The 144,179-nt window shown below is 43.9% G+C and overlaps 3 protein-coding genes across 6 annotated transcripts; 2 read left to right on the top strand and 1 right to left on the bottom strand.

Moving 5' to 3' along the window:
- The first annotated feature begins 9,294 nt into the window (after positions 1 to 9,294).
- On the top strand, positions 9,295 to 33,081 carry mxd4 (MAX dimerization protein 4). The gene is made up of 6 exons (XM_059644915.1): positions 9,295 to 9,648; positions 9,766 to 9,853; positions 17,277 to 17,306; positions 21,118 to 21,232; positions 22,985 to 23,153; positions 28,257 to 33,081. Exons 1-6 carry the CDS (start codon positions 9,585 to 9,587, stop codon positions 28,409 to 28,411), a joined length of 621 nt encoding a protein of 206 aa, XP_059500898.1. The 5' UTR covers positions 9,295 to 9,584; the 3' UTR covers positions 28,412 to 33,081.
- Positions 33,082 to 40,439: 7,358 nt separating this feature from the next.
- On the bottom strand, positions 40,440 to 73,396 carry LOC125450991 (PRELI domain-containing protein 1, mitochondrial-like). 3 transcript variants are annotated; one of them, XM_048527561.2, is made up of 7 exons: positions 73,191 to 73,395; positions 63,586 to 63,732; positions 61,973 to 62,198; positions 60,277 to 60,390; positions 58,243 to 58,321; positions 49,477 to 49,559; positions 41,935 to 42,049 (listed from the first exon to the last, which is right to left on the bottom strand). In XM_048527561.2, exons 2-6 carry the CDS (start codon positions 63,675 to 63,677, stop codon positions 49,501 to 49,503), a joined length of 570 nt encoding a protein of 189 aa, XP_048383518.1. In that variant the 5' UTR covers positions 63,678 to 63,732; positions 73,191 to 73,395; the 3' UTR covers positions 41,935 to 42,049; positions 49,477 to 49,500. The 3 variants fall into 3 exon arrangements, with proteins under 3 accessions (XP_048383517.1, XP_059500899.1, XP_048383518.1); XM_048527560.2 differs by lacking the exon at positions 49,477 to 49,559 and having other exon boundaries at positions 40,440 to 42,049; positions 73,191 to 73,392; XM_059644916.1 differs by lacking the exons at positions 49,477 to 49,559; positions 60,277 to 60,390 and having other exon boundaries at positions 40,440 to 42,049; positions 73,191 to 73,396.
- Positions 73,397 to 73,562: 166 nt separating this feature from the next.
- On the top strand, positions 73,563 to 104,137 carry haus3 (HAUS augmin-like complex, subunit 3). 2 transcript variants are annotated; one of them, XM_048527559.2, is made up of 5 exons: positions 73,563 to 73,722; positions 76,117 to 77,165; positions 85,429 to 85,868; positions 101,543 to 101,771; positions 103,171 to 104,137. In XM_048527559.2, exons 2-5 carry the CDS (start codon positions 76,251 to 76,253, stop codon positions 103,402 to 103,404), a joined length of 1,818 nt encoding a protein of 605 aa, XP_048383516.1. In that variant the 5' UTR covers positions 73,563 to 73,722; positions 76,117 to 76,250; the 3' UTR covers positions 103,405 to 104,137. The 2 variants fall into 2 exon arrangements, with proteins under 2 accessions (XP_048383516.1, XP_048383515.1); XM_048527558.2 differs by having other exon boundaries at positions 76,167 to 77,165.
- Positions 104,138 to 144,179: the final 40,042 nt, after the last annotated feature.

The following is a 144,179-nucleotide window of genomic DNA, read 5'->3' on the forward strand; positions in this document are numbered from 1 at the left end:
CCGTAGGCCATAGGCTGGAGTAGGGGGGGGGGGGGGGGGGGTAAGTGGTGGGGGGGGGGATGATAAACGTGAAGAGTGGGGTCAGGGGCGGGGGCAACTTTGTAAGTTGGACTTGGGATATGGCCTTGCAGCTGGGGTAGAGGGAGCCTGCTCAGTGCTGATCTCCTTGCCCTTGCAGGTTTGATTGGATGATGCCAGGATCTGGACGCACCAGAAGGGCTTGTTGTCAGAGACTAGTCAGAGTGGGACAGACAAGGAGATGGAGAGTCCTGCCACCTGTGTGGTGTACTGAGAGGAGAGTTCTCAGGAAGCTTTGTGTGGTTTTCCTCCAACTGAATGCCTCCTGGCACTGCCTTGTCTTCTTGTGATGAAGGGTTGCATTCAGTACACTCCAGGTTCCCTCTCCACCTGTTGCCATTCCTTCAGTCCAGAGGAAGGAGTATAGGAGTATATTTTTCTCCAGCAGACCCAGTAGGACACAAATCTGTATGTTGCTGCTGTTCTTCCCTGTCCATGTGGCTGAAGTTCCTCAGAGCTGACAGTGCTGGGTCCTCTCAGCCTGGGGCTAAGCAGTGTTGGTCACCAGCAGTTCTCCAAGTTGCAACAGCTTAGAGTGTTTCTTCCTCAGCCAGCAGTGCAGCTTTCACAATGTGGTGCTCACCAGATATTGGTCCCACACATTCTAGCCTAACACTTTCACCAATGTGTCAGTACCTGGACCAGTGAAAAGTGCAAGGGACAGCCTGGCTGATGCTTCCTCTGAAGCCTTGGCCCACTTGTATACGGAAGTACCAGCATGTAGCTAGGCATTTTCCATCAACATTATGGACAATTTGCAGGTACCTGGAAGATATAAGGTAGAGGAGGCATTGCAGCCAGAGATGAGAAGTGATGTCCAAACAATGGCGTTCACGTGAGAGTGGTGGAGGAATGAAGTGGTCGGGGGGGTGGGGGGGCAATGATGGCCCTGTGATATTATCGCTGGGCTGCTAATCCAGATACCCTGGTTATTTCCTGGAGATCTGAGATCGGACCCTGCCATGGCAGATGATGGAATTTAAATTAAGACTTTAATGATGACCATGCTGATTGTGTGAAAAACCCGTCTGGTTCATTAATATCCTTTGGGGAAGGAAACTGCCTTCCTTACCTGGTCTGGCCTACATGTGACTCCAGGCCCACAGCGATGTGGTTGAATCTTAACTGTTCTCTGGGCAATTAGGGATGGGCCATAAATGCTGGCCGAGTTTGGACAAATAAAAAACCAAATTTCCAAATTGGATTGCTTTGCTATTGGGTACCAATGCTCTGGAATTCCTTTCATAAAGTTTGGTTCCTCTTGACTTTGACCTCATTTCTTTTTTTTAAAAGATATTGCTTTAATCAATGCTTTGGTCACCTGATCAAAACATATCCTTATATGGCTTGGCATCAAACTTGTTACGGTCCATTGCAGGGCCTTGTGATATTTCATACCTGAAAGTCACTACATAAATGCAAGTTGTTGTTGATGAAAGGCAAACAGACAGATAGCCTTGGATTTATATAATGCCCTTCAAATAACCACAGGAAGTCTCAAAGTGCTTTATCGTCAATTATGTATTTTTTGTGTTTAGTCACCATTGCTGTGCTGTAGGAACCACAACTGACAGGTTATGTGCAGCAAGATCCCACAAAATGAACACTTGATAATAACCAGCTCAGCTGTTGATGTCGCGGTCAAAGAGCACACATTGTGCAGGAAACTTTCCAACTGAGTGAGTGAGCGTTGGCTTGGGAAGTTGCAGTGGTCTTCAACCTTGCCAGGAATGAAACACCCCACCAATGCAATTCATTGTGGCTGATTCTGTGAACATTGTTACGCAGATATTGATGTGCTACATTGCAAAATTTTGAGATGGCTTTTTTAACCCATCTTTCTAAAGACATAAAACTTTTTTAATGCTCACTTTAATTAAGCAATGACCTCCTGGGAGAATTGCCAATGATGCAGTTTCATTACCAGCTGCATTAGTGTATCTTTCTCGACATATAATCGTAACTTGCTGAACACTGCATGGTGGTCTATGAGTATGTTGTCAATATTTTACAAACCTGGTAGAGAAATAGCTAGGGTAAATTAAAAGTAATTAATTTTTACTAGGTCCCAATCACTAATAAACTGATCAAAATATAATTCAGCAATTCAGACTCGGCTTGTATGCACCAACAGAATTTTAAAATAGGCAAGGCACCAGTACAAGCTGTCATTAATAAATTGCAGCGAAACTCACCTCCTGACTCCCCAAAGCCTGTCCCACCATCAACAAGGCACAAGTCAGGAGTGTGCTGGAATACTCCCCACCTACCTGGACGGGTACAGCCCTGAAAACACTCAAGAAGCTTGTCACCATCCAGGATACAGCAGCCCACTTGTCTGGCACGACACTCACAAGCATTCACTCCCTCCATCACCAATGCTCGGTAGCAGCAGTGTGTACTATCTGCTAGATGAACTGCAGAAATTCACCGAAGATCCTCAGACAGTGCCTTCCAAAGGGCAGCAAGTACATGGGAGCACCACCCCCTCCAATTTCCCCACCAAACTGCTCACTATCCTGACTTGGAAATATATCACTGTCCCTTCATGTCACTGGGTCAAAATCCTGAAATTCCCTCCCTGAGGACATTGGGGGTCAGCCCACAGCAGGCAGACTGCATCAATTCAAGAAGGCAGCTCACCACCACCTTCTCAAAGGCAACAAGGAATGGGCAATAAATGCTTGGATGCCCAGTGCTACCTACATCCCATGAGTGAATAAGTAAAAATCAGAATTTTTTAAATTCCAATAACCTGTCCAGAGACTGTTAAAGGTAGACATCTTTGAGTTAATTACAGAGTTAGCTGTACTATGAGTGGTCTTGTGACCAATGGGTCATACCCCTGCTCCTGAGCTGGAAGTACTGGGCAAAAAGACCCATTCTCGGACCTGATGACCAAATCTTCACAATAGCAGATGGAGAGTGTGGCAGATACACAGGACGGTACAAATTAAGAAAAGGAGTAAGCCACTCAACCGCAGAGTCTGTTCTGCCATTCGGAAAGATCATTAATCCAATTAAATCACCTATCACACAGGGAAGGAAATAAAATTGTAGCTTCTACTGTCATTGTTTAGAATTCTTGTTGGGAATCTGTAAAAGTGTATTTTCCAATGAAAGATGGCAGTCACTTGGCCAAATATAGGGTGTGGATAAGTCTGGCACTAACAGCATGAAGTGTAATCTCTGTTCTGGAAGGGCATGGATTTGGCACCAGCCTCATTGCCCTATCCATGGTGAAAGTTCTGGTGCTGTGTTTCGGCCTTGCATTTGGCCCGAGAATGCGAGTAGATGTGTTGCAGTGGCTTGTACTGGATCTTTCCTCAACCTAGCCTTGTTGAGCAGCTCAATGCTGCTTGGTTGGCAACTCTAACACTGATCGCGTGCTCTCTGATGGCGAGCTCAGTCACCAAAATAGACAGTCTGGGAGACATTACCAACCAGGGTTTGGTGGAAAAATGCCCAAGTATGTCCTGTGCACAGAGAGAAGGACAAATTCATCCTGGCCAATCACCAGCCCATCAGTCTACTCTTGATCATCAGTAAACTGATGGAAGATGTCATTAACAGTGCTATCATGCAGCATCTGCTCAGCAATAAACTGCTCAGTGATGCCTGGCTTGGGTTCTGCTAGAGTCATTGATTACAGCATTTGTTCAAACCTGCCCTTGGCATCAAGGCCACATTAGACTAGGTATGGCATCAAGTAGTTCCTGCAAAACTGGGATCAATAGGAATCAGTGGGCAAACTTTCCACAGGTTACAGTCATATCTGGCCCACAGGAAGATGGTCGTGGTTGGGGGGAGGTCAGTCCACCTTAGCTCCAGACAACTTTGTAGGAGTTCCTCAGTGTCGCGTCCTAGACTCAACCATCTTCAGCTGCTACATCAATGATCTTCCCTCCAGCATAAGGTCAGAAGTGGGGATGTTCACCGATGATTTCATAACATTCAGCACCATCTGCGACTCCTCAAATACTGAGGCAGTCCATGTTCACATGCAACAAGATCTGGACAACATCCAGGCTTGGGCTGAAAAGTGGCAAGTAACATTTGCACCACACAAATGCCAGGCTATCACCATCTCCAATAAGATGCAATCTAATCATCTAGACATTTAATAATGTTACCATTACTGAATCCACTGCTATCAACATCTTTGGGGTTACCACTTTAGCAGAAACTGAACTGGAGGACTTATATAAACACAGTGGGTACAAGACCAGGTCAGAGGCTAGGAATACTGCTGCATGTAATTCACCTCCTGACTCACCAAAGTACCGTCGACAAGGCACAAGGCAGGAGTGTGATGGAATACTCCCCATTTGCCTGGATGGGTGCAGCCCCAACACTCAAGAAGCTTGGCACCACCCAGGTTAAAGCCCCCACTTAATTGGCACCACATCCACAAGCATCCACTCCCTTGGGGCGGCACAGTGGCTCAGTGGTTAGCACTGCAGCCTCACAGCGCCAGGGGCCCAGGTTTGATTCCACCCTCAGGCGGCTGTCTGTGTGGAGTTTGCACATTCTCCCAGTGTCTGCATGGGTTTCCTCCCACAGTCCAAAGATGCGCAGGTTAGGTGGATCGGCCGTGCTAAATTGTCCTGTAGTGGGATGTGTGGGTTATGGGGGATGGGTCTGGGTGGGATGCTCCGAGGGATGGTGTGGACTTGTTGGGCCAAAGGGTCTGTTTCCACACTGTAGGGAATCTAATCCACCACCGACACTCAGTGGCAGCAGAATGTACTATCCACAAGCATCTGCTCCCTCCACCACCGACACTCAGTGGCAGCAGAATGTGCTATCCACAAGCATCTGCTCCCTCCACCACCGACACTCAGTGGCAGCAGAATGTGCTATCCACAAGCATCTGCTCCCTCCACCATCGACACTCAGTGGCAGCAGAATGTACTGTCCACAAGCATCTGCTCCCTCCACCACCGACACTCAGTGGCAGCAGTATGTACTATCCATCTACAAGATATTCTGCAGAAATTCACCAGTGATATATACACGTGGCATCATTTTCCAAGTCAGGCTGGTGAGTGGCTCGGAGGAGAATCTTGCAAGTGGTTGTGCTCTCATGTATCTGCCGCTCTTGTGCTTCCAGAATGATTGTAACCTTTTTTGGGACATGTTGGTGTGATATTTAAATGCCAGCTCATGTTTGAAACCACAGAAAAATGGGTAATATTGCATTGGGCAACCTTTCATGAAACGTGAAGCATGATGTTTGCAAAGCTGAGGTTTACAAAGCTGGGTGGGAGGGCGAGCTGTGAGGAGGATGCAGAGACGCTTCGGGGTGATTTGGATACATTGAGTTAGTGGGTAAAGACATGGAAGATGACATATAATGTGAATAAATGTGATGGGATTCACTTTGGTGGCTAAAAACAGGCAGATTATTATCTGAAATGCGATGGATTGGGAAAGGTGGAAGTGCACAGCAGTTACTTAAAGAAAAGTACAGCAGGTGGTGAAGAAGGCAAATGGCATGTTGGCCTTCATCGTGAGAGGATTCAAGTACAGGAGCAGGAATGTTTTGCTGCAGTTGTACAGGGCATTGGGGAGACTATACTGTGGACAGTTTTGGTATCCTTCTATGAGGAAGGATGCTCTGGCCATGGACTGAGTACAACAGCAATTTACCAGACTGACTCCTGGAACTGCCAGACTGACTTATGAATGGAGACTGGATCGGTTAAGACCGTATTCACCAGAGGTTTGAAGTACTAGAAACCTGTAACACCCTAACAGGGTCAGACAAGGTAAATACAGCAATGATATTTCTGATGACCACAGAGTCCAGAACCAGAAGTCACAGAATAGGGATTCAGGGTAGGCTATACCACACTGAGATAAGAAGCTTCTTCACCCAGAGACTGGCAAGCCTGTGGAAGTCTGTTGCAGAAAGCAGTTGATGCTAAAGTATTAAATGTTCAAGAAGCTAATAGATATAGGTCTTAAGGTAAAAGAGATCAAAGTGTGAGGGGAGAAGGTGGACCAGGGGACTGAGTTGGATATGTCAACAACCATATTGAATGGTGCATGAGGCTGGAAGGGCCAAATGGCCTACTACTGCATTCAATGCTCAGATATTTTGAGGTTTTGCACTTTGGAAAAAAGAATACAGGCATGGACTATTTTCTAAACGGTGAAAAAATTCACAAATCAGAAGTGCAAAGCGATCTGGGAGTGTTGGTCCAGGATTCTCTAAAGGTTAACTTGCAGGTAGAGTCCGTAATTAAGAAAGCGAATGTAATGTTGTCGTTTATCTCAAGAGGGTTGGAATATAAAAGCAGCGACGTGCTTCTGAGGCTTTATAAAGCTCTAGTTAGGCCCCAGTTAGAATACTGTGTCCAATTTTGGGCCCTACAACTCAGGAAGGACATACTAGCCCTGGAGCGTGTCCAGCAGAGATTCACACAGATGATCCCTGGAATAAGATAATAAAGTGTGAAGTTGGATGAACACAACAGGCCAAGCAGCATCTCAGGAGCACAAAAGCTGACGTTTCGGGCCTAGACCCTTCATCAGAGAGGGGGATGGGGTGAGGGTTCTGGAATAAATAGGGAGAGAGGGGGAGGTGGACCGAAGATGGAGAGAAAAGAAGATAGGTGGAGAGGAGAGTATAGGTGGGGAGGTAGGGAGGGGATAGGTCAGTCCAGGGAAGACGGACAGGTCAAGGAGGCAGGATGAGGTGGTAGGTAGGAAATGGAGGTGCGGCTTGAGGTGAGAGGAAGAACAGGTTAGGGAAGCGGAGTGGGGGGAGGGGATGAGCTGGGCTGGTTGTGTGGTGCAGTGGGGGGAGGGGACGAGCTGGGCTGGTTGTGGGATGGGGTGGGGTAGGGGAGATTTTGAAGCTGGTGAAGTCCACATTGATACCATTAAGCTGCAGGGTTCCCAAGCAGATTATGAGTTGCTGTTCCTGCAACCTTCGGGTGGCATCATTGTGGCACTGCAGGAGGCCCATGATGGACATGTCATCTAAAGAATGGGAGGGGGAGTTGAAATGGTTCACGACTGGGAGGTGCAGTTGTTTATTGCGAACCGAGCAGAGGTGTTCTGCAAAGCGGTCCCCAAGCCTCCGCTTCGTTTCCCCAATGTAGAGGGAGCCTCCCCCCCCCCCACCGCATCCCAAAACCAGCCCAGTTCGTCCCCTCCCCCCACTGCACCACACAACCAGCCCAGCTCTTCCCCTCCACCCACTGCATCCCAAAACCAGTCCAACCTGTCTCTGCCTCCCTAACCTGTGCTTCCTCTCACCCATCCCTTCCTCCCACCCCAAGCCACACCTCCATTTCCTACCTACTAACCTCATCCCACCTCCTTGACCTGTCCGTCTTCCCTGGACTGACCTATCTCCTCCCTACCTCCCCACCTATACTCTCCTCTCCACCTATCTTCTTTTCTCTCCATCTTCGGTCCGCCTCCCCATCTCTCCCTATTTATTCCAGAACCCTCACCCCAACCCCCTCTCTGATGCAGAGTCTAGGCCCGAAACGTCTGCTTTTGTGCTCCTGAGATGCTGCTTGGCCTGCTGTGTTCATCCAGCTTCACACTTTGTTATCTTGGATTCTCCAGCATCTGCAGTCCCCATTATCTCTGATCCCTGGAATGGTAGGTTTAATGTATGATAAACGGCTAAGGATCCTGGGATTGTACTCATTCGAGTTTAGAAGGTTGAGGGGAGATCCAATAGAAACTTACAAGATAATGTATGGTTTAGAAGGAATGGACGCTAGGAAGTTGTTTCCGTTAGACGGGGAAACTAGGACCCGTGGGCACAGCCTTAAAATTAGAGGGGGTAAATTTAAAACTGAAATAAGATGACATTTCTTCAGCCAGAGAGTGGTGGGCTTGTGTAATTCATTGCCGCAGAGTGCAGTGGAGGCCCGGACGTTGGATGCCTTCAAGGTAGAGATCGACAAATTCTTGATCTCATAAGGAATCAAGGGCTACGGGGAGAGTGCAGGGAAGTGGAGTTGAAATGCCCATCAGCCATGATTTAAATGGCAGAGTGGACTCGATGGGCTGATCGGCCTTACTTCCATTCCAGCTGTTTACATACTTAACTAGATAATAAAATGTGAGGCTGGATGAACACAGCAGGCCAAGCAGCATCTCGGGAGCACAAAAGCTGACGTTTCGGGCCTAGACCCTTCATCAGAGAGGGGGATGGGGAGAGGGAACTGGAATAAATAGGGAGAGAGGGGGAGGCGGACCGAAGATGGAGAGTAAAGAAGATAGGTGGAGAGAGTGTAGGTGGGGAGGTAGGGAGGGAATAGGTCAGTCCAGGGAAGACGGACAGGTCAAGGAGGTGGGATGAGGTTAGTAGGTAGCTGGGGGTGCGGCTTGGGGTGGGAGGAAGGGATGGGTGAGAGGAAGAACCGGTTAGGGAGGCAGAGACAGGTTGGACTGGTTTTGGGATGCAGTGGGTGGGGGGGGGGGAAGAGCTGGGCTGGTTGTGTGGTGCAGTGGGGGGAAGGGACAAACTGGGCTGGTTTAGGGATGCAGTAGGGGAAGGGGAGATTTTGAAACTGGTGAAGTCCACATTGATACCATTGGGCTGCAGGGTTCCCAGGCGGAATATGAGTTGCTGTTCCTGCAACCTTCGGGTGGCATCATTGTGGCACTGCAGGAGGCCCAATACAAAATGGCAATATTCACTTTGTCACGTTTCTGTGCATTTCAGCAGGCACAAAAAAAATCAAAAACCAGTCAATTTGTTAAATTAGTCCCACAGCAAAATAAAGACCATTTCCTACAAGCAGAGCTTACCCACAACGTGCCACATTGCCAACAACATCTCCCGAAGGGCGGAGCGCTCCTGGCCCCGCCCAACTGATCAAGACGCGCAGACTGGCCCCGCCCGTCTCATTAGAATGCCCGACCTGGTCGCCCAATGGTAAGGGGAAGGTAGCTCTTTGCATACGGTGGCGTCCGCCAATGGACGCGCAGCCCACAGGGTCACGCGGCCTCTGTTGCTAGGGCCCACGGGTGGATACAGTGATCGGATACACGCTCACGGGAGCCAATGAGCTGAGCTGCGGGCGGACGGCGACTTGTTGATACATCTGTGTCTGTGTCTGGGCGTATGCGCGTGCGCTCGGTGGGGGGGGGGGTGGTGGCTTGGGGAGGGAGAGGCGAAACCTACCCTGACTGTTGTTTCTCGTCCTAGGAGCTCCCCATTGGAGAGAATGGGACTTAGAGCCCGATCTGTCAATCAAATCGCGTCACAATACATCTGGGCTGCTTAGCAGGCTAGGTTGAGGTGACAGAGGGTTTGCAAAAACTTGTCTCTTAGAGTCAGTTGTCTTTGCCTCTCGTTTTAACTTTTTTTAAAAAAGTGTCTAGATATTTTTTGGAAATTTTATTTTCCACCTGTAATTCTCGGACAGGCCATTTTGTTGTAGTTGTTGTTACTAGGTAGGAAAATTACCGCACAAACTATATTTTTTAAATATAAAAAACTCACACACCATCACTTTATCTGGGGAGAAATGGCATTTTTTAATATTCAAACTTTGCTGGAAGCAGCCGAGTACATCGAGAGAAGAGAGAGAGGTACGATTGCAGGGTTTTGTTTGCCTCGCAGTGTCGAATCTTCTCCGGGTGCAGCTCTGTAGTTGTGGTTATGTTGTTTCTGTTTTTTTAAAAAAAAAATTTTTATTTGGCTTTCAGAGGCAGAACACGGCTACGCGTCAATTTTGCCCTGCAACGTCGAATTCAACAGGAAGAAAGGCAAGACGAGGAAAACACCAAATAACAGGTACAAGGAGAGGCCCGGGGAGGGCTGGTGGAGGGGGGTGGCATCGCTGTTTTTTAAATTATATATTTGGCTCTTTAATCTTTCCCAGTCGCCATTTTCCCTCATTTGGGCTTGCCTGTGTTTAGGTCGGATATAAACACTGCCACGCGTACAGTATTCTCTCTTCATATTTTACAGGGCAGCTGCTTCTAGCAACCTCCTGCACATTTCTACTCTGCAAACCCTCCTCTTTTTTTAAAAAAAGTGAAGTTCCTTCCCCCCCCCCCCACCCCATCCTTTTCTTCTTCCACCCAGAATTTAATATCAATTTTAATCGCATTTTTCAAAGATTTTTTTTTTGGTTTTTGACTGTCGCTGCTTCCTTCCCCGTACATGGAGTGTTGATATTTTTATTTAACGTTTCTTCAAAAATAGACATCTAGATGGAAATAAAACCCATTTCTTTCTCCTTTTCCCCCCCGCTCCGCAAAAAGATAAACGGTTTTGCACGTTATTTATTCCCTTAGGTTTGTGAACGTGATGTTGGTTAAATATTCCGATAAGGTTAAGTAAGGTGTAGAAGAAAAGAAAGGTGACTCGTTCCGTCGATTTTTAATTTGTCCTTTTTTAAAAATTTTGAGCGATGTTTTTTTCTCATCCAGATTTTTTTTGGTTTTTTTGTCTGTGGCTGATCTCGGTGCTGCGCCTGCGCCCTGTTTGCTGCTCTAAGTGGGTTGGAGGATAGGCTCCAGCAGTCTCCACTTTGGACCTGTTTCGATCCGCTTCTCCCTGGCCTGTCTGCAGCCTTCACTTGCAAACTCTCATGGCTCTGAGCTCTCGGCGTGCCCTCATTTAGCTGTCTGCGTTTTCAGAAAATCCACCAGTGTGGGTAGAGGCCATTCAGCCCTCACTATCAAGCCTTCTGCAGCAGCTGCTGGGTTTACTGCCCTCTGTCCACCTTGCAAGATTTTTCTTTTAAACTGTTAATCTCTGATGATGGTCATTTGCCCTGCAGAAGCTGTGATTGGAACTTAATTCACTCCCTTCGCTATGTAAAGGCTGCCCTCGTGTTGCATCCAGTTCCTCTTTATTCATAAAATCCTTAGTGTGGAAGCAGGCCATTCAGCCCATCGAGTCCGCACTGACCCTCTGAAGAATATCGCCATCTCCACAACCCTGTATTCCTGATGGCTAATCTACCTGGCACGCACATCCCTGGATTCTATGGGTAATTTAACATGGCCAACCGACATAGCTGGCACATCTTTAGACTGTGGGAGGAAACCCTTGCGGATGCAGGGAGAACGTGCAAACTCCACACACACTTTCACCCAAGGCTGGAATCAGTCCCAGGTCCCTGGTGCTGTGAGACCCTGGTGCTAACCACTGAGTCACTGTGCTGCTGCATTCCTTTGCAGATCACCTTAAATTGCCCTCCTTTTTGTTACATGTTTAGTGGAATCACGTTCTTCCTATCTACAGCATTTAAGACAACTTTTTTAGAAACCATTCTGTTGCGGTTGGTAGTGTCAAATCGTAAATAGCTCACTGTTGCCCTGTATTTCTGATTCTGCGATCATTTCTCCGCATTTGTCGATTGGGATTGATTGTGTTAATGCTACAAGTGCTTTCTTGCACGTTTGCTACACCTCACAGGACCAAACTGCTCAAGTCCCTGCCAGTTCTGTCTAGCTCACCCCACTCTGTCCTAGTGCCCTCCTCTGTCCCTGCCTGTTTGATTCCCTCGCGTGTCTCAGTCAATTTTTCTGAAATGGGTAGCACCATTTTATCTCTGAGATCGGCAGTTCATGGGTATGGGGTGGGAGGGGGAAGGTTCCCAAGTCCTCATGTCATTCTTTAGCGAGACACCCAGTGCTGGGTTACTGCCTGTCCAATCCCGAGCCTTTTTCCAGACGTGACTACAGCCATTGCCTGACAGGCACCTGGTATGATTCAGCCTGTGTTAGAGTAACTTCCTTCACCGTTTTAGGTGGTGTCACTCTGTCTGTCTGATGCAACTTGGCTCGGTTTCACCCGACAGGTGAGAAGGTTAGATTTTTGTCATTACTAGACTCTAAGCACGTACTCACTTAAGACGTAAATTGCTTAAGAGATTTTTCAGTTTTCCTGGGAATGGAGGCCTGGAGAACCTTTTTGGCCACTTCTCTAGTGATTCCTCTACCTTCACCTGATGTATCTATCGCAGCTCAGCAGGGGTCACTGGTTAACAATGTGAACCTTTTTTTCTTGAAAACCCCACCACTCTGCTCTCACTTCTGACTGAATAGCTTACAATTATGTTCCCTTGTGATTGAATGAAGGGCCCTTACTGGACTACAGCTGCTGCCTGTCCAGGGATCCATTGGTGACTGGGATTTAAAGCCCTTGTACCTTACTGCAGCTAGCAGTTAGTGCCTATTGTGTGAGGCCACGTCTGGCATTCAGGTGTGTTTTGGCCTCTGTATTTGACAGTGTGTAATCTAGTTGCATTAGGCAGCAATTCAGCAGAAGTTTGCTTGGTTGATCCCTGTGGTGAAGAGAGAGTTGAGCGGGATGGACTGGTACCTGTTAACACCTCTCCTTGTGGAGGCCACGAACACATAGAGGCCACAGCTTAAGGTGGAGGAGGAAGGAGATTTTCCTCTGGTGTATATGGATCCTCAGGAAGCAGTGGAGAATGGGCCTTCAAATTTATTCAAGGCAGAGTTGAATTTTTGACGAGGAAGCTGAGGCAACTCTTGTACTCGCATGACCATCTTCAACAATATCACAGCTTCACAGACAGAGTCATAGAGATTTACGGCACAGGAAAAGGCTGTTTGGCCCATCTTATCCATGCCAGTCATTAACGACCACCAAATTATTCTAATCCCGCTTTCCAGCACCAGTCCTTGTATGTCTTGGCATTGCTGCTGCTTCTATGTTATGCCTGTACCATGTTTTTAGAGTTCCAGATTCCCACCACCTTCTGGATGCAAAATACTTTTCCTGGCATCTTCTCTACAACTTCTCCTTTTCTTTAAAGCTATCCTCATTCATCCCTCCAGGGTGAAATGTTTCTTTGTATCTATCGTATCTATGCCCGTCAATTTTATGTATCTCAGCCTTGCCTCCCCTCAGTCTCCTATGCTTTAAGGAAAACAATCACAGTTTGCCCAGCCCTCTTCATAACTGAAACTGTCCAGCCCAGGCAATATCCTGGTGAATCTCCCCTTGACCCTCCCCCTCCTGTATTGTGTATTTTATAACTGCACACAGTGGTCTAGCTGTGGTCAACCAACATTTTATACAGTTCCAGCATAAACTCCCTGCTCTTAAACTCTCAGCCTTGTTTCAATACACCGCCTTAACCACTTTACCCACCTGCCCTGGTACCTAAGGGACTGGTGTACGTCTGCACCAAGGACCTTCTGACACAGTGCTTCCCAAAGTCTACCAATCATTGTATAAATCCGTTTGAGGAAGGGTCACCAGACATGAAACACTAACTCTGATATTTCTTCACAAATTTTGCCAGGCCTGCTGAGCTTTTCCAGCAACTTCTGTTTTTGTTCCAGTGCTCTTGGTTTTTAATTCCCTTGTCTTGTTTGTCCTGCCCAAGTACATCACCTTTCACTTTTGCAGATTGAATTCCGTTTTCCACTGCCCAGTTTGTCTGAGGGTATATTAGTAAGTTTAACCATAACATTGTACCTCCTTCTCACCCTGAGGGCACAAATTTTGTTCTGACATTGTGCCAGTTTTGTGGGATACCAGTCTGCCCACCTACAAGGGGCACACTGGCAAAGTGTGGTTCGTTTTGTAATAATCCAGAGGCCAGGACTTGACCAAGAGATCACAAGCTGAAGCCTCACCGTAGCAGCTGGGCAAATTATACATTCAGTTCCTTAAATCTGGAATAAAGATGTGCTCCGATCAAGAGCGACTACGAAACTAGAATTTGCTGTCCTGGGGAATGAAATTTGTCATCCTTACCTGGTCTGATATCTGTGTCATTTCCATGCTTGCAGTGTTGTGGATGACTCTTAACTTGCATCTGAAATTGCTGAGCAATTCTTTTCAAGGCAGCATTTTACTATCCTCCTCCTCGAAGGTAATTGTCCTCAGTGTTGGCCCAGACAGCCTTGACTACATCACTTTTAAACACTCTCTATAATGTTCCTCTGTAATCATAAACAGTAACTGATGCCGAGCTATCGAGCAGAGAGGAGGAAATTAGATTAACTTAATCAGTGAGAACAGTTTCCTCTCCTCTCAGCTTATTGCTTCCCAGGAAAAAAAAAAGAGCTAACTCAGCAGAGGTGAGGTGATGCCGATTCAATCCTTGGCTTTTTTTTAAAGTTTATGGGATGTGGAAGCTGCTGGCTGCTCTGGTATCTCTTGTCTTTCCTAGTTGCAATTGAGAAGGTGGTGGTGAGCTGTCAGCTCGAACCGCTGCGGTCCATGTGCTGTAGACGATCCCAAATGCCCTTTAGAGAGGGAATTTCAGGATTGTGACCCAGCGATACTGAAGGAACGGTGATATGTTTCTAACTGGGGATGGTGAGTGGCTCGGAGGGGAGCGTGCATGCGGTGGTATTCCCATGTATCTGCTGCCCTTGATCTTCCAGGTTTGAGTGTTTGTGGATTTGGAAGCTGCTATGTACGGAGCCTTGGTCCATCTTGTGGATGGTAGAGACTGACCAAAATATCAGGCAGCGTGGTGGATGGGGTGAATGGCAACACATGCAGATACAGTCAGTTAGGTGACTTTGTCCTGCATGGCGTTGAGCTTCTTCAGTGCTGTTGGAGTTGCGCTCATCCAGGCAAGTGGGGAGTACTCCGTCAGTAGTCGTCATCACGAAGACTAGTTTTTAATTCCAGATTTATTAACTGAATTCAAACCAGTGTTCCCGTGGCATTAGCCTGGGCACAAGGACAGTAGTTATCAGAGAGCCTTTGTAGAAGGCCAGTCTGCCAGCTGTGTTCAGCAGAGTGTGGATACCAGTGTGAGGTAGAGATATAGATACATTAACCTGTTTGGGTGTGGGCTTTTGAGTGTGTAGATTAGTCCAGTTCAGAACTAATGGAATTTTGCCCCCAGGGAGCAGGTGTCCCTGGCTTTACCGTTGCCTCACCTGAGCTCCATTGCACTCGTTCATGATGCAGGGGCTGTAGAACCAGGGCCGTACCCTCTATATAGGGTCTCCCGTTTAAATGACAGATAAGGAGGAATTTCTTCAGAGGATGGTGAGTTTGTGGAATTCTTCACCACAGAGGGCTGTCCCACCTGAGGGACAGGTTTTTAAAAATCAGGAAGGGAATTCAGAATTATGTGGTGGAGTTTCGGGGGAAGGCCTGAAAGTGGAGTTGAGGATTATCAGGTCAACCACAATCTCATTGAATGGCAGAGCAGACTGGATGGGTCTGCGTCTTATGCTGTGAGTGGAAAATTATATGAACCTGATGTTGTATTTCCCTCAGTTCTGATCGAGCTGTTGAAGAATTGATTCGGGTAGGTACAGGCTGACCTGTCTCCTCTGGAGGTAATCCAGAACAAGCAAGAGTAACGATGATTTTTGAGTTAGACAGTGCAGAATGCAATTTGTCACAAGAGTAATGGAAATGTAGAATGCGTACTTTCTAGCCCTGAGAAGCTGTGGGTTGTGTTAGGTGGTTTCTGTGGAAATGCTCGATAGAGATGGATTGGATGTTTTGGGAAGTATCTAAGGCGCAGTAATGACATTGAGACACATCATCCGTGATCAAACTAGTTAGAGGGGCTGAATGGTCACTTCTACCCCTTTTTTGTGTTCTTTGGCCTCAGTGAAGTCTGCTGGCTTCCTGTCTCTGAGCTGCTGCTTCCTCTGGTGACACTTTGAGCTGATGGAGGGAAAGTTGTTGGAAGCATCTGTGCCCAGACTGTGCTGAGGGAGACTATCCGGGAAGGAATGCTGACTGCTGTCAGTTGCGGAATCCTTTCGGGTTGGCCTCAATAGGCTGAATGGCCTCCTCCTGTGCTGTGTGTTCCGAATGAGCTGGAATCGTCATCGAGGTCCATTGCACAGTAACAGGCCCCTAACCCAAGGCGTCATGAGGCTGAGGCCAGTCTGCGATTTGAATGGCTAGTTGGTTGTTTTATTTTAACAGCATGGATATGATGGGCTGAAAGGCCTTTTCTCTGTGGCTGACTGTGCCTCGGATTCTTTCAAAGAGCTGTGAATAAATCCTGCTCTTTCCTTGAGTTGTGGGCCCGAAGCAGCTTTGTTTCAGTAGTGTTTGATTTTAAGCACGTCGTACTCTGAGGGAGTGAAGGACCTGCTTTGACACAGGCTGGTGGTGGGTGGGATTCGCTAAACTGTGCGTGTGACGACAGACCAGTCTAGCTGTGTGCTCTCTTTCCAGCGTAAACAGCCTGTGCGTGTGGACAGCTTTGAATCCTGTTTGTCACTGAGTTTCCTCCCTCATGTCACCAGTTGAAGTTTTCACTGTATTTTGTTGTTCACTGTAAAATGCAAGTGGTGATAAATCATTCAATTCAATATTTTGTGTAGCATCTCCCTCTTTAGTAAAGAAATGCAAAGTATTGATTGAGCTCCTCAATGCTGGCCTCTGTCTCCATGTGTAAGTCTCTTTTCCAGTTGTAATTAGCCCCACTTCTTTTACCACTTCGACAAATTATATACCTGCAGAAGACTTTGAAATCCCCTCCATTCTATGTGACGGTCTTTTAAGTTCTGTCTGCTGCTGTTTACGTGGCTTTTACCTTTCGACTGAACCTTCTGTATTCCTCTTCACTTATTGTATTTCTCCTTCGCGCTCGTGAAGAGCTCGCTGTTTCTTAAGTGTCAACGGTCACTTCCTAATTCTTTACAATTACTTCTGATCCCTTACACTTGCAAGTCTTGAGAACCGTTGCCACTTCCTCCAGGTATTTGTAGCTCTCGCAATTGCCTACTTGAGAATGGGATTTGATTTTGTTTTTATTGTTATTTCGACCAGGTCAAGCAGGTGGGTCGAGTGTAGGGGAGGGCCCTAAGAAGGGCTGAGTAAAACCCAACCAAATGCCTGTGAACTGAACATTGGCGGCAGTGTGGCTTTCGGGACAGAGTGCTTTATGATCATCTTAGTCGGTTTCCCCCCCACCAAAAACCGACTTCTCACTGGATTGGCAAGTTCCGAAACCCAGTGTGGGGCTTTGGTCCCTGAGGCGGCTAGAGTCAAAACTGTACCTGCATGGAGCAAAGCATCCCTGGAGTTAAAGCCCAGGAATCCATTACTGTCAGTTAGTCGCATCCTACCTCCTGGCTTTGTAAAGATTTCCCCCACATCTGGTGTTTTATTAAATTTCCTTTTCTTCTAAGGAAGTTACCCTTTTGAAGCACAGTAAACTGCAGCATTTAAAAAGAGACATTTTTACAGTGAGGATGTCCAATTGTTAATCCATGTTTATTGCTTATTACAGGTCCTCGCACAATGAACTGGAAAAGCACAGGTGAGTGTGGAGAGACAGGATTGAGGACCTGTTGGGGAGGAGTTGTTTGTAACAGATTTAAACTGTAGCATTCCCCCCCACCCCCCTTTTTTTTTTGGGAGGACAAAAAACAAAAATCGTGTTGGCCGTGGAGCTTTTTGTCATGACAAAATGTTCAGGAGGCTAGTCATGATTTTTCAAACAACAGTTTTTCTTTTCTCCCATTAACTTTTGTGAGTTATATTTGGGATTTGTCTAAGTCCCACCGCCCCTGCTTATTAACCTCCAGCCTCTCGATGCTGTGGAGATCTGAACCGATTCCAGTGTGTGGAGGTGACGTGGTATTTGTTTCAGGTGAGGGGGAGGGGGGCCTGGGTGTGTGGTGGTAATGGCCGGTGATGCTTTTCTCGCACCTTCTCCAGACCTGTTGATGTGGGACTTCTGTGAGTGAGAAGCCAGAGTATGGAACAGGCTGGCCAGGGGCAGGAAGGGAGTGAGGAGTTGATGTGTCCTTAATTGTATGAATCAATGATGTGATGAGTGAGTGTGCTGTGTTTAGGAGGAGCAGCTAACTTTGGATTGGGACCTTCTTCATGTGTGGGTCTGTTGTTGAGTGAAATTAATTAATTGATTGATTTAAACTGTAACTAAATTGACCATGCTGTGATCAATCTATTATCAGAGTGAGAGAAGGTGACTTCATTAAAACCGGAGCTATCCTGAGGGTGTGTCTCTTGTGCTCGCTCTTCTCGCCTCCACCTCTTCTCTCCCCTCTTTCTCCCCCCCCCCTCACTCACTTGCCTTGTGTAACTCCAATTACATCTTTTTACCTAAATCTATCATCCCGTCTGTGAAATGAGGATATTACAGATCCGGGGCCAGTATTTGAAGAGGAGCAGGGGAGAGCTATCAGTTTTCTGACCGATGTTCCTCCTTCCTCTCGTATCACATAAGCAGCCTGTTAACTGCTTTTTTTTTGGGGATCTTGCTGCACACTGTATGTGCTAATAATGTAACAGTGACAGTTTTGAGATAGTATGTCGTAGGTGGAGCAAAAGGATATTGCTGCGAGTGGGGGAGGTGCCACGTAAAATTGCTCCATTTATTATCTTCTACAACTACATTATTTTGTTTCAAAAAGGAAACTCCTCTGTTTGACTGAAAAGAGGATTCTGCGCAGTCTTTGGTTGTGAAAGTTCACAGTGCAAGTTGTGGGTTTTCAGAGATAAACATGATCTTTGCCTTCCTCCTCACGGTTCTCCTTTGTAACTCGAATCTGTTTTAGGCCCCACGTAGGAGGTGAGCTTCTGCCTGACTCCTCCTGTTTACCTGTTTTTGACTGAGTTGAAATGTCATGTCTGAGTCACTCGTGGATGGTTATCCTGCCTTTCCACTGCTGTTTGTGTGTGTGTGTGTGTGTGTGTGCCTGAGGATAGTGCGGTTATACACTGTCCCACTCTTTGTGGTGTTGCCTCGTTGGAGCAGGAACAAGGAAGCAAAACACACAGAAAATACTCAGTAGGTCTACTGGGAGACAGAGACAGAGAGTCAAAGTTTCCAGTCTGTGCTCTTTCATCAGCAGAAGAGCCACTTGTGAATAACAGCAAACCCTTCTTGCAGTCTATCCATAGTCTCAGCCTTGTGCCGGGGCAACTCTGGGAGACTTTCATTTTGAGTACCTCATTCATCCTCTGCTGCTGCGCCTTTCACATTGCCTCCGAAATAGTGTGCAACCCTCTGAACAGCAGCGATCCCATTTGTGTTTGGAAACAGGAGGCGTTAATGCTGAATTTGGTCCCTTTTGGGTCAGGGCCTTCCGGCCTGTGATTGGATGCACTGGCTGACCTCGTCCTCGTCCTCCCTGACCCCGGCACTGAGGCCAACTGTAGCACCAGCCATGAGTTGGTACAGCGGCCTTTTGGGTTGAGGGTATCATTCCTGGTTCTTCATCCTCATTGTAACTTCCTTTTGGAAAATGTTATTAGTTGTTGAGCTGGTCACTGCTCGGATGTGTTGACTCTTTCATTTCATTGGTTTGTTCATTCATTGATCGGCGGTCCTTCACAAACGAGAGTGGGTGAGTCTGTAAGGTGGCTGGCTGTACGCAAGGGGAGTGGGGGTGGGGTGCTGCTTTGCTGTTCTCATCCTGACATCACACCCTGGTGGAGCAGTGATATGTAGAAACCATGCCCTTGCTGAAGGGTTGGGTGTGGGTGGGATCACTGAAAGGCCTGTTTCAGTCACTTCATTGGAAGTGGGAGTTGCCGATTCTGGATTATCCGCAGGGTGGGGATAAGTCAGTCACATAGCTGGGGATCTGGAATCAGATGTCAGCCACACTGGATGAGGACTGTAGATTTCCTTCCCTTAAGGGCTTAGTGAATCCATTGGGTTTTTACAAAGGTCGGTGGAGTTGTGGACAGTGACGAAGGATGCTGTAGGTTGCAGAGAGACATGGATAAGCTGCAGAGCTGGGCTGAGAGTTGGCAAATGGAGTTTAATGCAGACAAGTGTGAGGTGATGCACTTTGGTAGGAGTAACCAGAAGGCTAAGTACAGGGCTAATGGTAAGATTCTTAGCAGTGTAGATGAGCAGAGAGATCTCGGTGTCCATGTACACAGATCCTTGAAAGTTGCCACCCAAGTTGACAGGGCTGTTAAGAAGGCATACAGTGTTTTAGCTTTTATTAATAGAGGGATCGAGTTCCGGAACCAAGAGGTTATGCTGCAGCTGTACAAAACTCTGGTGCAGCCGCACTTGGAGTATTGTGTACAGTTCTGGTCACTGCTTTATAAGAAGGACGTGGAAGCTTTGGAAAGGGTGCAGAGGAGATTTACTAGATGTTGCCTGGTATGGAGGGAAGGTCTTACGAGGAAAGGCTGAGGGACTTGAGGCTGTTTTCATTAGAGAGAAGAAGGTTGAGAGGGGACTTAATTGAAACATATAAAATAATCAGAGGGTTAGATAGGGTGGATAGGGAGAGCCTTTTTCCTAGGATGGTGACGGTGAGCACGATGGGGCACAGCTTTAAATTGAGGGGTGAAAGATATAGGACAGATGTCAGGTAGTTTCTTTACTCGGAGTAGTAAGGGAATGGAATGCTTTGCCTGCAACGGTAGTAGATTCGCCAACTTTAGGTACATTTAAGTCGTCATTGGATAAGCATATGGGCGTACGTGGAATAGTGTAGGTTAGATGGGCTTGAGATCGGGATGACAGGTCGGCACAACGTCGAGGGCCGCATTGATTGCGTTAGATTGTTGTATTGAATTCTGCCACTAAGTTTCAAACCTCTGTCCAAAGAATATTAAAAACCAAAAGTACTGCGGATGCTGTAAATCGGGAACAAATACAGAAGTTGCTGGAAAAGCTCAGCAGGTCTGGCAGCTTCTGTGAAGGAGAAAGAGTTACTGATTTGGGTCCGGTGACCCTTCCTCAGAACTGCGAAGCGTTAACTGTCTGTATTTCCTTCACAGATGTTGCCCTACCTGCTGAGCTTTTCCAGCAGCTTTGTTTTTGTTCCGCAGGACATTAGCCTGGGCTTCTGGATTACTGATCCAGGGTCATTGCCACCCCTCTCCCCCTTGTCAAAATGATTGTCATGATGGCTCAGTAAGACAACGCACTCTGGAATTGATCTAGTGAACCTCCTGTAAACTGCCTCCAGTGCAACTGTGTCCCTCTAGGGGACTGAGACAGTACAGGGTATCCCAGGACCCTTTAATCCCCTGTGCTGGGGTGTGTGGGGAGGGCTGGCGTTGACCAGAATTTGCGTTGTTCTCTTGCATGTGCTGGCTTCAGCTGGTTCACAGCCTGGTGTTTTCAATTGCAGGAGAGCTAAGCTGAGGTTGTACCTGGAGCAGCTGAAAGAGCTGGTACCTCTAGGGCCGGACTGTTCGAGACACACCACTCTGAGCCTATTGAAGCGAGCGCGGACTCACATCAAGGTAAGCGAACGATCGCTCTGGGTTCGCACTCATTTCCCTTGTGCGTCTTCAGCAATGCAGCACACTTGGTCAGTTTTTTTGTTAAGTTGGCTCACTCGCAAAAGAACCCAATGGGAGGTGAGGGTTTTATTGTAAGGGGGCAGCACGCGATTGCAGAATGTTCTGCCTGAAAGAGTGGTGGTGATGGGATTGACAGTAGCTTTGTCAGGGGGATATGATTCACGCTTAACAGGGAAAGTATTGTGAGGCTGTGGATACAGAGGAGTAGAATCTGTCTCATCGGGCAGTTTCTTCCGAAGAGCCAAGCCAAAGAAAAGGATGAGGCGTGAATGTGGTTGTGATGTCACTGGACTGGTAAACCAGAACCCCAGGTTAATGGTCTGGGGGCTGGGGTTCGAATCTCATTGTGCCAGGTGGTGAAATTTGAATTCACTTTTTAAAATAAAAACGGCCTCACAGCGACCACTGTCGATTTGTTGTAAAAACCCATCTAGTTCACCAGTCCCCTCTAGGGAAGGAAGACTGCCAGCTTTACCTGGTTTGGCCTACATGTGACTCCAGACCCACAGTAATGTGCTGGGCTCCTAATTGCCCTCCGGAGTGTGTCTTTGCTCGGCAATACCAACATCCCATGAAAGAATGAAAAATGGAGGTTTCCTGAGATGTGCCTGTTGACGCTCACTGGGTGGCTCTCCTGTTTTGCAATGAAACAGAAGGCTGTGGGTTCAGGCCCTACTCCAGGAAGAGAGTTTGGAGTGCAGGTGCACCGTTCCTTGAAAGTGGAGTCACAGATAGATCGGGTAATGAAGGAATTTGATGTGCCTTGCCTTTACTGGTCAGGGCATTGACTGTGGGAGTTGGGAGGTCATGTTGTGGCAGTACAAACATTGGTGAGGCTACTTTTGGAATATGTGCAATTCTGCTCTCCCTGCTGTTGGAAAGATGTTGTGAGACTCCAATGGGTTCAGAAAAGATTTACGTGGATGTTGCCAAGGCTGGAGGGTTTGAATTGTAGGGAACAGCTGAATAAGGCTCGCACTGTTTTCCTCTGAGCTTCGGAGGATGAAGGGTGAGCTTAGTGGTTTATGAAAATGATGAGGGGCATGGAGAGGGTCAAGAGCTAGTGTCTCATCCCCAGGGTGGAGGAGTCCACAGCTAGAGGGCTGTGTTATAGGTTAAAGGTGAGAGGGGAGAGATTTAAAAGTGACCTAACGGGCACACATTTTCACGTAGATGATGTATGAATGAGCTGTCAGAGGAAGTGGTGGATTTGGGTACGTTTTCCAACACTTAAAAGCATCTGGGTGGGTACGTGAATAGAAAGGGTTTAGAGAGATATGGACAGAGTGCTGGCGTTGGGACTAGATCATTAAGGATGTTTGTTCCACATGGACGATTTGGACCAAAGGGTCTGTTTCTGTGCTGTATGACTGTGAGTCATGTTCTTGTCATGGTGTGAATGACCTGCTCCTGCTCTGATGTGTTGTAGTCTTACAAAACCCAGGCTGACAAGACATTACTGTACTGTTAGAGGAGTTAAAGTCAGGCCCTGACCCTTAGTGAGACCGTTACTAAGAATGAAGTTTTTGGTTGTGCCCTGGGCCAGTATTTATCTCTGTCTTCCTTCTCCGATTTGCTTTCCTGCTTTGTGACAGTGACTAGATCGAGCCTTTGGAAGCTCCAGGGTCACCAAAAGGTGCTATGTAAATGCAAGTCTGTTTTCACTCGTTCTCCCCCCTGCCTCGCCCGCAGAAGTTAGAAGAGCAAGACAAGAAGGCACTTCACCAGAAGGAGCAGCTACAGCGTGAGCGGCGATACCTGAGACGTCGGCTGGAGCAACTGGCCGTCCAGGGGATGGAGCGTCTCCGTACTGACAGCCTGGGGTCAGCTATCTCCACTGACCGCTCTGATTCTGAACAAGGTAAGGCTGTCTGCCCTCCTGAGGGCTAGAATGTCAGCGAGCTCTGCCTCTAAGCCGCACTCTACTACCTGTGTTCAGTCAGTCCTGGCCATGCCCCGATCTTTAGCATGCCCTCCTGTCCCTGTGCCTTTCACAGCTGTCTACCTCCTGTTGTCTAGTACCAGTGCTCTCCCCACACTCAGCCAACAAACCAGCTTTAAGATCTCGATAAACCCTGATCACCCGATCTAGTATCTCCATGTGGTGACCTAGTCGAAACATCAGGTGAGGTGACTTGATGGAGGAGCAGCGCTGTGAAAGCTTGTGATTTTAACTAAACCCCGTTGGACTATAACCTGACACCATGTGACTTCTGACCTTGTCCGCCCCAGTTCAACACCAGCACCTCCACGTCAGATCGATATAAGGCACTGGTCGGGCCACTGCTAGAATGTGGTAAACAGTTTTGGCCCCTTATCCAACAAAGATGTATCAGTGGGGTGCCTCAGGGATCAGTTCTGGCGTTGCAATTATTTATGTTAATGAGTTGGACGAGGAAAGTGAAGTACTTTTCATCAAGTTTGGGAATGATTGAAAAGAACCGATCGCGTGTATAAGGTTCTAAAAGGGGAGGGCGAACAGCCAGAAATCGTGTCACATATTGGCACTAATGATATAGCCAGAAATAGGATTGAGGATATAAAAAGTGATTTCAGGGAGTTAGGATGGAAGCTGTAAAGCAGGACGAACAGAGTAGTGTTCTCTGGTTTACTACCAGTGCCACGAGATAGTGAGGCGAGGAACAGGGAGCGGGCGCAGCTGAACACGTGGCTGCGCAGCTGGTGTAGGAGGGAGGGCTTCAGATATGTAGATAATTGGGATGCCTTCTGGGGAAGGTGGGACCTGTACAAGAAGGGCGGGTTGCATCTGAACTGGAAGGGGACCAATGTCCTGGGTGGAAGGTTTCCTCGAGTAGTTCGAGAGGGTTTAAAACTAGTATGGCAGGGGGGTGGGAACCTGAGCTGTATACCGGAGGTGAGAGTTGATGCAGGTGAGCAAGAGGTAGACCAGCTAGTGGGAAGGATTTTCCTGGGAAGGAACCAAGGGATCAGTTAAAGCGTGTTTGCTTTAACGCAAGGAGTATAAGGAATAAAAGTGATGAACTTAGAGCATGGATCAGTACCTGATGCTATGATGTTGTGGCCATAACAGAGACATGGGTTTCTCATGGGCAGGAATGGTTGCTGGATGTTCCAGGGTTTGGAACATTTAAAAAGAATAGGAGGGGGGAAAAAGAGGAGGGGGTGTAGCATGACTAATCAGAGAGGATATCACAGCTACAGAAGCTTCCATTGTCGAGGAAGATCTGCCTACTGAGTCAGTATGGGTGGAAATTAGGAACAGCAAGGGAGTAGTCACCTCGTTAGGGGTTTACTACAGGCCCCCCAATAGCAGCAGGGAGATTGAAGAAAGCATAGGTCGACAGATTTTGGAAAAGTGTGCATGCAGTAGGGTTGTTGTAATGGGTGACTTTAACTTTCCTAATATTGATTGGAACCTCCTTCGAGCAGAAGACTTGAATGGAGATGTTTTTGTAAGGTATGTTCAGGAGTGTTTCCCAACGCAGTACGTTGACAGGCCGACGAGGGGAGAGGCCATTCTAGACTTGGTGCTTGGAAACGAGCCGGGGCAGGTATCAGATTGTGTGGTGGGAGAGCATTTTGGTGATAGTGACCATAACTGCCTCACATTCTACATAGCTATGGAGAAGGAGAGGATTAGGCAAAATGGGAGGATATTTAATTGGGGAAGAGGAAACTATGATGCGATTAGACATGAGTTAGGAAGCATGGACTGGGAGCAATTGTTCCATGGTAAGGGAACTATAGACATGTGGAGACTGTTTAAGGAACAGTTGTTGGGAGTGATGAGTAAATATGTCCCTCTGAGACAGGCAAGAAGGGGTAAGATAAAGGAACCTTAGATGACGAGAGCGGTGGAGCTTCTTGTGAAAAGGAAGAAGGTAGCTTACATAAGGTGGAGGAAGCTAGGGTCAAGTTCAGCTAGAGAGGATTACACGCAGGCAAGGAAGGAGCTCAAAAATGGTCTGAGGAGAGCCAGGAGGGGGCACGAGAAAGGCTTGGCAGAAGGAATCCGGGAAAACACAAAGGCATTTTACACTTACGTGAGGAATAAGAGAATGGTCAAAGAAAGAGTAGGGCCGATCAGGGATAGCATAGGGAACTTGTGTGTGGAGTCTGAGGAGGTAGGGGAAGCCCTAAATGAGTTTTTTGCTTCTGTCTTTACGAAAGAAACGAACTTTGTAGTGAATGAAACCTTTGAAGAGCAGGTGTGCATGCTGGAATGGATAGAGATAGAGGAAGCTGATGTGCTGAAAATTTTGTCAAACATTAAGATTGACAAGTCACCAGGCCCAGACCAGATTTGTCCTCTGCTGCTTTGGGAAGCGAGAAATGAAATTGCTTCGCCACTTGCGAAGATCTTTGCATCCTCGCTCTCCACTGGAGTCGTACCTGAGGACTGGAGAGAGGTAAATGTAATCCATCTCTTCAAGAAAGGAAATAGGGAAATCCCCAGCAATTACAGACCAGTAAGTCTCACGTCTGTCGTCTGCAAGGTGTTAGAAAGGATTCTGAGGGATAGGATTTATGACCATCTGGAAGAGCATGGCTTGATCAAATACAGTCAACACGGCTTTGTGAGGGGTAGGTCATGCCTCACAAACCTTATCGAGTTTTTTGAGGATGTGACTAGAAAAGTTGATGAGGGTCGAGCTGTGGATGTGGTGTATATGGACTTCAGTAAGGCATTTGATAAGGTTCCCCATGGTAGGCTCATTCAGAAGGTCAGGAGGAATGGGATACAGGGGAACTTAGCTGCTTGGATACAGAATTGGCTGGCCAACAGAAGACAGCGAGTGGTAGTAGAAGGAAAATATTGTGCCTGGAAGTCAGTGGTGAGTGGGGTTCCGCAGGGCTCTGTCCTTGGGCCTCTACTGTTTGTAATTTTTATTAATGACTTGGATGAGGGGATTGAAGGATGGGTCAGCAAATTTGCAGACGACACAAAGGTCGGAGGTGTCGTTGACAGTATAGAGGGCTGTTGTATGCTGCAGCGGGACATTGACAGGATGCAGAGATGGGCTGAGAGGTGGCAGATGGAGTTCAACCTGGATAAATGCGAGGTGATGCATTTTGGAAGGTCGAATTTGAAAACTGAGTACAGGATTAAGGATAGGATTCTTGGCAGCGTGGAGGAACAGAGGGATCTTGGTGTGCAGATACATAGATCCCTTAAAATGGCCACCCAAGTGGACAGGGTTGTTAAGAAAGCATATGGTGTTTTGGCTTTCATTAACAGGGGGATTGAGTTTAAGAGTTGTGAGATCTTGTTGCAGCTCTATAAAAGTTTGGTTAGACCGCACTTGGAATACTGCGTCCAGTTCTGGTCACCGTATTATAGGAAAGATGTGGATGCTTTGGAGAGGGTTCAGAGGAGGTTTACCAGGATGCTGCCTGGACTGGAGGGCTTATCTTATGAAGAGAGGTTGACTGAGCTCGGTCTCTTTTCATTGGAGAAAAGGAGGAGGAGAGGGGACCTAATTGAGGTATACAAGATAATGAGAGGCATAGATAGAGTTGATAGCCAGAGACTATTTCCCAGGGCGGAAATGGCTAGCACGAGGGGTCATAGTTTTAAGCTGGTTGGTGGAAAGTATAGAGGGGATGTCAGAGGCAGGTTCTTTACGCAGAGAGTTGTGAGAGCATGGAATGCGTTGCCAGCAGCAGTTGTGGAAGCAAGGTCATTGGGGTCATTTAAGAGACTGCTGGACATGCATATGGTCACAGAAATTTGAGGGTGCATACATGAGGATCAATGGTCGGCACAACATTGTGGGCTGAAGGGCCTGTTCTGTGCTGTACTGTTCTATGTTCTAACCTGTAGAAACAAGTGAGGATGACGGAAGCAGTTTGCAGTGAGATGGGGCAGTTGGACTATAACAGCCACCTAATGGCTACAACATGAGGGTAGCGTGCAAAAATGAATCATGAGGGCATGACTGAAGGTCCCAATGCAGGACATGTTACGGAAGCACAGTGCTGAGGGAACACTGCTTTGTCAGGGCTGTTTTGCAAATTTGATGTTTCGCAGTGGTGTGCTAAGCAATATTCACTCCTAAATCAAAAGCATGGGAGTCTGTGGAGTAGTGGCAAAGTCTCTGGGCTGGTAACCCAGAGGCTGTGGAAACCCCGGTTCACATCCCACCAACAACAGCTGCTGGAATTCGAATTCGATGAATAAGTTTGAAACTGAAAGCCAGTCTCACGGTCACCGTTACTGGTTCAGTGTTGTGATGTCTGTAATCTGTCTTCCTTAACTGGCCTGACTAGAAACTGCCCTCTGAAACAGCTGAGTGAGGCTCACAGCTAATGTATGAGCCGCAGCCCAAAAGGCAAAATAAAATGAGTTGTTCCACAAAAAAAATCTGAAGAACTGCGAATCATCATCTGTTCCACATTGCTGTTTGTTGGAACTTGCTGTGTACAAATCGATTCCACGTTTTCTACAAGAGTTGCGGCTCTTCATAAAGTGCTTCACTGGTTGACGAACACTCCTGGTTTGGTGGGGCATGAAAATTGATGTCTACAGCAGAGGTGACAGCCTTTCTGGCTCTGTCCCTAGATTACCAATCCAGAGCTAATGTTCTGGGGACCTCAGTTCGAATCCTGCCATGGCAAATGGTGGAATCTGAGCTTGATTTTTAAAAATCTGGAATTAAGAGTCTAATGATGACAATGGAACCCATCTGGTTCGCAGACACCCTTTTAAGGGGGGGGAAAAAAATCTGCCATCCCTACCTGGTCTGGTCTACGTGTGACTCCAGACTCGCAGCAACGTGGCTGACTTTTGACTGCCCTCTGGGTAATTAGGGCTGAGTAATAAATTCTGGCCTAGTATGTGGGGACCACACCCTGTGAATGAATGCGGGGGTTGCCGGGGGGGAGGGAGCATGGTGAAGAAAGAACCATAACGGCCGGTCAACGTTTCTTCATTAATAAAGATGGAGCCACCAGTTTGATTTTCCCCTGTGCTTTTACACAGAAGCTGACGTTGACATCGAGGGTATGGAGTTCATTCCCGGTGAGCTGGACAGTGTTGGCAGTGCTAGTGATGTCGATGACCACTACAGTTTTCGGAGCAGTTCAAGTGACAGTGGATACGCGGACTCTCGCACAATCACCCCAAGGCTGTCATAGTGACCACTTCGGTTACCAGCAGAGGACCACATCGTCAACGCAGGGCACTTATATATATATATATATATATATATCTATATAAAAGAAATTTTTTTTTTCCTCCTGGGATGTTGACTGCCACTCTTTCACAGACACCCACGACCACAAGAGCAGTTGTATTTGCTGACACCCTCCTGCAGTTCTTTGAGAGCCCGGCTCATCCATTCCAATGCAGCGATTTGACTCTTGACATGAGGGTTGTGAAGAAGTGCAGGGTGGTTTTTGCAGTAAAGTGGGCAGGCAGGTAAAGGGGAAAGTAGACTGAGAGGATGGGGTGGGGTGGGGGGAGGAAAAAAGCCAGCTCTAATGATTAACCTTGAAAGTAGAGTATTGCTTTTCTCCTGTTCTTGTTTTGATTTTTTACGATTTGATTTTTATTTTGTCGCCTGATTCTGGTCTCCCATGGTAAGAGTGAGGAGGGATGTGGCGTGGCTAGCATTGACCCAAGTTAATTTTGCTGGTGTGTTATCCAGAGCTCTGCTGTTAGGAGAAATGCAGGTGAATGCTCCTCTATCGTCTAGCAGCTGTCTGCATTCCTGGTGCAGAGCATATGCTCTTTTTAAAAAATTTGGGAGAAATTAGTAATTAGACAGTATTCCTATGGAGGCTGAACACCATGCATTTATTGTCTCCCAGCTCATCAAGAGTTATCTTGTTAATACAGGACTTTGTTTTTGAAAAAGAAACTGCGGCAGTAGGCGTATCGAGCAAAAAAAGTTAGATTTTGCTTCTGCTTTGTTCAGTGATTATACACTGGGCTTGTAGCAGTTTCATTATCTGTGTCATTTTAGACTGCTTCTACTGAAATATTAGTGATACTAAAAGTGTCTGCTTTCCCTGTCTGCTTGGTTTTAGTCATTAGAGCATGGCTTCTAGACGAACTGATCAACCATTTATGTACACATCTCTCAAGATGCCTTTCTCATCTAGAGGGTTTTAAGAAAAAAAAGGACTGAAAAAAATTGCAAAAGTAATAATCGAGTAATTTTAGCCAGTATAGTCTCAAAATTTGCTGTATCAAAATTTTGTATTATATTTTCCTAAAATGTTATCCAAACCATGCTTCTCGGGTAGAGAGGGGAGGGCTTATGGGGTGGTGGCATGGGACTAAAATGGTACAGGACCTAGATCAGAGTCTCGGACTTCCTGCCATTGTCATTCTGTGCCTTGGTATTCCTCAGGGAGCCCTGTGGCTCTTGAATAGCTGGCATTTGCATCTGTCCCTTGTGGAGACGACAGTGAGAACTTCACGGCAGCTCTTTGTCCTTGTTTGCACTCTTGGAAGTGGCTGCTTCCAAACTTGCTGCCGACCGGGTAGTCCAGAGATTGCAGCTCGTGTGACCCTGCTCCATGAACCTGCTCCCTGCCCCCCCTCCAACCTCACCCAAGCCCTGATCTCCTGGTGGGGGCAGGTCAAAGGTTAGAACGTGGCAGCTGAATTTTTAAAAAAAAAAACTTTTAATAAAAGTAGGAGTATATTGTATCCTATTGTTATTGCTGGTTCCTGTAATGAAAGAAAATCACACTCTTAAATGCCTCATTACACGGGATAACTATTGAACGTGGTATTTGATTGACAGACTGCAGAATTTCCAGCAGTTTTATTTTGAAGGTTGTCTTTAATTTTCCTGTTTATGGATGCCAATTTCTGAATCATGAAAGCAATAGAGATTTTACTTTATCATCAATAAACATGTGTGACTGTTAATAGGATCAAATTCCAATGTGACATGTACAGTCCGTCCATTCCTTTCCTGAATGACGGAATGCTGTGATCAAAAAAAACAAAGGAAAGCTGTTTACTAAAAGCAAAACTCTCGCACAGAACCACCATGTAGGAGATGAGAGGTGACTCTTAACGTGTAGCAAGTGTCGCAGCTTGCAAGTTGTGTATGCACGTGTGTGTTATCAATCCCTCCTGGCATTTTTCCTCAGGCGTCTCTTAAAAATACAACCCTACCCACGCGTCTTTTTGAGTGCTTGTGTAGCAGAATTGGATTTCCTGATGTGAGTAATCTGACTGAGGTCTCCTGCTTTGTGTCTTTTTGATGGCCGGCTCAAGTCAAAACTCTACAACGAAAGAGGTGAGAACCTGCCTAGTGGCTTTGGTCGCTGCCGGAGGGGTTTGGCTTGGTGTGGAGAGGCAGTCAGGTGGCTGTGTGAGATTATTCAACTAGGTTTCTGGTGCAGTGGCCTCTCCCGCATGGAATGGTGCTGTTCTGCTCATGGGAGGAGAGACTTACTCCTTGTGTACATTCCTGGGTCACCCAGTTAGGTGGTGTGCAATATTGAGCTGGGACATCTTGTACTTTTTTTGTAATTTTAATAACGTTTCAAATCCATTTACTTTGTAAATTTCCTCTCTTGGGGTAAAGTTTCTGGTGTGAGGTCTCCTTTTGGAGTTGAGTTTTTTTTGGTGACATTTTGAGCGGTGGTGTTGGCTGTAGTGTCGGTGTGTTTGATGCTAAAATCTGTTTTGTGACTGGGCAGCCTGGTTACGGTTGAAGGCGTTTTGGCCCGTTAGGCCCTGCACTGGTACTTTTCAGGTGCTGTTGAAAAAACTAGTGTCTGTAGGTGGTGTTTCAGTGGAAACTTCCAAGGCTGGCATCAGTAGGCTTCTGTTACATTTTGATAGAGTGTAAAGTTGTCAAAGTGGATTTGAGGTAGTGATCAGTCTGACCCAATTGAATAGTGGAACGTGCTCAAAGGGCTGAGTGGCCTTCTCTTGCTGTGGAGTTCCTGGTGTGGCTGGGAAGGTGTTTGGATCAAAGGCTATCTTTGGTGTGCTCACCAGTGTGTCCTTTGTTGGAGTACTCTAACTACATTTCTGTTTTAATGTCATGACTTAGAGGGATTTAAGTGCTTGTGCGGCGGGAGTGGGTGGGTCTGTCTGTCTGCCTGTCTCTCCAGGTGCTGAGTCGATAAAACCTGGACTTTGAGATATAGATTAGACTTGCATACTTGTAATCAGGATCTGTGCTGTTTGCTTTCAGTCTTGAGTGCTGTTGTCTCAAACCAAAGACACTTGTACTAGATAGGTAGTGGAGTGCTTTGCTCAGGGTAGGGGGTTCCTAATCTTGACAGATGTTTGACACCACTGCTGTAAGAAGAGTGTGGCATGAAAACTGGGTTAAGAAACAGTCCTGGGGTGTAATGATTCACTTTTCAGACCAATGCTGTGGAACAGGATGTGAGCTCTTTTTAATTAGCATTCTCTCTCTCTTCTGTCCCCAGTTCCCAATTTTTGTCTGAATTTTGGTGTCGCTGTAGTTACAGCCAGCCAGCCATATGTAGTGGGGGACCATTGTGATGAACCTTGATTTGACGTAGAGTGTGTACCCTACAGGGCGTTGCTATTGCACTTATTCTGAAGAAAGTGGCCTGCTTGAACTAATCTGCCTGATCCACATGTTTCTTAGTGACTGGGGAGGGGAGTTGGGGATAAACTCTCTTGTAACTTGGTTGTGCAAAATTGATTGCCTCCAAACTATGTGGGAAGAAGTTGCATGTTGGAATGCAGCCGTGAACCCAGTGAGTTTCTTGGTCTAGTCCAACGTTGCTGATGTTTTCCCATTGACTGTCAACTGCCTGAATCAAAACCGTTTATCCATCAGGTTCACAACTGGGGTGATGTGTAATAAGCTGATAATACATCCGTGCCCTCTGTACTCTGTCTTCAACCCCAAGCAATGTTCCTATCTGTCTACTGATGGTAATCATGCATAGTTTCAAGATGGTGTTGACTTGGATCTAGATTTTTTTTTTGTTGACACCAACTTGAGCCACATGACCGACTCTGACAAGCTGCCTCCTGCACTTAGAAGCTGGGCTTTTTTCTCCGGTGTATAGGACACTTTAGCAGTAAAGTGAATTTTTTTTCTTTGGTGGGGAAGTGGGAAGGGGTGGCTGGTGACATGAGATTGGGACGCCAATTTAGACTTTGTTTTAAATAAGGTCTGCAACAGCCCAAAACTGAATTCCCACAATTTGTACAACTGATTTATTGCAAAGCATTTGGATAATTAGCCTTGTCTTTATTCCTAAAGTACAAGATTGGCCTACACTGATGATAGAGCCCATTCATAGTTAGCAGGCCTTTCAGGAAGGGGAACATCATTGCAGTATTAAACCTCTTACTGTTCCTCAATCATGGACTATATTTTTCAATGCCCTTTTAAAAGAACTTTATTTTTACAGTGTGGGAAGAATTGGTTTCCCTTCAGCACCTTGGAAGTGTCTTGTGTTTTGTGAATTGTTGGAATTGAGAATTTATCTCTCTATTCCTCTTCAAAACTCCCAGGGCACTTGCTAGTGGTTGGCTGGAGGTTTTGGCAACTGTGGTTTCTGTTGAACAGATTAACTTTCTTCTTGGGTGTATGGAAGAGATGGTGTTGGTGAGGCAGGAGGGTTTTGTGAATGGCTTGAGGTACACTGGATGGGTTCTGTGCCAGAGACTTGTGAATATGTACTGTTGAGGAGCTCCCTTCAGTATAGAATGCTTTATATAGCTCCTAAAGATGTATAATATAAATTCACACATACATGGTGCTGGCTACCCACCTGTAGCACACTGAAGGTAATGTGTTGTATCATTCTTTCATTGTAATATAATAAAACATTTTTTTACATCATTTGGTCTGTTGTTTTATGGTGGCTTGAATTTTGACATGCGAGCATTCATTGAGGTGCATTTTCGACCCAAGATCACAATCCTGGACTTATGGGTTTAAGACTGAAGTGTATGTGGCTTTCTCTAAGAATAATACCCTCCCTTTCCTCACAAAGGAGTTGACATGTTTCTTGAACCAGCCCCAGTCCAATAGTGACATGCTTAAGACCTCTTGCAGGCCAACTCCATCAGAAAGATTTCCATTAAAGCTGGTGCATGCTGTTTTATTTTATGTTGCAGTGCTTATCCTCTCCAACCTGTATACTGAGATACAGCTTACTAGACTGGGTGGGATTGAGGTTCACAAGGAAGAGGTATTAGAAATCCTTCAGAGGGTGAAGATAGATAAGTCCCCTGGGCCGGATGGGATTTATCCTAGCCTCCTCTGGGAAGCCAGGGAGGAGATTGCCGAGCCTTTGGCAGTGATCTTTAACTCGTCATTGTCTACAGAAATAGTGCCAGATGACTGGAGGATAGCGCATGTGGTTCCCCTGTTCAAGAAGGGGAGTAGAGACAACCCTGGTAATTATAGACCAGGGAGCCTTACCTCAGTTGTTGGTAAAGTGTTGGAAAAGGCTATAAGGGATAGGATTTATAATCATCTAGAAAAGAATAAATTGATTGGGGATAGTCAGCAGGGTTTTGTGAAGGGAAGGTCGTGCCTCACAAACCTTATTGAGTTCTTGAGAAGGTGACCAAACAGGTAGATGAGAGTAAACCGGTTGATGTGGTGTATATGGATTCCAGCAAGGCATTCGATAAGGTTCCCCACAATAGGCTATTGTACAAAATGTGGAGGAATGGGATTGTGGGAGATATAGCAGTTTGGATCGGAAATTGGCTTGCTGAAAGAAGACAGAGGGTGGTAGTTGATGGGAAATGTTCATCCTGGAGACCAGTTACTAGTGGTGTACCACAAGGGTCGGTGTTGGGTCCACTGCTGTTTGTCATTTTTATAAATGACCTGAATGAGGGCGGAGAAGGATGGGTTAGTAAATTTGCAGATGACACTAAGGTTGGTGGAGTTGTGGATAGTGACGAAGGATGCTGTAAGTTGCAGAGAGACATAGATAAGCTGCAGAGCTGGGCTGAGAGGTGGCAAATGGAGTTTAATGCAGACAAGTGTGAGGTGATGCACTTTGGTAGGAGTAACCAGAAGGCAAAGTACTGGGCTAATGGTAAGATTCTTAGCAGTGTAGATGAGCAGAGAGATCTGTATCCATGTACACAGATCCTTGAAAGTTGCCACCCAGCTTGACTGGGCTGTTAAGAAGGCATACAGTGTTTTAGCTTTTCTTAATAGAGGGATCGAGTTCCGGAACCAAGAGGTTATGGTGAAGCTGTACAAAACTCTGGTGCGGCTGCACTTGGAGTATTGTGTACAGTTCTGGTCACCGCATTATAAGAAGGATGTGGAAGCTTTGGAAAGGGTGCAGAGGAGATTTACTAGAATGTTGCCTGGTATGGAGGGAAGGTCTTACGAGGAAAGGCTGAGGGACTTGAGGCTGTTTTTATTAGAGAAGAAGGTTGAGAGGTGACTTAATTGAAACATATAAAATAATCAGAGGGTTAGATAGGGTGGATAGGGAGAACCTTTTTCCTAGGATGATGACGGCGAGCACGAGGGGGCATGGCTTTAAATTGAGGGGTGAAAGATATAGGACAGATGTCAGAGGTAGTTTCTTTACTCAGAGGAGTAAGGGAATGGAATGCTTTGCCTGCAACGGTAGTAGATTCGCCAACTTTAGGTACATTTAAGTCGTCATTGGATAATCATATGGACGTACATGGAATAGTGTAGGTTAGATGGGCTTGAGATCGGTATGACAGGTCGGCACAACATCGAGGGCCGAAGGGCCTGTACTGTGCTGAAATGTTCTATGTTCTATGCATATCCTAAAATAAGTAACAAGTTGAACAGTTTTTGAAAGCCTTGATTAAATGTTAATTTTTCAAAAAAAAATTGCTGCTATTAATGTCTCTTTCTGAAACAAAAGCTTTTTCAAAGCCTGAAGCAGGTAGAGGCCACAAATTGTGCATCTCCTCATGTAAGTGGGTGATGTAATCCACTCTCCACTAACCACAGAGCACCAGCTGTGGAATGCTCTAACACATAGCACTTGACGCCAAAACACAGTCCTTTTGAGAAGGAGTTGGATATAGTTCTTGGCTAAAGGGAGAAAGTGGGATCATCAGCTGGATTCTCATTGAATGGCGGAGCAAACTTGAAGGGCCAAATTGCCTATGTTTCCATCACAGTGGCATTGCTGCGGTCACTCAATGACTCCAGCCTGGAACAGACCAAATAAATCTGGAATTTCATTTTTACAGGTCATAAACACTTCCAAAGAACAAATTTATTTTATAAATTCCCTTTTCCCCCCCTCTCTTGTTTCTTTCTGACTCTTGGCTCTCTCTTCTCCCCCCCCTTCCCCCCCCCCCCCCACCAATAGTTCCAAAAGATGAGACTTGGTGCTAATTTTCACCCAATGCCCCAGATGATCTGTCCTCTTAACTATGCTGTTAGCAACTTGCTTTTTTGGCAACTTGAATGAACAAGCAGCAGTCAGATTAATGGTACTTGATTGGCAGGGAGGGTCAAAGCATAGGTGGGTGTTAGTGTGAGGGGATACTGCAGTCAGAGGCAGCTCTAAGGCTGCAAGCAAGATTCCAGGACGGTGTGTTGCCTTCTCTCAGCATAAGAGTCGAGGAGGTCTCTGAGCAGCCAGAGATTGTGGTCCATCTTGGTACTGACCATATAGGCAGAGGGAGAGATGAGACACTGTAAAGAGTTCAGAGTTGGGTAGGAAGGACCTCTAGGGCTGTAATCTCAAGATTCCTCCCTGTACTGTGTGCTGGTGAGGACAGAAATAGTGAGACAATACAGTTGAATGCGTGATTGAGGCATTTGGTGTAGGAGGGAGGACTTCTGATACATGGATCGTTGGCTCTCTTCCAGTGTAGGGGGAACCTGTAAAAAGATGGGGGAAGGTGGGTCTGTTGGTATAGTGGATTAATGAGAAGATAGCGGTTAAGTCAAGTAAGTAATAGGAACAAGGGAAGGTCAACTTAATGAACACAGTACTAGCAGTTTGAAGTCTATTTATTTTAATGCAATGAGTATAACAGGAACTGTGATGTGGCCATTACAGAAACTTGGCTGAGAGGGGGCAGGACAGGTAGCTCAGCATTCAGTGCTTTTGATATCTTGGGTGTGGGAGTTGCACTACTGATTAGGGGTAATTACTATACTATAAGAGGGCACTTAAGAAGACTGGAGAATAGCTGATGTTCCTTTATTTAAGAAAGGCAACTGGGATAATCCAGGAAGTTATAGGCCAGTGAGCTGTACATCAGCAGTAGGGATATTATTAGAGAAGATTCTTAAAAGGATTTACTCACATTTGGAGAAGAATGGACTTAATTGGGATATTCGGCATGGCTTTGTGCGGAGGATGTCTTAATTCACAAATTTTTAGTTTTTATTTTGAGGACATAATGAAGATGATGGAGGGTAAGGCTGTGGATGTTGTCCACATGGACTTTGTCAAACACTTTACCGATGACCATCCGGGTGGGCTGGTCCAGAAGATTGTCACATGGATACATCATGAATTGTGAAGTTGGATTTAAAGAAAAAAAACTGGCTTGGTCATAGAAGACTGAGGGTAGTTGTGGAGGGATGTTTTTCTGACTGCAGGTCTGTGACCAGTAGTATTCTGCAAGAATCAGTGCTGGGACCTTTTTTTTGGATGCAAATGTAACATGGTCTGGTTTAGTAACTTTGCAGATGATGTGAACATTGTTGGAGTTGTGGATAGGAAGGTTGTCAAATGATAAGAGCTGGATATAGATCAGTGGGAAAGCTGAGCAGAGAAATGGTAATGGAGTTTAACCTGGACAAGTGAGGTGATGCATTTTTGATCAAGTACAAGAGGGAGGCATACAGTAACTGGCAGGACCCTTCGAGTACTGGCATACAGAGGAATTTTGGGCCCAAAGTCCATGCTTCCCATGAAAGTGCAATACCAGTGGATAAGGTGATGGAGAACAAAAAAGCAGAAGTTGCTGGAGGCTCAGCAGGAAGCATCAGGGAGATAGGGTAGGGAGTAAACAATAGGATACAGTCCAAAGAGAGAAGAATACTTGGATAGACAATCTGGCAAGGAGTGTGAAGTTGTTGATGGGGACAGTTAGCCTACTGTTACACACCAGTTAATCACTGTGATAACAAGGACTGGTGTGCGGAGGGCTACGGCATGGGAGAGTTCAGGCCCTAAAATTATTGAACTCTATAGTGTCTGGAGGGCTGCAGGATCCTCAAGCTGAAATTGAGATGTCGTTCTTCCAGTTTGTGTTGAGCTTTGCTGGAACACTACAACAAATGAGGAAATGGGAGGTGATAGAGGATGTGTTTCTGGTGAAATGGGCTTGGCCCGTGCTTGCTTTTCAACTCCACTCTCCAGGTGCGTGACGGAAAGACAAACTACTAAGAGATAAAAAAGGGGGTGGGGAAGAGAGAAGGGAATAGGGAGCAGAGGAGCTCCGACCAGAGGATCCTACTCTGTCACCACCTTGGCATAAGAATTATCTGCTTTAGCTCAGTGGTACCACCCTGAATAGTATTCTCTAATCTGCATGTAGTCTTGGAGGTTTCACTGTTTGACCGCCTTTTGAATTATTCGTGTTCTCTCACTGGTTCTCAGTCTCTATAACTGGTGTTGCCAGAATCATTCAGTTTCTCCACCACTTTATTTTAGAGAATTAAAACTGGTTTGTTCTCTACACAGATTTTACCACAGTTGTCAATAGAGTGGATGCAGGCCAGGGAACAAGTACCCAAGCATGTCTAACTGAAAATGTGCAATTTGATCAATTATTAATTTAAGCTCATATCTTCAATATTAGTCAACTTTTTAAAAAAAAAGTCGATTTTCCCTTGAGTAACAACATTTTGAATCATTTAAACCCAGAGATCAAACTCTCCACAATGAGATAACAAGGTGCAGAGCTGGATGAACACAGCAGGCCAAGCAGCATCAGAGCAGGAAGACTGGCGTTTCAGGCCAAGAAGGGTCTAGGCCCGAAACGTCAGCCTTCCTGCTCGGCCTGCTTTGTTCATCCAGCTCTGCACCTTGTTATCTCAGATTCTCCAGCATCTGCAGTTCCTGCTATCTCTCCACAATGAGTGCTGTTTTTAATGTCTGGGTTCAGTCTCAAACATGTATTTCCTGTAGTGAAATGTCTTTTTTCTTTAAGATGGGCTATATCTATAATGCCCACTCCTTCCTAGTTGACAGACAAAGTGTTATCCAGATTAGAAAGAGAAACCAATAGTTATGAATGAAATTTGCATTTGCAGATACACTTTTATCTTGTTCAAAAACACATCATTTGTAGACAGTCAATGTGGCATTTTATAAATTCCTGCTTTGGAAATAAAACCAGTCTGACTCCAAGTTAAAACACAGACAGATTCTAAACAAGGCCTCACACCTAAAAAAGCATTGTCTGACCTGTGATGTCACCTCTTGTGTACTGAGGGAACTGATAAAACCTTTAGTTATCTCAAGGCAGTGACTTGAAAGAAATTCTTGAATTTGCAAATAAATCCTTTCTAACAGATTAAAGATTTAACAATCATCTTAGGGTTGTTCAACACATTTGCAACAGTTCTATGATCCTTTTTTCTTATAAATTTTGCTCATAAATTCTGTGTCTGATGCCACCTCTCATTGACATTTGAAGAAGGAATGAGACTCAGAGCTTGTGTCTTCATATAGACCTGTTAGCCCTTGTGGAGACCTAGTTCTGCTTTATACAGCATGATGTGAGGCATGACTAATGTGTTAAACTGGATGGATTCACAACAGATATAGAAGCTCAAAACTAGCTATCATGAGGCACAGAGATGGAACTGCATTCAATCATTATCTCCTGGTCCACAATGTCTTGGATGAGTGGATGACCAACAACAGTAAAGAAATTTGACACTGTTTAGGACAAAGAAATCCAATGGTTGGCACCCCAATCTACCAACCAAATCTTTACAACCCCCATACAACAGGGCACAGCGGCAGTAGTGTGTACTATCTACAGGATTCACAGCAGGACTTGTTGAACGCTGAGCCTTTTGTCAGAAAACTCCTAGTTGCAATGGTGGGATATGAATTCATGCCTGGAACACTACTGCAGGTCCCTGGTATCCAACACATTTGTTATGCCACTCTACTCTCTTTAATATTACCTCTTGCAAGCATAACTTTCATGGCCAATGTTTGTGGATTAAACACCAGATTAAGTCAACAGTAAAATAAAATACTAATGACAGGACCAGTCAATTGTCTGGTAAAATGTAACAACTCTAGACATGGTAGAGTGAGGCAAGGAAACAGTGGTGACTCTGGGCTCCTAGCTCTGCTGTTCCTAATTTGTACTAACAACAGGGATACAAACAGTCAATGTAAACTAGTTAAATCTGTAACAGATACCAAACTAAGTGAGACAGAGGTGCAAGTTAGCTATTGCTTATTTACAGCCAAACCCACAGGGATCTCAGAGCAGCTGAAGGGCTTTCTCGGCAATTCTCCCCATTCCAACAAAAGTAGCAATTTTCCATCTATGTTCCATGCAGCAGGAGCATTGACTCACTCTGATTGCGCTTTTGTCCACATTACAAGGTCATTTGTCAAGCCACACTTACTTGTGTGAACTATGCCAGCACAATCATAAGGGTAGTTAAGATGCGCAATCCGTTCATTGTGATGTTAAACCCATACTATGTAGGCTCTTTCAGATGGAAGTAGATGCTCCCGTGGCTTCTGTTTCAAGATGTGCTCTCCCTGGTGCATTGGCCAATATTTAATCGGTCTCTCAACCGTTTACTAAAACAGATCTGGTTGTGATCACACTGCTGTGCACAGATTTGCATTTTCAAGATTGCACTTTTAAATAAACCTCATTGGCTGCGAGCCAATTTTAAGTATCTGCCTTGAGATTCTAAAGGTATAGCTAGAGCTATATAAATGCAAGGTTTTCACTTCTTTACTCATTCCCACTTTCAGCCTTTGAGGCCTTATGCTAAAAATAGATTCTTTTATCACTGGGGTCTGAACATGAACACTATAATATGATATATCTGTACGATTGTTTGATTTCAGACTTCCAGCACCCAGCAGGTGCTGCAGCATGAGTCTGGAGAATGTCTGTCCAAAATGACCCCCTTTCAATTCCTACAGTACTTACTGCTTTATGACATACCAGGAGGCACTCATATAGATAGTACAAGCTCTGCTGTTGTTGTAAAGTGCAATATCTCACTGAGATTTTTCAGGTGACATTTATTAAACATTATGAAAGGCAGTTCTGAAAGTTTGACAGACTATTAAATCTTTAGAAACTCTTTCTAAAAATACAGAATAAATTGGTAAACATTACCCGTCCAGTTACACAATAATAGCACATTCAAGGTTAAAGAGGTTTCAGCAGTAAGGGCTTGTGCAAAATTGTTACTTGCATCATCTTGAAGAAACCTGCCAGCATTACAGTCTCCCCCCCCCAACCTTTCTTTAAACAAACTTAGAAACTATGAAATGCAGGGCTGCTGAAGAAAAACATGAGCGCTGAACAGCTTCTGTTACCTGAGCAGAGAAGATTTTCTGGAAACATTGCAGCAGCATTCGAAAAGTACAGAGGACAGGTGGACGAGACACTTCAGCAAAGCTTAACACAAATGGCTAAGCTGTAAGCTGCAGTGCCAAACAAAAAAGTGAGTCAGCCAAGCATGTGCAGAGTTAAAGAAAAGCTATAGCTCTCCCTATCCCTGTAGAAGGACTCCTATTATCTGCCAGATTGATGGAGCATTAGAACAGGGCACGTCTATGTAATCCCGCTTGCATGTTCTGCCGTAATATCAAATCAAGGCTTAAAGTAGACTTAATTTTGATTAAGAGCTTAAATCTGAAATGCTAACACATATTTTCGGACACTAAGTCAGTACATGTCCTTCGCCACGATTTACTGTGGTAGCCAGATTGTCTAGTTTTGACGGTCTACCGTCATGTTAGACACTTAAAAGTAAAAGTTAAATTCATTTAAGAAATCTGGTACAACAAGAATCAAAGCTTTGCACATTACATCTAAGTAGCCAACGAGACAATTTCTTGAATTTAGGCAAAAGAAAACAATTGAAAATAAATAATCCAGCATCTGATTAAGAACATATCAGACGGAACATCACCACCTTAATTTTATTTGTAAAATTCTGTGCCCAGTTTAATCCATAATGCCCAAGGGACCAAAAAAAATAACCAGGAAGAGAACCCTCAAAAGGAATGTTCATTTTCATCAGTGTTTAATGATTATCCTGGCTGTGTATCACTTCACTGTCATGGACTACTGTTTACTTAATTTATTAGTTTAAAAGAATACTTGAAAAATTAAAATAATGAATAATCATTCCATTGAAATAATCGTTACTGGAAAAGATGCAAATGGTCAAGAAGCCTCTGGAAGTTGTTTTGCAAGGCTTGGTAACGTATCTGTACCTGTATTCCTTTAATCCACTGGGAATACTAAGACTGCCAGTAAGCTGTTTCTATTGCGGACACAGTAAAAATTAAAAGAAAAGTTAATGCTGTAAACATTCAGTGCACACAAGTAAAGACCACCGAGAAACACAGGACATTTGGTGCCTGCGCAATAAACAGTTGCTTGTTTTTTTTAAAAGAAAAAGACTCATTCTCAAAAGGACCAAAGATGCAGTGTGCAAACCAAGCCTTTCTTTCTCGTTCAGACAAACTGTTTTGCCTTTTGTGGGGCTGCTTTGGATGCCAGGCCCTTGGCTTTCTCTGTGGCTGCCAGTGCTGTTTCCTTCGCCTTCTCAGTCGCCTCTTTTGCAGTTTCTTTCAGAGTTTTAGGTGGTAACTCACCTAAAATATTATGGAAAAATAAAATCAGCAACATAAGTAAGGTGTCAAACAAGTTGTCTAATCTATTTAAGGTGTATCCAAGAAGTGGGTTCTCTAAAAACCCGAGTGCTCCTGGTTGCAAATTAACATTTCTAAAATAATACAAATCTTTTTCTGTCACAGTCATTGAACTGAAAGATTAACTTTGTTCCCCTCCCCACAGATGCTGCCTGATCTGCTCAGTTTTCCTGCATTTGTCTTTACTTCAGATTTCCAGCAGTTACAGTACATCTCTTGTCAAATAAATTTTTCAATTTCCACAGGGATAATTGAAATGTTAAACCCAGGTCCAGCCTGCTTGTTCTAGTGGTTCAAATTGAGCATTTCACATTCATATGGAACTACATTAAGAACATGAAGCTGAAAGTTCTCCCAACCAAAATACGTCTCTCAACCACTTCTGTCAAAAACAGAATAACTGGTCAATGCTGCTGTGTTTAACTTTGTCATGTGTAAACTGGCGTGGCAGAGACTGGAATTTCTCTCCTACTGTGCCCTTCCAAAACACCTTCCAAGTCCATGACAACATCCATCCAGAAGGAGATAACAAAGTGGGGAGCTGGATGAACACAGCAGGCCAAGCAGCATCTCAGGAGCACAAAAGCTGATGTTTCGGGCCGAGACCCTTCTTCAGAGAGGGGGATGGGGTGAGGATTCTGAAATAAATAGGGAGAGTGGGAGAGGCGGACTGAAGATGGATAGAGGAGAAGATAGGTGGAGAGGAGAGTATGGGTGGGGAGGTAGGGAGGGGATAGGTCAGTCCGGGGAGGATGGACAGGTCAAGGGGACAGGATGAGGTTAGTAAGTAGGAAATTGAGGTGTGGCTTGAGGTGGGAGGAGGGGATGTGAGAGGAAGAACAGGTTAGGCAGGCGGGGACGAGCTGGGCTTGTTTTGGGATGCAGTAGGAGGGGGGGAGATTTTGAAGCTGCTGAAATCCACATTGATACCATTGGGCTGCAGGGTTCCCAAGCGGAATATGAGTTGCTGTTCCTGCAACCTACGGGTGGCATTGTTGTGGCACTGCAGGAGGCCCAGGACGGACATGTCGTCTAAGGAATGGGAGGGGGAGTGGAAATGGTTCGCGATTGGGAGGTGCAGTTGTTTATTGCGAACCGAGCGAAGGTGTTCGCAAAGCGGTCCCCAAGCCTCTGCTTGGTTTCCCCAATGTAGAGGTAGCCACACCGGGTACGGATGTGCAGGTGAACATCTCCTTGATGTGGAAAGTCATCTTGGGGCCTGGGATGGGGGTGAGGGAGGTGGTGTGGGGGCAGGTGTAGCACTTCCTGCGGTTGCAGGGAAAAGTGCTGGGTGTGGTGGGGTTGGAGGGGAGTGTGGAGCGGACAAGGGAGTCGCAGAGAGAGTGGTCTCTCCGGAAGGCAGACAAGGGTGGGGATGGAAAAATGTCTTTAGTGGTGGGGTCGGATTGTAGACGGCAGAAGTGTCAGAGGATGATGTGTTGTATCCGGAGGTTGGTTGGGTGGTATGTAAGGACTAGGGGGATTCTCTTTTGGCAGTTATTGTGGGGGCGGGGTGTGAGGGATGAGGTGTGGGATATGCGGGAGACACAGTCAAGGGTGTTCTCGACCAGTGCGGGGGGGAAGTTGGGGTCCTTGAAGAACGAGGACATCTGGGATGTACGGGAGTGGAATGCCTCATCCTGGCAGCAGATGCAGCGGAGGTGAAGGAATTGGGAATGGGGATGGAATTTTTGCAGGAAGGTGGGTGGGAGGAGGTGTATTCGAGGAACTGTTCGAGCTCCTCTTGGGAGCTTGAGGTGGCGCTGATAGAGTAATCAATGTAACGGAGGAAGAGGTGGGGTTTGGGGCCTGTGTGGGTGCGAAAGAGGGATTGTTCCACGTAACCTACAAAGAGGCAGGCATAGCTTGGGCCCATGTGGATGCCCATGGCCACCCCTTTTGTCTGTAGGAAGTGGGATTGACTAGTGGGATTCTCTTTTGGTGGTTATTGCGGTGGTGGGGTGTGAGCGATGAGGTGCGGGAAATGCAGGAGACACGGACTAGTCATCCGCAGCTCCCATTATCTCTCATCCATCTAGAAGGACACGGGCAGCAGACACATGGGAACACCACCTCCTGCAAGTTCCCCTCCAAATCACTCACCATTCTGACTTGGAAACATATTGCTGTTCCATCAGTGTCGTTGGGTGTAACACCCAGAACCCCACCATTTTGGCAATCTGCGTGTCCCTACACCACATCGATTACAGCAGTTCAAAAAGACAGCTCACTACCACCTTCTCAAGGGTATTTAGAGAGACAATAAGTATTGGTCCAGCTAGCAAGCAAGCACAATATCCCATGAATGCAGAAAAAGGGCTGTGAAGTTGAGCTTGGAACAGCTCCAGACGTTTTCCAGCATTAAAAATTTTCACTGTGGCAGATGTTACACTAACTAGCCAGAAGTTTCCTATTACTGCCTTCCTTCCTTTTCAAATAATGGAGCTACATTTGATATCTTCAAAGCTTTTAAGATGTCAAGATGAAGTGTATCAGGGACCAAGACGTTCGTCAGCTTACAGCTCCGACAATTTATTCAGTACCACTTCCCGTGGTGACTGTAATTCTCCTGAGTTGCTCCCTCCCTTCCATTTTCTGATTTATCAGTGTTTGCAATAGGCATCGAGGGCACTGTAGCCAGGGACAGGATTACGCTGGCATCAACTTCTTGAAGGGCAAGGTAGCTTGTTGTTTCTGCTGCATTGAACTGGGATGACGACTTAATGGGTCCAGTTACAGAAAGAGGCTAATGAACATGACAACAAAATATTTGTGGACTCGGAGGCCTATCAGAAAGCATGTGCTCAAAGTCAAGGGGCACGGGGGAAGTTGTGCGGAGCTCAGACTGGGTCTTTTTTTGAAACTCTTGTTCAAAAGGGTTTGCAGGGTGTTGGAGGTGCAAAACAAACTGATCTCCAACAGTGACCCTGCTGCTAACTCTTCGAATGTTTGTCCACCACGCTCTCGCCAGCATTGGGGCTGCCAATCAGCACTGGCCAAGCTGAAAGGATGCCAATGGTAGCAGTATCTTCTCATCCAAGCGTCTGCAGTCCTGCCAATACTTACCTTCCATGAGCCAGACTGCAGCCACTGGGTAGGGAGCTACCTTTGAGTAACTTACTGTTGCAAAATGCATGACTTCCTTTAAGAAAATATAATGTCATTGTGGTCGATACGTTTTGGCAAGAGAAGTCAAATGATAAAGATTGCAAATACACTTTTAATCACCTGAAGTCTACATTCTAATCCATGAACATTTTAACTTCAGTTAAATTAACTTGAAACTAAGACAAAGCTGGTGGGGGAGCAGCACTATGCTGCTTAATGCATAAGCTCGAGAGACAGCGCCAGTCAGAGTTGGGTGATCTAAATAGCAGGGCTCATGACAAATCAGCATTGCAGGATGACTGACATCAGGACCTGCTTGCTCTGCATAATTTCAGTTGATGTTAGCTATGTGAACAAACACTTTCATCAAGACGTACTATTTGTGGCAGAGTGCACAAGTGCAACAAATATCACTTTCACACTTTCATAAAGATGAATTAGGAGAAGTAGGCCATTCAGCTCCTTAATTCCTGCTCCACTGTTCAATATGATCATCTGACTCTGACCTGAATTCCACTTTCCTGTCTGCCCGTATACCTTGTTAGTCAAGAAGCTAGCTAACTCAGCCTTTAAAATATCCAAAAACCCACTTTTCTTTGCTCTGAGCAGAAGGCAATTCCACAGACTATCAAATGTCCGACAGGATAAACTGATCACAATTTGTTCCTGGGGTTCTGGATTATCAGTCAGTGATATCACCATGACATCACAAGGATGATTTTACTGAATGGTGGAGTAGGCTTGAAGGCCAAATACCTTAGTCCTGCTCTATTTCTTGCATCCATATGTAGGGATTGCGACTGAGTCATTCCTCTGTCACTGGGTTAGCCACTGTACTCTTACCCTAAAACTTTTTCTCAAGAAAGCGCTGGGATTAATATAGAGAAGCAGTTTCAGTTCTGTCCAGTCTTAAGATTAGTGCAACGGACTTCCCTTAATAGTTTAAAAAAAATACCAAGGCTGCCATTTTATACGTCAGTATAAAAAGAAACAGGTCACAGGAGCAAGGGTAATATTGCAGCTGGAATCCACTCTCTAACCTGCTCCTTTCCAGTTGCAAAAAGCAGAAGTGAATGTTGCAGCACCTGCAAAATGAGAGTCACGTGTGGCCACTGCTAATTCTGGGGGAACTTGATGAAGCGAGAGCGGGGAAGTCGGACTTTGTGCAATTAACATATTTGATTGTCTTCTAAGGATAGGTTGGACAGGCTGGGCTCGTTTCCACTGGCATTTAGAGAAGTCAAAAGTAATTTGATTGAAGTCTAAAAGATCCAATGGTCTTAACATGGCGAACATGGAAAGGACGATTTCTCTTCTGGGCTGAGGCCTGATGAAGGGGTCACAATTTTAGGGCAGAGACGAGAGGATCAGTTTTCTATTAGAGGTTTGTACAAGTTTGGACATACTCAGAAGGCAGTAGAGGTGATGTCACAGAAAATTTATAAGGCAGGTAAGTTCCTGTTAGGCAGGAGTATACAAGGTGATCTGCAATAAGTGGGAATATGGAATTTGTAACACATGACTTTAGCCAATGTCAGAGCAAATACAAGAGCTTGAATGGTTTTCTTTTGCTTCTAATTCATATGTTCATAAGATTTTCTGGGAATGAGCTCCTCCTGGAATCACAGATCAGGGTAAGGAAGTCAGATATTGAGGTGGGCAGGGAAGAGGAGGAGAACTATTTCAGTTTAGAGTTAAATTGCAGTGCTCTTCGTAGCTGATGTTAATACTCAAATAGCAAAATTCACTTTGTATTGGTGAATGAATAAGCAACTCAAATCTCGTGCATGAAATCTGATTGTGACTCGTAGGCATTTCTTCTCAGGGTGCGAGTTTCACTGGCATGGCTGGCATTTATTGCCTACTTCTAGTATCTCCTGAGAAAGCTCTTGATGTTGGACCGAGTTTCATTCAACTGAGTGACTGCAAATGCACTTCAGAACATAGTTAAACATCATCCACCTTTGGTATGGGGTAGAAATCAGATTAAGATCTGGGTTTGGAAGTCAGGTCTTTCTTCAATATTTCATTGTTCCACATACAAAGGAACAAACTGCTGGAACCAACACTCTCCAAAAGGACTCTACGCTCTTCTGATTCTTATCTTATTAACCCTTCGGCTCTCCACTGCTGCCTTCAGTTCATGAGTGAAGCAAAGGAATTCTCTCACTAAACTTTACCAACTCGTTCTCTCATGCCTCCTTTGTGCAAAGTCACCAGAGGATTATAAGCTTCTCTCATCAAAGGGAGACAATTGTTGGTGAGTTAACCTGAGAACCACCATGCCTCAGGGAAGGGGCAACATTGAGAAGGTTGGGCCTTCATTGTGATCACAACTAGTATGGGAATTGAACCCACGTTGCATCGCGTAAGAACATAAGAACTAGGAGCAGGAGTAAGCCATCTGGTCCTGTCCTGCCATTTAACAAGATCATGGCTGATCTTTTTGAGACTCAGCTCCACTTACCTGCCCACTCACCAAGACCCTTAATTCCTTTACTGTTCAAAAATTTATCTAGCCTTGCCTTAAAACATTCGGTGAGGTAGTTTCAACCGCTTCACTGGGCAGAGAATTCCACAGATTCACACCCCTTTGGGTGAAGAAGTTCCTCCTGACCTCTGTTCTACATCTGTTTCCCTTTATTTTGAGGTGATGCCCTCTAGTCCTAGTTTCATCTGCTAGCGGAAACAACCTCCTTGCCTCCAACTTATCTATTCCCTTCATAATCTTACATGTTTCTATTAGATTTCTCCTCATTCTTCTGAATTCCAATGAGTATAATCCCAGTCTGCTCAGTCTCTCCTCATAATCCAACTCTCTCAACTCTGGAATCAACTGAGCGAATCTCCTCTGCACCTCCTCCAGTGCTAGTATATCCCTTCTCAAGTAAGGAGACCAAAACTGCATACAGTACTCCGGGTGTGGCCTCACCAGGACCCTATACAGCTGCAGCACAGCCTCCTTGTCCTTAAACTCCATCCCTCTAATAATGACAGACAAAATTCCATTTGCCTTTTAAATCACCTGCTGCACCTGCAATCCTACTTTTAGTGATTCATGCACAAGGACACCCAAGTGCCTCTGCACAGCAGCATACCACAATTTTTTACCCTTTAAAACATAGTCCATTTTGCTGTTATTCCTGCCAAAATGCATGACCTCACACTTATCAAAACTGTACACCATCTGCCATACCTTTGCCCACTCACTTAGTCTATCTATATGAAGACTTTGTGTCTTCTGCACACTTTGCTCTACCACTCACCTTAGTGTCATCTGCAAATATTGACACGCCACACTTAGTCCCCAACTCCAAATCATCTACGTAAAGTGTAAACAATTGAGGTCCCAACACTGATCCCTGAGGCACATCACTAGCCACTGACTGCCAACCAATTTACCCCTACTCTTTGTTTTTTACTGGTCAACCAATCCTCTATCCATGCCAATACATTATCTGTAATACCATGCAACTTTATCTTATGTAGCAGACTTTGGTGTGGCACCTTGTCAAATGCCTTCTGGAAATCCAGATACACCACATCCACAGGGTCCCCAGTGTCCACCATGCAAGTAATATCCTTAAAGAATTCCACCAAATTAGTTAAACATGACCTACCCTTCATGAAACCATCCTGGGTGTTCCTAATGGGACAATTTATATCCAGATGACTTGTTATTTCACAAACCAGTCAATCAGGATAACTGGCTTTCAGATTCTCCATAACAGCATTACAGTCACCTGTCCTCATTACCCTGGCCCATTGTCAAAACTTGTCTAATAACACTCCTGTCAAGCCGCTTGGGATGTTTTATTAAAATTCTCATTGTTGTTTTCAAAATCTATTCATGGCCTCTGAACTCCCATTTTTATAAACTCTTTTAGCTGTTGTACATATTTAAGATCGCTTCAGCATTTCTGATTTTAATTACAAGTCATACCTTCAGTTCACTGGACCCCTTTCTCTGCCTTTCCCTTCCTATACCTCTGTGTCCATTTCCCCCTTTAAGATTTTCTTGAAAACCTAATTTTGCCAGGCTTTTGATCACCTGAGCTAGTATCAACCTACTTGCTGATAGTCTGAAATTCAACTTAAGGAGTTAGCCAGAATTGCTGTTTAAAAATGACATTTTAGGAAAGGGACAAGAAATATTGTAGGTCAAGGTACAGAAGTTACTATTATCATGGTGCAATTCCATTCACAGGGACTAAAGTACAAAATCCTATCTATTCCACAATGACTCCCATTTTGCTACTTACCAAAACCACTGTAATATCTTTGCCCTATTCCCCACATCCCCAGAGAGGCTTCGGAGAGAAAAAAATATATTTTGAGATGTTTCCTATGGATTAATGACAGAACATTGCAAAGTTAAGTGCTACAAAAGCAGAAATTACTGTGAGACACTGCACGTTTTCAGCATTTGTGGGGAGAAAGCAGAGTTAATATTTCAGGTCCAGTGACTCTTCATCAGAACTGTTAGCAACCACAAAAAAGCAGTATTTACACTGAAGGTGAGATGGGGGCGTGGGGAACAGGTGAGTGGATAGGTGGATAGAGAGAGAGAGGGAGAAAGAGAGGGAGAAAGAGAGAGAGAGGGAGAAAGAGAGAGAGAGGGAGAAAGAGAGAGAGAGAACACAAGGTGTGGATAGATGAAGAGGTCAAGACATAAGGTGAATAAGTGAAAATGAGAGCTGAGAGACGGACAGACTGGGTAGGTTGAAATCAATCCATGTGGCATGACAGCTCAGTGTTTAGCACTGTTGCTTCAGAGTGCCAGGGGCCTGGGTTCAATTCAGGCCTCGGAATTCTGTCTGTGTGGCACTTGCATGTTCTCCCTGTGTCTGCGTGGGTTTCTCTGGGTGCTCTGGTTTCCTCCCACAATCCAAACGTGTGCAGGTTAGGTGGATTGGCCATGTTATAGTGTGGTTGATGGGACCAGGATCTGGGGGGAGTTGTGGGGTATTAAGAAACATAGAAGGGTGGAATTAGGCTTCAAAGTTATTGAACTTGACACTGAATCCTAGAGGTTGCAGGGTTCAAGCAGAAAATAAGATGCTGTTCTTCAAAAAGGGTCACTGGACCCGAAATTTTAAATGGATTTCTCTCCACAGATGCCGCCAGACCTGAAATAAAACTGTGTGAAGCTGGATGAACACAGCAGGCCAAGCAGCATCAGAGGAGCAGGAAAGCTGACGTTTCAGTTCAAGACCCTTCTCCAGACCTACCCAGTTTTTCCAGCAATTTGTGTTTGGGTTTTGTTTCTGATTTCCAGTGTCTATAGTACTTTCAGTTTTTTTTGTTGGTGCTGCTCACTGGAGCACTGCAGCAGACCTGAGACAGGGCTGATGGCATGGGAACACGGTAGTGTGTTGAAGTAGCAGGCAACTGGGAGCTATGGACAGAATGTCGATTCAGTCATGACACAGATTGCTTTCAGCACAGATTACCCATTCTCTCCTACTCAGCTCTCATTATCACTTATTCCTCCCTTCTCTTCTACCCTGGGCTACTATCAGTAATCCTGCTGTCTGCCTACCCCTTTCATATCTCTCGCTCTGGGCTCTGTCTCTACTTATCTACTCAGCTCTCAGCCCCCTCACTCCTTACCTTGACTTCTGTATAAATACTTTTTTACAGCTGCTACAAGTTCTGATGAAGAGTAATCAGACTCATAATGTTAACTCTGCTTTCTCCCCACAGATGTTGCCTAACCTGAGTTTCACCAGCAATTTCTGGTTTTGTTTCAGATCTACATTATAGCAGAGGTTGGGAGGGAGTTTGGTCTGTATTCATGCAAGTTGCTTACAATAAGCCTCATTGCACCTGTTCCAAGTGCATTTATAGTCACCCACTAATGCAACAGATAGCTGCAGTCCTGTGTTAAGTTTAGACAATGGGGTTAAAGGAAAAGATTCAACATTAGAAGAGCAATTACAATGTAAGAGAGATGTTACAATTGCAGACATTCACAATGCAACTGATTCTATTGGTTAACTGTATTCAATCAAAGAATATACATTTTGCTACGAATGCTAATTAAGCTATTCAATAGTAACTATCTCCTTGCTTTACTATACAGAATAGGTGACATTTTTTTTTTAAAAATTCATTCGCGGAATGTGGGCATCGCCAGCTGAACCGGCACTTACTGCACGTTCCTAACTGCTCTTGTGAAAGCAGTGGTGAGCTGTGATCATGAGCTGCTGCTGTCCATATGTTGTTGATTGATGCACAATGCCATTAGGGAGTGAATTCTAGGATTCTGACCCAAAGACACTGAAGAATACATTTCCAAGTCAGGATGGTGAATGGCTTGGAGGGGAACTTGCATGTGGTGGGGTTCCCATATACCTGTTGCCATTGTCCTTCTAGATGGTAATGGTTTTGGAAGGTGCTGTCTAAGAATCTTTGGCGAATTCCTGTGGCATGTCTTGTATTTGGTTCATGCTGCTGCTATGGAGCATTGGTGAAGGGAGTGGATGTTTGTGAATACAGTACCAGTCAAGTGGGCTGCTTTGTCCTGGATGGTGTCAAGCTTCTTGAATGTAGTTGAAGCTGCATTTCTCCAGGGAAGTGGCTTGCGCCTTGTAGATGGTAGACAGGACATGAGTTACTCCCTGCAGGATTCCTTGCCTCTGACCTGGTCTTGTAGCCACTGTACTTACATGGCCAGTCCAGGTCAGTTTCTGATCAATTGTAACAAACCCAACCCCCGCCACCCCCAGATGTTGGTAGTGGGAGATTCGGTGATGTTAACACCATTGAATGTCAAGGGGCAGCAGTTAGATTGTCTCTTATTGGTGAGGGTCATAGCCTGGCATTTGTGAGCCGCAAATGTTACTTGCCACTTTTCGGGCCAAGCCTGGATATTGTCCAGGTCTTGCTGTGTTTGGACATGGGCTGCTTCAGTATCTGAGGAGCCACAAATGGTGCTGAACATTGCACAATCATCAACAAACATCCCCATTTCTGACTTCATGATGGAACAAAGGTCTCTAATGAAACAGCTGAGATGGTCAGACCTAGGGCACTACCCTGACTAACTCCTGCAGATTGTCCTGAAGCCGATAATGACTGACCTCCAACAATCACAACCATCCTCCTATGTGTCAGGTATGACTCCAGCCAGAGACTTCCGCCACTGAAGTTGTCTCTTTTCATTTACTTCCCTCAGTAACAAGGACTGTATCGTAAAACACAGAAGTTTCTTCAGTCCTATCTTTCGGTAGTAGACTTCCTGAACAGCAGTTTAATTATTGTGTGCACCATGGTCAGAGGTAATATAAAGCAAGAGGAGGCCATTCAGTCCCTCATGCCTGTTCTGCCATTCAATGAGATCATGGCTGATCTGTGGCCAAACTCCATACACCTGCCTTTGACCCTTATCCCTTAATACCTTTGCTTAACAAAATCCAACTACCTCAGATTTAAAGTCAACAATTGATCGAGCATCAACTGGCACATGTGGAAGAGAGTTCCAAATATCTATTGCCCTTTGTGCCCTAAAATCTCTATTAAATGGCCTTGCCTTAATTCTCAGACAATGCCCCTTAGTTCTAGAATCCCAACCCAGTGGAAATAACATCTTAATCTACCCCATGTTACTGAGTTGTGTAGAGTACTCACCAATTAGAAGGCAGGAAGCTAGAATTTGTTTGTAAAGTGCTTTTCTAAGCTTGGAGATTTATACAGACAATGTGTCTAAGCAGCTGAAGGAGTATAGGCAGTTCTGAAACTGAAAGACATATCAAGTGGCTGTGTGATTGGAAACCTTAGGCTTGTTTTGATGTTTTGGCAATGAGCTGGAATCAGCCAATTAATGTAAACCAAGCACTTAGCAATTGAAAACCAATTGAATTTAAATCTGATGGTTCTGACAAGCTCGGGCCAATGCTATTGTAAGAAAATTGACATCATCCATGGTATACAGGAAGAGGGTTTTTGAAAATTGGGACAGAGCAAACCATCATCTGAGGAATCTCTAAGCTCGCTGAGAAAGCATCATCTATCCATAAAAAGTCCCATGGCACTTCTAGCTATAGGTCTTTGCAGAAGAACTTACAGGGAAAACATTCTGGACAGAAGGATCAGCAGAAGAAAGGTGTTTATGACTGGTCAGACAGCAGAAAAGGCAGAACATTCTGCAACAGACACCCTGTATGGGCTTTGGGAGTCTAAATTTTAATTTAGTTCTCTTATGACTTGGGTTTATATAAGTGGGGCTTGTGGTTATTGGAACAGCATACCAGTCAAATTTTGTTCAGTTAGGGAATAGTTCGGTGCTGGGGGGGGAAATTATTCGATTTGTTAGTAGTTCTGTTAATTTGTTCACTGTTAGGGTTAAAATCAAATGAATTATTACTTGTTGCTTAGAGATTGAGTGAAAGGATTTCATTTCATTTAACATCTCCTTAATAACAGATGGGGAGGTGAAAGGCAGGTTGTACGATTTTTCTGATTTCCTTTAGCAGATTACGAAGCATAGAGGGGGTGTCAGAGGCATTACGAAGTATAGAGGGGATGTCAGAGGCAGGTTCTTTACGCAGAGAGTTGTGAGAGCATGGAATGCGTTGCCAGCAGCAGTTGTGGAAGCAAGGTCATTGGGGTCATTTAAGAGACTGCTGGACATGCATATGGTCACAGAAATTTGAGGGTGCATACATGAGGATCAATGGTCGGCACAACATTGTGGGCTGAAGGGCCTGTTCTGTGCTGTACTGTTCTATGTTCTATGTTCTATGAAGCAAGATTATGAAGTTTCTTTGGGTGTTTTGGTTCTAATTATTAGAAGGGGCCTCCACTTCTTCCATTACACCCTTCGTTTCCTGTTAATAGCTTGAAGACTTTGGTCAGATCACACCTTAACCTTAGAAAATTCTATGGAAAACAGGGCGAATTTGTGTAATCTCTCCTTCTAGCTTAACCCCTGAAATCAAATATCATTCTTTTAACCTATGCTGTACTCCCTCCAAGGCCAATCTCTCCCTCCGAAGGTGTGGTGCCTAAGTCTGCTCACTGTCCTCCAAATGGGATCTAATTCAGAATTTTGCTGAACTGCAACATAACTTCCGCATCATTCTACTGCAGTCCTCTTGATAAAAAGGCCAGCATTCTATTAATTTTCTTGATTATCGTTTGTGGCATTTTAATTTTAAAGATCTGTGCACCCAAACCCCTAAGTCTCTTTGGACATCCACTGTATTTAACTTCGTACCGTCTAAAAAGTTTCCCAATCTGTCCTTTTCTGGTCCAAAATGGATAATCTCACTCTTGCTTACACTGAACTCCATCTGCCACAGTTTTACCCATTCACCTATCGACCCATATTCCTTTGCTTTTTTTTTTCTACCTTTTCCTCTCCATCTTTTGTTAGTGTTTAAATCTTTCCCTATCACCTACCTTGTTTACAGGCCGCCAAACTTTCTGTCATCAACAAATTCAGATTTATGACTTTCTATGCAATTACTCAAGTCATTAATAAATAATGTGAAAGACTGGGGTCTTAACACAGATTCTTGTCGGACAACATTTGTCATATACTGCCAATTTGAATTTCAATCCATTATCCCCACTTTGAGGCCACAACAAAGGTTGCAGACAGCAGTAACAGAGAGATTCAAAGGCATTTCACAGATTTGGAACCAAAAAGAGAATAAAAGGGACTTGCTTTTCTCTGCTGCCTTTCATGGTGCCAGGACATCCCCAAGCATGTGGTGCATTGATGACAACTTGGACTCCAGCTCCAGGCAAAGGTGTTCTTTGGCTCAAGGAAGACGGGATTGCTGATGAGGAACTGGAGTCCGGGCTGCAGAAAATGCCGCACATCAAGGAGGGGTAAGTTACCTGGACACTTTCTTCCTGGAGGTGGTCATGCCCCACCAGATTTGGGCTGTGACGAAGGACAGGAGGGTGTGACTGCAAGCGAGGCCTCAACTGCCCCAACAGTTATGAGGTTCTTGCAAGCTATTTTGGCACGAGTAGGCTCTGCAGGGAGGATGAGCAAACATGGTACTGCTGTGGAGTGGAATTAGTGGACTAGAGGAAAGAAGTTTTGGGGATGTTGTTTTAAGGAGTGAGATCATGTGATGAAACATCCAGGAATACACCCAGCAGAACTGTCAATCCTAAATGAGCTTCTTCCCACCAATGTCAAGTGTCAGTGTGGGATAGTTCAGGGGACAGAGATCATAGAATCATCCAGTTTAGGATGATGATAGAAAAGGACATTGGGGCAATCCAGGCAAAGATCAATTAACTGGGAGAGAAAGTATAAATTTAAATAAGTGGAGTGGGAAAATAGTAAAGTTGCAGTGGTAGGGGCAGTATAATTTGGGGAATAGTCCCTGCTCTATGCAGCCCTGAGAGAGAGTCCCAAAGGCTGTGCTGCCTGCCTGGTGACAGGGTTAAGAACATCTCGTCAAAGATGAAAAGGAAATTAAACGTTAGAAAGGAAGGTTCCAGTTGTTGTCGTCACCATTGGTACCAAGGACTCTGAACAGGATCAGAAAAGAAATTCTAATGAAAGAATTCAAACAGTTAGGGCTAAATTAAAAAAAACAGAACTTCCAAGGTGACATTGTCAGGATTACTAACTGAACCACAGGCAAACAAGGCACAAGGCTAATAAAATCAAGGAGTTAAATGCTTGGCTCAAAGATTAGGTTTCAGTTCGTGGAACACTGGCGCAAGCAATGGGGTATAACGGGGCTATTTCAATGGGACGGATCTCACGTCAACTGTCCTGGGACCCGTGTCCTGGCAAATTGAATAGATAAGGCTAGAGAAAGAGTTTTAAACTAAATAGATGAGCTCAAAAGCTGGGGTGGGAGGTGTACGTAGGTTTACAAAGCAAAAGGTACGGCAGCATTTCAGGGCAGATTACAAATATAAAAAAATCAAATGGTCAATGTGCAAGTAAAAGATCAAATAGCTAAATTAAAGCCTCTTTAAATGCACACAAGATCAAAATAAATGAATTACTAGCACAAGAGATGTTTACAGATGTGATCCTACAGCACAAACAGGTTGCGAGATCAAAGCTGACAGCATGTAAATAAGTACGACAGCATGACATGATGTTGAATCGATGATGTGGAATCCATGTAAATGATAAGATATAACAAGGAGAGGAAGACAATGGTGACAATAGTCTATTAAGCCCCAAAAGTGTAGCTGTAGTGTAAGATGGAGAATAAATCAATAGATAATGAAGACACATAAAAAGGGGCAGAACATTAATCACGGATGACTTTAATCTTCACGTGGATTGGGAAAATCAAATTGGCGCAGAAAGAGTTCATTGGCAAGGAAGAATTCACACAGTGCATTCAGTATTGTTTCTTTGAACAACATGAGTGATTGGACTATTTGGATCAGGAACATGTAATGAGGTAGATTTAATATAAGATGACTGAGTAAAATATTCACTAGGGAAAAGTGACCATAACATAGTACAATTTAGTATTCATTTTGACAGCAAGAAACCTGGGTCAGAAACAATTGTGATATAAATTTAAATAAGGGTAATTACAAAGGAATGAAGGCTGCAGGGGACCGAAAAGAATGTTTGTAGAAGAAAGGGCTAATGAATGATGGCAGGTACTTGAGATAATAATTTATAGTTTACCACAAAAATATATTTCGGCGAGGAAGAAGGATTCTAGGAAGGGATAAACCAATCATGTTTAACCAAGGGAAGTTAAGGATTATATCAAATTGAAAGAAAAAACTGTTCAATGATGGAAGATTAGTGGAAAGCCAGAAGATTGGGAAAGATTTAAACACTAACAAAAGATGGAGAGGAAAAGGTAGAAAAAAAAACTTTCAAGGATGACTAGGAAGTAACATAAAAGACAAAAGCTTCCTTAAACATATAGAACAGAAGAGGATAAGACCATGAAGTCCAGGAGCAGAAGCAGGCCATTCAGACCATCAAGCCCTGCTCCATCATTCAATGAGATCATGGCTGATCTGATAATCCTCAACTCCACTCATTAGATCAGTCAGCATCCGTGGAGAGAGAAACATAGTTAACACCGAGTCCAAGACGATTCTTCTTCAGAGGAAGACTCGTGTCAGACTCAAAACACTAACTGTTTCTCTCTGCACAGTTGTTGCCAGACTTACTGAGTTTCTCCAGCACTGAGTTTTGTTAGAGTTTGATGTTTTCAGTGTATCTGTGTAGAGAGTTGCCAAGGTGCATCAAACCAAACTGCACAGATGTGTGAAGTGTCATCAAGTTTTCATACCCAAATCATATGATACATAAACACACAATTCTATTCAATTTCTTATTGAAAAACTGCTATTTCATGTACAAAAAGGAAACCTGAATGAGTCAAAGCAAATGTTTTTAACAGTAGAAGGTAATCCTTCATTGAACATTTGCCGATAAACTTTTAAAATTGATACATTTGAGAAACATTTGTCTACTATTTTTGGCCACTGTAAATTAATTCATGGAAAATAAATTGGATTTGTTGCTTTCATCTGTACAAAATTGCCCTGACGTGTGATCAGAGTAGTGACAACTTTATTCAAAATCCAATAAGTGAGTCACCAGAAGTGAAAATGGGTTTATAGCTTAACCCAGGCTGGGCTTGGCTTTGATAACCAGCGAAGGGTGGTGCAGGTTTCATGTTGTGGAAATCACAGCGTAAAAATCAAAACCAGCAGTCCAGTTTTGGAGGGGTGGTTATTCTATTGCAAAACCTCACTGGATTATGAGCAACCACTGCAAGGTCTGATTAGGACTCAGCAGTATCTTTTGTAATTTGCAAAGTGTTTCAACCAAGGATTCATTGCAACAGGCTATTGCATACAGATTTTACACCATATCACCACCATCTGGCATTCTACGCTTCTTTCACAAATTATATTTTTCTCCTGTGAAAGGTGTTTCAGTTCTGAAAAACAATGGCCAATTTCCACCAATCAGAAAAAGCACTTTAGAAAAACAAGTGTACAAAGACAGCTCTGGGAAGGATACAAAGAAAAAACAATGTTATAATTCATTTACTCACCTTGTAAGTGAGAAAGTATATATTCAAATCCTTGTGTTGCTTTTAACTGATTTCTTCTAAATCTGGCAAGACCAAATTCCTATAACACAAAAAAATGCTTTGTCAAAACTTCACTTTACTTCTAAATGAGCAAGTTCACTTTTAAATGCGTCAATTTATTGAAGGTTGCTTATGCAAATAGCAGTAAGTTGTGAAGATACAATAGATTCTTGTATAGATACTTTGAGGCCTACGTGAGGGATTAGATTCAAAGGCCAATGCACGGGAAAATGGATCTCAGGTATCCCTCTTGAGCAAGCTCATCGAGTCAATATAAACCAACAACAAATTAGCCCACAGGCACTCTGTAGGCCACTACAGTTTCTAATTTATCCCCACGGCCTGTGAAAAACAAACGATGGTCAAAGTCTAGAATGAGGCCATTCTGTCCTGGATTGTTCATGCAGGCTCTGCGCAAGGCCAGCAGAGTGAGTTCCAACACCCTCACCCTTTCCCTGTGGCTCTGCTAACTTTCTCTTTCTAAGTGCTTATCCATTTAACTTTTGAAGGTCATGATTGAATCTGCCCCCACCACACTCTCAGCAAGTGCATTCTAGACCCTAAAGATTTGCTGCGTTTTTTCCTCACTTCCTTTGCAGCCTATGACCTAGGAACAGGATCAGAACAGTTCTGCCATTCAATAATATCAACGCTGATCTGGTTGTGGTCTCCATCTCATTTTCCTGTCCTCTACTCCTTGGCTCACTCATCTAGCAAAAATCTAATTCAACTTTGAATAAATTCAATGAACGAGCTTCTATTACTTTCTGGGGAAGAGAAACCAAAAAGCTAACAAATCTCGGGAAAAAAATTCTTCTCATCTCCGTCTTAAAAAGACCCCTTATTTTTAAACTGTGTCCCTTAGCTCTAGTCTCTTCACACGAAGAAACAACCTCTCAGTATCCACCATCTGAGTCCCCCCAGGGATCTTAGATGTGCAAGTCCTGTCTGTCCAGCTTTCCTTACAGGATAATCTACTCATTCTTGGAGTGAGTTGAACGAACCAAGTCTGAACTACTTCTGATGTCATTGTTTTCTTTCTTTGAAATAAGGAGGCCAAAACTGTATACAGCACACTATATGTGGTCTCACCAAGGCCTTGTACAGCTGCAGGAAAACCTCCCTACTCTTATATTTCAATTCTCCACAGAATAAACAGCAACATTCCATTTGCCTTTCTAATTACTCACGTTACTTAGGTCCCAACATTTTGTAATTTATGCATGAGGATACCCAGATCTCTCTGCATCGCTACGCAGTCTCTTACTATTAAGCTAATTTGCTTCTATAAGACATGGGAGCACAGTAGGCCATTTCATTCATCAAGTCAATTCTACCATTTGATGAGATCATGATTGATCTGATGATGTTCAACTCCACTTTCTTGCTTTTCCCCATAACTTTTGATGAGCTTACTGATTAAAAATCTGTCTCAGTCTTGAATATACTTAACAACCCAGCCTCAACAGTCCTCTAAGGTAAAGAATTCCGCTGATTCATTACATTCTAAAGGAAGAAATTCCTCTCATGTCTGTCCTAACTAGGTGATCTCCCAATATGAAATTATGCCCTCTGGTTTTACGTTCTTCCACAAGGGGAAATAATGTTTCCACAGCTATCCTGTCAAACCCCTAAGAATTTTATATGTTTCAATAAAGTCACATTTCATTCCTCTGAACTCCAATAGTATAGACCCAATTTATTCAACTTCTCCTCAAAAAAATTCCTCCAGAATCGGGAGTAATCTTGGAAGCCTTTTCTGGACTACAGAGTGGGGGCGGGGGGGGAGTGGATCTGAGTGGGATGTTCTTGGGAGGGTTAGTGCAGGCTCAATGGGCTGAATGGCCTCTTTCCGCAATGTGAGGACTCTATGGATTCTAAGTCTTTCATCCATGGAAACAAGTCCTCTTTAACTGCCTGTGTTTGGTTGATAACATTTTACATGTTGCTTTCCAGAATAACTGATGAAAGAGCAAAAAACTGATGGGTCATTACCTGAATTGCTCGTGAAAATCCAAATACATTTGAACTGACCCATGCCTCACGCTGTACTTGTGTCCATGCCAGATTTTCTGGGTTTGTACGATAAATACATTTTTCTTCTACCTGCTGAAGTTGATAAAAAAAAGTGCAGTTTGAGAAGTCTGATATCATTGAAACTTTTGTCTGTGATCTTCACAAGGGACGAAAAGCCACATTTACCACAAGATTTGAATCAAGCTTCCGACAGTAAACTTTCTCACGATCTTACGAGTGCATGAGAAAAGTGTGCTGATTGGTTGGCGTTGGAGGTGTTGCTGTGGAGAACCCTCCAGGGAACTCCCGTCCAAAGCAACAGGCCATTTGGCTCAACGGGTCCACATCGATCAAACCTCTGAAGAACATCCCAGTCAGACCCAGCCCCCTATCCTCACTCCATGTCCCACGGCTATCCCATCGAGCCTGCACATCCCTGAACATCATGGGCAATTTAGCAAGGCCAATCCATCTAATCTGCAAATCTTTGGACTGTGGGAAGAAACCAGAGCACCTGGGAGGTAACCCATGCAGACATGGGGAGAATGTACAAACTCCACACAGGCATCACCCAAGGGTGGAATCGAACCTGGGTCCCTGGCGCTGTGAGGCAGCAGTGCTAACCACTGAGCTACTGTGCCATCCGTAAGTGTGCTGGCCCTCATACTTCTGTTTAATTCAAAACTGGCATAATGCCTCAGCATGTTTCTCCTTCCTTCACAGGGCAGATCCCTATGAAAACAAAGTAAGCCTCATCGCAAGTCTGATTGATAATCTTAAATTGCAAGTTAGTATCATTCTTAGCACCCTTGTAATTATTCAGCACATCCTATCCAATCATGAATCCTACCTAACTATGGACAGCATGTTGAGTTTTGCAAGCACAGACTAATTGAGTACAGTTAGTATTTTGTGTGTTGCAATCAGCTGAAGGGACGTGCGCTTGATATGATCCATCAGTTACTAGGATGTATGGCTTAAGTATCAGGCATAGAAATTCAGATGCCACATTGTGTGGTAGGCAGAACATGTTTTTGACTTGACTCAGCATCCTGTTATTGGAGCATACCGTTCATGTCCCTACTGTTTAGTCACAGTTCACCTGTTGTTCAAAGTTTTGACATACATTATCCTTCCAGACAGTTTAAGGTACAGTGGTGCAATATTGGGCTTAGACCTATTTGTCGCTCTTTGTCAGACCTTGCTATGTATAATTTGAGCTAGTAGCTCTGTCTGAAGAATGAATAATGGCCTAGTGCTGCACTTATTTTGTATGTTAAGATGGCAGGAGATCTTCATTCTCTTCTAAGCTGCCGTTGTGGGATCTCTGACCTGAAGAAACTAGTGAGGCTTTCATTTGTCATCGCATTCACAAAGTAGCAACTCCATGACACAATCCTAAATTATAGAGTCCTCCTAGGTTCAGTGCTCAAGTTAAGCAGTGGGGCTTGAAAACAAATACAACCTTCCGGCCCAGATAGGAGAGTGCAACCACTGAATTAGATACTTATTGTTTTCACCTTCACTTAACAAGTATCAACAAAAATAGCTGGATCTTCATTCAGATTCATGATCAACGATGCATTTTCTTTAAAAAGAATGCCCATGAAATGGTCTAGAAAACAGCAAGTGTAGTCGTGAGCAGTAAGCAATTGCTGTATGGAGATGAGCTTACCATGAGGCGCGTGTGATTAATATTCCATGTTAACGTGGTAAATGTTCGGTTTTGAAGATCAACTATGGAGTCTTCAACAACAAAGACAGATTGTGCCAGGTTAGCAGGGAACACCATCTCTCCCCAACGAGGCAGGCGGTTAGTCTTTGTAAATAGACGTCTAGAAACCAGCTTGTTGTCTGAAGTTACCTCACGGTAAATCACATCTTCAGTTAATACATGTTTGCTGAAACGGAGAAATGTGCACACATTGGAACTGTATTTAAATAAAATATAATACATTTGTTATTTCTGCATTTTCATAAACTTTCTTTTTACTGATTTGATGTATGTTGCAAACAACACATCAATCAATCATAATATTAAAAAAACTGTCAGACACAATACAAACAACACGTCATTCAGTCATAATACAAATAGCATAAATTAACAACCCACATATTATTTAATGCCAATGTGGTTTTTCAAATTCACATAAACGGAAACCTGGCCTGATTCTACCTTCTCAGGGGATATTAAATGGGCCACACCAATGCATGGAGAATGGAACAGGAATAAGGGATTTGGAATCTCAAATAGCTACAGAATGGGATGAAGCCTCTTGACTCAGAATCTCCTCCACTCTTTTGAAGAACAATCCAGTTATTTCCACAGTTTTACAATATTTAGACCATAAAACCACAAGAAATAGGAACAGCAGTAGCCCATTCGACCCTCTTGAGCCTGCTTCAATATAATCATGGCTGATCTGACATTCCCAGCATCCACTTTCCTGCATTTTCCCCATAACCCTTGATTCCCCTACTGATCAAGAATCTATCTCAACCTTAAACATACACAAGGACTCTGCCCCCACAGCTCTCTGTGACAAGGAGTTCCAAACTCTCAACACTCTTAAGAAATTACTCCTCATCTCCATCTTAAATTAGAGCCCCTTAATTCTGAGATTATGTTGTCTGGTCCTGGACCTGCCCATGAGGATAAACATCCTCTTAACATTCACCCTGTTGAATTCCTTAAGAATCTTATATGTTTCAATGTGATCACTTAAATTCCACAGACTAGACTCTCAACCTGTTTAGTCTTTGCATGTCTCCATACCAGGGATCATCCTAGTGAACCTTCCTCCAATTCGACTCCAATGAAATAACACGTTTCCTTGTTGCTTACAGTACTCCAGATGTGGCCTCACCAGCAGCTTATACAGCTGTAGTGAGACTTCCCTACTCTTAAACTCCAAACTCCCCCTGAAATAAGGGCCAATGTTCCATTAGCCTTCCTGATTATCTGCTGTACCTGTACGCTAGCTTTCTGTGCAACATTTTATCCTTCACAAGTATTCATCCAATGCCACTGTGGAGGCTCTGAATGGGTCTGCACCTATCAGCTTCTCAGTAAACATGACAAATAATTAAGTCATTGGGTCATAAAATCACTGGCACTTCAGAACAGAAAGGTTGGAAAGGATGTTGGAGTGAACTAGTCTCAGTATAGCAGCTTAACACACAAAATTCTAAAATGGTTTTGGGCTAAGATAAATCCTGTGCTCTATACCTACGAAATAAAACCCCAGAACATCCAAAGAAATGGTAGTAAAAATAACAGAGGCCTACCTGAAGGGGTTTGGATATCGTTGCCAGAATGCAGAAGCAACTTGGTCCCATGTGCTCTTGAGAGTAGATAAATCGAAGAAGTGTTTCACCATGGTTGCTGCCTAAGGCCTTTCAGGCTGCACACACAGACAGGAATTATACAATCACCTGAAGACAGGAACAGAACGTTAGGCATCTAACCACAAAACTTTTCTCTTGGTGTGTATTCTTTCCAGCACAACAAGTTAAAACATGGTAAGAGGATTCAGATTCACGTTGAATTAGTTTAAACAGATTGTGCATCTTGACTTCATTTATGCACTTTGGTATGTTATCCTTAGTTAACAAAATCCACAAATTACAGTTCTGAAAGTTTTCAGTTGACTCCAGCTTCCACTGGTAAAAATTCTTCCCAAGTGACCTAAGTTATGCCCCCATTCTGGAGTCGCTCACCAGAGGAAACTGTCTCTCTCTACCTAAGCTGTTGAAATCCTACAGGCATCAAATGGAGAACAACATAATCCTCTAAGCGGACTATATGTCTAATAAAGGCTGATCAGATTTCTCTACAGAGGACTAGCATGCAGAGGAGACAGTGGTGTACTACCATTGGAGTAGTCATTCAGACACACATACTACTCCAATGGGGTCATGGGTACAAATCCCACTTTGGCAAAGGCTAAATGTGAATTCAATTGAAAAATCTACTGTTAACCATGCAACCATTGCTGACGTTTGTAAAATCTCACCTGGTTTACTAATGTCCTTTAGCTTTGGATATCTGTCATCCTTCCAAGGTTCGACCTAATGATGCATACTTTATTAAATTTACCTTCACTGCCCTTTTATGATGGCTGTCCCACTGGTGCTATGCATCACCCACATCCAAGCACCTGGTCCCAGCAGCCCATGCATATAACGAGGGCAACAGAGCTTCAAGGAGTCTGGAGTACCCATTCATTTGTTTTTATCCACAGTCTCCCACCTCCCTGTTTGAAACTTCCACTATAACGTACAGAGAAACTCTGGGAATTCCCCTGCTAACCTCTTAAGCTTGCTGCACAACGCACCTTACCTTTGGCGGCCAGGCCTTCAGCCTACTAGGGTATGAGCTTTTAAAGATCATGACCAAACACCCGCCTCTTTAACACTTATCCTCTGAAATGTTCCTTCAAATCTATCATTTTGACCAAATGTTTGTCTTATTATCTGTTTCTTTGGTTTAGCAACAACTTTTGTCTGGTAACATGTCTGTAAATTAATTTGGGATTGTGTGTTTGTTTGTTTATGGGATATGGGTGTCACTGGCTGGGTCGGTAATTATTGTCCATCCCTACTTGCCCTGGAGAAGATGGTGGTGAGCCGTGTTTTTGAACTGGTGCAGTTCACGTGGTGAAGCTACATCCATAATGCTGTCAGGAAGGGAGGTCTTGGACTTTGAACAAGCAACAGTGAAGGAATGGTAGATAACAAAGTGTGAGGCTGGATGAACACAGCAGGCCAAGCAGCATCTCAGGAGCACAAAAGCTGACATTTCGGGAAGGAATGGTGATACAGTTCCAAATCAGGTGGTGTACAGCTTGAGTAAAACTTTGTTAAAAGGAGGAATTTTCCGAGTTCCCAGGGTCATAAAGCATAGTAAGGAATGAGGAAGGAGACAGATTGAATTACCAGGACTTTGAGCTCCAGGTTGCTGGACGAGGGGCTGTCTGTAGCTCGAGCATTTCGGTCGAAAGCACAGACAAGCAACCAAACAATGCAGCCATAGAAATACATTTGGGAAGTAAGTTAGATATTTGCATGAAATGTTATCCACTGAACATTTACATGGATATTCAGAAGGCATTGGATAAAGTTCCACTGGTGAGATTTTTGAAGCTTGTAGAATAAACGACAAATTCGCCAACTATGTTGAAAATTTCTCTCAGCAACAGAAGAGGTAAACAAGGTGATCATTGGAAAAATACTGGTTAGTGCTTTTGGGAGAAAGAATGTGATTGTATTGAATTTGCCCGATTCATTGACATTTTTCAAATAATTTTTTAATTTTGCTGATGATAACAAATTCATACAAAGGATATCCACAATTTTTACTTTCATTCCAGGGGAGGTGATGGGCTAGTGGTATTATCGCTGGACTGTTAATCCAGAGACCCAGATGTTCTGGGCACCTGGGCTTGAATCCTGCCAAAGCAGATGGTGGAACTTGAATATCATAAACATCTGGAATTAACAATCTAATGATGAGCGTGAATCCATTGTCGATTGTCAGAAAACCCATCTGGTTCACTAACATCCTTTATGGAAGAAAACTGCCATCCTGACCTGATCTGACCTACATGTGGCTCCAGGCGCCCAGCAATGTGGTTGACTCTGAACTACCGTGTGGCAATTAGGGATGGACAATAAATGCTGCCTAGCCATCGACGCTCTCATCCCCTGAATGAATAATGAATTTGTAGGATGAAGGCACTGCTGGCTGGCCAGCATTTATTGCCCATCCCTAGTTGCCCTTGAGAAGATGGTGGTGAGCTGCCTTCTTGAACTGCTGCAGTTCTTCAGTTATGGGTTGACCCACAATGCTATTAGGGAGGAAATTCCAGGATTTTGACACAGCATAGTAAAGGAATGGCAATATATTTCCAAGTCAGGATGGTGAGTGGCTCAGAGGGGAACTTGCAGGTGGTGGTGTTCCCATACACCTGCTATCCTTATTCTTCTAGATGGAAGTGGTTGTGGGCTGAGGATCTTTGGTGAATTTCTGCAGTAAATCTTGTAGATAGTACACATTGCTGCTACTGACCATCGGTGGTGGAGAGAGTGGATGTTTGTGGATATAGTGCCAATCAAGTGGGCTTTGTTCCAGATGGTGTCAAGCTTCTTGAGTGTTGTTGGGGCTGCACCCATCCAGGCAAGTAGAGAGTATTCCATCACACTCCTGACTTGTGCCTTGTAGATGGTGGACAGGCTTTCAGGAGTCAGGAGATGAGTTATTTGCTGCAATATTCCTAGCTTTTGGCCTGCTCTTATAGCCACTGTGTTTGTGGTGAGTCCAGTTTAGTTTCTGATCAATGATAACCCCGTTGACAGTGGGGGATTCAGTGATGATAAATGTCAAGGGGTGGTGGTTAGATTGTCTCTTATTGGTGACGGTCATAGCCTGGCATTAGTGTGGCACGAATATCACTTGCCACTTGTCAGCCCAAGCCTGGATATTGTCCAGATCTTGTTACATTTGAACGTGGGCTGCTTCAGCATCTGAGGAGTCACGAGCAGTGCTGAACATTGTGCAATCATGGATGAACATTCCCACTTCTGACCTTACGACGGAGGGAAGATCATTGATAAAGCCGCTGAAGATGGTTGGACGGAGGACGCTACCAGGAGGAACTTCTGCAGAGATGTCCTGGAGCTGAGATGATTGACCTCCAACAACCATAACCATCTTCCGATGTGTCATACATGACTCCAACCACCGGAGAGTTTGTCTCCTGATACCCATTGATTCCAGTTTTCCTAGGGCTCCTTGAAGCCACACTCGGTCAAATGCAGCCTTAACGTTAAGGGCTGTCACTCTCACCTCTTCTCTGGAATTCAGCTCTTTTTTTCCCCACTGTATCAGTTTTGCTCATGACAGCTCTTGAACTACCAACCTTCAGAGCATGGTTTACACTTCGCACAAATCCAGTCAAACCATATGGGTTAGTAATAAATGCCCTATAGATAAAGAGAGTCAGAGATGTGGGTCAATGAGGGAATGGGCTGTGTAGGCAGGGTCTAGATGGAGCTTTTGCGTTAATAGGAATGAAATGGCAAAAATTTACATAGTAAAGGTCGAAATAGAAAGTCACATTTTGTTAAGTGAAAGTGGATTTGAGGATTTTCTGCTTAGACACAATTTCATTGAATGGTACTGCAGTCTCGAAGGGCTAAATGGCCTACTTCTACTCCTACATCTTATGGTCTTAAGGCTTGTAAACATCTAATTTCCTTCTGAGACATCCTGCTACATGTACGGTGTCTTCCCTTTTGCCCCTTCAGATTTCAACTAGCCTTGGACAATTGTGTAAAATAAGGCAAACGTAAAAACAGTCTAGCAACATAGGCAACAGAATGCAGCTCACTGTTTTAACTGATACGTACGTATACATTTGCGTGTGCAAAGGTGGGTGGGGGGGGGAAGAGAGAGAGAGAGAGAGAGAGAGAGAGAGAGAGAGAGAGAGAGAGAGAGAGAGAGAGAGATTAACACATGAAATAACTCTGTGATAAAACAGAAAAGACTGGGAAAATGACACCAAAAAGCTCAAGTGTGCCACTGGGCAGACACTGTGCCACTTTTTGTGCTGTCTTGCAATATCAGCAGTGGAATCGCTATTTTTAACCAGAAGTTATAGTCATTAAGCAGGACAAATTCAGACTCAGTTGTGATATCCTGAGATGTGCACAGATAACCATTCTTTAGTGACAAGGCCAGAATAGAGTTGGAATCATCTCGCTGTGCACTCAGCCAGCTTGACAGGCTGAACTGCTCTTCCTCATTCCTGTTTATACTTAATTAAAATAACATAGGGTCAACTCTGTCTACACACACACTTCTCAATCATGTTCAGACAAGGTCGTTCTGGAAAAATTTTGCATCTGCAACATAGCCTCTGCATAAAACTGGCAACTACCATATTAGGATTATACTAAGAGCATTCTTGCTCTGCATGATTCAACTGAACAAGTACTACCCATGAATCCTTAACAGGTGAGCACACTGGAGTTCAATTAAATTCATAGTAAACTCCCAAATATCCTGTAGAGTTGGAGGACATGGTAGAGACAGGGAGGGAGTCAGGCCATGGTGGATTTTTAACGAGGATGAGAATTTTAGAAGTGGGGCAATGTTTAATCAAGAGCCAAAACAGATCTATGAGCACAGAGGTGATAGGGGAATGGGACCCCGAGCAGGGAGTTTTCGACAACATCAAATTTAGAGAGAGTAAGTGGTGGGTGGCTGACTGGCCACAGGTATGTTGAAAGCTCAAATGGGACAGGAAACAAGGGCATGACCGAAGGCTATGAACATATACAGGCTGAGACAGGGTGGAGATGGATAACTGTATAATGGGAGAGATGGACATTGGTGTTGGCAGGGATACATGCTTGGAACTTCTCAGGGTCAAATATAACAGCGATGCTGCAAACAGTTTAGTTTCACAGCCTTAGGATGCCTTACAACACTTTACATCCAATGCTTTATTTATGAAGTTTAGTAACTGTTGTAATGTAGGATGTACATGAGCAAATTTGAGCACAGCAACTCCCAAAATCAGCAAAGATATGTTGCCCAAATTATTATTATTTTTAAAAATGTTATTGATTGTGGGATAAATATCAGCCAGGATAGCTCTTTATCTATTTTGTCATTAAACCTGAGAGGGCAGAGGGAACTTTAGTTTGATGTCTCATTCTGACTCTGCAGTATTCCCTCAGTCTTCCACTGACATGTCAGCCTAGATTCTGTGCTCACTGCAACAGAACTTTACTTTTTCATAAATTGTCCCATCTAGGAGGGCTCCTTCCTAGTGCTGGGCATCAAATATGGACCAATCCCTCTTCAAGTAAATTTTCTAAATTATATATGGTATAGTTTGTACGTTAATTGTCTCTACTGCTTCATTATCAAACAGCTTTCAGTAGCCAATTGGACTTGCCAGCTTGGGCCACTAACCACAGTGAGTAATATAGTTCAAGAGATGTAAGCTGAAGGTCAGGAAGTGACTCAACATAGCTTGTAGGCTGACGTCACTTGTTACAGGAATTGCATCAATCTTGGGGTTTTGAGTAATTTCTAGGAAAGCCTTCAACCAAATCATCACGTATAGGATATTACTGCCGGCATTGCTTTGTATCCTGTGGTTTGAGTTATTATTTAAGATGCAAAATATTTATCTCACTGACGGCCCATAGACAATACCATATCACCACTCACTGGGCTGACATGCTGGGAATCAATCCCTGCTATTTCTCATGTAGTCTCAAAAGTTACACATTTTAAAAAGTACGTAGAAGTCCCCAACTTAGCAATCCTTTAGACTCCAATGGATAGGATGCATGGACTAGGTTAGTGTACTTCACAAGGGTTACTATTTATGACAAATACATAGATTCTAGCTACAGATAAACAATTATGAATTGCTGATATACAACTCTAGCCCAGCCGGCTAGTAGAGAGAGACACCAACTGCATGACGTCACTTTAAGACCATAAGACATAGGAGTGGAAGTAAGGCCATTCGGCCCATCAAGTCCACTCCGCCATTTAATCATGGCTGATGGGCATTTCAACTCCACTTCCCTGCACTCTCCCCATAGCCCTCGATTCCTTGTGAGATCAACAATTTATCAATCTCTGCCTTGAAGACATTTAACGTCCCAGATTCCAATGCGCTCCATGGCAATGAATTCCACAGGCCCACCACACTCTGGCTGAAGAAATGTGTCCTCATTTCCGTTTTAAATTTACCCCCTCTAATTCTAAGGATGTGCCCACGGGTCCTAGTCTCCCTGCCTAATGGAAACATCTTAACAGCGTCCACCCTTTCTAAGCCATCCGTTATCTTGTAAATTTCTCCCCTCAACCTTCTAAACTCTAATGAGTACAATCCCAGGATCCTCAGCCGTTCATCGTATGTTAAGCCTACCATTCCAGGGATCTTCCGCGTGAATCTCCTCTGGACATGCTCCAACGCCAGTATGTCCTTCCTGAGGTGTGGGGCCCAAAATTGGACACAGTATTCTAAATGGGGCCTAACTAGAGCTTTATAAAGCCCCAGAAGCACATTACTGCTTTTATATTCCAACTCTCTTGAGATAAATGACAACATTGCATTTGCTTTCTTAATCACGGACTCTACCTGCAAGTTAACCTTTAGAGAATCCTGGACTAACACTCCCAGATCCCTTTGTACTTCTGCTTTACGAATTTTCTCACCGTTTAGAAAATAGTCCATGCCTGTATTCTTTTTCGAAAGTGCAAAACCTCGCATTTGCTCACGTTGAATTTCATCAGCCATTTCCTGGACCACTCCTAAACTGTCTAAATCTTTCTGCAGTCTCCCCACCTCCTCAGTACTACCTGCCTGTCCACCTATCTTCGTATCATTGGTAAACTTCGCCAGATTGCCCCCTGTCCCTTCATCATTTCTGCACTAGCTGATGTCACTATGAAGGACTCTTCTTCCCAGTCTCTCAACTCACCTTTAGAATTCTGGTCTTTTTTTCTACGTTTGAGCCAAGGCAGTAATGAGGTTAGGAGCTGAGTGGCCCAGGAGGAAATCAAATTGGGCATCAATGAGCAGGTTATTGCTGCTTGATAGCACGGTTGATAACACCTTCTGTCACTCTAATGATGATCAAGAGTAGAATGGTGGGATGGTAATAAGCCGGTTTGGATTTGTCCTGCTTTTTGCGCATAGGATACATCTAGCCAAACTTCCACATTTGGCTGATGCCAGTGTTGTAAGCAACAACAGAACAGCTTGGGTAGAGAGGTGACAATTTCCGGAGTGCATGTCTTCAATTCCATTGTCAAAAATGTTGTCAGGACCTATAGACTTTGCAGTGTCCAGAGTCTTCATCCACTTGAATCATATGGAGGGGATCAAAACTGTCTGAAGATTGGCATCTGTAATTCTTGGGACCACTGGAAGAGGCAGAGATAGATCATCCACTCTACACTTCTGGCTGAAGATTGCTTATCTTTTGCACTGATGTGTTGGGTTCCTCTGTCATTGAGGAAGGGGATATTTGTGCAGCTGCCTCCTCCTCCAACGAGTTGTTTAATTGACCACCACAATGCACAACTAGATGTGATAGAACTGAAGAGATTAGGTCTGGTATGTTCATTGTGGAAAAGCTTAGCTCCATCTATCATACTGCTGATACTGTTTGGCACACAAATAATCCTTGTTTTATAGCTTCACCAGGTTGACACTTCACTTTCAGGTACACTAGGTGCTGCTCTTGGCATGTCCTCCTGCACTCTTCTTTGGGCCAGGGTTGATCACTTGGCTTGATAGTAACTGTGGATAGGGGGTTCTTCTGGGCTATGAGGCTGCAGTCTGTCCCATTCATAGTGTTATAGAGCGCCGCATGGTGGAGCGTACCCACGATGTGAAGACCAATTTGTCTGCACTGGCTTTCTGAATGAGCAATTTAACGAGTGCCACTCCACCAGTTTATCTCCTTGTAATCCTGCACATGCTTCTCTTGCAGATAGTAATCTAACTCCCTCTGAAGTGCCATGAATGAACATGCCTCAACTACACTCTCAAGCAATGCGTTACAGATCCTAACCCTTCACTGCATTAAAACCTAACAGTCACAGAGTCATACAGCACAGAAGCAGACCCTTTGGGCCAACCCGTCCATGCCCACCGTAATCCTAAACGAAACTACTTTCATCTGCCTGCATTTGGCCCTTAGCCCTCCAAACATTTGTTATTTGCATACTTATCCAAATGTCTTTTAAACATTGTACCCACATCCACCACTTCATTTGGAAGTCATTCCACACACAACCCACTGTGTAAATAAATTGCCCCATGTCTTTTTTTCTGATTTTTCTTTCATCATCTCGCCCTTGTTTTGTTTGCCAATTTCTTTAAAATCAAGTCCTTATGTTCTTCATCCCTCCGTACATGGGAACATTTTTTTTCCCCACACCTATTGTGCCGATGCCAGGGCCATTCTGGGCTCTGCATACTTCAAGTCAAATCTCTGCTTCTCCAAGGCAAACAACCCCAGCTTCTTCAATCAAAGAAAAGTGAAGCTCCTCATCACAAGAAATCCCTTAACGAATCTTTTTTGCACCTGCTCTAATGCCAATCACGAGTACAGCCATAGTTTTACTGCATAAAATGAGGCTCTTTGGTCCGCTATGTTTGGGGCAGTGATCAAGAACCTATCTACTCTAGTCCTACTTTCCAGAACTTGTAGATACTACTTTCAATGTATTCAGACATGTTATGACACTGAAATACAGAAATTGCTACAGAAACTCAGGAGGTCTGGCAGCAAAGTGGAGTGAAAATAGGCTTAACATTTTGAATCCTGTCGCCCTTCAGTTCAAACAAATGTTTTAATTCTGTTTTCTCCCCACGGGTACTGCCAGACCTGTTGAATTTCTCCAGCAGTTTACGTTTGGACATCCAGCACCCGCAGTTCTCTGGTTTATGTTGTAACACAACACTGGGGCAGGTGGGCCTTGAGTGCAGGTATTCTAGCCCAGAGGTAGGGATACCACCACTGCACCACGAGGGCTCTCGCCCACAACCCTAGGCAGTTGGAACTGTCCAAGCCATGTGGATAGTTTCTACCCACTCATGCTGCTACACAAGCCTGGACTCGAGCCTGGCCCTCCTGGTTCAGAGGTAGGGTCGCTACCACTGCGCCACAGGGGGCCTCGTATGCTCTGGCGCTTTAAGCGATCATCCAAGTGTTTTTTTAATACTGTGATGGCTCAATCTGAGTGAGAAGGTGACATTTTTGGCCTTCCATGAGCAAGGAGCCTTCTCATTGAAAGCAGAGTCAGTGTGACCTCCTGCCCTTTGCAGCAGGCCTTCCCCTGACACACTTACCTTAACCATGGCCAGGCTCGGCCTGCCAGCACCGCGACCACCTCCAGCTCTCTTCCCTTCCCCTCCAAACTCTTCTGGGCCCTTTCAAAGCGGCGTTTCCTCTCCGCCCCATGTGCCGTTACTCCTCGCCGCCCATTACCCGCCGCAACGCACCTCGTTTCCCATCTCCCTCCAGCGCAGGAAGGCCAGTCCTTGGAATGCGACCTCCCGCCCGCAGGTGGCGCTGTGTGCGGTCCTCCCAACGGCACCGCGCTGTGACTTCGGTCCTCCCAGCGGCTCAGCGCTGTACGCTCGGAACTCCGAGAAGGCGAGGAGAGAAAGTGTAATCTCTTGTCCCGCCGGTGAACTCTTCGCTGCCTGGCCTAAAGGAAATGCGCAGGCGCGCTAACGGAATCTGGTGGATGGATGATGAGCGGCGGGAAAATTTGATTTGTTTGTACGGAGAGTAATATCAATAACAATTTCCAATAAGGCGCAGTTGAGGTGGATCACGCTTCGGAATAGTATCTCGACAACGTGCTAGTAGTGAGAGGTGAGAATTGGGCTGGGGTGTACCCGTGCTCGCTCTCTCTCGTTTTCCTCAGCGAAGCCTGAGGCCTACCAGCTGCGGTCTCGGACTATGAAGGGACCGCATTCTCTTTCTTTCTTTATCTCTCTCTTTCTCTGTGTAAATAAATGTATATGTGAGACGCTCTTCTTCCCCCCCCCCGCTTGAATTGATTCACATTTGCCGTGCTCCACCTCCTGCCCACTCTGATTTCCCGCCCTTTTTGCGGAGGGTCACGTGCGTGTAGCCGAGGCCACTCGGCCCCTCCAGCCCAGTCCGCCCTTAGGTCGGACAGTTGCCGATCTGCTGTGTGGCCCTAAATCCACTTCCCTGTTGGCGTGTTCAAGAACGGGAGCAGTTTTACTCCGTGATAATAAAATGTGAGGCTGGATGAACACAGCAGGCCAAGCAGCATCTCAGGAGTTTTACTCCGTCTCAGTTTTGGAAGTCTCCGTCAGCAAACCTCACTTTGGCCTTTTCCCACCATGACCCAAAAAGCTCTTTTTTTAAAAAAAAATTAAGAGTCTAATGATCATGAAATCACTGTCGAAGAGCTATCTGTTTCAGGACTAATGTCCTTTTATGGGAAGAAATATGCTATCCTTTAATTGAGCCTTACTGTGGGCACAGTTTCTAATCGAATTGTTCACAGATGTTATCACACACCTCTGGAGCGGATGGGACTTGAATTTGCTTCTACTGACACATATGTTGGGACACTGCTACATCAACTCCGGGCAATTGGGGATTCGTAATAAATGCTGATTTACCAGCAAAACCCACATTGTGTAAATGAGTTTTTTAAAAAATCTTTATAATTGCCAAAAAATACATTTTGCAGGTTCTTTTGGTTTGATCCTTTTGCCAGCCAAAGAGCACACTCCTCGTGCGGGTTTTCCCTTTAACTTGGTAGTCGTTAAATTTGTCCTGATGAGTGCAAGACAAAAAAACTATTTTCTCTTTGCAGCGACAAGTATTTGTACTAGGAAATGACCGTTCCCAACGCTTGCTGGAGTTTGTCATCTCTTAAAACCAGTCTTGTGAATCATCTCTGCAGAGCCTTCATATCTTGCATAAGGGGCAGTTTCAGAGCTGAACGTTACTCCAATTTGAAACCAATCATTGTTCCTGTAAAAAATCATTATAACACCTTGGATTTGTTATCATTAATGCTAATTATAAAGCTTGGGATCCTGTTGACTAACAGCTGTTTTCCTGTCTAAAATGGCTATGCAGAGCACTTAAGTTCTCCATTTGTCTTGTAAGCATGGAAGACTATTGACACCTCTCTTTATCCCTCATTAACCAGTGATACATCTCATCTGGTTCCAGTCACTTATTAACTTTAAGGACTAACCTCATCATTTTATTTAGCTCTTTTAGTGTTTTGATTACTTCCTTTTTCTCATGGCATTGGCAGCAATGTTTTGTATTCTAGTTGGAATGAAATATTGATGAGGAATATTTTTTTGAACGTACTTGCTTATAACCCTACACTCCATCACTGACACCTCTGTCATTGCACTATCAAAGAGCGCTCTGAGGAAGGATTACTGGAGTTGAAACGTTAACTCTGCCTTCCCTCCACAGATCCTGTCAGAGCTGCTCAGTTTGTCCAGTGATTTCTGTTTTTGTTTCTGACTTCAGTTTTGTTTTATATTATTGTCAAAGTCTGTCAGGATATTTAATATCCCCATTATTGATATAACATTTTGGTAATGTCCTTGCAAACTTGCTCATCCAAATCATTGGTAGAAAATACTCAGGATAATAATGTTTCTTCTGATGCTTTCGACTCAATGTCAACTCTTTGCCTGTTCACAGTTGCTGACAGGTCTGTACTTGGTTTTAACCATTGTAGATTCTGCCCTTGATCTCTCTCTCTCTCTCTCTTTACTTCTCTTTCTTTCCCCCAGCATAATGTCATTTTTAATAAACTTATGCAGCAGTACCTTGTTCCTTCCCTATCTTTTGTGAGCATTCTGTATTCTGGAATATTTAGTACTCAATGTTATCCTCTTCTTCACCTGGGTATCTCATCCCCACAATATCTTCATGCAGTCTGTGCCTACAGCTCATTTATGTCATTCAACATGTCATAAGATTTACAGCACATATATATGTAAATACACATTTAAATTTTATTGCATTTCCTTGAATTTCTAAAAACCTTACCATTTCTTTTATTGGTGCCACCCCCTCATCCAAACATGGAAAAAAAACCCTGTCTAATCTAAATCCTTAGAATGTATTGTCTGGTTTGAAGAAATGTTATTTCAAGTGTTGAGGAAAATCAGTGTTCTTTTTCCTTGTTAAAGGAAACATTGTCAATAAAGTGAGTGCATTTTTTTAACTCACTTTTTTTGTTTTTTACTTTAGAACTGTTGGCTTTTTTGTTAATGTATTGTTTCTGCTTGGGATTAATGCAGACATACAGCATACCACTTTGCCGTTGGATATTTTAAAACTCCATTCATTCAGATCCCAGAACAGATTGTAATGCACTAACCACTATGAGTGGTGGGAAAGTATTTGTAGAGACTTTGAGGAGAATTGCTTATCGTAAAGCCAGTCAACTGAATGGAGAGAATTTTGATTGGTGGTTTGACATTGGAGATGAAAAGAAATTGATCGAATGGTTTTGCCATAATATAAATGAACAGAATGTATTGACTGAAGAAGAGTTGACTGAGTTTGAAAGCCTTGGACCAACACATCGCCTGAGCCAGAAAGACTTGGATAAGGTCTTGGCAACCTGTCCTAAGGGAGCAGATTTCAGACATGGCAACCTGCCAGAAATGACAATTGAGAAATTGGAAGAGGAGGTTAAGGAGCTGCAGCTGATTCGCAATCTTAAAATCCAGCGACGGAATAAGCAGCAATTGATGGCATCAGGAATACATCATATGCCAATGAGATTAAAGGACGAGGAGGAAGAATGTACCAAATTATTGAGAGACACACAAGAACAATTGGTTGTTGAAAATGCTAAATTGAATTTTACTCTGTCAAAGGTATTTGAAGAAGTTCAGCACCTTACTGCCCTATATTCAACCACTGGGTCAGAAAGGCGACCTGGGCAACAGACCATATTTCTGTCACACCTTTCACTGGATGACTATCTGCAGCAGGAAGAGCAATGCACAGCAGCTCTTACTGAATATACAAAGAAACAGCTTTTTAAAGGCATAACTGAACTAGTTGAGAGCTCCGACATTGAAAAATTTCAGCTGGTGGACATAACTTCTCAATCCTTACAGGGAGAATGCAATGAGACGCGCACAGACTACCGACAACAAATGGCTAGAATTCAAGCAGCATACAACAGTGGTCAGCGACAGTTAATTTTAGCAAAAGCAAAAGAACAGAGCACCAAGGCTAGACTGCAGCATATGGAGCAAATAATCTCCTTGATGCGAAACAGAAAGGTAAGCTAGTATTTCAGTATCAAAAAATATGAATTTTATGCCCTTTCTCTTACTTTGAAGGTGTACGTTTGCCCAAATCTTTCTCAGTTTCACTTAAAATGTAACTGGCTGCCTTTGAAAGGCGTTTGCCACTGGAACCATGAAACCTAGACCAGAGTAAGGATGGTGGATTTCCTTTTGAAGAGGGCATGAGTGAATGAATTGGAGGTTTACATAATCTAGCAACTTCATGATTATTTCAAATTGTTTAAATTTCAAATTTTTTCTCCAAGTTTTTTTTAAATGCAGCGTTGGGATTTGGACTTGCATTGGACAAGGGGGAGATGATCTACAGTCACAATGTCAAGCAGTTCAGAGTCCTAGGCTAATGCTCTGGGATACTATCGTTCAAATCCCAACACCAGAACTTGGTAGAATTTACATTGTTAGTTTTCTGAAGAAAATTAGAATCAAAAGCACTTCAGAAATGGTGATCATGAAAGCAGTAATTGTAAAACACCACCAAAAATGGCCTTTTTAGGTAAGGAAATCTACCCATCCTTACATGGTCTGACCCACCTGTGACTCCAGACAGAAATGTGATTGAAATAGCCTAGCAAGCCAGAGGCATTCAGTTCAAAGATAGCTGAGGATGAGCAACAATTATTGGACCAGTCTATGACAGCCTGCATCCCATGAAAGAACGTGGGGGAAAGATTTTCTGGAAATTTAGTTTCTGAAGGGGTTTCTTACCTTTACCATATGGTAAAATGTTTGATCGAAAACTGTTGCAACATTGTGTGCTATTGCTAAGAAATTTAATTGGCTGTCTGGCTTTTGTTTCGTCACCAAAAAATATTTGAAGTAGTCAAATACAAGGTGCATAGAAGTAAGGGAATAGGCAACATGGTTATTAAAGTTGCTAAGGATAGAAAATTGTGACTGGTTGGTTGTTTTATCAGGCTGGAAAGAAGTGAGCTGTAGTGACCTACAGAGGCTAGTATTGTGTAATGACACAGAACTTGGAAATGGAGTAAGCAATGAAGAGAATAATAACAAACCATAGGAGATGCGAACTATTGAAATGACAGCTGATATTACATTGGTTTTAATGTCACTTGATTTGTAGATTAAATGAGACAGATCCAATTGGTATGATTTTACAGGGGATGGAGGATTCTTTGTAAGTATATATTGTTAAAGGTAACAAGACCAGTTGAGAAGGCCCTTAATGAAATAAAGGATACTTCTTTAAATTGAGAAATGGAATAGAAAAGCAGGAAATTATGAAGATTTAATTATAAAACTTGCAGTAAATATGATCAGCTGAATGGTACAAGTGGGGGCCATAACGTTTATGTTACCCTATCGTTGCTTAGACCACAGTAGGGTTGTTGTGTGGTTGCCTGAATTGAATATTATAGGGAGGATGTCAGGAAAACAGTTTCTTCTGCAAAGCCCTTAAAATCTCATGTTTACCACAGATTTGATCTTGACATACACTTGTTATCTTCTACTGCTGTGTTCATCCAGCCTCACATTTTATTATCTTGTTATCTTCTATCCTTTTTTGCACTCCAAACTTTGACCTGTGTCTTGCAAATTGATGATTGCATTCTTACAGTGCCTTACTTATAAGGCAAAATGCTACCTTTTGTTTATTTTTGTGATTATCTGTTACTTGTATTCAGTTTTCTGTTGAACTTAAATCGAGCTGGATTAGTTCATGGAGACTGCTTTGCTATTCAACATGTTGATCTTCACTTTCAACCCTATTTTCCTGCCTGCACTGTTTTATTCCATTGTCTGAGACCAAAACTCAATGCCTCACCCTTCAATGTTCTGATACACAGCAATCAGGATACTGAATTCTAAAAGTTTGCGATTCTTTGAAAAATTCCTCTTCTCATCTTGGTCCTAATTGATTGACTCATTACGTGGATTGCCCCAGTGTTGCAAATACTCATGCTTTCGTGTGCCTATCCGTATTCTCTGGAGTGTATGAAAGGTGATTTCACTGCAACATAAGAGGCTGAAGGATCTTGACAAGGTTCTTTTAATTTAAAAACAAATTCACTATGGAAGGTGTTTGCTGGACCAGCATTAATTACCCATCTCTCTATTGCTGGTGAGTGAAATTTAAAAAAAAAAGCAACAGTCAAGAACTAAGAACTGGCCTGTACTGCTGCTTCCATTTGCCTGCGTTTTTGTTTATTTGCTCATGAGATGAAGGTGCTGCTGTATTGGCAGCAATTATTGCCCATCCCTAATTGTCCAGAGGGCAGTTCAGAATCAACCACATTCCTGTGGGTCTGGAGCCACATGTAGGCCAGACCAGGGAAGGAGAGCAGTTTCCTTCCCTAAAGAACATTAGTGAACCAGATAGGTTTTTCTGACAATTGGCAGTGGATTCATGGCCATCATTAGACTCTTAATTCCAGATTCTAAAAAAAAATAGAATTCAAATTCCACCATCTGTCATGGCAGGATTCGAACCCAGGTCTCCAGAATGTTATCTGAGTCTCTGGATAATACCACAAGGCTATTGAACAGCAGTCTTAGATTTGCCAAATTCCAATCTCTTGGGGTTAGTCCTGAATCTAGAGAACTTTGAAATGTCATGACCAGCATATTCCCTGTAGCTATCTCATTTAAAACTTTAGAATGTATGAAATCAGGTCTCGGATCAGGACTACTATGGTGTAGCTACATCACAGGAACTTCAGTGATTCACACGTGTGTTGTATCATTTCCTTAAGGTGATGCTCAAACCCATGAAAGGATTTAAACAAAAGCTCTTTGATTTGTCAGATTTAGTTCCTTGAGTTTTGTGAAAACTCTTCTTTGAATTATTTTTGATTTATTTTCATTCCTGTTTGCCCCTGTGTTTTTGTATTATTTGTCTCCTAATCTGATTGATGTTGGATATCACTGATACTGCTTGTACAAGAGTAAGTCAGAGGCTAGGAAAACTGTGGTAAGTAACTCATCTGCTGTCTGTCCACCGTCTATAAGACAGAAATGTGCTGGAATGCCTCCACTTGCTTGGATGAGTGCAGCTCCGCAACACTCAATTTGACGCACGGAGGGTAAAACAATCCAGTTGATGGGCGAGGACGGGGTGTGAGGGATGTGTTGCGGGAAATGCGGGAGATGCGATCAAGGGCGTTCTCGACCACTGGGGGGAAAGTTGCGGTCCTTGAAGAACTTGGACATCTTGGATATGCGGGAGTGGAATGCCTCATCGTGGGAGCACATGCGGCGGAGGAATTGGGAATAGGGGATGGAATTTTTGCAGGAGGGTGGGTGGGAGGAGGTGTATTCTAGGTGGCTGTGGGAGTTGGTGGGCTAGAAATGGACATCAGATACAAGCTGGTTGCCTGAGATGGAGACTGACGGGTCCAGGAAGGTGAGGGATGTGCTGGAGATGGCCCAGGTGAACTGAAGGTTGGGGTGGAAGGTGTTGGTGAAGTGGATGAACTGTTCGAGCTCCTCTGGGGAGCAAGAGGTGGTGCCGATACAGTCATCAATGTAATGGAGGAAGAGTCACACCCCGCCCCCGCCACAACCGCCCAAAGAGGATCCCCCTCGTTCTCTCGCACCACCCGACCAACCTCCGGATACAACGCATCATCCTCCGACACTTGTGCCTTCTACAATCCGGCCCCGCCACCCAAGACATTTTTCCATCCCCACCCTTGTCTGCTTTCCGGAGAGACCACTCTCTCCGTGACTCCCTTGTTCGCTCCACACTGCCCTCCAACCCCACCACACCCGGCACCTTCCCCTGCAACCGCAGGAAATGCTACACTTGCCCCCACACCACCTCCCTCACCCCTATCCCAGGCCCCAAGATGTCTTTCCATATTAAGCAGAGGTTCACCTGCACATCTGCCAATGTGGTATACTGCATCCATTGTACCCGGTGTGGCTTCCTCTACGTTGGGGAAACCAAGCGGAGGCTTGGGGACCACTTTGCAGAACACCTCCGCTCGGTTCGCAATAAAGAACTGCACCTCCCAGTCGCAAACCATTTCCACTCCCCCTCCCATTCTTTAGATGACATGTCCATCATGGGCCTCCTGCAGTGTCACAATGATGCCGCCCGAAGGTTGCAGGAACAGCAACTCCTATTCCGCTTGGGAACCCTGCAGCCCAATGGTATCAATGTGGACTTCACCAGCTTCAAAATCTCCCCTTCCCCCACCGCATCCCAAAACCAGCCCAGTTCATCCCCTCCCCCCACTGCACCACACAACCAGTCCAGCTCTTTCCCTCCACCCACTGCATCCCAAAACCAGTCCAACCTGTCTCTGCCTCCCTAACCTGTTCTTCCTCTCACCCATCCCTTCCTCCCACCCCAAGCCGCACCTCCATCTCCTACCTACTAACCTCATCCCACCTCCTTGACCTGTCCGTCTTCCCTGGACTGACCTATTCCCTCCCTACCTCCCCACCTATACTCTCCTTTCCACCTATCTTCTTTTCTCTCCATCTTCGGTCCGCCTCCCCCTCTCTCCCTATTTATTCCAGAACCCTCTCCCCATCCCCCTCTCTGATGAAGGGTCTAGGCCCGAAACGTCAGCTTTTGTGCTCCTGAGATGCTGCTGGGCCTGCTGTGTTCATCCAGCCTCACGTTTTATTATCTTGGATTCTCCAGCATCTGCAGTTCCCATTATCACTGGTACATGGAAACATCTGTGTTGCCCTCCAAGACACCTCCCCTCTTAGTTGAAAATATACTGAAGGAATGGCATATTTGCTTGGTCAAAATCCTCAAACTCAAACCCTAATCACTATGCCAAATTGACTGCACCAGTTCAAGAAGGCAGCTCACCAGCAACTTCTTGGTAATTACAGATAGGCTTCATTGGCTGTAAATGTCAAATGTTCCTAAATGAATAGGAAAACGGAACAAAATTTCAGTAAGCCAGTTTGGCTTTTGCAGCAGTTAGCTTTGTGGTCCCATGTCCTTTATTTATTTTCTTAGTACCTGTCTTGTTCTGGTGAGGTTGGCAATTGGCATGAAAACATTTTTAAAATTCCAATCCTTGTAGACAAAAGAACCGGGACTTGTAAACTTTAGTTTTCTGTTGAGATGTAAAGACAGTTTGTCTGGAGTTAGCACCCTCTGCTGCTTAAATGAATCTATTGTAAACGTTTGACGAGAATAGAATTCAGCCACTGTATTCTCCTTACTTAGCTTTTGTATTTGTCACTTCGAGTTTATTTCTGTTTGTCCTCATCTGCATTTCTGCCTTTTTGAAATGGAGTGAGTCATTGAAACAACAGTAATAGTATACTTTTTCACTCAGCATAGACGTTGGTGTAAATGTAACAGAATGATAAAAATGAGACCTGAATTATGCACACCCAGCAGTTACTGGTTTGAGGAGGAACACTGCCTCGGCAATGTCATAGCTTCCTACAAAACCTCTTACTCAGGCAAGGAATTTTACAAGGACGTTATAAATAAATGCATTAAAGAATGCTTTGAGGAAAGTTTGAAGTATTACGGCTAAGATGACATTTTTAAAAAAAAAATTGTATTCAAACCATTTCAGCAGAGCAGTTCAAGTAGTTGTTATGTTCAATTTGGATAACTGAAATTTTCCGGCACTCGTAGTCATAGTTTAGCTCCAAATCAGCAATCTGCCTAGTAGTGGTTGTCATTAGGGTACCCAGCCTTCCCACAGAAGGAGAGATTAAGACATTTCATTTGGTTCTTGTTGAGAGGTAGGTTACAGTCTCAATTTTGATACTGCAAGTTGATGGTTGCTAAACTGAATTTAGCACTGTCTTCACTGTTGATTTAAAAGTAAATATTGGAGTAGAGCAAGAGACAATTGCCCAATATCAGGGAAGAGTAGTTTTTTCTTTGACCAAATATATTTACAACTCTTGATTTTTATGTTTTATCTGTGGCTTCATGAGCTTGTGTGACTTTGTTTTACATCCCCCTTGTCCAGTAAGCCATGTTTCCTGTTCAGATCGAGGTGGTAAGCTTAGTAAACTTGTTGACAATGAAGGCTGTCTTTGGGCCTCGCTGCCTTCTTGCCTAAGCAGCTCCTTTGAGCTGTGGCCTAATAGGAGCTTATAGGAGCCAGGAAAATGTATTAACTATTTCTGCTTTTTTTTTTCCTTCTGCCCTTATTTTTTTAACCCTAGTTCCAAGCGTTGATTTTGATTTATAGCATTCCATGGAGATCCAATTGGATAAGGATGGGCTAGGAGCTGCTTGTTTTGAAGCCTATTGGCTTATAGGTGACTTGATTTTAAAGTTATGTAAAACCTCGAGAGTAACCATAAGTTCTTTTCACTTCACTTGAGGCAGAAGAAAATAATGAATTTGGATGTGATATCTTAATCCACAGAGCGTTGAGAAATAGAGGTAGTGGTGCAAATGAGGTTAGGGTGTTGGTATGGAGAATGTCCTTTTGTACAAAAGTATATGCTTATGATAGTTGTGATGTAGAAAATACAGTTGAGAACCAAGCTACATATAGAATAATTGGTGGGCTGTATGGAAAAAAAATAGATGAAAGGGTATTCCAAATAATATGAAATGGAATTCCAAGGTTTTCTACAGACACACAACTAGTTGAAGTGTGGTAAAGGGAGGATTCGGGTTGAGTAGGAACCAAATTGGGGGTTTACACATGGAGATTGAGGTCAAGGTTGCGATTTTAAATGCGTGCCCTTTATCTGTATCACAAAGGAAGATGGTGATGTGAAGTCATAGTGACAGAGGATAGTATTCAGTTGTTAGGTTTATAATTGATAAAGTGGATATACTGAATAGGCTGTCTCTACTGAATTGTAGATGATTGTTGCTTGGCATTTATACACCATTAATGTTGTTTGCTGCATTTCAGTCTAAGCCTGGATATTGTCCAGGTCTTGCTGCTTTGGAACATGGATCACATCAGTATCTGAATAATGATTGGTTCTGAACATTACATAATCATTGAACAGCCCCACTTCTGGCATATGATTGAGGGAATTTTTTGAAGCAGCCGAAAGATGGTTGGGCTGAGGAACTCCTGCAGAGATTTCCTGCAGCTGAGATGACCGGCTTCCAACAACTGTAGCCATCTTCCTTTTTTGCCAGGAATGATACCAATCAGTGGAGCTTTCACCCCCAAATCCAATTGACTGTAGTTTTGCCGATACCACACTCAAATGTGGCCTTAATATCAAGGTTAGTCCCACTTCTATCCTCGCTGGCTTCAGCTATATTGTCTGTTTGAACCTAGGCTGTAAGGTGCCATATGGGAGGTTATTAAATAAGATAGGAACCTGTGGTGTTTGAGTAAAGTACTGAGTTGTGTAAAGGATTGGCTGACTGGCAGTTGGCAGAGAATAGGGATAAAGTGGTCTTTTTCAAGATGTCAACCAGTGACAAGTGGAGTTCTGCAGCAGTCCATGTTGGGGTTACAGCCATTCATGTTGCACATTAATGATCTGGACAAATGAACTGAAGGTAGTGTTGTTATTTGTAGATGACAAATCTGGAGGAACAGAATTGGGAGTCCTAGTTCAGGATTCTCATTATAGTTAACATGCAGGTCCAGTTAGCAGTTCAGAAGGCAGATACAATGTTAACTTGCATTTCAAGAGGACTAGAAAACAAGAGCAGAGATATATATTCAGCAATGTAAGACTGTGGTCAGACCATATTTGGAATATTGAGCAGTTTTGGAGGGAGTCTAGTGGGGTATACAAAAACGTTATTGGGGATGAAGGAGTTTGTCAGATCATTGAGTATATTTGAGATGGAGATAAGCTAGTGAGGAGGTCAAAGTTTAGGGGACAAAACAAGAGAATGGCATTGAGAAAGATCGGCCATGATCTAATGGTGGAGTAGACTGATGAGCTGAATGGCCTGATTCTGCACCTCACTTGTGGTCAATAAGATAACCTTGTTGCCCTATCAGGATAGGTTGGACAGGCAGTGTTTTCTTTCTGAATTTAGAGTGAGGGGTGAGGTGGTTGAATATTTTGAATAGATTCTGGTTAGGTAGGGAATCAATGAAAATGTGGAATTTGTTTGGATTTGAATGTTTGTTCATAATTGGCATACCTTCTTGTGTAGTAGAAATTGTTTGAAATTGGCCTTTTTATGCTTCTGATTATTTCAAAACTGAAGTGCGTCTCTGCGTCTCTGCGTCTCTGCGTCTCTGCGTCTCTGCGTCTCTGCGTCTCTGCGTCTCTGCGTCTCTGCGTCTCTTCAGCTCTTATAGTACAAAGCAAGTGCTATATAATATTTTTTCTTTCTCCATAGTTAATTGATTTAAATGGTGCAAAAGCAAAGAAGAACAGTTTAACCAAAGAACTGACTCTGGTAAATGTCCAGATAGAACATCTAGTTAATAAGCAACTTCCTGACCTGATTGTGGAGAATGCGCAACTGCTGAACATGCCTGTGGTGAAGGGGAATTTTGATCTGCAGATGGCTCGTCAAGATTACTACACCTCCAAGCAAGACCAAGTTGCAAGCCAGCTACTCAAACAGAAAACTCGATTTGAATTACTTCATCTAGCATATGAAATAGAACTATGTAAGCACCGAGACGTTCATAGACAACTTGAACACCTGACTGCAGAGCTTGAACAATGCAAGGGAGATTTTTTGCAACGTTTAGACATGCTGTCCAATAAATCTCTGCAACCAAGCAGAATACAACGAAGCATAATTGATTCAACTGATACCTCTACTATCAGGTAAAACTAAGTTTGAAAAGTTATACAATTGACAGGCAGCTAATGTATTTAATGTTGCGCTTAGGGGCTAACCCAGCTGCCATTTTCAATTTTGATTTATTGTCACATGTACTCAAGTATAGGAGTACAGCGAAAAGTGTACAAAATCGCCATTCTCTGATGTTATCCTTAGTATACAAGTACAAAGTTAATAATAGAAGCAGAAAGAAACAGCCAAAAGAAAAGGAAACTCCCAGATCACTGGCCTGCGCACTTTGCTGAAATCCTATCACAGCAAGTTAGGAAATTGAATTCAATAAATTTTAATATGAAAGTCCAGCAGGCTGGAATATCTGAGCTTGAGGTTTACTGATTTCATTTAGTAGAGGTTTAACTTGAATATTCACGTCCTTCAAGGACAAGACCGTGCCTCCTGTATGTAACCTCTGTCCTGCACTATACTTGTTTTAGTGCCCTAGGATCACCAGGGTTGCGTGTTAGATATAGCCCTGCTGGTCTTCGAACTGGAATTATTAAAAGCATTCGCAATAGGAGTAGGCTGTTTGAATGTTCAAACCTACTTCCCATTTAATCATATATTTGACTGAATTGTCTCAACTCAATTTTTCTGTCATAGGAACAACAATAGGCCATTTGGCCCCTGCATATTCTGCCATTTAATGAAATTCTGGTTGATCTGTGCTTTGACTCCATCTACCTGCCTTTGGCCCATGCTCCTTAATACCTTACACTAAACAGAAAATTATCTGACTCAGATTTAAAATTAACAACTGATCCAACATCAACTGTTGTGGAAGAATGTTCCAAACATATACTACCCTTTTGTATGTAGAAATACTTCCTTGCATTGTTTCCAATTGGTCTGGCTCCAGTTCTCAGATTATGTCCCCTAATTTTAAAATTGCCAACTATTGGAAATAGGTTCTGTTTATCTACCTGTCTCCTCCTGTCTTGAAGACACCCTTTAACCCTCTGAGCCTAATTTGTATAATCTCTCTTCCTAACTTAATCCTGAGTCCAGGTATCATCGTAAACTTCGATTGGCCTTGGGAGTGAGTGCAGCATATTGTTCCTAATGTGTGGTGCCTAAATCTGCTCAAAGTGTGCCCACCATGATCCTTGGCTCATTTGTCTACCAAAATTCCGAGTCCACCTTGAATAAATTCAATGATGCATTCTACACTTCTCTGGAAAAGAGAATTCCATGGAGTTAACCCATGAGAAAAACGCCTCTTTATCTGTGTTTTTCTTCAGAAAAAGGCTTTTTGTTTTTGAACACTCCTTAGCACCAGTGTCCACTTGAGGCATTGACTTTCTCTCATGGCTCCAGCATCCACCCTGTTGTGTTCCTTCAGAATCTTGTACATTCAATGAAATTTCCTTTTCGTTCATCTAAACTCCAGTGGATACAGGGTCAACCTATTCAACCTTTTCTTTATATTATTAGCCTTTTTGTCTCAGCAGTGAGTCACGTGAATTTCTTTCTTTCTTCATTCACGTTGCTGGCTAGGCAGCATTTATTGTCCATCCCTAGTTCAGAGTCAACTACATTGCTGTGGGTCTGGAGTCACACATAGGCCAGACCAAGTAAGGATGGCAGTTTCCTTCCCTAAAGAACGTTAGTGAACTAGATGGCTTTTTCCAACTATTGATAATGGATTCATGGTCATCATTAGATTGTTAATTCCAGATACTTAATGAATTCAAATTCCACCATCTGCCATGTTGGGATTCTAACCTAGGTCTCCAGAGCATTGTCTGGGTCTCTGAATTAACAGTCAGCAATTTATTACCACTAGACCATTGCTTCCCCTATCTTCTATGAGCTGCTGCTAATGGAATTAGATCAGTTTTCCAGACAACACCAAATCTATGTATACAGTGCTCCTGACTGATTCTCTCCAATATTCTGTGCATCTGCAGCCAAACTTAATATTCCCTTCCCCTTGCAAAGACATCAAAGTTCTATTTGTCTTCCTAATCGCTTGCTGAACCTGCATACCAACATATTTTGTGATTCATCTACCAGGACACTAGAATCCCATTATTGCAGAATTCTGCAATATCTCTCATTCAAGTCTTTTTTTCCCTTCTTTTGCCAAAGTGGACCAGCTCGTATTTTGCCATGTTATACATCATCTGCCAAATTTTGTCCATTCCTAAATCTATCCATTTCACTTTGCAGACTCTTTACCTCCTTTTGGTAGCTTAATTTTTTTACATACCTTGCTGTCATTAACAAGTCTAGCTGCCAAACATTAAGGTGTAGAGCTGGATGAACCCAGCTGATGGGCCACATCCTAGAGTTCTGAGGGAGGTGGCTGAGGAAATAGTGGAGGCTTTGGTTGTGATCTTTCAAAAGTAACTGGAGTCAGGGAAAGTCCCAGATGATTGGAAAATTGCTGTTGTAACCCCCTTGTTTAAGAAAGGATCAAGGCAGAAGATGGAAAATTATAGGCCGATTAGCCTAACCTCAGTAGTTGGTAAAATTCTAGAATCCATTGTTAAGGATGAGATTTCTAAATTCCTGGAAGTGCAGGGTCAGATTAGACCAAGTCAGCATGGATTTAGTAAGGGGAGGTCGTGCCTGACAAACCTGTTAGAATTCTTTAAAGAGGTAACAAACAGGTTATGCCAGGGAAACCCAGTGGATGTTATTTATCTAGACTTCCAAAAGGTCTTTGATACGTGCCTCACGGGAGGCTGCTGAGCAAGATGAGGGCCCATGGTGTTTGAGGTGAGCGACTGGCTTGGATTGAGGATTAGCTGTCTGACAGAAGGCAGAGAGTTGGGATAAAAGGCTCTTTTTCGGAATGGCAACCGGTGACAAGTGGTTTCCTGCAGTGTTCAGTGCTGGGGCTGCAGCTGTTCACTTTATATATTAATGATCTGGATGAAGGGACTGGGGGCAATCTGGCGAAATTTGCCGATGATACGAAGATAGGTGGACAGGCAGGCAGTACTGAGGAGGTGGGGAGGCTGCAGAAAGATTTAGACAGTTTAGGAGAGTGGTCCAGGAAATGGCTGATGAAATTCAACGTGAGCAAATGTGAGGTTTTCCACTTTGGAAGAAAGAATACAGGCATGGACTATTTTCTAAATGGTGAGAAAATTCAGAAAGCAGAAGTACAAAGGGATCTGGGAGTGTTGCTCCAGGATTCTCTAAAGGTTAACTTGCAGGAAGAGTCTGTGATTAAGAAAGCGAATGTAATGTTGTCGTTTATCTCAAGGGGGTTGGAATATAAAAGCAGTGATGTGCTTCTGAGACTTTATAAAGCTCTAGTTAGGCCCCATTTAGAATACTGTGTCCAATCTTGGGCCCCACACCTCAGAAAGGACATACTGGCGCTGGAACGTGTCCAGTGGCGATTCACACGGAAGATCCCTGGAATGGTGGGTTTAACGTACGCTGAGCGGCTAAGGATCCTGGGATTGTATTCATTAGAGTTTAGAAGGTTGAAGGGAGATCTAATAGAAGCTGACAACGTAATGTATGGCTTAGAAAGGGGATGCTGAGAAGTTGTTTCCGTTAGACGGGGAGACTAGGACCCGTGGGCACAGCCTGAGAATTAGAAGGGGTAAATTTAAAACGGAAATGAGACATTTCTTCAGCCAGAGAGTGGTGGGCCTGTGGAATTCATTGCCGTGGCGCGCAGTGGAGTCCGGGTCGTTAGATGTCTTCAATGCAAAGATTGATAAATTCTTGATCTCACAAGGAATGAAGGGCTATGGGGAGAGTGCAGTGAAGAGGAGTTGAAATGACCATCAGCCATGATTTAAATGCGGAGTTGACTCGATGGGCCGAATGGCCTTACTTCCACTACTATGTCTTATGGTCTTAACACAGCAGGCCAAACAGCGTCAGAGGACCAAGAAGGCTGACGTTTCAGGCCTAGACCCTTCTTCAGAAGTCTGAAGAAGGGTCTAGGCCTGAAACGTCAGCCTTCTTGCTCCTCTGATGCTGCTTGGCCTGCTGTGTTCATCCAGCTCTACACTTTGTTATCTCAGATCTGCATTTGCAGTTCCCACTATCTCTGCCACACATTAAGTTCCTTCATCCAAATCATCAAAATTGTAAATGATTGTGGCATTCCACAACCTGGAAAAAGACTTTGTTATTTCTATACTGCGCTTTCTGTTAGCTAACTAATCCTTAAAAACAAACTGAGAGGCTTGTTAATTCAGGGTCAGTTAGGAAAGTTTGGAGGTGGGAGGTGTTCTGTTCTGAAGGTAATGTTGATTGGATAGTTTTGTGTGACAACCGTGTCTAGAAGAATCTTGACAAACGAGCAAACCACATGGCAAATTGCAAAATAGATTTTAAAAGTTGTTTGAACATCAGTAAAATGATTGAAGTTGCTGTATGATCTGAGTCAGCATTCTCTTTTTTTCATAGAGATTCGCCTCCTCTACCCAGTTTGACTTAGACCATTGGACATAGGAGTGGAAGTAAGGCTATTCGGCCCATCAAGTCCACTCTGCCATTTAAATCATGGCTGATGGGCATTTCAACTCCACTTCCCTGCACTCTTCCTGTAGCCCCTGATTCCTTGTGAGATCAAGAATTTGTCGATCTCTGCCTTGAAGGCATCCAACGTCCCAGCCTCCACTGCACTCCATGGCAATGAATTCCACAAACCCACCACTCTCTGGCTGAAGAAATGTCGTCTCATTTCAGTTTTAAATTTACCCCCTCTAATTTTAAGGCTGTGCCCATGGGTCCTAGTCTCCCCGTCTAACAGAAACAACTTCCTGGCATCCAGCCCTTCTAAACCATACATTATCTTGTAAGTTTCTATTAGATCTCCCCTCAACCTTCTAAACTCTAATGAATACATTCCCAGGATCCTCAGCCGTTCATCTTATGTTAAACCTACCATTCCAGGGATCATCCGTGTGAATCTCCGCTGGACACGCTCCAGTGCCAGTATGTCCTTCCTGAGGTGTGGGGCCCAAAATTGGACTCAGTATTCTAAATGGGGCCTAACTAGAGCTTTATAAAGCCTCAGAAGCACATCACTGCTTTTATATTCCAACCCTCTTGAGATAAATGACAACATTACATTTGCTTTCTTAATCACGGACTCTACCTGCAAGTTAACCTTTAGAGAATCCTGGACCAACGCTCCCAGATCTTGCATTTAACTGCGGCTTGTCCCCACTGGGCCCTGTAGTGTAGTGGTAATAGACACTTCGGTGAAAGAAGCCCCAGCCGCTCCATTATAAATCAAATACACCACTCCTGGCAATATTCTGGTAAATCTTGTCTGAACTCTCTCCAGCTTAATACTATCATTTTTTATAACAAGGTGCCCAGATTTTAACACAGTACTCCCAGAAGAGGCCTCACTGATGCGCTACTTGATCTCAACATAACGTCTCAACTCCAATATTCCTAGATCTAAGCTATATATTCCAAAGGTCTAAGCAATGAAGTCAAGTGTGCTAAATGCCTTTTTTCACCATCCAGTTGACATGTGATGCAAACATCAAAGAATTATGTAGCTAAACTTCTAGGTCTCTCTGTTTTACATTACTGCCCAAGGCCCTATTTTTAACTGTACAATCTCTGCCCTTGTTTGTTCTAGCAAAATGCAACAATTTATTGTAATTAAACTCCATCCACCACTACTCAGTCTGTTAACCCAATTGATTATGATCTCTTCGTAATCTTAGATAACCTTCTTCACTGTCGACTGGGATCTTTGTTATTTGTTATGTATGTAAATGATCTGGATGTGAATGTATAAACATGATTAGTAAGTTTTCAGATGATACAAATTAGCAGGTATCATTGATAGCAAAAATTGTTATCGAAAGTTACAGAGGGGTATTGATCAGATGGGGAAGAGGGCTGAGGATTGACAAATGCAGTTCAATATAGACAAGTGTGATGTGCTGCACTTTAGAAAGTCAAACCAAGGTAGCACTTACACGATAAGTGGTAAGGTCTTGAGGAACAGAGGGATCTAGGACATGGTTCGTTGAAAGTGGTGTCTCAGGTAAACAGGATGGTGAAAAGGCATTTAGCATCGTCAGTTGAGGCATTGAACATAGGAGTTGGAATGTTACGTTACAGATGTGTAAGTTGTTGGTGAAGCTGCACTTGGATTATTGTGTACAGTTTTGGTCACCTTGTTAAACTGGAAAATGTGCACAGAAGATTTATGAGGATGTTGCCAGGACTTAGTAGGCTTGAGCTATAGGGAGAGGTTGGCTAGGATAGGACTTTATTCCTTAGAATGTCGGAGAATGAAGGGTGACCTTATTGAGGTGTATAATATCATGAGGGGCATAGATAGGATGAATGCATATAGTCTTTTTCCTAGTGATGGGAAACTGAAAACTAGAGAGGATAGGTTTAAGGTGAGAGAGGAAAGGTTTAAAAAGGACCTGAGGGGCAACTGTCACGCAGAGAACGGTGCATATATGGAACAGGCTGCCAGAGAACGTGGTTGAGGCAGGTACAATAGCAAATTTTTTTTAAAAAAAGGATAGGCACATGTGAGATGTTAATGGGCTAACACCCCATGAATTTTTACGCTCCTTATCTCCTCATATAGGGATATGTGAACACTGTCTCAATTTCCAGCCTGAATAGGAATGGGTGTGAAACATCTGTAAACACAAAAAGCATTGAGCTCTGTAATCTTTATGGCTGTGCCCACACTGCCGCCTACCCCTGTTTCTGCTGAAATGGTCAGGTCAGTGACCTTTAATCAAGTCACCACTTGAAATCACATCATGTCATTATCATACACTTCGTGATGATCAAAGCTGTATCCTGTTCTCAGATGTAGCATTTGTTTTATGTATCTGCCAGTTCCAAGGATATAAAAGCGGGGACTATCCCCCGTTCGGGGAGAATTGCTCACGATACTCAGCACTCTGTGCTGGGTTGCGTACACCGATCCTCCGTAGCTTGTACCTGCTTAATAATAAAGGATTGTATTTTTGTAACCAGGTCAGTGTCTTGCTCTTGCATCAAGTCTGTGAGGGTCTCTGATTAACGAACCTAACACATGAACGGGAAGGGTTTAGAGGGATTTGGACCAAATGTGGGCAGTTGGAACTAGCTGAGTGGGCACCATGGTCAGCATGGACCAGTTTGGGCTGAACGGCCTGTTTTCATGTTGTATTACTAACTGACTTTCCCACCTATTTTGCTCCTATCTGCAAATTTACTAACCGTCCCTACTAATTCTCATCCAAGATAACAAAGTGTGGAGCTGGATGAACACAGCAGGCCAAGCAGCATCTTAGGAGCACAAAAGCTGATGTTTCGGGCCTAGACCCTTCATCAGAGAGGGGGATGGGGTGAGGGTTCTGGAATAAATAGGGAGAGAGGGGGAGGCGGATCGAAGATGGAGAGAAAAGAAGATAGGTGGAGAGGAGAGTATAGGTAGGGAGGGAATAGGTCAGTCCAGGGAAGACGGACAGGTCAAGGAGGTGGGATGAGGTTAGTAGGTCGGAAATGGAGGTGCGGCTTGAGATGGGAGGAAGGGATGGGTGAGAGGAAGAACAGGTTAGGGAGGCAGAGACAGGCTGGACTGGTTTTGGGATGCAGTGGGGGGGAGGGGATGAACTGGGCTGGTTGTGGGATGCGGTGGTGGAAGGGAAAATTTTAAGCTGGTGAAGTCCGCGTTGATACCATTGGGCTGCAGGGTTCCCCTCATCCCCTCCCCCCCCCACTGCATCCCAAAACCAGCCCAGCCTGTCTCTACCTCCCCAACCTGTTCTTCCTCTCACCCATCCCTTCCTCCCATCTCAAGCCGCACCTCCATTTCCGACCTACTAACCTCATCCCACCTCCTTGACCTGTCCGTCTTCCCTGGACTGACATATCTCCTCCCTACCTCCCCACCTATACTCTCCTCTCCACCTATCTTCTTTTCTGTCCATCTTCGGTCTGCCTCCCCCTCTCTCCCTATTTATTCCAGAACCCTCTCCCCATCCCCCTCTCTGATGAAGGGTCTAGGCCCGAAACGTCAGCTTTTGTGCTCCTGAGATGCTGCTTGGCCTGCTGTGTTCATCCAGCTCCACACTTTGTTATCTTGGATTCTCCAGCATCTGCAGTTCCCATTATCTCTAAATTCTCATCCAAATCATTTTATACAAACAACAAACAAAAGTGGACCCAACGCCAATCAGTGTGGAACACTGCTGATAACAGGCCTCCAGCCTGAAAATCAACACTCCATCACCACTGTTTCCTGCCAATTTTGTATCCAATTTGCAAGCTCACTATGAATCTCATGTGATCTTACTTTTCTAAAATCAATCTACCCATGCAGAGCCTTGTCAAAGGTTAAAGGTAAATTATGTCATAACCAATTTGACAGAATTCTTAGGGGAAATGTATGCAGTAGTATGCTGAACATTAGGAAGATATTAAATGAATTGCCACACACCAGGCACATTAAAATGGAAGTATATTGAATTAGGGACAACTGATCAGTTAAAAATACAAATTGGTTCAATTACAGGAATAAATAGGGTGAAAGATGTATATTTTTCAGAGTGGCTATTTAATGATGGGGTTTTTTTTCAGTACTAATTTTGGCTCCCTTTCTCAAATATATTATGATTTGATCATGGGTGCAGGAAGCAGAAAAATTTTCATATGGCCCAGAACTTGTCAAGGCAATAGATTATGAAGAAGATAGTTAGAGGCTTCAGAATGACAGGTGGTGAATTGATCAGAAGCATGCCAGATGGAGGTCAATGTGAAGAAGTGTGAAGTGATGCACTGAGAGGACTATGCAAAGGCAGGATCTTTTAAATTGTACAATTCTTCTGAAAAACCTGGATGAGCAATTAAACCTTACATAGATATCCTTTTAAAAGTGGCAGGGCAACTTGTTAAGGTAGTTTGAAAAGAGCACGTGGACCACCTAGGTTTGTAAATGGAAGCAAAGAATGTAAAAACAAAGAAATCACATGAGCGGAGGCAAAAAATGTTAGCTAAAGTATTCTGAGAAAGTAAGAACTGCTGATGCTGGAGTCAGAATTAACACTGCAGGCCAGGCAGCATCAGACCAGCAGGAATGCTAACTTTTCAGGTTGGGAACTTTCTTCAGAAAATGGCTAAATGCTTAGCTAAAGTATTGTGGCTGTTTTTGTGTCATGCTTCGGGAAAGAAGAACTAATGTTGGAAGGGGTATAGATGGGATTTATCTGGATGGTTCCAGAGATGAGGTTGCAAAATGAGGCCTGTTCTATAAACGAGGAAGGTTAAACTGCAGTCTAGAAGTTGTCAAATGTTGGAATCTTGATAGTGGTGAAGTCTGAGAGCTTGAGTGGAAGTGTGAAGTCTCTTTACCGAGCTTTTTGGGATCTGGGCCACCTGACTTAAAGTGGTGGAAGTTGATTCGTTAACTTTAAAAGCTTTTATGATTCTAACATGACCCATTCTTAAGCCTACTTGGAAACTAGGGACAATATTCTTGACCGTTTTTTAACAAAACAGATTGTAAGAGTAAGCCCTTCAGCGCACTCCACATGTTCCATTATTCGTTCAGATCAAAGTTGAACTGTATCTTGTCTCCTTTTAGGTACACTGGCTTTTATATTCCTTAATACCCTTGTTTGATAAAGTACCAAGCTCACTATTTGAAATTTTCATCTGATATCTTCTGGACATCTTGAACATTGAATTGCTCTAAGTTGAACACGTGCTAATTGATCTCTTATCAGTCTTGTCTTGCTTTCCAATCCAGTGCTCAGTGTCTCTTAATAGAATTATATAAATGGTACATGTACAACTTTAGGTGATTCTAGGTTATTTCCAGTGCTTAATACTCTTCCTGTGTTGTCAGCAGCCTGCTAAAATAGCCCCTAACTTGGTCACTTATTGTGTTTGAAAGTAAAACATTAACTGGCTTGTTTTAACATTAGTAATTATCCTTTCCCACTTTCATATAACTTAACAAGAGGAAAGTCACCTGCCACTTGCCTAGACCCTTGATCCAAAGTAATTCATCTGTATTTGAGTAGCCTGTTCCCAGTGATATCTTCGGTTGACTTTTTAAAAAATTTTTGAGATCTTGAGTATTGCTGAGAAGAGACGTTTTGTTGAAATTTCTCGTCTTGTGGTCACCAGACTATTTTGTAAAAATACCAATTTGAGGGGAAAATTAACTTTTAATGCTGCTCAAAAATCCAAAGGACTATGGATGCTGGAAATCAAAATCATAAATTGCTGGAAAAACTCAAAAGCAGCATCTTTGCAGAGAAAGCAGAGTTAACATTTTGAGTGCCGTTAGAAGAAGGGCCACTGGTCCTAAAATGTTAATTCTGTTTTCTTTCCATTTATGGTGCATGTGAGGAGAATGCTGATTGGTTGGCAGATGAATTCTAATTGGTAGAGATGTTATCATTAAGTATGCACCTCCTAATATTGATTTGACATATAACAGCTAAAGCTTGTTAAACTTTTAAGCCAGGAAGGTTGACTTGGATTGGTTAGGGCATTACCCTGAGAAATGAACCAGCAAATGACAATTGTCTATTTTGTTGAATTGTCAGAGGTATAAGATATTCTTATTCTTTATTCATTCATGGGCTGAGGGTGTCACTGGCCAGGCAGCATTCATTGCCCGTCCCAAAATTGCCCAGAGGGCGGTTGAGTCAACCACATTACTATGGGTCTGGAGTCGCGTGTAGGCCAAGTAAAGATGGGAGTTTTCTTTCCTACAGGACATTAGTGAACCAGATGGGTGTTTTCCTGACAATCGACAATGGATTCACAGCCATCATTTGACTCTTAATTCCAGATATTTATTGAATTCAAATTCCACCATTCGCCGTAGCAGAATTTCAATCTCGGTCTGTGGATTAACACCCCAGTGTGTGTGTTCTTTCTGTCTGCATAAAATGGGGCCCTCTGTATTAATATCAGTACTTTTCAGTAATTGCAAGTGTGCTACTCTGAGAGTACGACTAGCAAACCTACCTTGGTTATCTGTGTTATGCTTTACACAATGAAGATTATTCAGCAAATGTTGTTCAATTTCAGAATTGTTTCTAACATTGAATATTGTTGTGGATTTCGCAAGTGCATTCTGCTTGGGAACCATCAGGACCATGCTTGTTTGGAACAGATGATGTGGTTTGATGTATGTGGGACATAAGATGCCTGATACATAGGCCATTACTGTGCAGAAACTGCATGAATGGTTTTTGCTACTAACGGGAACCTGTTGTCAAGCCTGAAAGATATTCTGCCTATGACACAAATGAATAATATATGAATTTTGGTGCCGTGTGACATTGGATATAAAAATCATATGTCACAAAGATAGGAGGAGCCAAATGTCCAACTCCTAACTCACATTCACAACAAATCTTAAGTAGAAAATACTTGGGAAAACAGTCACCAGATTTCTATTTTCATGGAGAGAGAAAAGTGCTGTGTAACACTTCATTTTGATCACCTGCCATCAAAATGTAAGACATAGCCTGGCCTTTCAATTCTTTCTAGCATTTCCTGTATAATTGCTTTTTGACACGGTGGACCTACTAGTTAGTGAAGTGATATCTTAAAATAAATATATGCAGCCAGTAAGTTTTCAACTAAGCCCATGAACAGTCAAGTTATACCATAAGACATAGGAGTGGAAGTACGGCCATTCGGCCCATCAAGTCCACTCCGCCATTTAAATCGTGGCTGATGGGCATTTCAACACCACTTCCCTGCACTCTCCCCGTAGCCCTTGATTCCTTTTGAGATCAAGAATTTGTCGATCTCTGCCTTGAAGGTATCCAACGTCCTGGCCTCCGCTGCACTCTGCGGCAATGAATTCCACAAGCCCACCACTCTCTGGCTGAAGAAATGTCGTCTCATTTCAGTTTTAAATTTACCCCCTCTAATTTTAAGGCTGTGCCCACGGGTCCTAGTTTCCCTGCCTAACGGAAACAACTTCCTAGCGTCCACCCCGTCTAAACCATACATATCTTGTAAGTTTCTATTAGATCTCCCCTCAACCTTCTAAACTCTAATGAGTACAATCCCAGGATCCTTAGCCGTTCATCATACGTTAAACCCACCATTCCAGGGATCATCCGTGTGAATCTCTGCTGGACACGCTCCAGGGCTAGTATGTCCTTCCTGAGGTGTGGGGCCCAAAATTGGACACAGTATTCTAAATGGGGCCTAACTGGAGCCTTATAAAGCCTCAGAAGCACATCACTGCTTTTATATTCCAACCCTCTTGAGATAAGCGACAACATTACATTCGCTTTCTTAATTACGGACTCTACCTGCAAGTTAACCTTTAGAGAATCCTGGACCAACACTTCCAGATCCCTTTGCACTTCTGATTTGCAAATTTTCTCACCGTTTAGAATACAGGCATGGACTATTTTCTTTTTTCCAAAGTGCAAAACCTCACATTTACTCACATTGAATTTCATCAGCCATTTCCTGGACCACTCTCCTAAACTGCCTAAATCTTTCTGCAGCTTCCCCACCTCCTCAGTACTACTTGCCTGTCCACCTATCTTCGTATCATTGGCAAACTTTGCCAGAATGCCCCCAGTCCCTTCATCCAGATCATTAATATATAAGGTGAACAGCTGCGGCCCCAACACTGAACCCTGCGGGACACCACTCGTCACCGGTTGCCATTCCGATAAAGAGCCTTTTATTCCCAACTCTCTGCCTTCTGTCAGAGAGCCAATCCTCAATCCAAGCCAATCCAATAGTACCTGTGCAACATGTCTTTCTGGGCGCATGTGATTTCCAATGTCAGTGAAATACACTGCTTGAAATCTAATAAGCGCTGATGAGCTGATCACTACTATGAAACTGCTTTAAAATTTCATATTGACAATTTCTTATGGTTACAAGCAATCTTCATTGCACACACAACCATTCAGATTTCATCAGACCATGCTATGCCATACAAAATTAGGAAAAGGATATTGCTCAGTCAGTGAAAAGTATTTGTGATCCTGATTTATTTCAAATACTTCAAAAACTTTTTTAGGTAGGGAACATTCTGGAAGCTGACTACTTCAATAATCTGCTGTCACTTTCTACATTGACACGCCCTTGTGCCTTGCTGTCCTGAATACTCCAGGACCTTAGGGTTCCATTCCACTACCACGTTCCTAGTACCCAATGTGCTTCCAGATCAAGCAGCCACACTTCTGACACGTCCCACTATTCTGTTGTCATTGCTTTTCAACCCAGATAATTTCTTGTATAAACATGTTCTGAACTGAACTAAAACAAAGAATTGGGGGTGCTGGAAATCTGGATTTTAAAAAATGGAAACTCAACAGATCTGATAGCAGATCTGTGGAGGGAAAACTGAGTTAACGTTCCAAGCCCAGTAGGCCACCTTCAGAACAGTTTGTAATCCATCAACTAACCACTACCAACCAGTGTCAAAATGTCACAACCTGCCAGACCAGCCAACATTTTCAGGCGACCAGCATCTTTTTCAACTTAGCACTAACAAAATGCATATATTCCCTCCCCACCAAATATGCATAAGGCCATGCACCCTCTGTGCAGTACTTTTAAATAAAAGATAAAATTGAATACCTGAGCAATTAGAATGCTAAATTTAATAAGTTACATTAAGGACTTGTGTAATTCGGGCATTAAAATACTACTGATGCTCTTGGCACTAATTTAAAACTTCAATTTGACTCATTCAGTTATCATTCATGACTGTTGGAGATTATATTACCTGTTGAAAATCACTGTCTTCCTTTAATCTCTCGATGTAGGCCTCACTGACAAGGCTAGCATTTGATGCCCATCTGTGATTGTCTACAAACTGACTGACTTGGCTGTTTCCTTGTGTATTCAAGATTTAACCACATTGTTTACTGAGAGTAAAGCCATAGCAATACTGGAAAATAACTGCTGACAACGTAGCTCATCTTCTATGGAGTGTTTTTTTAAAACTAAAACTTAATTAGAGGGTTAGCGTAAAGTTTCCCTCTTTAGTTGCTGAAATTACTGCACAGAGACAGCCTTTGATGCAGAGCCAATTTGTTGTAGTACTTTCGAAGTTGGTTTAGCTGTTGTATGTAAGTAAATGTGGAAGCTGTTTTATGTTGAGCAATGTCTTGCAAGTAACAAAAGAATACATGGCAAGTGGAATCTGTTCTTGTAGATGGTTTTGAGGGAAGAATTGTGTTAGACCAGGAGAAACCACCTGTTTTTCATGGATTCTGTGTTGGCCACCTGAAAAGGAGGGTGAACTATGTTTATTATTTCATTTGTCAGGTGACACCTTCAGTTTTGTAGTTACCTCTCAGCTCTGCACTGAAGTGCCATGTTTTGATTTATTATTTTTATGTACTGGGAGTGTGAAAAATATTGTTTTGTGTGCTAACTAGACAAATCCAGCTTTAAGTACATAGTTCAGGCATGCAGAATATAGGATGATAGTTACAGAGAGTCTGATAACAGCAAGGAAGAAGCTGTTCTTAAATCTGTTCTTAAATATGTAGGGGGAAAGAATCTCCAGTTTTTTTTTCTCTGCATCTCCCTCATTGCTTTCACTACATCGTAAATCAGCAGTCTTTCTCCTATTCTTGTAATCATTGGCTACTCCCTGTTAGAGTGGAGCCTGTTATTTGACTTATTTACTTTCCCTTGTACATAGTCTGCACCAAACAAGAGAACCCAATGATGTCATCCTTACCTGGTCTAGCATACATGTGACCTCCAGACCCACAGCAATATGGTTGACTCTGAACTACCCTCTGAGCAATTAGGGATGGGCAATAAAAACTGCCTAGCCTGTGATGCTGCCCTCATCCTGTGCATGAATAAAGGGGAAAAAAAGCATACACGTGGACACAGCCACAGATGTGCAAAGCAACATTAATATTATTTGTTGAGGCAAAAACTGGGAAGGTGGTTCAATGGCCTCTGTCCACAAAGTTTGTTGAGAAGGTCCTTTTGCCTTTCTGGCACTTGCTTCTCAATCTTTGACTCCTACAAACCAATGCTTGGAGAGAGAGTGGCAGCTTCGCAACTTTGAGATTTAAGTCAACAGTTGCAAGTTGCACAAACTGGTGAGGAAAAATAAAAGCGTATTCTTCGGGCTTTAGGTGATTTTTTTTTCCACTGCAGAGTAAAGGATGCCCATCAGCCTTCTTTCTGTAGGGCCTCTGGGTATTTTTGTTTGTATCAACAACCTGTTTGACTACCCGAGAGCCAATCACATTTGTTGACAGGCTGAAGGGCTTTGTCATCTATGGCTGGTCACCAAACCACACACTGGTCAACTATTTACTGTTAACTGAATCTCATTTTATGCACACTCCTTGGTTCCCTTGTTATTGCAATTAAACATTTCCCCCACCCTTACACGCCACTGATTGAACAAATGATAATGTAACCAATGTTTAACAATATTTGCAGGTAGCTTGCTTTTAAAAGTGCAGCAATCCCATAGTTTTTAAACAGTCCTAACCATTTCAGTCCACAATGAACAAGGCAAAATAAAATAGTTTTTATGAATTTCACTTATTCTGCTTGGCGGCAGTAGCGGTGGGTTTTGGCATTGGAGGAACAATGTGAAAATTAACTTTAAGAATTTAGATCTTACCAGAAATCTGCTTTCTGCAGAATTAATTGGTAGGTTTATTTTCCTACTCCTGATCTGTATGTATTACCTCTAAAACTTTTTATCTCTTCATTTCAGGCTCTGTCAGATTTTTGATGTTGACAACAAACAACAGCAATTGTTCAGAACATTCAGTGGTCTGGAACAGGAAGTCAGAAACCTACAGAAAGAAGTTATTTCATTCAAGGAACAATTGGGAACGACCCAGCGTGAGCACTCTAACCTTTGGTCTGCACTGGAGTCTGATATTGAGAGACTCCAGAGTGTTATGTATTCCAGTTCCAAGCAGCTCCTGCTTCATTGTGAGGTAACCTTCTATGTGATCTATTTAATTCTAAACACCATGCTCAATTTGTCTGTGCATACTGTTTTGATCTCCATAGGAGAGGTGGTTGAATTGGCTAAGTGTGGCAAAATGGTGGGGACAGTTATTTGATATCTCCATCCAAAAGCTATTGTGAAGTGTTCTCTAGATTTGAATGAAAATGTTTCAGATAATCTGGATGCATATCAGGAATACATCCATTGATTCTGCAGACAGATCACAACAGGCTGTACCCTGCAAAATTTCTAGAGTCTAATTCCAATGGTTATGCAACCAGGTAAACTTAGGAAGGAGCAGTTACACTATAACTTAAAACTTGAATCTTAAGCAATGACTTTTCCATGGATAAAGATTGATAGTTAAGTTGTCTACTTTTAATGATAGATGCTGAAAGTAGAACAAACATTTTTTCGAAGAAATGTTCATTGCTTGGATATTAATGAACCTATCATTTCCCATTTAGACTTTAATATTTTTTAACTATAAGCCAGTCCCAGACTGTCAACGAAATTTCCATTTGTGTTCCTAGGCCTGTTTTTATACACAGGTGACTTTATTAGCTCTTTCCATATGGCAAAGTGCAAATTTTCAATACAATAGTTGACGCAAAAACAACCAGGAATCCTGTATTTAAGGAAGTACTGTTGCCATTTAGATACTAATTTGACAATGAATATTCTGTGGGTTTCTGTTGATTAGGTTCTTTGTGGACTTGTACTCAAAAGTACATTTTGTATGAAAATTTTGAAATGAGTTCCGAGTACTATGAGAGAATAATTTGTTTGAACAAAACCAGTAATCGGTTTACAAATTGCCATTCATTTTTACCAGAAGTGTTTAAGGATGTTGATGTTTATTTGGGAACATCCAGATGTAACTTTGTTACTAAATTATTTTTTGAAAACTTGCTAACTTTATTGCTGTTTAGTTTGCATATTGTCATTTTTCTACTGGGAGATTATTATTCGCAGAGCCAAGAACTTGGAACTATTTTGCTCTTTGTGCTTCACTCTCTCTGTAGATGTGATTCAACATAATTTTTTTTAAAAACAACCCTAATCTAGGTGGTTACAGAAGCTGCTGAGATGGGGGCAGGATGGGAAAAAGACAGGTGTAATTTTTCCATGTTTGTGGAAGATTTCAGACATTTCGACCTAATAGTGTTTGATATTTGTGTGCACACCCCGTCTTTGTGTTCTTCTCTTTGACCATGCAAATTGACCTGTGGAAAGTTCTAAGTGCATTTTGGATAAGTGGGCAGCAAAATGTGACAGGATTAATACTGTTTTAAGTACGTATTTCCACTTTTTAAAAAGTGTTTCAATTAGTTTTCACTGGTACCAATCTAAACTTTTTTATTGTCTGTCTATTTATTTTGAAGGAACTGTCAGAACCTCTTCAAAGATTAGAATGTCAACTGCAGAGACTGCCGCAAATTATTGGGAATATAGCTGATAATATTAAATCAAAACGGCAAATTCTGGCAAGCAACTTGAGTCTTCAAGGCGAGAGAGTTCTATATGTTTATTTCTTCCAAGACCCTGATAAATTGAAAGCAATTGTGGAGAATCTGGAGAGGAAAATTAGCACTCAGAACATTGGATCGGAGAGCTGATGTCTGCCAGGGAGCAGGCAACATTGCTAAGACATGGTTAAATCAGAGGGGGAGAAAACCCACCTCTAGTTGGTTGTATAGTAACATTCAAAAATGTGGAGGAAGAAGTTGCTTCTGGGGAAATGTGAATACTGATTGAGCATTTTGTGCTCTTAATAAAATATTCTTCTAGCACTATTTTTAATTGTTTTGTACGTGTGTGTAAAATATTGCAGGCCTTTTTAACCAGAGTTCATACTTTATTTTTAATTTACTCTTAAAATGCAATCCTGGAATCTCCTTGTGATTTGGAGGTCTCAGCATCCTGTCACATTACACTACTAACCACAGAAAAGTAAGTTATGTCTGATCAAAACATCTGATTTTCCTGTATTCTTAAATCTATGTATAATTGTCTCTTTCACTGATTATAGTACAACAAAATTAGCAGTGCAGCACATGTACCCTAAACTGTCACAAAACATTTCATGTGTAATGAATGACTGAAGTATACAGCTGTTATAAAAGCAAATATTACAATTAATTTGTGCGTAGCAATTACATTTTGAGTGTATTTGAAGCTCCATGTTGGGTTGTCATTTGGAAAATCTACTCTTATTTGCAATACTCTGGCATTGAGGAAATCTGTCTGGCGATCAAGTGAAGCCATGTTTGAATGATTTACTTTGAAAGAGCATCTCCAGTTGGTGAGAATTCCTTCATTGATGCATTGAAGTGTGAGGACTGAGCTCATTACCTGCAAATCTGTGGGTGGAGTTGAGCTACCACTTTGATTTCTTTAATTTATTAACATCTTTGACAATAAATTTGCAGATTATAATAATCTGTTGATTTTGCTTCTAACATTATTGAAATTTTTGAGCCTAAAGATTTTCTGACTGTCCTAATTGTGTATTTATTACATTTATGAATTATTTAAGGCCCACTTATAATTTTTAGAGCCAGTTTTAATTTAAATATCTTGGATGATTGGATGCAATTTTCTTGAACCTGTCCTGTATTCCTTCTAGCATAAAGACAAAGAAGAGGAGGGTGAAACTTGTTCGTGTCTGGGATTTCCAAAAGAAATCCCTGGAGGCAACTTACTGCTGACCGAATGTCAGAACAAAGAATATTTGAGATCCACGACAGCAGACCTTGGCATCTCCAGTCTCCTTGATATTTTGTTGACAGTTCTGTTTTCTGAGCAGGTAGTGTAGTGATAAAGTCATTGGTATTAGTAATCCAGAGGAATTAACATGAATTTTTTAATTTGTTAGGAAAACCATTGGGGAAAGGAAATTGGCTATCCTTGCCTAATCTGACCTATATATGGCTCCAGACACACAAGATCAACCACATTGCTAATTGGACTATTGAAGTATAGTGAACTAGTCACTTGATTACATCAAGGTGCTAAAGGGAAGTTTGTTCCTTTTTTTTTAAAGAAAAGGAATGCTTTGTATCAGCCAAGACAGTAGAAGTGACAACAGCAACCCCAACCCTGTCAAACCTACTAATTCTTCCTTACTGACATCTGGGGAAAAACCAGTAGCAAAATTGAGAGAGCTGTTCCACATGCTAAGCATGGAACAGCCTGACATAGTTTTGCAATATTCTAAACTCCTTCATTGTCCTTGCGTCTGTTGAAGTGGCAGTAAGTCAGGATGGAATTGCTGGAGAGGTCTCAACATGACTCCTGACTCCGTGAGGTTTCATTTTATATCAAGTGAAACATGGATAAGGAAACAGTCAGCTGATTACTATCACAAAGGTATGGAACAAATTAATTAATTCCTCTTTGCACCAAACAGCTTTGAAAGAAGCTGTGAGGGTGACAAGGCAAAAAATGTTTTCTGGGTGACAATTTTCAAAGTCTGCTGCCAACTGTGGCTCGGTAATAGCTGACCAAGCTAGTTGAGCACTTAATTGCTGTACTGAGTTTCCTACAGCTGATGAGGAAACCAAGAAGAGGGAAAAACCTACTTGTTGGCATGACCAATCTGTCTGTCGCAGTTTCAGCTGTTCAAGGAAGTATTGGTATGAGTAACTAGTGTGCAGACCTTGCTTAGCCAAAGCTCTGTCCTCCTATTGAAAATGAAGTTCATCACTACCAATGTACTGAACAGGAGAGATTTTTTAACAGTTCTACAAAATCAAAACTGGACACCATGAGACACTGGGAACGAGCAGCAGCAGAATTGTATTCAGTTACAATCTGAGACTTTGTTACCTGGCATATTTTCCACTCCACTGTGATTGATTATCGTGCTGGGGAGCCAACCCTGATTGAACGAAAACTGTAAGAGTGTGTACCAGGAGCAGCACCAGTCATATCGAAAGCATTTAGAGTTAGTGAAGCTACAACACAGAACTATTGTGTCAAACTGCTCTATTGCATACTGATTCTGCTTTGTGATGGTGCAAACAACATTATGGCATAGAGTACAAGAGCAAAGAGGTAATGTTGATGTTGTACAGAGTGTTGGTTAGACCACAGCTGGAGTATTGTATACAGTTTTGGTCACCTCACTATATGAAGGGGGTTATGGAGGAGGTTCACCAGGATGTTGCCTGGGATGGAACAATGGAGCCGTAAAGGGGAGTAGATAGGCTTGGATTGTTTTCTTTAGAGCAGAGAATAATTGGAAAGGACGGGGGATATGATTGAGGGGTATGGATTGGGTGAGTAACGGATAGCTGTGCCTGTTGGTTGGGAAAATAGGGTAAAGGGTAGGAGATGGAGCGAAATTTGAGAAAAATCTCTTTTTCACTTGGCTGGCGGAAATCTGGAATGCACTGCCTGGGAAGGTAGTGGAAGTCGGAAACCTTACAACCTCTTAAAAATATATTGATTTGTTTTGAAATGTTCTGTATCCTTAAACATTGTGACAAGTACAGGAAATGGGGATTAGTATGCCTTTAGTGGTAGTTATTATCTGTGCACACTCAATGGGCTGAAGGGCCTTTCTTGTGCTGGATGACTGTGATCATTAATTAACTGGAGAAAGAATTTGCACAACTATCATTATCTTGCAAGCTGTGACAGGTCAACACATCAATGCAAATGACAAGACTGAAGCATTTTAAAATTTCATAGCTAGCATAGCCTATGGCCTAGTAGATGATCAATATTTGCCTGTCTCCTGAGGTCCTTTATCACCACCAATTCACTTCACATGATATCAAGAAAAACCAAGGGCACTAGATACTGTGAAGTTGAGAGTCCCAATTTAACTGAAAACCTGCATTCTAAAATTAGCCCTGCCCCTGGGCAAGCTATTCTAGTTTATTATAGGTCTGGCACTTACCCAGCAAGGTGGAAATTGCTTGAAAAACTTGAGCTCTACCACCCAGAAGGACAAGGATGGAAAACACATGGGAACATCACCCTCCAAAGCGCACACCATCTTGATTTTTAGGAACTGGCTTATTGTTCCCTTAATTTGCTGCGTAAAAATCCTGGAACTCCTTTCTTAACAGAATTGAGAATGTACATACACCAGATGGTTAAAGTAGTTCAGGCTCCACCTCAAATGTCATTGGGATGGGCAAAAAATATTACTTTAGTTTGCAATGCCTACTTTCTGAACAAATTTTAAGAAGTAGGACCTCCTAGTGTTGTCTCCAGATTGGAAAGTGCTTTTTGGCTACGTAAAAATAGGTTTCTGTGAACATCAAAGTTTGCAGATGACACCAGAATTGGAGGTGTAGTGGACAGTTATGGTTACCTCAAGAGTACAATGGGATCTTGATTGGATGGGCCAATGGATCAAGGAGTGGCAGAAGGAGTTTAGATAAATTTGAGGTGCTGCATTTTGGAAAGGCAAATCAGGGCAGGACCTAAAACCTAATGGTAAGATCCTGGGCAGTGTTGCTGAACAAAGTGGTTTGGAATGCAGGTTAATAGTTCCTTGAAAGTGGAGTTGCAGGTAGACAGGATGGTGAAGAAAGCATTTGGTATGCTTGCCTTTGTTGGCCAGTGCGTTGAGTATAGGAATTGGGTGGACATGTTGCAGCTGTTTGAAGATTGGTTAGGCCACTTTTGGAATACTGCATGCAGTTCTGGTCTACCTGCTGTAGGAAGGATGTTGTGAAACTTGAAAGGGTTCAGAAAAAATTTACAAGAATGTTGCCAGGGTTTGAGCTATAGGGAGAGGCAAAATAGGCTGGGGCTATTTTCCTGGAATGTCGAAGGCTGAGGGGGTGACCCTTTTATAGAAGTTAATAAAATTATGAAGGGCATGGATTGGGTGAAAAGCCAAGGCCTTTTCCCTGGGATTGGCAGGGTGGGGGGGCTGCAAAATTAGAGGGCATAGGTTTAAGGTGAGAGCGGAAAGATCTAAAAGGGACCTAAGAGGCAACTTTTTCTTGTGTGTATGGAAAGAGCTGCCAGAGGAAGTGGCATTTAAAAGGCATCTGGATGGGTATCTGAATAGGAAGGGTTTGGAGGGATATAGGCCAAATGCTGACAAATGGGACAAGATTAATTTGACATATCTGGTTGGCTTAGACAAGTTGGACTGAAGGGTCTGTTTCCATGCAAAATATCTCTGACTATATAAGCTACTGCTCCAACCAAATCCTATTGCAAACTTGATTTTGATTTTCATACTGGGAGACGGTTCCAAAAAAATTAATGGTAAGTTAGATGTCTGATCACTGTCAGATCACACCTAGAATACTATGAACAGTTTTGGTTCCTTTGCTTATGAAAAGATATGGCATTTGAGGCAGTCTTACTAGCAACAAAAAGAGAAGTTGCTTGGAAAAGCTCAGCAGGTCTGGCAGCATCTGTGAAGAAAAAGATCAGAGTTAACGTTTCTGGCCCGGTGACCCGAGGTTCTGAGGAAGGGTCATCGGATCCAAAACGTTAACTCTGATTTTTTTTTTCTTCACAGATGCGGCCAGACCTGCTGAGCTTTTCTGGCAACTTCTGTTTTTGTTCCTGATTTACAGCATCTGCAGTTCATTTTGAATTTTTAGTAAAGTTCACCAAGTTCATTCCCCTTACTGATCCAGAATTCAGGGTTATGGGTAAAAGGAAGGAAATTGGAGTTGATGGTTATCAGATTAAATGGTGGAACAGACCTGATGGGCCAAATGGCCAAACTTTGCACCTAAGTCCTGCAATAAGCTACATTATTTTAAAATAAGCTCGTTCATTTCAATACAATCTAGTTTCAGTTTTGCTTGGTTGTCAAGGTATGAGAAGGAAAGTGAAATCTTTTATTTTAATATGTTCATTCCTGGAATGCTGGCCAGGCCCATGTTTACTTCCCATTCCTAATTGCTCTGGATCTGAGGAGCTTGTGTGGCTGTTTGAGGGTAGTTTAGATCCAACCACATAGCCATGGGCCTGGAGTTGCACATAGGCCAGATGATGTATGAATGGTTATCCTTCTCTAAATAGGTTGATTAGTAAATATCTTCGGGATCCCCTCTGGAGCATGTGAGACTTGAATGCTGGCCTCTTGGCTCATAAATAGGGGTGCTGCCATTATACCGCAAGATCTGTACTTTTCTTAAGATCATAAAATGCCAGCTATGTTCATTAATGACAATTCATGGTGGTTACGTGGTTGGAATTAACCTAGCCTTTTTTTTAAACATCTAGACTTTGTTGAATCTGAGTTTTACTAAGCTGTGGTGAATTTGAACTCATGTCCCCAGAACATTACCTCTACACCACCCTATCTCAGATGAGCTTGTAGAAGATGTAATAGCTACTTGTGTAGCAGGCAAGGTAATTAGTACCCTCAACCAGTCTAACATAGAGATCATCTTGTAAAGGTCATTGTGTTGTATTTTAATATGCAATTAAGCTATCAGTCACTAGCCCAGCAATTTCATTTTCTTTTGTGTGGCAATTATAGCTCTGCTTCAGTTTGAGTTGTTGATGGCAGTGTTGGCTATTGCGGTAGCAGACTGCTTGTACTTGTCTGTGCGTTGATGCCCTCTCATGGCTGGTTTACTGATGTTGGTGTGGGGGATAAAAGTACTGAAAGAGATGAGGTGCAATCTTGTGCTGGTGCACTTTTGATGTTTCCCATCTAAAGTGACAAAAATGTCACCATTTGTAGTTTTGTTTCAAAAGTACACCCTAGAATAAATCTGACCAATGTATTACAGGTATGCAAGCTTTTGCAAGGATGAAAATTGGGACAACATGTAAGAGCTAAAACTTGCTAAGTCTGTAGGAGAACCCTGCATCAGAGTAGATGATACTATATAAGCTGTATGGTACAGTTGCAAGCATGCAAGATCAGACAGTGACAGGCTCTTGGAGGTGGCTGAGCAAGTTAATTAAGCTATTGGTATGGGATCCTTGGTGCTTTAAATGGAAATGCACAGTTCAAAAATTGAGTAGTTAGTCACCTAATTGACTAGTTAGGCCTGGACTGGAGCATTGGACAAGATTTCATAGACCCTCCCAGCTAAGGTTTTGGTGGGGCGAATAAAATATGGCAAGTGGCAATTCCACTGCCATTTCATCTGTTCTTGAATCATTCCCCAAAAAACAACAGGGTGTGTGGGCATCAGAATTGGCAGGCCAATTGCCATTTTTTTAAAAAAAAAGCAATTGAGCTGGTCAACACAAGAGAGTAAAGAGAATGGCAAAGTGGTATTGTCACTGAATTAATAATTCAGAGGTCAGAGGTTGCTTTTAAGTTTTGGTTAGTTAATCTGGAATTGAATGCTCTTGTGGCATAGTGATCGTCTATCCTACTCTTAGGCAGAAGGCCTGCGTCAGGTCCCACAGACTCCAGATATCATGTCACAATACCACAGAACATGTTGATCAGAAAATGTTGAGCCTGCGATTGCAAATAAATCTCAATAGTAGTGACCACCTCAACTAGAAACAATTTTTGTAAAAATAAACACGAACTTCACAGATACTCCTTAGGGAGTGTGGTTGACCGTCTGCTGTGTTCTAAACTGGCCTGTAGCAAGCCATTTTGTCATTAGAAATCACCAAAAAAAATGCTGGCCCTGCCAGTGCCACCCATGCTTCAAGAAATAAGTCCTGGATATTATGTTGTCCATTCTGTAATGTGGTTGATGTGGATAGATAGGTTGGAGTGCAAAGGTTTTTTTTAAAAAAAATACTGCTTTGAAAACATGTGGATGACTTCCCCTCCATTCTGGGAGGTGTCCTGTGCATGTCAGGGCCAACATGCCCCTTCAGGAATTTAACTCTTTTTTTTGTTCCTCCTCGCCTAACCTCCCAAAAATCTTGTGCCATAAGTGCAGTGAGCTGAAAATAATGCTTCTGCCATTTATGACTTGTAGGGAAGGCAACAATGCTTTATTAAGCTCTCCTTCACTCCTGAATTATTCCCTTGTATTTGATGCTGGTTTTACAATATTCTAAAATTATTGTAACTTAAAAGGCCAAAGCATTGTTGCAGATATGCTAAAACTACAGCTCATTGCTTACATCAGTAGGTGATGTTTCAACCATGGACAATATTCTTGTGTATGAACTCTTCATATAAGTACACTTAAAACTTTCAATTGAAAGTTGCAGATTGTGTACCCTTGGGTATATGTTTATACAGATGAAGAAGTAGAAGTTCTGTAAGGCTGAATTGAGTCAGTAACGTGAATGAACAGAAACCACTGGCATGCATAGTTCAGCACAGTCTTGATTATGAATACAACATGCATAGCCTTGCACACCTCTGTAGAAATCATAAATAACTTCAAATTTAATACACTATAGTTAAACATTTGTTTTATTTTGTTTGTCTCTGAACCGTGAACAAATAAGTGAAATTGCTGCCATCTATTAACAAATAGATCTATTTCCGTTTCACTTTTAGTTACTTCAACAAAGGGCAATTGTATTGCATTTTTCTTGTATACTAAATTACACCTTCCACTGCTTTCCTCATTTTATCTTGCACATATTATAGCTTCCTGGCTGCATTCGCAGATTCAATTGCGCACTGCCCTCACTATTGCTTCCTGAGCCATTCGCCAGTTTCATTTTATTAGTTAAAGTAGTCATGCTTTCATAGAACTGTTGATGCATTTTCAAAGACCACTGTGAGACCAGTCCTAAAAAGTCTCATGGCACTGAACAGACAGCATCCTGTCTCTAAATCTGCTGGCTGCTACATGATGTGTGCTTTGTTTTGGTGTATTTTGATATATTCTATCTGACAAGGGTCACATCAAAACTTCTCGATTCAAGAGGTTGCAGTGGTTAGCTTTCATTCTGTACAGTATTTGGTGTTAATTGACCTGTTACACATTCTGCTTCTCAAAATTGCAGAATTGTTACTGTGAAGGAGGAGACCATTCTGTAACCCGAATGGTCTTTACCTCATAACCTTTAGAATAGCATTCTAATTCTCCTTTGAATGCTTCAAATGAATCTGCCTCCACCACACTCTCAGGCAGTGCATTCCATACTTAACTTACTGAGGGATGTTTTTGATTCTTTTTACCAATTGCTAATCTGTGGCCTTTTGCTTTCAATCCCTTGATGAGTGGGAAACAGTTTCTCCCTACTTACCCTGCAAGACCTCTCATGATTGTGAATACCTCAGTCAGATATCCTCTAGGATAACAAGGGGTAGAGCTGGATGAGCACAGCAGGCCAAGCAACATCAGAGGAGCAGAAAAGCTGACATTTTGGGCCTAGACCCTTCTCTCACCGTTTCTAAGGAAAACAGCCCAAATTTCTCCAGTCTTATCTTCATAACTGAAGTTTCTGTTCCCTGGAAGTATTCTCATGAATAGTTATCTACACTTTCTCCAATGCTTTCAGGTGCTTCTTTTGGCTAATGTACAAAATCATCTTTTGTGATTCACATCTAGTTGTGCATTTTCTAATTTGATACAAACACTGAAAAAGGAGGTGAAGCACTAGAACTGCTTTCTGTGGTTAACTTTTGAGCAGAGGTCCACTATGTAGTTGTATGTTCACCATGTCCCTTTAGGATGCTATTTCTGAGTCATGGGTGATCTGTGAAATTGCTGCATCTTTTTGGAAATTTTGCATTTTAAACTTTTTTTCTGACTTTTTTTCACTTTGCATCATCGTAATTTGAATGCTGATGAGTTTGATGTGTTTAATAATTATTTACGTATGGTAAAGAGTGAATGAATTGATCACAAGGTCTAAATTTATTTACACAGTAATCCACTTTGGCTTATAGAGAATTCCTTTGCTCTCTATCTTAAAACACCTTCCATTGCCATTATCTCTTGACACAGCCACACAAAACTAAATATATGATGGAATCAAAGAGAAAAGTCAATTATCTGCAAATGAGATATAGGACAAATAGACTAAATTTAGTTCAATCCCCACAATGTATTTTACAAAGAGTTTGTAAATGAGTTTAATGGACTCAAACTGACAACATCTATATCTATGGACTTTAATAAAAATGCAGACTTTCATTTCTAGTCTGTAAATTTGGGAGACCAGTATTGTAATTATTTCTGAAAGTAAATGGTAATTAACCTAATTGTACAATCCTTTTATTATTTTATACTTTAGTTCAATTTTGCCAATTTCTGTTATGCCTTATGATTGTTATATTTGTATCATCACGACATTGTCAGTTGCCTCCATGATATATGTTTACAATCTCACTCACCAGAGGAAATGATGTTTATTGTAAGTTCTCACCAATGTAGAATCCCTACAGTGCATATAGAGGCCATTCAGCCCATCCATTCTGTGCCAACCTTCCAAAGAGCATTCCTCTCCATCCCTGTAACCCAGTATCTATCATGGCTAATCCACCTAACTTGCACATCTTTGGATTGTGGAAGGAAATAACACAGACACAGGGAGAACATGCAAACTCCACACAGACAGTCATCCAAGGCCAGAATCAAACCAGGCCCAGGTGCTGTGAGGCAGCAATGGTGACCTCTGTGCCCCCATGCTGCCTCATAGTTGTGTACTTGTGATTCTCTGTCCTTCTTTCCTTATTTGTGAACCAGCCATTTTGGCTTTCTTAATCATTGAATTTCACTCCCTACCTGCCAAATTATGCCTACAGACTCTATTGAATTACTAAGTGACTGGGCCCTGCCTTGTACCTTTCTCGTTTATAGTTAATGTCCAACTATTATCATGAAGTGGTGTACTTTTTGTCCTTATTTGTTTGGTGATATTCTTTTTGTCTTCTGTCAAAATGGAAAAAATATTGAAACTATCATAATGAAAGTGAAAAAAAATTGCTCCCTGGTCAGCTGTTCGCCTCAAACACAAACCTCCCCATTTATAGTAATGATACTTCCTGAAATTATTTATAGAGTCTTATTCAGCAAAAACAAGTCCATAGCTGCTTCCCTTTTTGTGGCAATCTTGGTGAATTTAGTTACTAATGAATATTGCTAGTCGGTAATAAAAGAACTGTCTCTGATATTATTAGGGAATATAGTGTACAGACACAGAAAATACTTTACGGTTTTCAATTGGTTCGAATAATGCTAGCACCTTTTTAGTTATTTTGTAAGGCATAATTAAAAATATTTTAAAAAAAAAACAGATTATGTTCTTAATCATAAATTGTTTTTCAGATTTTTTAAACACATTCAGGCTCATGTTCTTTATGAGGGATTATGGTGGGTAGATGCAGTTTGGTGATTAATAAGGGTAAAGTCACTAGTCTTAGCAGACAATAGGATTGCTATCAGGTGAAGGGAGACGCTGAGAAGGAGATTCCTTCATGGTAACCTCAGATGTTGGCATCACAAGTCTGTGTTGGCATTACAGTCCAGTCCAGCAAAATGAGCTAAACTGATGATGAAGACATTTGCTTGAGGAAAGACCCTGCATGTGGAATATTTCAATGTGGGGAAGATGATGCCCTTTGTGTGGTTCTGGCTGGCCAGGGAACACGCCCACTCTTGTCATCTGTGTATCAGAAGACTTTGTAATTTGGTTCCTTGGTTACATCATGGCACTTCTTTGGCCATCAGCTTCTGAGGTGGGACTTGCACCTAGAGTTAGAGGTAGAGAACACTACCTATTGCACCCTAAGATATAGAAACATAGAAGATAGAAGCAGGAGGAGGCCATTTGGCCCTTTTGAGCCTGCTGTTCCATTCTTCATGATCATGGCTGATCATCCAACTCAACAGCCTAATCCTGCTTTCTCCCCATAACCTTTGATCCCATTTGCCCCAAGTGCTATATGTAGCTGCCTCTAAATAAATTCAATGTTTTGGCATCAACTACTTCCTGTGGTAATAAATCCACAGACTCACCACTCTCAGTCAAAAAATGTCTTCTCATCTCCGTCCTAAATGGTCTACCCTAACCATTCTAACACCTATGTGACTGAAAAAATTCTCTACCCTTTAGCATTTTTCAATAATTTGAACAACGTTAGCACAGGTATATGTGCTAATTAAACTTTAGAATTTTAAAGAAATCAGAAAGGAACCAGTTTGTAAAGCATTAAAATGATTTTCCTCATCAGTGCTTTGTATTGTTTTATAGATGTATGTGAAATTTAGGATATTCTTAGAAATTGTTGTTTCCTATTGTGATTCAGCTACTTGGGCCAGATAGTTGCCTTAGTATCTTATTTTTCTTGATTAATTCAAGTTATTATAAGAACATGATCCAATGAATAAATAGGAACGGACAATTTTTGAGTTACTAATGAGTCAGTTCAAATGTTAACTTTTGATATAAATTAAACTGAAGAATTAACAGTGAGATTTATCGTGTTGAGTAATAAATGCATATTTCAATTTGTGCTTGAGGAAAGAATGATTTTTCGAGTATTTGGAGTTCATCAATGCATAAAATAGCAAGGAATTTTAAAAATCTGAGAACAGTTAGCATTTATGACTTTCTTTTTCCATTTGGTTAGCACCTAGGTTAAAAGATGGAGAGCAGACAGTCTCATAACTGGTGTGCTGGATTGGATCTTTACTGCAAGCAGTTATCTACACAGGCTCAGCAGATTATCAAAGCCATTCGATATGAGCATGTGAGGAGAATACAAAACCTGGGAGACAACAAATGCTGTGAGTTGTTAGAAGGGGTCACGGTAGTGAACCAACTTTAATTATTTTTTTCCACAGATGCACAAAATAAATGTCCTTCTATTAAATCAGGTTCACACTTAAGGCGGTACAGCAGGATAACAAAAAGCATTTGTTCTGTGTACCCTGATTTCCTGAGGAATACATATGCATCGATTTGGGGAAATGGAGTTAGAGCTAAATATTCTGATGGAAGACCGTGGAGCTTTGTACTTATTCTTTCACCAGGATTTCGGTGATGCTTTCAGGGACAGCATTTATTGCCTATCCCCAGTTGCTCTTGAGAAGGTGGTGTTGAACTGCCTTCTTGCTGCACCCTTAAGTACCTTGACTCTATCTCCTCTCACCCACCCTCCTGCAAAAGTGCAATCCCTTGCTCCCAATTCCTCTGCCTCTGCCGCACTTTCTCCCAAGCTGGAGTGTCCCGCTCCCGGACATCCCAGATGTCTTTGTACTTCAAGGACCACAACTTGCCCCCTCTGTTGATTCATAATGCCCTCAACCATATCTCTTATATTTCCCGTACTTCTGCCCTCAAAACCCCTCCCACCAACAAAAATAAAGACCGAGTCCCCTTGGTCCTCCCATGCCGCCCCACCAACCTTTGCATCCAGTGCATTATCGTCTGTCTCTTCTGCCACCTGCAATCCCATCCCATGACCAAAGAGATATTTCCCTCCCCACCCCTATCTGCCTTTTGTAGGGACCGCTCACTCTGCGACTCCCTTGTCTGCTCCACAGTCCCATTAACCCCACCAAACCAGGCACCTTTCCCTGCAACTGCAGGATGTGCTACACCTGCCCCAATACCTCCCCTCTCACCTCCGTCCAAGGCGCCAGACAATCTTTCCAAATCCAGCAGGGATTCACCTGTACATCCTCCAACCTGGTCTACTGCATCCGTTGTTTCAAAATCTCCCAAGCCCATCCTCATTCTATGGCCAACCCTCCCTTTCATCCCTGCCACCTTGACCTGATACTGCCTGTCCATCTTTGTTCTCACCTATCTGCATTACCCTTCCCACTGACCAATATCCACTACACCCTACCTGCATCCACCTATCACAATCCCACCTACCTTCCTCTGGCCCAGCACCCCTCCCCTTATTTATTTCCGAGCACCCTTCCCCCACCCCAGTCCTGATGAAGGGTGTAAACCTGAAACACCGACTTTCCTGCTCCTCTGATGCTGCCTGACCTCCTGTGTTCCTCCAGCATCTGCAATTCTTGCTATTTCCAGTGTTATTAGGGATGGAGCTTCAGAATTTTGACCCAGCAGCGCTGAAAGAATGGTGATCTATCTGAAATGTTAAATCTATTTCTCTCTTCACACTCACTGCTGAACATTTCCAGCATTTTCTGTTTTTTATTTCAGATATTTAACATTTGGATCACATTGTTTCTGTGTTGATTATGGGTGTCCATGTTGTATAAGTCTGGCTAAGTTCCCTCTCTTTATGTAAGCTTATGAGGTCAAGGCCATTCCTGCATTTTAGACAATAGCATTGTACAAAAGAGCATGCTATCTATTGGCTTGCCCCAAAGGATTTGAACAGAATGACTTATCTTGTGATACTGAACAATTGCGGCATCATTACGATGAGCTGAGGCCGTATTTCAGTTGCCTGCTGAAGATTGTGTTCAGTTTTTAAGAAAAGTTGAATCTTTGCCCTGGAGTAAGGTCCTCAGCTTACTATCACCACCCCAATGATTGTCTGTTATCTCATTATTGCTTATTGCTACAAACTGATTACCAGCTGATGCACCTCCAGCCTGGTCTAAACCAAAGAGCTGTAATAAGATGCCTCAGTATTTCGAGTAGAGAAGGAGGTTACCTTGCTAGAGGCCCCAAGGAAGTTAATAGTGGATTAGAGACAGAGTGTAAATAAAATGAATATAAGTAAACCATTGATAAAGCGAATACATAATATATAAATAAAATATGTGTGTAATGTGAAGTAAAATTTGGGATCAAAAGATATGGCGAAAAAGCAGGAACAGGATATTGAGCTGGATGATCAATCATGATCGTGACAAATGGCAGAGCGTGCTCGAAAGGCTGAGTGGTCATCTTGGGCTACTTTCTATGGTTGCCTTGTATAATTAAATTATTTATTATTTTAATAAGGAAGATAGAAACAAAATAATATAAAGCATTGGGAAGATACCAATACCAGAACAGGAGTAGGCCATTCAGCCATTCCAGATTGGGATGTAACCAAATAGATTCATGAGGGTAGAGCAGTAGCCTTTGACAAGCTTCTGCATGATATACTAGTTAGTAAAGTTAGATCACGTGGATTTTAGACTGGGCTTGCTGATTGGATACAAAATTGGCATGGTAACAGGAGATGGAGGGTGGTAGATCATTTTTTTTTGAACTGGAGGCCTGCAACCGTTATTATTCTGTAGGGACTGGTGCTCAGTCCGCTGTTGTTTGTGATTTATGCAAGTAATTTGGATGAGATTTTAGCAGGCGATGTTAGTAAGTTTGCAGATGACACCAAAATTGATGGTATAGTTGATGGTGAAAAACATTATTTAAGATTACAAATGGATCTTGGTCAGTTGGGCCAATGGGCTGAGGAGCGGCAGATGGAATTCACTTTGGATAAATGTGAGGTACTTCATTTTGGTAAGACAAGTAAGGCAGGACTTGTACAGTGTTCCGGACCAGAGGAGACCCCCTCAGATTAATTAAGAAAGTTTCTTCGACCCTAATGTTTTCTTATTTTGAAGGTGAATGTGAGATGCTGTGTTCTAGATGCAGTTTGATTGGTCAAACATCTTGAAGTCAAGCAAAACACAATTTATTCCATCAATACAGTTAAAATGCAACAAAAGAAAGCCCAGCTTTTCCCCTCTACCCACTGCATCCCAAAGCCAGTCCAACCTGTCTCTGCTTCCCGAACCTGTTCTTCCTCTCACCCATCCCTTCCTCCCACCCCAAGCCGCACCTCCATCTCCTACCTACTAATCTCGTCCCACCTCCTTGATCTGTCCGTCTTCCCTGGACTGACCTATCCCCCCCCTACCTCCCCACCCATATTCTCCTCTCCACCTATCTTCTTTTCTCTCCATCTTCGGTCCGCCTCCCCCTCTCTCCCCATTTATTCCAGAACCCTCACCCCATCCCCCTCTCTGATGAAGGGTCTAGGCCCGAAACGTCAGCTTTTGTGCTCCTGAGATGCTGCTGGGCCTGCTGTGTTCATCCAGCCTCACATTTTATTATCTTGGATTCTCCAGCATCTGCAGTTCCCATTATCACTCAAGAGAAAGAGGAACTTGGATTAACTTAACTTGGAAAACTTAACAGAATAATAGATTGTCTTACTACCAAACAGTAACTGTTCCAATATAGTAACATCCTATAAACACATCCTTGGCAAAAAACAATTTCAGAAAACCGATTGCCTCACAAACAGTTCTCTAATTTAAGAGGAAAGAGCATCAAAAGACAAATCTGAGCAAAAACTCAGACAAAGTGTGGAGTACTTGGGAGAGATTCACTCCCTTCTGACCCTGCTGAGACCCTAGCAACAACTGCCGAAATCTAACTAAAAATCCTGTATGTATGAGAGCTTGACCACATTCACTTAAGCTGCTTCTGTTGTTCCAACTTAAAAAAAACCAAGGCCTCACAACCTGTTTATCCACTCAAAGACTGCTCAGCACCTGTCATCCATTTCTTTCTAAAAGAAACCTGGACAAAACATACCTCCTAAAACTGCAGTGTCATCATAATGGTTCATGGTAGGGTCCTGGATAGCGTTGTTGAATAAACGGACCTAAAGGTTCAGGTGCATACTTCTTTGAAAATTGCATCACAGGTAGACAGGGTGGTTAAGAAGGCGTTTAGCATGACTGGCCTTATTACTCAGAGCTTTGAGTGTAGGAATTGGAACATCGTTTTGAGGCTGTACAGAGGACGCTGGTGAGGCTGCTGTTGGAGTATTGTGTACAGTTCTGGTCACTCTGAAATAGGAAGGATAACATTAAATTGAAGAGGGTTCAGAAAAGATTTACCAGGAAGTTGCTGGGACTAGAGGATTTGAGTTACAAAGATAGGCTGGATAGACTGGGACTTATTTCACTGGTGTGTAGGAGGTTGATGGCTGATCCTACAGAGGTTTATAAAATCATGAGGGGCATAGATAAAGTTAATAAGCATCTTTTCCCTAGGGTTGGGGATTTCAAAGCTGTGAGACATTTTTCAGGTGAGAGGAGAAAGATTTAAAAAGGGCCTGAGGGGAGGTCTTTTCACACAGAGAGTGGTTCATTTGTGCAATGAACTGCCAGAAGAAGTGGTGGATGGGGGTACAGTGAGAAAATTTAAAAAACATTTAGATAAGCACATGAATAAGAAATGTTTGGAACTAATTGGGACTGGTTTAGTTTGGGAAACATGGTCGGCGTGGATGAGTTGGACCAAAGAGTCTGTTTCTGTACTTAATGATTTAATGGCTGATTGTCTCTTCAAAGCCATTTTCCTTCATATCCCCTAAGGCCATTAACCTCCAGAAACCTAATGATTTCTGTCTTGAAACTAATCAATGGTTCAGCTTCCAGAACCCTCTGGGGCAGAGAATTCCAAGGATTCACCACCATCTGAGTGAAGGAATGCCTTCGTATTGGTTCTAGAGTCATTGGGAAAGGAAACATACTATTTAGATTCACACTGTCAAATTGTGGAAGAATTTTACAAGTTTCAATTAGATTGCCTCTTATTCTTCAATCTCTAGAGAATACAGAACCAGTTTTGTCAATCTATTCTCACAAACAATCCTCGACCTAGAGTATAACTCTAAATGGGGTGCAGGAGCAGAGGGACATGGATGTGTATGTGCATAACTTATTAAGGTGTAAGGACAGGTTGAGAGGGTGTTTAATAAAACATACAGTATTGTGGGCTATGTTAGTATGGTCATAGAGTACAAAATCTTACATTGAACTTCATTACAGTCTTGGTTCATGATGTGGAGGTGCACATGTTGGACTGGGGTGGACAAATTCAAAATGACTTCATCTGCTGAAGGAGCAGTACTCCAAAAGTTTGTGATTTCAAATAAATCTGTTGCACCATAACCTGGTGTCGTGTGACCTCAGGCTTGGCTCAGATATTGGCAGAAGAGCTGAATTCCAGAGGTGAGGTGGGAGCAGCTGTCCTTGAGATTAAGACAGCATTTGACTGAGGATAGCACCAAGAAGCCCCTGCAAATCTAGAGTCAATAGCAATTAGGGTTACTTCTCCACTGGTTAGAGCCATACCTGGCCCATTGGAAAAAGGTTGGGTTTGTTGGAGTCTGTTGTCTCAGCTGCAGGCCACCTGTGCAAGCAGGTGTGAGGGCAGTTGTTCTAAACAACCTGTGCATACTTGTTATAACACATACCTGGGGTAGGTGGGATATGAACCTAGGCCTTCTGGCTCTGTTTTAGGGACACTGCCACTGTGCTACAAGAGCCCTGAGTTCCTCAGTGCTTATTGCTGCCTCATTGATGACTTTCCCTTCACCATAAGATCAGCAACTGATTTGTGCAATCACCAGCAACCAATGTTCAACATAATTCACAACTCCTTGGATACCTAAGCAAACCCTGGATGATGTTTAGGCTTGGGCTGAAATGTGTCAAGTGTAACAATCTGTGTTATAAATACACTTCGTGTTAATATTGCTTAGAATGCTTATCTTTTGAACGATTGAGGAAAAAATGAATTTATTTTAAGTTCTGTAGGCATTTCTTTCAAAGAGGTAGTTGAAAGTTCACTGTACTTTGGTGATAACTGCTTTCTTTGTGGGAGGTATTGCTGTTAGCTTGGAGAGGTTCTTGTTTTATCTAGCTGGATTGGAGGAGGGTCTACTCAGTACGGGCTGAGATTGATGGAAGTTTGCTATGAATAAGCTGCCCGGCTAATTTGTCACATTTCTGAAAGAAAATCCTCCACATCAGCTGAGGGTGAAACCTACTTTTTTCTTTTGAAAGAGTGATTGAAATAGCATCCCAACATTGTATATGAAGGGTCACTGGACCCGAAATGTTAACTCTGATTTCTCTTCGCAGATGCTGCCAGACCTTCCGAGATTTTCTGGCAATTTCTATTTCTGTTTCTGATTTACAGCATTGGCAGTTCTTCCGGTTTTTATTCAACATTGTGTTTTCTGAGCCAGCTGTGTCTACAAGACTTGAGAGATAACTGTATATAGTTAGTGACATGACCACATATGCCAGAACATCACAGCAACAGTCTCTGGAACATTCTACACTTTATGCTTTTACTTCAAGAATGACCCATTGGCCAGTGATTTTTTTTTTTCAGAATGCCTGTCTCTGCAAGAAACCTGTTACATTCTTCAGGAAAAGAGAATATGAGTTTGCAGGTGTGTTTGGGGATATTCATAGGGACAAGCATTTATATTTTTACATAACTGACTATAGATTGATTTGGAGGTACTGATGCTGGACTGGTTTAGACAAAGTCACAAGTCACACAACACCAGGTTATAGTCCAGCAGGTTTATTTAAAATTGCAAGCTTTTGGAGTGCTGTTCCTTCATCAGGTGAAGTCACATTGGGAAATGCCAGAGTACCACCAAGGGCCAATATTGCTGCCAGCGCACCCCCATATTTATGGGATTGGCCAGGTAAGCCCTGAATTTGCAGCATGTCAACTATGCTGATCCTTTTGTGGTCTCGATGTTCCAGGTTATTGTGGACTCGCATTCAAAGTGGATTTGCATAAAGTTTGTTCGGCTATCTCGCAGATGACGATTGAGAAGCTGCGAGCATTGTTCGCGATTCACAGGCTCCTAGAAGTATTGGTCACAGACAAGGCGACGTCATTTACCAGTGATAACTGCACCGAGTGCTTCTCATAGGATCAACCTCCATGGGAACTGGGCGCCCATTTAAGCATACATTATTTTTTTCATTCTAATTTGGATGTCGCTAAACAGTTTAAATATTCCAGCTCACAAATAAGCATGCTTTTCCCAGGTACTGGCTGATGAGTTTTCTTACTGAAGTCAAGCCACGTGGGACTCCTTTGCTGTCTTGAGTCTGCTTACCAGCAGCAACGACAATGGCTTTCTGGCCCAGATCCTGAAGAACATTTTAGCCACTTGGCCAAGGCTAGGCTTTGTTGTGGAGTTCTGCTGTGGGCTGGCTTAGGGGTCACTCTGCTCAGGATATGCCCTGCATTAGACCCTGCAATTACCTACTCTGGTGGTGTTCCCCAAACGCAGTCGGATGGGTGAGGCTGTCCACTTCCATTAGGATGCCCTGTAGCTCCCATGCTCCATTTGCTGCATTTTATATTGACAAAGCCAGTTCTAGTGCCTGTTAAAAGTCCAGTTGGGCTTCAGATAGTTGGCATTTTTGCATGTTATGTCATTAATCCCACATACCAAATGGTCTGTCAGCATCTTACTCAGGATCGACCCAAAATCACATGCTTCTGCCAGTCATCATAACCTCATCAAAAATACCAATACATATTCCCCTGGTACTCCAACAGCTAAATAAAACTGATAGCATCTCAGAATTAGAGGAGGTTTGGGGTTGTAATATTCCTTAGTCAACTCTTGGAAGGGTTTAGTATCTGGTGCCTCTGGGAAACTTAAGCCCCTTATAATCAGGAATGTGCAGGTCAGTAAGCAATCAGAAGGATTACTCATTGCTTTTCATCTGCTTCAATGTCACTTTCCTTTTTAATGTTGAGGAAATCTCAGAATCAGAGATAGATGCAGCCTCGACACCATTACCATCGGAAAAAGAGGAAGAAACTCTCCTGAGACGCTAATGCAAGAGACAAACTCTGGATGCCTGTGTCAGAACCTGAGTCAGTGAACTGGACCTGGGGTGCAAACGTTGCAGGAAAAGCTACGAGAGAAAGACCAGGCCTATATCCCTGTACTTAATGGGGTAGGGGTATAGACATTGGGACCAGGTGGATCTTGTTGATTACAAAATCCTTGATTAGGATTGTTAACCTGGGCCAATCATGAAACCCTAGCTGACTAATATAAACAAAGGATTATATTAATAAAATTATTCACACAACTGGTGTTTCCACTGTGCCTTGCACCTACACGCACATGGGGAAAAAAAAGACAGGAGATTTAGAATCTCCTCTAAAAGAAAAATAAAAAGTGGATTTAGAATTTCCTCAATTCGGGGGCCTGACCCTGCGTTGGCTGGCCACATGTACTGTGCACATGCAAATAAAGGGTGAATTAGTGATGGTTTACCGGCCTCTGTTATTTCATTTGTATTTATAAAACCCCGGAGCCCATTTGCCTTCTCAACCCTGTTGCAATTTGTGAATCCACACCCCAAGGTCCCACTCCCTTTCTTATTCTTTGCATCAAAACATATCTTGTACAAAATATACAACAAAATGTAGCTCTTCACGTTCAAATCTTAAATAGTTGCCACCCAATCTGCATTCCTGTGCAGAATTTATCCCTTATACAATGCATAAACTCAGGGTTGTGTAACTTCTTTAAGTAGTTCACTGGATGTGGCTGTAACAGTCCATGACAGCATTTCAGGTTCATCCCTAATTGCCCTGGATATTATGGGGTGAGCAGCTTTCTGAAATGTTACTGACACTGGAGTATAGGTATACCCGCAGAGCTGTCAGGAAGGGTGTTCCAGGATATTGACCCTGCTAACTGGTAGAGGAACAAAAACAGAAGTTGCCGGAAAAGCTCAGCTGGTCTGGCAGTGCCTGTAAAGAAAAAAAATCAGAGTTAACGTTTCAGGCCTGGTGACCCTTCCTCAGAACCCTTTTGAGGAGGGGTCACCAGACCTGAAAGGTTAACTCTGATTTTTTTTCTTCACAGATGCTGCCAGACCTGCTGAGCTTTTCCAACAACTTCTGTTTTTGTTCCTGATTTACAGCATCTGCAGTTTTTTTAGTTTTTAATAACTGGTAGAGGTGATGGGTTTGTAAGGTTCTGTTGAAGACCCCTTGGTGAGTTACTGCAGTGCATCTTATAGATGGTAAACACTGCTGCCACTATGCGTCAGTGGTGGACGAAGTAAATGTTGAAGGTGGTGAATGTGGTGTCAATTAGGCATGGAGTGTGTCAAGCTTCATGAATGTTGTTGGAGTTGCACCCGTCCAGGCAGGTGAGGAGTATTGCATCACACTTGTGTTTGCATTGTGGACACAGAAGGTGGGTTACTCAGACTCATACAGCATAGAAATTTGTCAGCATTCACCATAAAATTCCAAGCCAGTTCCAGTTTGAGAAAGCAGCTCACTCCTGGACCTGCAGGATTTGCATAGCTAGTCCAGTTCAGCTTCTGGTCCAAGGTATTTGCAAGATGCTGATAATAGGGGATTCAGCAATGGTAATATAATTAAACTTCAAGGGCAATTCAAGGGACATTGGTTAGAATCTCTTATTCGAAGGTTTCGTTACCAGGTACTGATGCAGGATGAATATTACTGTGTCATGACAGAAGCTGGAGGTGTGTACTGTCACTTTGGTCCCACTTCTCCATAAGCCACAACATAAAATAAACATACTTCTTTCAGTTGCCCAAGATGACCAATTAAATGCCTTATCTGTATCAAGATACCATCCACCCCTGGCCACCAGACCTAGCTTCTTGCTAGCAACTTCATCTTGGAAACCCCTGGATGACACTGGTGGAGTTTAGCCAGTGGCGAGCTTTACTCAGGACAATCACCCTTACTCCCCATTGTGATGAGGATCTGATGCTCTGCTCTGCCTGAGAATATGATGGATCCAGAATCAATCATGGCTTTCAAACGGAAAATGGATAATTAATCAAGGCGAAGAAACATGCAGGACTGAGGATAGAAGGCAGAGGAATGGGATGAGCTGTGTAGTTCTTTCAGAGAACCACCGAGGCCTGCACACCAGTGGCCTCTTTAATTATAGAACAGGAAGCTTCATGAACTGCCTCACTATACTGCCAATTATGGCCCTTAAGTGGACAATTAAGACTCACATGGATGTTATCCTGCTGTTATTCAACCAGCAGTAGATGAGGAACTCACAATGTGGGGAACCTGAGGACCAAATCCTCCCAGAGGAGGCCTGTTGTTCAAAGGCATTCAATGCAGTTTAAGCACCCTAACATTGGGAAGGAATGGCCTACTGACACCTCTTACTCTTTCTGTCAGTCCTTTCCCCTGCGAGCTCCACCTAGTGATGACCATTGCACCAAGATTTAACTGTGCCCTGGGTTCCTCTTTCACCTTGGGCCTCGAATGGATGCATTCTCACTAAAGACCACCACTGTCTACAGTGACAGCTGCCAGTTTTTAATGTGACGCATCTTGCCCAAAGGAGACAAGGTGGGGTCCTCACATGCTCCATAACTGGTGGTGGAGACTTCCAGCATGTCTCTTAGATATTGCCTCACTAATCACTTATCTGGATGCTTGCGATCCCACAACAGTCAAATGTCGACACCATCCAGGACAAAGCAGCCCACTTGATTGGCACTGCACCAGTTTAAACAATTACTCCATGTTATGTTGAGTGCCAACAGTGTATGCCATCTAGAAGATGCACTGCAACAACTCTGCGTGACTCAGACAGCACCCTCCAAACTAGCAACCTCTGCCATTCCAGAAGGACAAGGGCAGCAGATACATGGGAACACCACCCCCTGCATGTTGCCTTCCAAGCCATTCATCACCCTGATTTGGAAATATATCACTTGCTACACTTGCCCCCACACCTCCTCCCTCACCCCCATCCCAGGCCCCAAGATGACATTCCACATTAAGCAGAGGTTCACCTGCACATCTGCCAATGTGGTATACTGCATCCACTGTACCCGGTGCGGCTTTCTCTACATTGGGGAAACCAAGCGGAGGCTTGGGGACCGCTTTGCAGAACACCTCCGCTCGGTTCACAATAAACAACTGCACCTCCCAGTCGCAAACCATTTCCACTCCCCCTCCCATTCTCTAGATGACATGTCCATCATGGGCCTCCTGCACTGCCACAATGATGCCACCCGAAGGTTGCAGGAACAGCAACTCATATTCCGCCTGGGAACCCTGCAGCCTAATGGTATCAATGTGGACTTCACCAGTTTCAAAATCTCCCCTTCCCCCACCGCATCCCAAAACCAGCCCAGTTCGTCCCCTCCCCCCACTGCACCACACAACCAGCCCAGCTCTTCCTCCCCACCCACTGCATCCCAAAACCAGTCCAACCTGTCTCTGCCTCCCTAACCGGTTCTTCCTCTCACCCATCCCTTCCTCCCACCTCAAGCCGCACCCCCATCTACCTACTAACCTCATCCCACCTCCTTGACCTGTCCGTCTTCCCTGGACTGACCTATCCCCTCCCTACCTCCCCACCTATACTCTCCTCTCCACCTATCTTCTTTACTCTCCATCTTCGGTGCGCCTCCCCCACTCTCCCTATTTATTCCAGTTCCCTCACCCCGTCCCCCTCTCTGATGAAGGGTCTAGGCCCGAAACGTCAGCTTTTGTGCTCCTGAGATGCTGCTGGGCCTGCTGTGTTCATCCAGCCTCACATTTTATTATCTTGGAAATATATCACTGTTCCTTAAGTGTCGCTGGGTCAAAATCCTGGAATTCCTTCCCTGAGGGCATTTTGCGTTTATGTACAGCACAGGGACTGCAGCAGCTCAAGAAGGCACCACCATCACTAAGGGCAATTAGGGATAGGCAATAAATGCTGCCTTAGCTAACCCATGAACGAATACATTTTAAAATAAAGGCTGTTCTCATAAGCTAACCTTTGTAACCTGATGCCATTCTGTTCTGTATCCCTTCCAACGCCAATATATCTTTGCTAAGGTGTGGTACCCAAAGCTGAATGCAGTATCTCAATATTTGGCCTGAACAGAGCTTTATACATGTCTACCAAATTAGGTATTTAGTAATCAACTTTTCAGAGATGTTATTGCATAGCTCTGGAGGAGATAGGACTTAAAACAGAGTCTGTTTCTATGTTTTAGAGGTAGAGTACTACAAGAGCCCTATAACTTCCCTATAACTCAAGGGATCTAGAATACAAAGGCTAACCTTTCATTAGGAGCTTAATTAATTTTTGCATCTGTCCACTAGCTTTTAGTGATTTCTGTAAGTAGGTCTGCAAATATTTCTGCACCTCAATTGATAAATCATTTCCAGCTATCTTTCTTACATGTAAAGTTGATGACCTTGCACTTCCCAATATTGAACTCACATTTGCCACAGATTTTCCCATTTACTTAACCTAGCACTGACCCATAAAGAAAATTTGTTGCTCTCACAATGGGTCACCAGAGTACAGGCCAAAGTAATCCCAAAGAGGGTCTAGCTAATTTTAGATATTAGTTTATGAACTAGACCAGAATTGATAGACATGCTGTCTTAGTAATTGACCAAAGCAGATAAAATTGCTGTTTGCATCACAGGAGGAACTAAAGATGTAATTCACAGAAATGGAGTATTTAATGATCTTAAAGTACAGCAAACAGAATGGGTAAACCAGTCAATTTATTGGCAGCAGAATGATAAATCATGCATTTACTTGTACTCCAGGGTCTTAAACTAGATACAAGAACAATCAGGACATTGAGACTAGCGTAGTAATGTAGTTGTAACAAAGGACAATTACATCTGAGAACCTGCAAAATTACAGAAGCAATTATAGAAGAAGCAACCTGGCAATTTATGGGATATGGATCACTGTAGATATCAGAAACACTCAACAAATTGCTTTGATAAACAATGTGCTGTTCTTTATTTTGTACTTTGCACTGTGCAAAGATACATTTTCTATTTTTGTTCTGACTGTATGTCTTGTTAATGTAATTTATGCAATTCAATGGAGTGGCAATTCAACTTGTAAATGTTACCAATATCTCTGGTCACCCTAACTGTTCGATGAAGTAGATGAAATGATGGGGTTGTGAGCTGAGTACGTCATTGAACTCTGGATTTTGTTTGCCTCCTGATTATAAAATAGTTGAAACAGAAATTCAGAATGTTTCTAATAATCAGTTTTATATATTACTTGACTTTGGAGCTGGATTTTGTGCAAATCTTGTTTGTGGATGCTTCTGGGTGCAAGTTTCATTGAAGCCAAATTATTAAAAGCAGCATCGCTTGTAATAAGGACATCAAAAATATGCAACATAGTACTGCAATTCATTACCTGAGGAATAGAATTTAAAAGCAGTAAAGAATCGCTAATGCTAAACTTATATTTATCATACTTGGCATACATTAAAACAAACAGGGAGGTGATGGCCTTGCAGTATTATTGTTGACCTGTTAATCCAGAGACCCAGGTAATGTTCTGGAGACCCAGGTTTGAATCCTGCCACAGTAGATGATAGAATTTGAGTTCAGTAAAAATCTGGAATTTGTCATCAAATGATGCTCATGAAACCATTTTTGGAAAGACTGATCTGGTTCACTAATGTCCTTTAATGACATGGCCTGGCCTACATGTGTCTGCAGACCCTGAGCAATAAATGCTAGCCTAGCCAGTGACACCCTCAAAAAAAGGAGAATTAGGAGCAAGAGTAGGCCATCAACCCTTTGAGCCAACTGTCTCATTGAATCAAATTATGGCTCTTCTGATGCTGTGCGCCGTTCTAGTCCCAATCTTACCAAAATGTTGCAGAAACAATGGAGGAAATGCAAAATAGATTTACAAATAAAATTAAGTATTAAAGATTCCAGAAAGCCAGTTGAAGAACAGGACATAATTTTGTAAGCATTACACATTACAAACATGCACCTCCTAACCCAACAACCACAATTTAAATCTGTCTATTTATGGGTGAGTTCCTATATCACAGGATGTCTCAAAAACACTTTAAGTCAGTGAAGCACTGTTGAAGTCTAGTTATTTGGGGTTGCTCAGGGTAGTGTCCTAAGCCCAACCATCTTCAGCTGCTTCATCAATGACCTTCCTTCCATCATAAGGTCAGAGGTGGGGATGTTCGCCAATGATTGCACAATGTTTAGTACCTTTTGTGATTCCTCACATACTGAAGCAGTCCTTGTTCGCATGCAACAAGATCGGGACAATATCCAGGCTTGGGCTGACAAGTGGCCAGTGACATCCATGCCACCCAAATGCCAGGCTATGACCATCACTCTATGACATTCAATGGTGTTACTATCACTGAATCCCCCACTATCAACATCCCGGGGGTTACCATTGACCAGAAACTCAACTGGACTCACCACATTAACACAGCGGCTACAAGAGCAGGCCAAAATCTTGGAATACTGCGGCGAGTAACTCACCTCCTGACTCCTCAAAGCCTGTCCACCATCTACAAGGCACAAGTCGGGGGTTTGATGGAATACTCCCCACTTGCCTGGATGAGTGCAGCCTCAACAACACTTGAAAAGATTATCACCCTCCAGGAAAAGCAGCCACTTGATTGGTACTACGCCCAGAACCATTCACTCCCTCCACCACCAGTGCTCGGTAGCAGCAGTGTATACTATCTACAAGATGCACTTCCGAAATTCACCAAAGATCCTCTGACAGCACCTTCCAAAGCCATGACCACTTCCATCTAGAAGAACAAAGGTATCAGATAAATGAGAACACCACCAACTCCAAATTCCCGTCCAAGTCATTCACCATCCTGACTTGGAAATATATCCACTATTGCTGTGTCAAAATCCTGGAATTCCCTCCCTAATAGCATTGTGGGTCAACCCACAGCAGGAGGAATGCAGACGTTCAAGAAGGCAGCTCACCACCACCTCCTCAAGGGCAACTAGGGATGGGCAAGAAATGCTGGCCAGCCAGCGATGCCTGACAAATTCTGAGAGGATTTGGCATGGCGGATTTGTAGAAAAATATTGCTGCTTCATCGAGAGTCTAAAACTTGTGTTATAAATACAAGGTAGTCACAAATAAATCTAAGATGGAATTCAAGAAACTTCTTCATACAGAAAGAGGTGGAAAGAAATGGAACTTTCTTCCACAAGGAATAATTGAGTGAATTGAATCAGAGCTTTAAAGTATCTGATGGAAAAAAGAATCGATGGATATGTTGATGTGCTTGGATGGTGTATGATGGTGCAGACTAATGTACTGCAGCATAGACCATTTGTGTCAAATGGCTGTTTCTGCTTTATAGATTCAGTGTAATTCTGTGTAAGATAAAGCTCAGAAAACAGAAAAAGTGCATTCATACAGACCCTTGTGAAATCTCTATGTTTTCCCTGGATACTGATTTACTTTGAAGCACAATATCAGTGGCAGTCTTCGTAGCTATTTAGCACAGTGTCCAAATCAAGAAGGCGATGGGCTAAGTAATCTACAATATGACTGAGCAAGCTAATTAGCTCAATAGCAATTAAAAATGGACAGTGGCTGGCCTTGTTGGTGATGCTCACATCATATGAAAAAATAATTGAAAAAAAGATTTGTGTAGTCCTACATTTCAACCTCAATTTAATATGCTGTATGAAATATATCACCCTCACTTTCTAGGAGTCTACAGAACGTTCACTGGGCTGATACCACATATGGAGGAACTGTTGACGGGGAGCAGTTGAGTAGCCTGGGTCTGTATTTGTTGGAGTTGAGAAGAATGAGGGGCGATCTTATTGAAACAAACAATATTCTTTGGGAACTTGGCTGGATAGATGTGGAAAGGTTATTTCCCGTTGTGAGAGACCAGAGAGCATAATAAGGGGTCACACGTTTAAAACAGAAGAGGAATTTCTTCTCTCAGAGGATTGCAAATCTGGATTTCTTAACCGCAGAGAGCTATCAAGGTTGGGTTGTTAAGTATATTCAAGGCTGAGATAGATACTGATATCCTCAGTAAGTGAATCAAGAGTTATGAGGAAAAAGTGGGAAAGTGAAGTTGAGGAAGAACAGATCAGCCATGATTCAGTGAACGGCAGAGTTGGGTTCTCAATGGGCTGAATGGTCTGCTTCTGTTCCTGTGTCTTTATGGGCTTACTTTCAAATAAGTGGCAACTTGTGTTTTTCACTAAAATCCTGGTGCAGGGCTTGACCCAGGTCTGAGACCAGGGCCAAGCTGACCATTATGATTCTGGCCAGTCACAGTTCTTTTTTATGCCCTCAAGTGATTGACATAGACCTCCTTTTAAGTAGATGACTGTATGGATATGCAATCCCTCATTTTCTAATGAACTTTGAGGCATAGTATTTGCTTCTCTTTAAGTCCTTTACTGTATTCAAAAACATTTTACAAAATGCTGCAGCATTGCTTGGTAAAATGTATATCCCATGTAGTTGATGTGTTTTTGCATTTCAGGATTATTTATAGATGCCCATGAGTAAATTGTGGTCATTTAAATAGTATATTGATTTATCACCAGTTGAATGTGACCAATAAAGGTTTCTGTTTTAGCTAAGTGGAGCAATGGAATGGAAAAGTTAATTGCAGATGACAGTTACGTGGGGAACAGAGGACCAGTCTTGGAGTTTCAACAGAAAGAATATAGGCAAAATGAGCAAAGGTACAGTACCATTTAATCCAGTTTTCAACTGCAAAGCACTTAATGAGAATGTTATAATGTTTATTGGAAAGTAAAAAGATTCCAGCTAATGTTAATGTGCTAATGAATTGTTTGTCAAAATGAGCTTATTTAGTCTTAGATGGAGTTCACCATCTGCTCTGGGCTGCAGTCACAAGAAACTCAGTGCCAATGACATTAAGTAAAGCTACATAGTTGTGTTACCGGGTAAGTATTTAGAGTCCTGGCCTTAAGATTATTGACTCCGAACGCTAATTAGACCCCCCTTTGCATCCTCCACAATGATCCAGAGTCCCAAGTTCAAATCCCACCCTGATGGGAATTTAAATTTAATTAATTCAATAAAGCTAGAATTAAAAAGCTGGTGTGGTGACCATGAAATTACTACATTGCCATAAACTATACGCATTTACTGTCAATAACACTTGATTCTGCTCCCTAACAGGAATCTGTACACTTCCCTCTTGAAAGTACTGAAAGATCCTGCCTCAAGCACCTTCTGAGGCAGAGTTCCAAAATTTCACAATCCCCTGAGAGAAACTGTTTCTCATGATCTCTCTTCTAAATAGGTGAGTCCTAATTTTAAGACAGTGCCCCCTAGTCCTGGATTCATCCACAAGAGGAAATATCCTTTCCATGTCCACCTTGTCAAGGCCACTCAGGATCTTAAACGTCAATCAAATCATTCTTCACTGTTCTAGACTTCAGTGGAAACAAGCCCAGCTTGTCCAAATGCTCCTCGTAGATAACCTGCTAATTCCAGGTACCAATCTAGTAAACCTTTTGTGAAACCTATCCAGTTCATTTTGAGTTAAAAAAAAGTTATAGTGAGACTATTTATATCCTTGGAACAATCTGATCAGATGGCCAGTGCTTCATGTGATTCTCCAGAGATGGTCCATTGCAGGTGCTGGCAACCTTACTAGCATGAAGCCAAAATTGGCTGAGTTTTAGGAGACAGCGGGTGGTGGTAGAAGGCTGTTAGTGTACCTGCAAGATGGTGTTCAGGCAGCATATCGCAGGGATTGGTGCTGGGCCCCTTATTGTTCATGATGTATGATATGTACATGGGCTGGATGATAAGTAAATTTGTGGTTGACATGAAGCACAGTCCTGGCACCAATCCGGATTAAAGGTGTTGATGAAATGTTTTTCTTTAGTTTTCCTTCTGGTTCGTTTGTACCCTTTGATTCAGGATTCTCAATCTTTCATTCACTGGTTGAGGATTTGCCCAGAAGTCATTTTTCAAGAAGGAATTTGCCCAGAGTGAGAGAGAAAGAGAGAGAGTTAGCAAGCTGTTCAGGATTTTAATTTACTTTTCCACTGACAGAAGGGAGAGAGAGAGATTATTCCACCTCCACAGGCTGGATGTTTCTACTGTATTGTCTAGACACAAATTTGTAGCTTCACGCCCAAGAAACTGTCAAGATATTGTGCTGAGTATTCTTAAACACATACAACTGGCTCCGGTTAAAAAGCCAAATATTTACCGCAGGGTGAAGTTCCCCTTGTCACGCCTTTCTGAAAAAATTGAAAATATAGCTCCTTGTTTAAAACAGTATCTTTTGCCATTTTTAAGTGGCACTTTTAAAATGGCAAGAGAGGCTGCAGCCTGAGCACACTGAACCAGCACCACTTCAGATTGTGAACCCATAGCAATGTGTTCGCCTGCACCATCTGCCGAGATGTGTATAGTCAATGGAGGAATCCCACTTCCGAGGTCTCTGACACCTAGAGGACTGCTCTATTCCTTCAGCCCAAAGCAGAAGATGTGCATTTGTAGCAGGCCATGTGGAACATTCAGAGAGATGAGTAGGAGTATCAGGCAGGTCTTTCAGGTGCTGTCAGGCAGAAGGTAGGCTGGAACAATAAATAAAGGGGTCTGTCAATGTACTCACCACTGCGGGGGCCAGAGCTTGATGGCCTCCATAGAATGGTTGGCTGCAACCAGGGCTAGCAGAATGCTCAGTGACTACCCTGTCCCTTGCTCTATATCCGAGGGCTTAGTGCAATTGCAAAGCAAGAGGAGGAGCAGCCATTTAGGCTGCCCTCTGTCCTGTCTTCTCAAGGAGGTAGGGTGGTTCCAATGGGCATCACAGGGACGGCAAGCAATAGACAGCAGCTTCCTCTAGTGTTGCCTCTTCCCTGCTTCCACCTCCCTCCTGCTAGTGATCCTATTGCCTCTGGTTGAGCTTAGGATGACCCTGCTGCTCTGCAGGAGACTCTCGGCAGGTTGTGAGACCCCACCCTACCTCCCCCAGGCCCAAAGTCCCGAGGCATGTCCTCTGAAGTTTTCAAAATCACCGGGGTCTCCCAGTCAGCTGGTTCCCTTTACCCCAGTTGCAGAGGTCTTGCATGTAACTAGGATTAGTGGGAAGGAAAGGAAAACAACCTGAGTCTACTTCAGTAACACGGGTGTTTAGTCCCTGCATAGAATAAGCACTTTGTGAAGACATCTTCACTTGCACTGTTATAACATCTATCATAGTCGCATTGACCCATTAGGACCAGAGACATTTGTCCAAAGCGAAAGATGTGGAGTATCTTCCATCAGCATAGAATAATACAGTACAGAATAGGCCCTTCAGCCCATGAAATCTGTACCATCAAAAATATGCTACTACCTACACTAGTACCACTTGCCCTCATTAGGCCCAGAGCCTCAAGTGTTTTGGCACTTCAAGTGATTGTCCATATACTTTATAAAGGTTGTGAGATTCCCACCACCCGCTGCGTGAATGGGTTTTCCTTAACTCCCCTCTAAACCTCCTGCCTTTGCAGTGCACACACTCCAGATAAACCTCAGGGGCATGAGAAAGTCTAGGGGAGCCAAAGCCTGGGGTTGTCCAGTTGGTGAACTCCCTTGCGGGAACAATTGTAGCATCTGTTGTGTATCTACAGACTCCAGGTGGGAAAGGTCATAGGAATCTAGAAAATAGGAGCAGGAGTAGGCCGTTCAGCCCTTTGAGCCTGTGCTGCTATTCAATACGGCTCTGGCTGACCGTCAAACTCACTACCCTCATCCCGCTTCCTGCCCATAACCTTTGACCTCTTTAGCTGTAAGAAGTTAATCTAACTCTTGAAAATATTCGATGTTTAGGTCTCAACTGCTTCCTGTGGCAGAAAATTCCACAGACTCTCTACTGTCTGGAAGAAGGAATTTCTCCTCATCTCAATCCTCAGTAGCTTATCCTGTCCCCTTAGACTGTGAACCCTGGTTCTGGACTCCTCAGTCGTTGGGAACATCCTTCCTGTGATTACCCTGTCAACTTCTATAAAAGTTTTATAGGTTTCCATGAGATCTGTCCGATGTCTGGGTTTCTCAAAGCCATGTTATGACATGTTTGTAAGGGAAGCATTGAGCAACTCACTGCAGAACCGAATGAACACATCCACATTTTGCAGCTCACAACAGAGGGAGCGTTGTCATTGAGGATGCTCAGGCATTGTTAGGGGACAGTGAATCTGCAGAGATTGTGAGGGTTTAAGATTCTTAAGGACTACTCATTGGATGTGGGATGTACACTCCCTGATGTAACTCATACCTTTTGCGCACTTTTGTTCATAACATTAATCCGAAATACTAAAATACGTGTAGGATTTGCAATAGCAGTACACTCTGGACAAAATGTGATAAAAGCTGTTCTTGCACATTTAGGAAACAAAATATTTCAAGAACTTTCTATCTCAATTCATGAATTAAGACAAAGAAGTCACAGTTAGGTTTTGGCATGTTTTTCAGGGACAGTGTGAACGGTGTTCAGCTCCAGCCATGCAATGTGACAAGGAAGAACGTCAGCAGTCTTCATCGTGAATATCAGACTGAGAGAAGGAACACAGAGAGATTTGGCAGCGCATTTCAATCCCATAACTTTGCAGCACAGAGCTTACAGGAGAACAGCTGTCAGCTGCCAACAGGTATAACTCCTACCCTGTTCTTCTCTGTTCTTTCTCCCCTTGCATTCTTTCAACAGGTGCGGGAATTACCAAGTCTATAATTGCTAGCTGTGTCTGCACATAGGTGGGTTCTTTTCTTTATTCACATGTGAGACGTGGGCGCCACTGGCTGGGCCAGTGTTTGTTGTCCGTCTCTAGTTGCTGTTGAGAAGGTGATGATGATAAGCTGACTTCTCAAGGTTAGAAAATGATCTAGACATCTGCTGTGCCCGCCAGCTCCATAGTTTTGACAGCATAGGAACAGCAGACTCAGGCATGTTTCTCTTTTCTTCCTGCGCCTGGTTTTTCCTAGTTGGGGAGCCCAGAACCAGGAGTAGCAATCTCAGAATAGGAAGTAGGCTATATAGGACTGAGATTTGATTTGCTTTATTATTGTCACGTACTGCGATATAGTGAAAAGTATTGTTTTGTGTGCTATCCAACAAAATCCTACCTTACATAAGTACATCAGGGTAACAGAACAGAACGCAGAACTTAGTCTTAGAACTACAGAGAAAGATCAACTCTAATATATGGAAGGTCCATTCAAAGTCTGATAACAGCGGGGAAGAAGCTGTTCTTGAATCTGTTGATATGTGTTTTAAAATCTTCGTAACTTCTGCTTGACAGGACAGGGTGGAAAAGAGTATAACATGGGTGAGAGGGGTCTTTGATTATGTTGGCTGCTTTCCCAAGGCAGTAGATGGAGTCAATGGATAGAAGGCTGGTTTGTGTGATAGACCTGGCTAAGTTCACAACTCTGAAAATTCTTGCAGTCTTGGATGGGCAGTTGCCATATCAAGCTGTGATACATCCAGATAGGATGCTTTCTACAGTACATCGATAAAAATTGAATAGCAGCACAGGCTCAAAGGGATGAATGGCCTACTGCTGCTCCTATTTTCTAGATTCCTATGACCTTTCCCAGTTGGAGCCTAGAGATACACAACACATTCTACAATCGCTGCCACAAGGGAGTCCACCACATGGACAACTCCAAGCTCTGGCTCCTAAGAGTCATGGTGGACATGTCTAATTTCTTTAGCCTTCTGAGGAAGTAGAGGCGTTGGTGTGATTTATGGACTGTAGCATCGACATGAATGGGCCAGGACAGATTGTTGGTGGTAATCACTCCTAGGGTCTTGAAGCTGTTGACCATCTTCACCTCAGCACTGTTGATACAGTCAGGGGCATGTCTTCCTGTCCACTTCCTGAAGCCAACGACCAGATACTTTGTTTTGCTGACATTGAGGGAGAGATTGTTGTCTTTATACCATGCTACTAAACGTTCTTATCTATCTCCTGTACTACTGTCATGCCGTGACCCACCACTGCGGTGTCATCAGCACATTTGTAAATGGAGTTAGAGCTGAATTTGGCCACACAGTTGTGAGTGTATAAGGAAAACAGCAAGGGGCTGAGTAAGCAGCCTTGTGGGTTGCTGGTGTTGAGGATTATCTTGGAGGAGGTATTGTCACCGAGCCTTACTGATTGCGGTCTGTGGGTCAGGAAGTTGAGGATCCAGGTGCAGAGGGGGGAAGCAGAGTCCTCGGTCTCAGAATTTAGAGATGAATTTGGTTGGAATTATGGTGGAGCTAAAGCCAATAGATAAGAGTCTGATGTAGGTGTCCTTGTTATCCAGATGTTCCAGGGATGAGTGTAGGGCCAGGCAGATGGCATCTGCCATGGACATGTTGCAATGGTAAGCAAATTGAAATGGATAAAAGCAATATGGGAAGCTGGTGATGATGTGTGCCATTACTAACCTTTCAGAGCTCTTCATAATGATGGATGTCAGAGCTGCTGGACAGTTGTCATTAAGGTATGCTGCTGATTTTTCTTTGGCACTGGGATGGTAATGGACTTCTTGAAGCAGGTGGGGACCTCACATCGTGGTCAGGAGAGTCTAAAGCTGTCTGCACGTACTGTGGCCAGCTGGTCTGCTGGATCTGAGTGCACAACTGGGGCCGGCGCTTTCCATGGGTTCACCCTCATGAAGGCTGCTCCGACGACGCCTGTGGTGGTGACTGTGGGTGTAGATACACCAGTGGGAGTGACTGTGGGTACAGGTACACCCGTGGGAGTGACTGTGGGTACAGGTACACCCGTGGGAGTGACTGTGGGTACAGGTACACCAGTGGGAGTGACTGTAGGTACAGGTACACCAGTGGGAGTGACTGTAGGTACAGGTACACCCGTGGGAGTGACTGTAGGTACAGGTACACCCGTGGGAGTGACTGTGGGTACAGGTACACCCGTGGGAGTGACTGTGGGTACAGGTACACCCGTGGGAGTGACTGTGGGTACAGGTACACCAGCGGGAGTGACTGTGGGTACAGGTACACCAGTGGGAGTGACTGTGGGTACAGGTACACCAGTGGGAGTGACTTTAGGTACAGGTACACCCGTGGGAGTGACTGTGGGGACAGGTACACCCGTGGGAGTGACTGTGGGTACAGGTACACCCGTGGGAGTGACTGTAGGTACAGGTACACCAGTGGGAGTGACTGTAGGTACAGGTACACCCGTGGGAGTGACTGTGGGTACAGGTACACCCGTGGGAGTGACTGTGGGTACAGGTACACCAGCGGGAGTGACTGTGGGTACAGGTACACCAGCGGGAGTGACTGTGGGTACAGATACACCAGTGGGAGTGACTGTGGGTACAGGTACACCCGTGGGAGTGACTGTGGGTACAGGTACACCCGTGGGAGTGACTGTGGGTACAGGTACACCCGTGGGAGTGACTGTGGGTACAGGTACACCAGTGGGAGTGACTGTGGGTACAGGTACACCCGTGGGAGTGACTGTGGGTACAGGTACACCAGCGGGAGTGACTGTGGGTACAGGTACACCCGTGGGAGTGACTGTGGGTACAGGTACACCAGTGGGAGTGACTGTAGGTACAGGTACACCCGTGGGAGTGACTGTGGGTACAGGTACACCAGTGGGAGTGACTGTGGGTACAGGTACACCAGCGGGAGTGACTGTGGGTACAGGTACACCCGTGGGAGTGACTGTAGGTACAGGTACACCAGCGGGAGTGACTGTGGGTACAGGTACACCCGTGGGAGTGACTGTGGGTACAGGTACACCCGTGGGAGTGACTGTGGGTACAGATACACCCGTGGGAGTGACTGTGGGTACAGGTACACCCGTGGGAGTGACTGTGGGTACAGGTACACCCGTGGGAGTGACTGTGGGTACAGGTACACCAGTGGGAGTGACTGTGGGTACAGGTACACCCGTGGGAGTGACTGTGGGTACAGGTACACCAGCGGGAGTGATTGTGGGTACAGGTACACCAGCGGGAGTGACTGTGGGTACAGGTACACCAGTGGGAGTGACTGTGGGTACAGGTACACCCGTGGGAGTGACTGTAGGTACAGGTACACCAGTGGGAGTGACTGTGGGTACAGGTACACCAGTGGGAGTGACTGTGGGTACAGGTACACCCGTGGGAGTGACTGTCGGTACAGGTACACCCGTGGGAGTGACTGTGGGTACAGGTACACCAGCGGGAGTGACTGTGGGTACAGGTACACCCGCGGGAGTGACTGTAGGTACAGGTACACCAGTGGGAGTGACTGTGGGTACAGGTACACCCGTGGGAGTGACTGTGGGTACAGGTACACCCGCGGGAGTGACTGTAGGTACAGGTACACCAGTGGGAGTGACTGTGGGTACAGGTACACCAGTGGGAGTGACTGTGGGTACAGGTACACCCGTGGGAGTGACTGTGGGTACAGGTACACCCGTGGGAGTGACTGTGGGTACAGGTACACCAGCGGGAGTGACTGTGGGTACAGGTACACCCGTGGGAGTGACTGTGGGTACAGGTACACCAGCGGGAGTGACTGTAGGTACAGGTACACCCGTGGGAGTGACTGTGGGTACAGGTACACCAGCGGGAGTGACTGTGGGTACAGGTACACCAGCGGGAGTGACTGTGGGTACAGGTACACCCGTGGGAGTGACTGTAGGTACAGGTACACCAACGGGAGTGACTGTGGGTACAGGTACACCCGTGGGAGTGACTGTGGGTACAGGTACACCCGTGGGAGTGACTGTGGGTACAGATACACCCGTGGGAGTGACTGTGGGTACAGGTACACCCGTGGGAGTGACTGTGGGTACAGGTACACCCGTGGGAGTGACTGTGGGTACAGGTACACCCGTGGGAGTGACTGTGGGTACAGGTACACCAGCGGGAGTGACTGTGGGTACAGGTACACCCGTGGGAGTGACTGTGGGTACAGGTACACCCGTGGGAGTGACTGTGGGTACAGGTACACCAGTGGGAGTGATTGTGGGTACAGGTACACCCGTGGGAGTGACTGTAGGTACAGGTACACCAACGGGAGTGACTGTGGGTACAGGTACACCCGTGGGAGTGACTGTGGGTACAGCTACACCCGTGGGAGTGACTGTGGGTACAGCTACACCCGTGGGAGTGACTGTGGGTACAGGTACACCCGTGGGAGTGACTGTGGGTACAGGTACACCCGTGGGAGTGACTGTGGGTACAGGTACACCAGTGGGAGTGACTGTAGGTACAGGTACACCAGTGGGAGTGACTGTAGGTACAGGTACACCCGTGGGAGTGACTGTAGGTACAGGTACACCCGTGGGAGTGACTGTGGGTACAGGTACACCCGTGGGAGTGACTGTGGGTACAGGTACACCCGTGGGAGTGACTGTGGGTACAGGTACACCAGCGGGAGTGACTGTGGGTACAGGTACACCAGTGGGAGTGACTTTAGGTACAGGTACACCCGTGGGAGTGACTGTGGGGACAGGTACACCCGTGGGAGTGACTGTGGGTACAGGTACACCCGTGGGAGTGACTGTGGGTACAGGTACACCAGCGGGAGTGACTGTGGGTACAGGTACACCAGCGGGAGTGACTGTGGGTACAGGTACACCCGTGGGAGTGACTGTGGGTACAGGTACACCCGTGGGAGTGACTGTGGGTACAGGTACACCCGTGGGAGTGACTGTGGGTACAGGTACACCCGTGGGAGTGACTGTGGGTACAGGTACACCAGTGGGAGTGACTGTGGGTACAGGTACACCCGTGGGAGTGACTGTGGGTACAGGTACACCAGCGGGAGTGACTGTGGGTACAGGTACACCCGTGGGAGTGACTGTGGGTACAGGTACACCAGTGGGAGTGACTGTAGGTACAGGTACACCCGTGGGAGTGACTGTGGGTACAGGTACACCAGTGGGAGTGACTGTGGGTACAGGTACACCAGCGGGAGTGACTGTGGGTACAGGTACACCCGTGGGAGTGACTGTAGGTACAGGTACACCAGCGGGAGTGACTGTGGGTACAGGTACACCCGTGGGAGTGACTGTGGGTACAGGTACACCCGTGGGAGTGACTGTGGGTACAGGTACACCCGTGGGAGTGACTGTGGGTACAGGTACACCCGTGGGAGTGACTGTGGGTACAGGTACACCCGTGGGAGTGACTGTGGGTACAGGTACACCAGTGGGAGTGACTGTGGGTACAGGTACACCCGTGGGAGTGACTGTGGGTACAGGTACACCCGTGGGAGTGACTGTGGGTACAGGTACACCAGTGGGAGTGATTGTGGGTACAGGTACACCAGCGGGAGTGACTGTGGGTACAGGTACACCAGTGGGAGTGACTGTGGGTACAGGTACACCCGTGGGAGTGACTGTAGGTACAGGTACACCCGTGGGAGTGACTGTGGGTACAGGTACACCAGTGGGAGTGACTGTGGGTACAGGTACACCCGTGGGAGTGACTGTCGGTACAGGTACACCCGTGGGAGTGACTGTGGGTACAGGTACACCAGCGGGAGTGACTGTGGGTACAGGTACACCCGCGGGAGTGACTGTAGGTACAGGTACACCAGTGGGAGTGACTGTGGGTACAGGTACACCCGTGGGAGTGACTGTGGGTACAGGTACACCCGCGGGAGTGACTGTAGGTACAGGTACACCAGTGGGAGTGACTGTGGGTACAGGTACACCAGTGGGAGTGACTGTGGGTACAGGTACACCCGTGGGAGTGACTGTGGGTACAGGTACACCCGTGGGAGTGACTGTGGGTACAGGTACACCAGCGGGAGTGACTGTGGGTACAGGTACACCCGTGGGAGTGACTGTGGGTACAGGTACACCAGCGGGAGTGACTGTAGGTACAGGTACACCCGTGGGAGTGACTGTGGGTACAGGTACACCAGCGGGAGTGACTGTGGGTACAGGTACACCAGCGGGAGTGACTGTGGGTACAGGTACACCCGTGGGAGTGACTGTAGGTACAGGTACACCAACGGGAGTGACTGTGGGTACAGGTACACCCGTGGGAGTGACTGTGGGTACAGGTACACCCGTGGGAGTGACTGTGGGTACAGATACACCCGTGGGAGTGACTGTGGGTACAGGTACACCCGTGGGAGTGACTGTGGGTACAGGTACACCCGTGGGAGTGACTGTGGGTACAGGTACACCCGTGGGAGTGACTGTGGGTACAGGTACACCAGCGGGAGTGACTGTGGGTACAGGTACACCCGTGGGAGTGACTGTGGGTACAGGTACACCCGTGGGAGTGACTGTGGGTACAGGTACACCCGTGGGAGTGACTGGGGGTACAGGTACACCAGTGGGAGTGATTGTGGGTACAGGTACACCCGTGGGAGTGACTGTAGGTACAGGTACACCAACGGGACTGACTGTGGGTACAGGTACACCCGTGGGAGTGACTGTGGGTACAGCTACACCCGTGGGAGTGACTGTGGGTACAGATACACCCGTGGGAGTGACTGTGGGTACAGGTACACCCGTGGGAGTGACTGTGGGTACAGATACACCCGTGGGAGTGACTGTGGGTACAGGTACACCCGCGGGAGTGACTGTGGGTACAGGTACACCAGCGGGAGTGACTGTGGGTACAGGTACACCAGCGGGAGTGACTGTGGGTACAGGTACGCCAGCGGGAGTGACTGTGGGTACAGGTACACCCGTGGGAGTGACTGTGGGTACAGGTACACCCGTGGGAGTGACTGTGGGTACAGGTACACCCGTGGGAGTGACTGTGGGTACAGGTACACCAGTGGGAGTGACTGTGGGTACAGGTACACCCGTGGGAGTGACTGTGGATACAGGGTCACCAGCGGGAGTGACTGTGGGTACAGGTACACCCGTGGGAGTGACTGTGGGTACAGGTACACCAGTGGGAGTGACTGTAGGGACAGGTACACCCGTGGGAGTGACTGTGGGTACAGGTACACCAGTGGGAGTGACTGTGGGTACAGGTACGCCAGCGGGAGTGACTGTGGGTACAGGTACACCCGTGGGAGTGACTGTAGGTACAGGTACACCCGTGGGAGTGACTGTGGGTACAGGTACACCAGCGGGAGTGACTGTGGGTACAGGTACACCCGCGGGAGTGACTGTAGGTACAGGTACACCAGTGGGAGTGACTGTGGGTACAGGTACACCCGTGGGAGTGACTGTAGGTACAGGTACACCCGTGGGAGTGACTGTGGGTACAGGTACACCAGTGGGAGTGACTGTGGGTACAGGTACACCAGCGGGAGTGACTGTGGGTACAGATACACCAGTGGGAGTGACTGTGGGTACAGGTACACCCGTGGGAGTGACTGTGGGTACAGATACACCCGTGGGAGTGACTGTGGGTACAGGTACACCCGTGGGAGTGACTGTGGGTACAGATACACCCGTGGGAGTGACTGTGGGTACAGGTACACCAGTGGGAGTGACTGTGGGTACAGGTACACCCGTGGGAGTGACTGTGGGTACAGGTACACCAGTGGGAGTGACTGTGGGTACAGGTACACCCGTGGGAGTGACTGTGGATACAGGTACACCAGCGGGAGTGACTGTGGGTACAGGTACACCCGTGGGAGTGACTGTGGGTACAGGTAAACCAGCGGGAGTGACTGTGGGTACAGGTACACCCGTGGGAGTGACTGTGGGTGTAGGTACACCCGTGGGAGTGACTGTGGGTACAGGTACACCCGTGGGAGTGACTGTGGGTACAGGTACACCAGCGGGAGTGACTGTGGGTACAGGTACACCCGTGGGAGTGACTGTGGGTACAGGTACACCCGTGGGAGTGACTGTGGGTGTAGGTACACCCGTGGGAGTGACTGTGGGTACAGGTACACCCGTGGGAGTGACTGTAGGTACAGGTACACCAGTGGGAGTGACTGTGGGTACAGGTACACCAGCGGGAGTGACTGTGGGTACAGATACACCCGTGGGAGTGACTGTGGGTACAGGTACACCAGCGGGAGTGACTGTGGGTACAGGTACACCCGTGGGAGTGACTGTA

Source organism: Stegostoma tigrinum, chromosome 3 (genome assembly GCF_030684315.1).
Source record: "Stegostoma tigrinum isolate sSteTig4 chromosome 3, sSteTig4.hap1, whole genome shotgun sequence".
NCBI lineage: Eukaryota > Metazoa > Chordata > Chondrichthyes > Orectolobiformes > Stegostomatidae > Stegostoma > Stegostoma tigrinum.

What these genes read in the sequence shown, in the direction of transcription:
- LOC125450991 (XM_048527560.2), bottom strand. Translation starts at nt 63,677, where the DNA reads ATGGTGAAACACTTCTTCGATTTATCTACTCTCAAGAGCACATGGGAC. An exon ending in TTAATCACACGCGCCTCATG is followed by an intron (nt 60,391 to 61,972) that starts GTAAGCTCATCT and finishes TATCAACTTCAG; the next exon opens with CAGGTAGAAGAAAAATGTAT. An exon ending in TATACTTTCTCACTTACAAG is followed by an intron (nt 42,050 to 58,242) that starts GTGAGTAAATGA and finishes ATAATATTTTAG; the next exon opens with GTGAGTTACCACCTAAAACT.
- haus3 (XM_048527559.2), top strand. Translation starts at nt 76,251, where the DNA reads ATGAGTGGTGGGAAAGTATTTGTAGAGACTTTGAGGAGAATTGCTTAT. An exon ending in ACTGATACCTCTACTATCAG is followed by an intron (nt 85,869 to 101,542) that starts GTAAAACTAAGT and finishes TCTTCATTTCAG; the next exon opens with GCTCTGTCAGATTTTTGATG. An exon ending in AGCTCCTGCTTCATTGTGAG is followed by an intron (nt 101,772 to 103,170) that starts GTAACCTTCTAT and finishes TTTATTTTGAAG; the next exon opens with GAACTGTCAGAACCTCTTCA.
- mxd4 (XM_059644915.1), top strand. Translation starts at nt 9,585, where the DNA reads ATGGCATTTTTTAATATTCAAACTTTGCTGGAAGCAGCCGAGTACATC. An exon ending in GAGCGCGGACTCACATCAAG is followed by an intron (nt 21,233 to 22,984) that starts GTAAGCGAACGA and finishes CCTCGCCCGCAG; the next exon opens with AAGTTAGAAGAGCAAGACAA. An exon ending in CCGCTCTGATTCTGAACAAG is followed by an intron (nt 23,154 to 28,256) that starts GTAAGGCTGTCT and finishes GCTTTTACACAG; the next exon opens with AAGCTGACGTTGACATCGAG.